The 110,969-nt window shown below is 47.0% G+C and overlaps 2 protein-coding genes across 4 annotated transcripts; both read left to right on the forward strand.

The window, feature by feature from the left end:
• Positions 1–3,349: 3,349 nt before the first annotated feature.
• On the forward strand, positions 3,350–13,095 carry LOC117061524 (acylphosphatase-2-like). The gene is made up of 4 exons (XM_033174373.1): positions 3,350–3,468; positions 7,366–7,382; positions 8,962–9,071; positions 12,457–13,095. The coding sequence occupies exons 1-4, from the start codon at positions 3,414–3,416 to the stop codon at positions 12,569–12,571; spliced, it is 297 nt and encodes a 98-aa protein (XP_033030264.1). The 5' UTR covers positions 3,350–3,413; the 3' UTR covers positions 12,572–13,095.
• A 4,061-nt stretch (positions 13,096–17,156) lies between these two features.
• On the forward strand, positions 17,157–106,855 carry SPTBN2 (spectrin beta, non-erythrocytic 2). Of its 3 annotated transcripts, XM_033174451.1 has the most exons (39): positions 17,157–17,495; positions 42,084–42,187; positions 50,618–50,804; positions 54,546–54,556; positions 57,528–57,621; positions 65,127–65,278; positions 69,848–70,021; positions 70,623–70,714; positions 71,002–71,082; positions 71,425–71,540; positions 72,317–72,429; positions 73,555–73,742; positions 76,033–76,150; positions 77,093–77,251; positions 78,043–78,345; positions 79,021–79,174; positions 79,421–80,291; positions 81,168–81,305; positions 83,086–83,842; positions 85,142–85,344; positions 85,992–86,082; positions 88,102–88,248; positions 88,725–88,988; positions 89,203–89,427; positions 90,346–90,435; positions 91,129–91,401; positions 92,195–92,325; positions 92,631–92,835; positions 93,704–94,078; positions 94,554–94,798; positions 95,321–95,459; positions 96,615–96,699; positions 97,192–97,388; positions 98,823–98,971; positions 99,776–99,851; positions 101,339–101,574; positions 102,437–102,610; positions 104,203–104,245; positions 105,326–106,855. In XM_033174451.1, the coding sequence occupies exons 3-39, from the start codon at positions 50,648–50,650 to the stop codon at positions 105,557–105,559; spliced, it is 7,260 nt and encodes a 2,419-aa protein (XP_033030342.1). In that variant the 5' UTR covers positions 17,157–17,495; positions 42,084–42,187; positions 50,618–50,647; the 3' UTR covers positions 105,560–106,855. The 3 variants fall into 3 exon arrangements, with proteins under 3 accessions (XP_033030342.1, XP_033030339.1, XP_033030340.1); XM_033174448.1 differs by lacking the exons at positions 54,546–54,556; positions 57,528–57,621 and having other exon boundaries at positions 17,159–17,495; XM_033174449.1 differs by lacking the exons at positions 17,157–17,495; positions 42,084–42,187; positions 50,618–50,804; positions 54,546–54,556 and having other exon boundaries at positions 57,465–57,621.
• Positions 106,856–110,969: the final 4,114 nt, after the last annotated feature.

The raw sequence follows: 110,969 nt of genomic DNA on the forward strand, positions 1-110,969 counted from the left end.
TCCCGCCCCCCCCCACTCCAGCAACACACTTTTAATTCTACCTCTAGCCTTATATTATTTATTGAATTTATATACTGCCCTATACCCAGAGGTCTCAGGGTGGTTCACAGAACAAATATAAAACCACAAAACATATAATCAAAATAAAAACTACAACCCAATAACCCCCCCCCACCAAAAAAAAAAACCACCCCACATTTTAAAAGGGCATAGGATGTCAATCCAATCAACCAAAAGCCTGGTTAAAAAGGTCCCTGCCCGAATCCCTCCTATCTTTAAAGATGCTTTGTCCTCCTCACAAGAATTGACTGACACCCCCACGCGGTAGCTCATCAGATCCAGCAATCTCAGTAACACCCACTCCTGATTGATTGATTGCATTTATATCCCACTTTTTTTCTCCAAGGAGCTCAAGGCGTCATACCTGGTTCCCCTCAATTAATCCCCACAACAGCCCTTTGAGGTAGGTTAGGCTGAGACCGAGCAACTGGCCCAAGGTCATCCTGTGAGCTTCATGGTCAAGTGGGGATTTGAACTGCAGTCTCTCTCAGGTCCAAGTCCAGCATTCTAACCTAGCCCAACATTTTAACCTCTGCACCAGCGGGCTGTCTTCCTATACAGTAAATACAATTTCCAGATTGCTGGGTCTGTGCTCATCGAAGCTGCCCTCTGTCTCCCCTACTACACAGCCACTTTTAACCCCATCTCCAAACTCACATTTCCGTTTCCCCTTAAAACACCTACCCACTCCTACCACATTCCCAATATTCAAATTACTGGGTGTACAGACATTGCTTTCATTGCCAACCTTGTTTGATCTATTTTCCGCCCTCAAAGCTAGCACATTATGGGGCCCACCCACGCCCCTTCAAATGGCAAGGTAAGGAATTTGAGGTCAAACTTGTGTGGGTTGAAACATAGGGTTCCTGGCATTGAAGGGAAAAGTGGGTCTTTTTCCCAAACCTTGTGGAGGAAACAAAATGAGGTAGTGAGGATCATTGATAGGTAGCAGAACTCCGGGATTTTTTTTTCCAGGTCAGAAGTAATGGAGTCGTATGCTGAAGCACCTGGAAAGTGAATGCATCTTTCAAGTTTGTTTGAAACTAAGGAAGTCAGAGAATGAGGGAAATGATCCAGAGGTGGGATACGTGTCTCCTTTTCTTATATTGGGTTCCTGATTCATACTAGTAGTTTAAATGGCAGTAATTCTTTGCAAGGTTCTTTGCATTCCTAAGTAAAAGCTAAAGGCTGCAATTCAGCTGCGTGAAGATCTCCTGTGTGCTTTACAAGCTGAGCCTATGCAGTCTGAAGTAAGCACCACTGAGGTCAGTGATACTTATTTCCAATAAACTATGGATAGGATTGCAGTCATGCTGATCTTCAGGCATTAGATATTAATTGAGCGTGTACTTCTGCCTTGATGTCTGTGTATGCATGCATTTGGGATCAACACAGCTGTCTGCATTTTGCAGCTCTCCTTGGAGGTTTGGCTATGGGGGCTGTCATGATGGGCTCCTGCACTTCAAGATTAACCACTGCACCACAGAGAGGGAATCTCAAATGCATTAGTTAGGGCAGGCAGATGGCTTCTGTTTGTAACTATGGCATTTGGGATTCCTAATTTTAAAAAGAACAAGAAAAAAGGGTAATATCTGACTTCCGAGGCTGACATGAGCACACAAAACACCCGTGAAGCTGTTAGTGTCATCTGTACCACATGATCACACATGCCAACCAGGTGCTGCACCCATTGTTCCCTGTAACAATGCAAGGAATCTGGAAGAAGGCGTTTGGATTGTGCAGGTGCAGATGCCTGAGATAGATTATTAAAATGTATTGAGTTGACCCTGTTAATTGCAGCATTCTTCCAGAGGGCTAGAGACAGGAATAAAGAGGAATAAACAATTGGCTGGATCATACATAATGCCAAAACAGAGTCTGGCACTACAGAAAATAAGCCCTGAACACATAAAATGTGCTATGTGAATCCTAAATAGGAATATAATAAAATGCCTTATACCAGGTCAGGTTAATTGTCTGTTGAGTGCAGTAATGTTTACTTTGACAGCAGCCCTCTAAGGTCTCTGCGTTTCAGAAGCAGTGTTGCCCCCTGGAGTTTTGCTGTGTCTCATCATTACATCTTATGGTATACACTGTAAAGCACCTCAAATTGGTTTACCTTTCCTGCTATGTCAAGGCAGCAGGAAAAGAAGAAGGTGCAAATGTGGCCTAAAGAAGCCTGGCATTGTTTTATCCTTTTAAAACTATTTCCTTTCTTGCAGATTGTCACTACTTCATAAAGCAGAAGGGACACTGCTTCTTTCATAATGCATAGAAATAATCCTGAGTCTCTCTTCTATTTTGCATTTTGATGTGGCAACCCTTCGTGAAAGAGCCATACATTTCCATGGGGGTTGAGTTTGGCATGGCATGTTCTATTTTTCTGTGTGCTCTGTTTTGTGTGTGTGTGTGTGTGTGTTTTGTTAACATACCATGGGCTACAGTTATGGGTGGGTATTAATCTGGTTCAGTTTTATTTTATTGCAAACCTACCTAATTTTCACTTTCCAAAACAATAAGCAAACCAAAACACAGCTATCCTTCAAAATTCACACTTCTCCAAATCTTGTAATGCAGTTCTACAATAAAAATACGTGTCAAATGCATACACCAGGGGGAAAATGTGTACAAAAATGTATATAATAGTGAAAATAGTACCAGTATATAAATGCATTGTGTTAGGGGAAATTGCTTGAAAAATGTGTAAATCAGACAAAATCTCATATAAAAATATGTAAGGAGAAATTTACTTATGAATTTTCATTAGCATTTTTTAAAAAATGCATCTATTGCAGAAAACTACAATACTAGTCTGAAGCGGGCTAGATTGTTGTCCTGCTGCCTCCCTAATGTTGTTGTGTGTCCTATGGATTACCGGTATGCACTGGAGCAAGGCAACCTTGCAGGCAGGGTTGAAAAAATGTCAAAATCCTAGGGTTTGAATAAAACATTAGGCACCGGAGGTATTCCTAACTCTGCTTGCACAGTAAATGTCACCTGTAGGTACAGCAGCCAACTGTAACAAGAGATCATGTTCCTTCATATTAGATCACACCTAGGATAGGAGAGTTGAGGACCTGATTTATGCTTCAGCTTTTAACCCTCTCTCACCCACCACAACCCTTTTGCTATGGGCTTGAGGATTCTATGTACCTGTCTGGCTGAAAGATGAGAGAGACTCTTCCTGTTTCTTTTGTCCAGGTAGGCCACATCCCCTGGTTCTCTGCGGCTGAATTTAGTAACACTGGCTGGCCAAACTGACTGCAGTGTGAAGCAGATCGAAAGATCGAATAGCACACCCCTCTCCGTCTCTGTGGAAGCTCCTAACAACTACCCGTGGCCTGCACTGAACCATGGCTTCTTCTGTTCTCTGGGCAATCGACTATGAGGTTTATGGGGAAGTCCAGGGTGAGTCTGTTTAGTTTCCCCCACCCCTTGTACTGCTATTGTGTTGCTCTCGGTGGGATTTTTGTGCATGGGCTAATGGAGATGGTTGCTCAGTTCCCCTGCGGCTCACGCTGCAAATAGTATAGCCCTTGAAATAAGATGCCAGCAGCAGAGTCCTCTCCTCCAGCTGCAGAATCTTTATTCGGCTCCTACTGCAGCTAGGTTGGCTGGAGCTGCTATGCAGCTAGAATGACAGTCCACAAGGACTCCAAAGGAACTTAATTGAAGCTAATACACACGGGGTGTATCTGGAGGAGACTAATTGGGAACATTAATGCAATTGGGTGTTGGATCTGCATATCTACCTAGAGCACAGTAGGAAGGTGTTGTATCTTTGTGGTGTGGAGATCTGGGCCATTACAGGGAGGGAGGCTGAACATCCTTGATTCAACCTCATTTACTTGATTTAATCCACTCCTCCACCCCACTCTATTTTAAAAAATAGTAATTTTGTAACATGATCTGTAACATTCAGGATTGAGCATAGCCTATGCCACCATAGTACAGAAATGAGAACTCGAAAGAGCTGTTTCTGTGGCAAAAAGGAAGGAATTTGGGTTCTTGTGCTGCCTTTGTCACTTAGGTCTTAATGACAGGATGTGGTAGGCTTGCCTTTTAGACTGTCAGCCCTTTGAAGTGCAGGCTAGAGCTAGTTTCACATTATCGGTCATACAATGGGCAGAAAAACCATGTTACCTCTAAGGTAAAGGAAAAGGGACCCCTGACCATTAGGTCCAGTCGTGTCTGACTCTGGGGTTGTGGCGCTCATCTCACTTTATTGGCTGAGGGAGCCGGCGTACAGCTTCCGGGTCATGTGGCCAGCATGACTAAGCCGCTTCTGGCGAACCAGAGCAGCGCATGGAAACGCCGTTTACCTTCCCGCCGGAGCGGTACCTATTTATCTACTTGCACTTCGACGTGCTTTCAAACTGCTAGGTGGGCAGGAGCTGGGACCGAGCAACGGGAGCTTACGGCGTCGTGGGGATTCAAACTGCCGACCTTCTGATCAGCAAGCCCTAGGCTCTGTGGTTAACCACAGCGCCACCCGCGTCCCTGTGTTACCTCTTGTTGTTGTTCAGTCGTTCAGTCGTGTCCGACTCTTCGTGACCCCATGGACCAGAGCACGCCAGGCACGCCTATCCTTCACTGCCTCCCGCAGTTTGGCCAAACTCATGTTAGTAGCTTCGAGAACACTGTCCAACCATCTCATCCTCTGTCGTCCCCTTCTCCTTGTGCCCTCCATCTTTCCCAACATCAGGGTCTTTTCTAGGGAGTCTTCTCTTCTCATGAGGTGGCCAAAGTACTGGAGCCTCAACTTCAGGATCTGTCCTTCTAGTGAGCACTCAGGGCTGATTTCTTTGAGAATGATGGTTTATCTTCTTGCAGTCCATGGGACTCTCAAGAGTCTCCTCCAGCACCATAATTCAAAAGCATCAATTCTTCGGCGATCAGCCTTCTTTATGGTCCAGCTCTCACTTCCATACATTACTACTGGGAAAACCATAGCTTTAACTATACGGACCTTTGTCGGCAAGGTGATGTCTTTGCTTTTTAAGATGTTGTCTAGGTTTGTCATTGCTTTTCTCCCAAGAAGCAGGCGTCTTCTAATTTCGTGACTGCTGTCACCATCTGCAGTGATCATGGAACCCAAGAAAGTGAAATCTCTCACTGCCTCCATTTCTTCCCCTTCTATTTGCCAGGAGGTGATGGGACCAGTGGCCATGATCTTAGTTTTTTTGATGTTGAGCTTCAGACCATATTTAGCGCTCTCCTCTTTCACCCTCATTAAAAGGTTCTTTAATTCCTCCTCACTTTCTGCCATCAGGGTAGTATCATCATCATATCTGAGGTTGTTGATATTTTTTTCCGGCAATCTTAATTCCGGTTTGGGATTCATCCAGCCCAGCCTTTCGCATGATGAATTCTGCATATAAGTTAAATAAGCAGGGAGACAATATACAGCCTTGTCGTACTCCTTTCCCAATTTTGAACCAATCAGTTGTTCCATATCCAGTTCTAACTGTAGCTTCTTGTCCCACATAGAGATTTCTCAGGAGACAAATGAGGTGATCCGGCACTCCCATTTCTTTAAGAACTTGCCATAGTTTGCTGTGGTCGACACAGTCAAATGCTTTTGTGTAGTCAATGAAGCAGAAGTAGATGTTTTTCTGGAACTCTCTAGCTTTCTCCATAATCCAGCGCATGTTTGCAATTTGGTCTCTGGTTCCTCTGCCCCTTCGAAATCCAGCTTGCACTTCGGGAGTTCTCGGTCCACATACTGCTTAAGCCTGCCTTGTAGAATTTTAAGCATACCTTGCTAGCGTGTGAAATGAGTGCAATTGTGCGGTAGTTGGAGCATTCTTTGGCACTGCCCTTCTTTGGGATTGGGATGTAGACTGATCTTCTCCAATCCTCTGGCCACTGCTGAGTTTTCCAAATTTGCTGGCATATTGAGTGTGTTACCTCTAGGCCCTAGCTATTAGCTGAGTTACTGTGATTTAGTGGAATGTTCAACAATATCCTTGCAGGATCTAACTGCTCAAATTGAACATGTATGTAAAAAGAATGCAGCTTCCCTAAGGAAGATAATTTTGAATGGAATAACTTCATGTGGGGGGACACCAAAAAGAGATGTGTGTTGTTGAGAGAAAGGAAGTAGGCAAGCAAAGGTACTGGGGTGTGTGTGTCAGGGAAGTAAGAGGGAAGTAAGGCTACAGAGGTGATATGAGCAAAGTTTCAGATTGAAGGCACTCCATTAACTGCCAAGTGGGTCATGATTTCATGGGTAAATGATAGGACAGGGAGATTCAGGTGGCAGGTACAACAGTTAGGCACAAGAAGGCACAGATTAGGAAGTGCTGGATTGGCACAACAAGATATCCCCTTTTAGTAATAAAAATGACAACTTACCACTAAAACAAATAAAACATATACTTTTTGAGAGCTAGAGTTAGCAGATTGGGGAAGAATCAGGGAGACCCATGTTCAAACCCTACTCAGTCATGAAGCTAATTGAATGACCTTGGGCTAGGCACTCTCTTAACCTTTCCAGGACTGTGAGGGCAAATAGGTGGCGAAGGACGTGTGCTGCCTTGAACATCCTGAAAGAAAAGTGGGATAGAAGTGTAATAGGGAATAAACTAATACATAAATATCAGGAGGAAAAGCTGGGGAAATCAGGCATAAACTGAAACACAGCTTGCTGAAGGCAAAAGCATAATCACCACTAATGAGAAAGTATTAAATCCAGTATTTGACCAGTCAAATTAACCAACCATTCAAATAATATCAAATAATCAAGCATTTAAAAAAAAAAAACACCAATTTATTAGAACGGGGGTTGGGGTGGGAAAATGAAGAAGAAAATAATTCCAAAATCTGTATTAGGCAATATATATATGAGATTATGCTAATTACAAAATCTAATTTCCTTCAGAGTGAGGGACCAGTCCCTCACATGTGTCACTAGATCACATGGAAGCCATAGGCCAGTTAACACTTGCACACTTGCAGGTGTGATAAATACTTGTGTGTGTTTCCTAGGAGTTCCCTTTCCAAAATCCCTAAAATTTCAACACATTGTTGGTAGTTGAAGCCACGTGGCTTGATTGGGAAGAGAGAGACAATGTAACACAGGCTGTTCATTAAGGAGATGTGCTATGAGGAGTGTTGCTGTCCTGCTAGATATCTGGCTGCCCATTGTGAGAACAGGATACTGGACTAGATGGGACACAATCACTTCTGGAGGGAACAGAAGACTGGACTAAAAAACACTAAATATGTAGCTATAGGACTTTGATTGTTGATACTTGTTATGAATGTGATCACTGACTGACTTCTCTTTCTTTCATCTTCTAGGTGTCTTCTTTAGAAAGGTAGGATATACCTGCATGTGAGATGTGGTGTGGTGAGGCATTCTGCAGCACATAGCCAAATTGTAGTGCTTAGCAAACTAAGACTGCAAAGGCTGATATTTCTACTTGGACGGTACATTACTGGAATAACTGGAGAGAGCACTTCTCAAGCCAGCTTCTGAAGCTTGTACCCCCTCCTGTATATAGGTCCACGTCTAGTGTAGGGTAATGGATACCCAGAGAAGCTGCCCATGGGAGCAGAGAGGAGAGTATGGCATTTGGAAGCAAACACAAGCAAACTAAACTGTAAAGAACAAAGCAGTCTGACTCCTGACTTGCTAGTAGCAAATATCCATGTCAGTTTATATACCTCTTCCAGCCCAAGAGATGTCAAGACTGGGAGCCAATCAGGGCCTTAGAAATCTCTGTAGGAAGAGAGAAATATTTCATTGCTGTGGATGTGGTGGGTGGTGGGCAAAACGCTCACTGGGGCCGGACAGCAAACCCCCAGGACTCCGGAGAGACTGCCTGGCCCTCTCTGGCTGGCATCCTCCCTCAGTCCAGAGCGCCGGCAATCTGCGACTCTTCTCTCATGAAAAGAGCACACAATGTCTTCTGGCATTCCTCAGCAAGAAGAAAGACTCATATGTAGATCTAAGCTACTTTATTTACAGTCTTATAAACAGAGACTCCATAATCATGTCTCTGTTCTATGAACACCAGTACAGAAACTGTGACACTGCAAAAGTGAAACAAAAACACAATAAACATACTCAGACGGAAGAGATAGACCAACTTCCTTTCTCACACTATAACTCAGACACTCATGTGACTCATACAAATCATACCAGCTATTGCTGCAGCAGCAGAGGATAGATAAAAATCCCAACAGTGGGCTGCTTGGTTTTGCCATAGTACTGTTGGTTTTGTTCCCACCAGGGTACATACAGGCAGAGATATTATTTCATTTCATTTTTTTCATTTCACTTTAATTTGTATGCCATCTTTCTATTTTACAATACCCAAGGCAGTTTACAAGCTGAAGAAACAAAGAATGTACACCTTAGAACAACCTAATCCAATAAGAAAATGTGATAATAAAACATAACTTTAAAACAAGCAACTTCTGTCAAATAAAGTAATGTTCAACAATCCATTAGAATAGTATAGAATAATATGAAATATCAGCATATAAAAATTAAACAGAAATCCAATCTTAACAATTATAATGAATAATTTCTAAACTATAATCAATAAAACAACGGCAAGTCACAGTGCATAAAATAATAATAATTCCACATGTACTATGCATATATGCTATGGGCTAATGAAGCAGAACCCTAATTATACTTCCTGTTCACTTTGCTCTATCAACACTTGCAGGAATGAAAATATTTGCCCGTCTGAAAAGAGACCTCACAGAGCATACTATCTGACTGAGCTTCCATGTCACCTGGCATAATAACAAAACTCAATGAAGGCTGTTCACATCATTCAGCCCACCAGTCATCAAAATAAAGAGACTGAGCAATGTATGTTGCCATTGAGAATCAGCCTTGCAAGCTTCCCTGACCACTATCTTTCTGGCTTTTTCCACCAGTACACAGAAGAGCAGGGGAGGAAATTGGGAGTGGTTGGCTGGGTGAAGAACACTGCCCACGGGACAGTGACCGGACAAGTGCAAGGGCCCAAGGAGAAAGTGGAGATCATGTGAGTATGTGAACTGGGAAGGGCTGACCTTACATTTGGCAGCTAATTTGGTTTGGTTATGAAAGGGCTACAAATTATTAGTTATTTAATTTATTGTTGCTATATATATATTTTACTGCCTGGGAGAGGTGCCTGTGGGTTTTCTGTATTGGGTGCTAAATAACTTGGCCAGCCTGGATACTTTGACTTGCAGGCTTCAGGGCCTGTATTTGGGGATTGAGTGAGGGGTGGCATTGGCTCAGCACAGAGTATAAAGGGGTAAAGGGGAACCACTTACCGGTAATTTGCTTAGCTGACTGGAAGAGGTCAGGGGAAGGAGAGGGGGAAAGGGGCACGACTTTGTGCGTCATGCGGAATCTGCTTTGTTCATGGCATTAACAAGATTGAAATTGGAGACAGACCTTGGAACACACGAGCTCCCCATAAAATCCAAGAAGTCCAACAGGGCTGTTGTTGGACTTGATCATAGACAGAGCACCCTGAATCCACCATAGCAGCCCCATACATCTGTCTTTCAACACTGACACTTAATGTTACTCAGCAGAATGAGGCACAAGGCATGGGGCATAGTATATAGCAGGGGTCCCCAAACTAAGGCCCGGGGGCCAGATGCGGCCCAATTGCCTTCTAAATCTGGCCTGCAGACAGTCCGGGAATCAGCATGTTTTTACATGAGTAGAATGTTTCCTTTTATTTAAAATGCATCTCTGGGTATTTGTGGGGCATAGGAATTCGTTGTTTTTTTTCAAAATATAGTCCGGCCCCCCACAAGGTCTGAGGGACAGTGGACCCTGCTGAAAAAGTTTGCTGAACCCCTGGTATATAGACATCAGGCAAACTCCTTCCTTACCAGAGTCTCTCTTTAGCCATCTTTTTGTGTTAAATATCTAGTGCCCTGCCTAAATACAGAACTAATGTGCCACATCAGTGAATAACCCTCCCCATTGAAAGAGACAGGGCCATATTTATAGCAAAGTTCAAAAGCCTGGTCTTTGTTAGTTCAAATTTAAAATTGGAAGGGAAGAAAAGAGGGGGAGCATTTCATCTTAAAAGTGATTGTCATGGTTACTTGTATATTCTTTCTAATATCCAGAGATGTTGGTGCTCCTGTGATCTGAAACATTGGGGGGGGGGGTGACTGCTCCCTTGTCCTTCCAATATGGCACCCCTGGTTCTTATCTGAGGAAGACTGGTGGGATGAAGATGGATAAATGGCCTGTAATAATGGTTTCCATTATCCTTATTTGAAGAGAGCCTGGCATTGGCAATCTGTACAGCCTTCAATCCCACTCCACCCCTCCCTCCCATCTCCATCTGAAGTGTCTAAATAGGGCACCTCCCCAGACGCTCCCTCAACAGTGAATTGACACCCTGTAAATTTGGGACTTGGGTCAGCTGCAATTAGGAAGCTGGTCCAGGAGGAGATGGAGAAAATTGCTTTATGAATTTGTAAGCAGCAGCAGCTGGTGGGGGTGGGGGTGGAGCAAGGGAGTGGAGAAGGGGGTGGGGAGAGGGATGGTGCGCTCCAGGGCGGCCCTGGGGGTTTGTGGTGATGGTGAGACAGCTTCTCTAACAACGGGCTCTGTCACCTTCAGAGAGATGACAACCAGAGGCAGTTTCTATAGCGACAAGCTCTCCCCCCCATCACCTTGAAGTTACGTAGAGAGAGGGAACATGCAAGGAAACTGGGACAGTTTCCATAGCAACCAGCTTCTCCATTTCTTCCACCTTCGTGTCTTTGAGGGGGGAGGGGGAAATTGGGGCCGCTTCCATAGCAACCATACTACTCCATCCCTTGCAGGAGATAAGTAGGAGTGAGATAATCCATAGCAACACGTACCCACCCACCCCCCTACCCACCCCCCGCATTTACACTCTCCTCCTCCTGCTCTCTCTTTTTCAGATCCTGGCAGGGGATAACAAAGCAAAGTGTACAGCCACCTATTGATCCCCCACCCCTTTTCAATTAGGGTTCAGGTGGGAATCTGTAGCGCACGAACACGCATGCACCCCCCCACACACATATGCACTCACTTCATTTTTGAAATGGAAGAGCAGCTGAGTAAGTTTATCGTGTGTGGGCAGTGCTTGAACACGCTTTCTTTTTCGTTAACGGGAGAGCTTCATTCATGGGTTCTTTGACTTTTTGAAGACGATAAAGCTTTCCTCCAGGTTCCTCAAATGCTTCCTTCCTGACTAAACAAACAAACAAACAAACATTTATTATTATTATTTTTGCTGACTCCGGGCAACTAGTTCCATTAGAGGCTGGGTAAATTGGCAATTGGCAGCTTACATTTTAAACCGAAACAAATAGATCCTTGTTGCACCTTAAAGACTAGCAGTTTTATTTTGGCATAAACCTGTGTGGATTAGTCTGCTTTACCAGATGACCATAGGCCTGCAAAGCTTATCCCATAATAAAACTGTTAAAATTCCCAGCAATTTTTTGAGTGTTTCTAGAAATGTGTTTATGTGGAATATATATTTCTTGTAGGGTGTTTTTGTTTGTTTGTTTGTTTGTAGAGTCCACATGATGTTGTTGGCATGAAAATGCCCCCACCCCCATTAATCTGGATTTACCCTTTCCTGGAAAAACCTGATACTTAAAAAAAGAAAAGACAAAGCTGTTGCCAGTCACCTGTTTGTGATATCCGAACAACCTACTTTCAATAATAGTCTGATTAGTCCTCAATCTGCAAGCATTTGTGTTTCCCAGATAGCTGATCTAACTGTTCAGGATATGAGCCTGATTGAGCCCTGAAATTGGAGTGGGAAATGAATTTATTCTTCCCAGATTGGCTAGTCACCCTGTCATGTATCTACCCCTCATCTATCCTGGCATGGCTTAAGGTAGTTTCTTGTTTCAGTTACAGGTGGGTAGCCGTGTTGGTCTGCCATAGTCGAAACAAAATAGAAAATTCTTTCCAGTAGCACCTTAGAGACCAACTGAGTTTGTTCTTGGTATGAGCTTTTGTGTGCATGCACACTTCTTCAGATACGGAACCAAAGGGTAATCAAATCTAAGGTAGTTTCTTGTATCAGCTGGAGCCATTTGCTCTGCCTGAATCTTTATTTAGTGTACCTAATGCAAGAGCATAAGAAAAGTCCTGCAGGATCAAACCAAAGGCCTTCAGTTCTCATAGCAGTCAACTAGATGCCTATGGGAAAGTCCCATTCTTTCTAGGAGAGACAGAGACAGAGAGTCTCTCTCTGTCTCTCTCTCTCTCTCTGTGTGTGTGTGTGTACACACTAGATTTGATTACCCTTTGGTTCCGTCAACAGCCATGTTCCTTTTACGACTGTGCAGAGAGCACAGGTGAGACTGAAAGAGAGAGAAGGGTAGCATGGGTGGGTTGTTAACTTGTGTTCCTTTCCTCCCTAGGAAGAACTGGCTGCGCAGCGTAGGAAGTCCCATGTCTCGTATTGACCAGGCTGTGTTCTCCAATGAGAGGGAGATCAGCACCCTCGAGTTCCAGTCCTTCACCACCAAATACTAGAGCCTGTGGGCTAGTCAGGATGGGATGTCCACCTCCAAGAACATGGAGGGATCCTCCGCTCAGAAGGAAGCACCACTCTCCCTTTCTGGGACAGGTTGCGCTGCTGGTGACCAAATTCAACTGTGTTCTAGGCTCATGGCACTTCAAGTACCCTTTTGGATCCTTCCAGCTGCTAGCTATCTGGGAAACACCAGTTGCCCACTGGTGTCTATAAAGAGATTGTAAGCTCTTTTTGTTGCTTTCCATCACTTGTGAGCAGGGCGGAGGCAGAAAAGAGAAAATTCAATGGAGGGGGCCTTGCCTACATCCATCTCTCCACAATGCTACTTTCACAATGTGTTCATGAGCAGTATTGGCCAGTCTTTGAACCCTCTTATGGACAACCATAGGGATAAAAGGCTTTTGAATAACAGGTAGCTCCTCAGTTACACACTTGCTCACTAGAGCCAGGCTGCCCTCCCCTTCACACCAGTGCCCCACTCAGAAGAATATTGGCTCATTAAATATTATCTTAAGAAAGAAAACGGATGGCCTCTTCTTTTTGGGAGTTGGGTAAGGTCAGATGTGTGCAGGACATTCTTGGATAAGGAAGATAATTTATGTTTCTGGAAAATCTTATTGAAAGGCTTGAAGATAGAGTTAGGAGGCAGAAGGTGACTGGGAGAATGCAATGGTCTAGTGTTGGCAACATGCAGGCCTTCCCCCGTCAAGGCATGGCCTGCTTTTCGACATATTAAGGCTCAGTTGTGTTATATATTTTTCTGAATAAGTAATGTATTTCCCCCTTTATTCTGTGCTGCAACTAAAATGCAGAACCTGCTTTTGTGAAAGAGTCATCCCCATTCTGATAATCCTATCCACGCCTCTGTGATATAAAAGAGGTTTTTCCTTGGAATATCTGTATGCTAGGACACAAGCGTCTTTGCGCATCCCTGCTTGTGCCAGTAAAACATACTTTGATAATTGTGCATAGTTTTCTGCAACCACTGGATTTCTGGGGCTTTTGAACAATGGAGAACATACTGTAAACTATTCACTACAATGTGAAAAGGAAAGAAACACCAAAATGCCGCAGTGCACCTGTGCCAAATGGGAAGTGATGGTGGTGAGCAGTGTTGCCCCAAGCATGCCACTAAATGGTGCCCCTCCTTGCTGGGAAGAAGGCGTGAATTAAGATCAGGAACAAGGAAACAATAAAGATCTACATCGGGATCTGCTGCCCCTGTGAATCCTGCTGCTTGAGGTGATCGCCTCACCTTGTCTCCTTGGTGGGCTGTCCCTGGTGATGAGCATAGGCAAGAAATTCTGCCCACAACAAGTTGATGTAATAACAGAAAAGCCCAACTAGCAAACTGTTTCCCAGTCCTGACAGCTGCTTATATTCTGTTTTCTCTGATACTAGACATTATGAATATTTGCAAATGGGCAAACCCATCACAGAAGTTTTGTATTAACTCCCTGCAATAGCAGGACAATTTTTGCCACAGTGATTGCAGATGCTCTCTTTTCCAAGTCTTGTGCTTTTAGGGTCTTTCTTCATTAAGCCTGAAATAACAAATTGAGTATATTAGACTTGCTGCTTGGGGAGAAAAGCAAAGGCGGCAAGAAGAATCAAAGGTAAAATGAATGCCAAACATTCTTTGGAATCTCTTGACATGGGCTGTGGGTGTAGTGCTTGCTTAGGCTAGCTGAGCAGGTAGAGATTGATGCTTTTGAATTAACTCTCAGTTATATGGGTATGGAGGGTTTTAAATTGGCATAACATTTTTCAGTAAAGATCCACACTTTTGTCACAGGGTGACAGCCTAGCAAAGATGTCCGATGGGGAGTAGGACCCAACTTGCTCTGTAGGATTGTTTATGTTGAAATACGTCTTCATCAGATTTTTTGCTGAAATTGCTTCTTTGTGGAATAATACACTTTGAGCACTTCATTTTATTAGTCAGAGTTTGCTATTGGCTTTTTGAAGTAGCAAATTTGCCCAGCCATAAATAAAACAAAGACATGGTACAAAATTGCAATATAGGAAAGGGACAAAAACTCACAATCTTCTATCTAGTCCAACCCTTTCTGAAGCAAAGGGCAGCTTTAAGGGGAGGGAGGGTTAAACTGGTAACAACAAACAAGCAAGCATGGGATGAAAATATGCATTTAAAGCAACATGTTAAGATAGAGTCTTAACACATCATGAAACCTTGAAAGATGGATTCCCAACAAAACCAAGAAAGGAAATTTAATCCTCCGGCTGGGTAAAATGAATGGGTAAGCCCCACACGGCTCAGTGTCTTGTCTTCCTGAGCAGCTAGCTCCAGGGGTGCTCATTAACAAGACACCAACTTAAGGCAATAGTCATCCCTTGCTGTTAGTCCCCAGTGTCTAGAAATCCGTAATCCTGTGTCTAGGAACATGGATATTGCACTAGTACTCATCCATCAATTCAGCAAACATAGTTTTTTCACACCTCACACTAAAAAGCAGGCTTGTGCTTTTCTCCTCCTTTTGTCCCAAGTGTGAATGTTGCAGATGAAGAGAAGGATCAAAGCCAAAACCAGCAGACTTCTGCAACACCTTAAGAACGCAAGCTTCTGTGGATTTTATCACATTTGAAGCAGTGGAGAGCATTCGGAGGGTGATTGAAATGTACATAAATGTAAATTCCACTTCAATTGTTTGTAAAGTTGTTTCTGCTAGCTGCCTTCTCAGCATCACTGGACAGGAGTTCCAAAGATCCGTTATGGATGGGTTGCTTTCTGTAAACTGCTGCCTTTCTATTTATTCCAGGGAATTACACGGAGACCTTGTCAACACTTCCACTTGTCCCATGCCTAGACAAGTCCGAGTGGTTTTGCTTTTGCTCCACTGCTTTCCTTTGGAAAAACTGCTCTTTAGTACTAAATCGGCACAAACGTCAATTCACAGAAAACCCAGTTGCTGTTTGTTCTTATTCAGCTCTAAACTGCAGGTTTTCACAGGCAAAGTGGCAGGGCAAATGGAAGTGTGGCTGTGCCCTGAGTTTCTACAATATGAAAACTGCCACCTTTTTAAATATTTTGTTTGCTGCTCGTGAGGAAGTAAAACCTTCCATACTTGCACATCCATCATGGTTTGATGTAGGGTCAGCATATCTAATGTAATTTGATGTGGAGCCAGCTATCTAGAGCAAGGACAGCATGTTGCCCTGGCACTTTGGATGTTGTGGGGTATAGGCAAAGTGAGGTGGTGGGGTGTAGGATCAATATTTAATTTATAAGCATTGAGAACATACTGTAAATTTGCACATTTAAAGCACATGACTCCCCCCCCCAAAAAAAAGATTCATGGGAACTGTAGTCTGTTCAGGGTATGGGAATTGTAGCCCTGGGGTAAACTACAATTCCCATGATTATTGGGGGGGGAGCTACATGCTTTAAATGTCTGACATGTTTGCAGAAACAAGAGTCAGATGTAATGTTTTGCAGAACAGTTAGGGGCTGAAATAGAAAGACTACTTCCTTTGGGTCTTAATCCACTTTGATTTCCCTTCATAAGAGCATAAAAAGCTAGTCAATGTCAGAGCAGATTTAGGAGAGCAAGACTGGTTTGATTGCACTGGGTGCAGAACCTTGGGAGCTACCATAGACGCTGCAACTATTTTGTGGAATAGAGCACAAGAGGCACGGGGGGGGGGGGCAAAATTTAGCGCCACACAGGGCACTGCTGAAATATCAGACTGCAAGGTCCACCACTGCCAATGTCTTATAGTCAGGTCACTAGCAAATCTAGCTCAGTATTGTCTACTCTGGGGGTGATTGGCAGTGGCTCCACAGCAGGGATGGGGAACCTGCCGCATTCCAGATGTTGTCCTATAAATAGGAATGTGATTTCCATCAATTAGTCTTCAGAAGCCAAGCCAAATGAGGAACGGTTGAAGGAGGTGGGTACGTTTAGCCTGGAAAAGAGAGTGGAGAGGAGATATGATAGCCACCTTGAAGTATCTCAAGGGCTGTCACAAGTGTCACATGTAAGATGGAGCAAGCTTGCTTTCACCAGGAAGAACTTTCTTATAGTAAGAGCTGTTTGACAGTGGAACAGTCTCCCGCAGAGGGTGGTGGACTCTCCTTGGGTATTTTTAAGCAGAGGCTGGATGGCCACCTGTCATGGATGCTTTAGCTGAGATTTCTGCCTTTCATGGGGTTGGACTAGAACTAGATGAACCTTGGGGTCCCTTCCAACTCTACAATTCTATGAGTCTATGAAGCATTTCTGCCCCCAACACTGGAAGCAAAGCAGAATTCGCATTGCAGCCCCCTACCCAGGGGTGGGGAGACCTCTCTTTTGACCATACTTTAGCATCTCCGATGTCACATGCGCAGAATCTTTCACATCTTCATCCACTAGACGACCCTCACAGTTAGGCGCAAAGCGCGCGCCTTGAGAAGCCCCCTGGTCGGTCTTGCGCGACTTCAGGGCTGCCCCCGACGAGGAAAATGCGTCTTCCTTTGGGAGAAGACCCACCCCTTCCCTGGCTGAGCTCAGAGCCGGCCCCGCTCCCTGGAAGCGTCGCGTCCCCTCTTTCGCCACCCACCCCCGACAGCAGGGACCTCGTGCGCATCGGGCTCCCCCAGCGGCTGCGTGTGAATGGCGGGGAAGGCACCCAATGACTGATCCAGCATCGTGGCTGAAGGCGGGGGCTTTTCGGCAAGCCAAGCCGGGGCTGGGCAGCCGATTCTGCAGCCGGGGCCGCTGGTGCTGCTCCTCCATCGACGGGTGGAGGCGGCGGTGGCGGCGAGGAGGAAGAGGCTGCACACTGCTCGCCCGCCTGGGTTCGCCCCGGCGCCACCTGTGATGCTGACGCTGGAGAAGCGGACGGGAGACGGCGATGCGCGCACCGGGCGCGCCTTGAGCCGACGGAGACGCCGGGCGCCTGCCGGAGGAGGTGGAGGAGGTCGGTGAGCCGCGATCGCGAGGAGGAGGAGGAGGAGGAGGAGGAGGGGCTGTTTATTGTCTCCGCATCGAGGGCAGTGGGATCCTGCCGGGCAATCAACCGGGGCCCTGGCGGCAAGGAGGCGCGATCCGGGGGCGCAGCTCTCCAGTGCGGCACCTGGCTGGCGAGAAGCGCCGCGCTTGGCGAGCCCAAGGCCCGCCCAGGGCGCGCGGCGGCTCTCCTTGGAGACCTGTGGCGAGGCCGGCGGCCGCTTTGGGGCCGCTGAGCCCGGGGAGGGAAGGCGATGCTGGAGGTAGAGCAGAGTGCGGGCGCCGCAGTCCAAGCCCTGGGGCGGAGGGCGTGTGCGCTCCGGAATGGACGGACAGCCGGCCTGGCTCAGCCCCATCCCCCGCTCGCCTGGCCAGATGGCCCTTGTTTTAGACAGAGAAAGGGAAGCGGGCAGCGAGACCGCTCCTCTCATAGCGTGGTCTCTCCCGCGCCCCGCAGCAGCAGCAGCATGGAGCAGATCCTGGGCTCTGATTCGCCGTTTCAAACGAAAAAGGAATCTCCCTGGGAATGGAGGCTTCTGCTGCTGGAGGACTCCCATCCCCAGCATATAACCGCACCACCTAATGTGCTGCAGTTGAAAGTCAGTGGTGGGGGCACTCTGCACTTGCTCAGAGAACTAGCTGCTTCTATCACGTGGCAGATTCTCCCCCCCCCACCTGGCCCCCACCCCAAGGCATGGCGTTCGAGTGGTTTTGTGTGTGTGTGTGTGTGTGTGGAGGGCGCGGAGGCCTGGCTGACGTCGAGGCTTGGTGGACAACCGCTTAGTGGCTCCATGCTCCCACTGGCAGAAGTTGCGGGGGATCTCTTCATCCTTATGCTCGGCCTGTGCCTGCCATTTCTCGATTCCAGCCTCTGGGCTGATAACTGATTCTACCTGTGTGTTCCCCGTGTGTAGTAATTTGTTGGTTTTTGTTTTGCCAAGAAATGCCCTCTTCACAACGTGGTGGGGCAACTCCCAAGCTGCTGCTGCGTTTTCAAGAGGATCAAAGAGAAGAAGCCACTTTGGCCTACAAAGGTGTTTAAAAAAACCTCTTTCCCTCAGTCCACCCCAGGACCACGTGGGCAGGGGATTATTGTGGGGTTAGATATAAGGCAAAGCTTTGACCTTAGAGGCCAGGTAGTTGTTTGTTTTAGAACGGAGGCAATTGTTCTGTCAGTTACAGTAGGGAGAGGCTGTGGAAATACAGAATTTGGGTTTGGTGCCTGAGGTAGAAAATCCAAATTCTCTCCACCACCCATGCCATGGGTCAGGTTTGGTGCCTTCCCGTTATGATGCCATTTGCGGGTACCCCAAATTTGCTGCTTAAGGTGATCTGATCTAGCCCCAACTCATAAGAAGGCTACACTGCAATGATATCAACAGTGTTCTTACTGTAAGGCTTATTTCCGTCTGTCTCTTTGAAGTTCCACCCCCCTCCCCCAAGATGCCTTACATTCTTTGGAAGGATAAATTCATGCCACTGCAAAAAATAATAAAAAACAATTGGATGGGAGGGTGGGTTTCCCCCCAGTACCAGACGGACTGATGCCAGCAATAACAAGAAGTCAGCTGTTGGGTGTTATAACTTAAAATGCAATCACTATTCAAAATTTGATGATGCTGCAATTTATGTAATTCCCCCTTCTCCCCCCCCAAAAAACACTTTTTTTTTTGCTTCATACAAAACCAATCTTTATGTATGTTTACTTGGAAATAAGGCTCATTGTGTTCATTGAGCTTTATGTCTTGGTAAGTATGTTTAGGATTACACCTGGAAACATGGGAAAATCAGTGAAAATTCATTGAGAGATGGAGGAATACCAAATATGTGTGTGTGTGTGTGGGGGGGCTTAATATACCTGAATCAGAATTTTAAACCTGGGGCTTTCGTGTTTATCCCTTAATGGCAATCTTTAATAGTCCCGAGTAATGCCTTCTTGGCTTGTTAAAAAAAAGGGGGGGATGAGGATTTTGGACTATGTTGTTGCATAAAAGAAAGAATCGGTTGTTTATTTAGCACTATTAGAGAACAAGTGGGACTTTCAGCAAAAATTAACAGTGCATCCCATAGCCCCTAAGAATCTTGTTCATGTTAAGAGCTTCAACCAGCCAGAAACATGAGCCTTGTAGGCCTTTTCAGGCCTTGCAGACCAGACACTGGTGGTGATTATTCCCTCCCTCCCTTAAGTGCCATCTCAGCATCTTCTTCTACTATATATTTTGAAATACATTTTGAGTTGCTTGCCTTCCTGCTCTCTATGCATTTGGATGCCTCTTGAGATATTGTTGCCAAACCTGGCACGATGTTTCCTGAGGTGGAGCAGCCATTTTTGGGTCTTCTGTTTGGATACCATCGGACGCCATTTTGAATCGAAATGTTCCAAACTGCGCCAATTAGGAAACCTCTGAATACACCTTTATCCCCTTGGACATGAAGGTTCCTGAAATGGAGGAGCAGGCTTTGGCCTATTGTTTGGAACCCCCAGACACCATTTTTTAAATCAAGGATGGCACACCAGAACCTCCCAAACTACACTGATTTCAACACCTAGGAAGATATCCTCATCCAGTTGGGTACTGTTAGATGCCATTTTGAATCAGAAGGCCAACCAAACTGCACTGTTTTGGACACCTAGGAAGGTATTACCAAATTTAGTGTTATGGTTTCTGAGATTAAGGATGCATAATCTCTATGTTTGGATACTGTTGGATGCCATTTTGAATCAAGATGGAGGACTGAACTGTTCCAAGCTGATTTTAACCAAATTTGGCAGGAAGCTAATATGGCAAAGTTGAACCGGATCAGGCCAATTTGAGAAGATCCAGGTTGGGAGTGGTCAAGGGCTCTCAGCAGGTGGGGAACTGGGTGGGAAGAAGGGGAGGCAGTTTCTGCAAAGAGCAGGATGGGACATACTTGTTCCCAGCAGGGGAACACACACATGCTGTCAAACTGATGATTAGAGGGTGGAATCCTGCAGGTTGCAGGGTTATGCTTTGCTAGTACGTTACCCGCAGGGAATGTGCCGGTGAAGCAGATCCCATCGGAACTGAAAAAAGGATGGTTGAGACCGCAGAGGTCAGACAGTGGGAGGAGGAGACCTTACCCCAGGACCAGGGGGCTGGGGGAAGAGGAGAACCATCTACTGCCCCTGTGTTGGCTCAGTGCCTGGGGTCTGTTGGTTATAGCCCCCGTGGTGATGGCTGGAGCAGAAGATGATTTTTTGGGGGAGGCGGGTGGGCGATGATGAGTGAGGTGGGTCTGGCATAGGTGGGTACTTCCTACAGTGCTGTGGCAGCTCCGTGAGCGGCAGCCATGAGCTGCGAGGTGGTGGCAGCACCAGCAACGACTGCTGGGGCACGAGTTGCACAGAGCATGTACCCAGGAAGGATGCGGGCCTGTTGGTCCCCTGCGTGCTCCCAGCAGGATTGAACCTTCCCTCTCTCATCAACATCATCAAGGTGGCGGTAGGAAGAAACAGCATCATCTTCCCCCCTCTGACCACACAGGGTGTTAAAAACTTTCTTAAGTAAACATGAGCCATGCCCCCAGATTGATTCAGGGCAGGATTCCAGTTGGGTGTCCACTGGCGCAGGTCAAGGTGGCAGTGCACAGCCTTAGAAACTGACACATTACATTATTATCTATAAATATAAATATCAGCATTTTTTTTTCATTTCCCAAGCAACACCGGGCACTATCTACTAGTTCTTTCTTTCTTTGCCTGGAATTTCTTTGTCAGGCTGGTATTTGAAAGTTTTTTAAAATTCTTGCAATTTTTGCATTTACCGTATTGGCCTGAATATAACCCACACTCACCCCTCCCCCGCTTATATTCGTGACCGTACGCTGCTGGCAAAGAGCTGTGGCTCCCCCCCCCCCCGCAGGAAGCAGCCCTGGTATTGTTTTTCTCTCCCCCCCCCCTTAATTTTAAAGGTGCGGCTTATTTGCGGTTGCGGCTTATATTCAGGCCAATACAGTAAATAGTTTGAAATACTTGCCTAGGAAGGCCCCCTAAGTACTGTATGCAGAAACCACTGCCCTGTTTTTGAGTGGTCCCATTTCACTTCCATACTGAGTTCCTCTACCACTTGATTTTGTTCTTAGAGGGAATGAACGTATAATTAGTTCCTTGCATCAGTCTCTTATTAATAATCATATTCTCTATATAACCTTTCGGTACTGAGCCCTTTAGAATTTTTATTTAGGGCACGATCCGGCCCTAATGTTAAAGATTATAAAGGGTGCTTGCATGCCTATGCATATGTGCTTAAGAGTAAATCCCACTGAACCATGTGGCTTACTTTTAGTCAACATAAATAGGATCTGGCTGGAATCCTTTAAAAAGCTATTCGCATGCAGGCTGCAATGAAACATTGCAGTGTTTGCCAGTCATCCATGCCCCTTTCCAGGATATTCCATTGCCCTTCGAAAACTATCAATATTCTGTGTCTATAATGATTTCCTTTGGTACTTAATACAAACCTTGGAGTCCCCTCCTCTGGCCTCTTCATATTCCCCTCTTGTGTGTGAATATTGCTCTTGGTTGCGTAAGCAGCAGCGTTTGCTCCTGAATGTCAGAAATGGGGAGCAACTATACTTTCACTCTTTGAAGGGGGTGATTGGATTGCCGCCTGCTTAGCTGCTGCATTGGACCTTACTTTCATAGTGAATTCACTGGAACCCAGCGCTGTCCTACTAAGCACACTTACCTTACTTTTCAGTCTATAAGATGCCCCCATGGATAAGACACCCCTTATTTTTGGGGACTCAAATTTCAGAAAATGGGGGGAGTTGGTGAGCTTTTTTGCGGGGGGAATTACCCAGGGTTGCTGAGCTTTTTTTTAGGGGGGATTGCCAAAAATCGCAATTGCTGCCGATCGCCTGCCCAATTGCCGCAGCATCAGCCGATCAACACCACCCATTGACGCAGCAACCAATAACACACACAATAGCCGCTAACAGCCGCAACAGCAACCAATGAAACGTCCAGCCTATTCACTAGCCATGTATAAGACAACCCAATTTTTCTGCATGGTTTTTCAATAAAATAATACATTCTTATACACGAAAAGTACTGGTGGGTGCAGAGTGCAGCATCTGTTGAATTACGGCCTGGCAAGCACAGGAGAAGGGATGGGAACGTGCATAAACAATAGCACCCTGTCGGGTGTGCATTGCGCAGTGGTGACTGCAAGAGGAGTGGGGGGTCGGAATTGAGAGAGGGGCTGTTGTGCTGTTGGTGCATCAGCCGAAGATGGGCCTGTCGCTCCCCACCAGCACATCGGTCAATGGGGAGCACGACTGAGGGCGCTCCTTATGTTGGGGTCATGGGGCCTGCATTTTGAATTGTGCTTTTTTGCCTTTATTGCTATAAACAGCATATATATATATATATATATATATATATATATATATATATATGAGAATGATATAGCAGCATACAAATATATATGCAAATAGAATTAAAAGGGAATGGGGCTCTTGCAGATTTAATAGGCTAGTAGTACAGTAGTTAATTGTAATTGTATTAATATGTTAATTGTAATCCTATGTTGTGAACCACCCTGAGATCTACAGGTGTAGGACTCTTAATAATAATAATAATAATAATAATAATAATGCTGATGATGATGCAGATGCTGATGTGGAAGAGGGCATTTCAGCAGGGTGTAGCACAGCTATTAAAACTGGAGCCCACTTGGTCTTTTCAACCTGGTTGGCCTACTCACCAACCTCTCATTTCCAGGATTCTCTGTGTCAGTTAAACTAGTAAAAATCTGGAGAAAGGGTCTTGTGTCTGTCAATCTGTTTGCTCCCCTCTCCTTTCTGCACAGATGGTTTAGCACATCGTGAGCCATGGGTTTCTAGCTTATTCTGGTTTGCTTTGAAATGGTAACTTGCTCATGAGGCATGCCACCTGATTGCTGATGCTTTGCTGGCTCAAACATGGTAAGTAAACCAAGAAGCCTCCATTTCCTCTTGCACCTGATCCAACGATCGTGGTTTGTTGTTGCTTAACAGGCCCCACTTGCTGCCCAACCTGAACTCACGGTTTGTTGGAGCTTGCTGATCATGGCTCGTTAGGGAGCAACCAACCACGACCCCCAGTTTGGATGTAACAGGAAAGCCAATCCTTCCTGGTTGGTTCTCCTGCTTGCGCCGGAGGAAGGAGCAATTGGGCAGCAAGCAGGAGAATGCTGTTCACTTATGGCTTATGTTGTAAGAATTTTGTACACTTACCACAATAAGCCAGGAATGTGGCTTACTGAGATGCACAATTATAGCCTGTGTGTGTATTATATATGCACATTCATACATACTGTAATGTTCTGTGGCATGTAAACATACACATGGTACATAGATGCTTTCTCCCCTCCCCAGTGAATTGACTCCAACACGGAACAATTTTCTCATTTTTTATAAAATGATTTCCTCATTTTTGCATTCTTCCTCTTCTGAGAGTAGTAGTGATTGGGAACCTCTTTAGAACATGTTCTTCTCCCCGCTCGCCCCAGCATTCTTGCAATGGATTTTAAAGCTGATTCACAGTTGCGCAGAGACTATTGAGTGTCTCCTCCTTTGGTGACCGGCCGCTGAGAACTAGCCTTGTGTGTTGAGGTGACACAGAAGCTTACTCTGCGGTGTTTGACCTGCGATGGCTCTTTGAGAGACATGCAGATGGCACTTGGTGTTACAATCGCTGTGAAGGGGGAAGTGAGAAGGGAAGGCATTCCAGGATCTTGTAAAAGGCTGAAGGGTGGCAAAAAAAACAGCAAGAGAGACAATGGGGTTTAACATTTTTATTCTGGTGGTGGCAGACTACTTTCTTGGATTGGGCTTTTTCACAGCAAAATGCGAATTCTTAAGCATTTGTTTGAGAAATGAGTGCGTAAACAAGGGGGGGGTTATGCCACAGTGGTGGGCGAATCCCAGGGAGAGCTGCTACTGCTGTATTTAGGTCTTGCTAAGGGGCTTCTCATCGGTTGGCCCCCTGTGGCCTGATTCAGCAGGGCTTGTCATATGTTCACCAGTACATAACTGAGAAAATGAGAAGACATCCCAAAATGCATTTTGCACATGTTCCAAAGCACTTTTCTTTCTCATATGCCTTGGAGCTCAGCTCTGGTGCGTCCTGGCTAAAAAAACTAAACCCGCTGGCATCGGTGACGTCAGCAGCCCCGTAGATCAGCCTTTGCAAACCAAGTACCTTTTGGCTTGCAGCTTCCCGTGAGCCCCAGCCAGCATGGTGACAATTTGCAGCCATTTGATAAATGTGACCTTTTGGTATGGGTCCAATTGCATGGCATTTGCTAGCACAGATTAGGAGGTCCATTGCATTAGGTAAACAGACAAATTGGGGCAACCACAGGCATCGGGGTTCCACTATGAGGTCCAGCTCATCCGTTCACAAAGCTGCTTGTTCACATTTATTTGTATTAACTAGCCTGCTTGCTGGGCGAAGCCTTGGAGGTTGGAGGGTTTGTGTATGTGTTGCTAAGTCAGATTGTTAATGTAGACATGCTGTGTCTTGAGCCATCCATTATGGCTGTGGCTGTGGCAGGGATCTTGGTAGCCGCCCCCAGCTTGGCTTGTGTTGTGCATCTCCAAAAGCCCTACCCATGACTGGATGCCCCCCAGCAAATGAAATTGGGGTGAGGGGGCTGAGAGGAGAGAAGTCCTGTCCCGCTGGCTCCTTCCCTCTTTGTGTGTCTTAGGAGGGCTTTCTGCCATCCCAGCTTTGTCTTGCTCCAGCTGCCTCTCTGTGGTGGACACCCCTTGGGGGTACCTTGGGACGCTTGCTATTGTCTTAGTCCCTTGTCCCTTGCAAAAAAGCCCAACTCTCCGCTTGCCTGCTCTGTTTAAATCAACCCACCCGCCCCCTTCCCCACTGCTTGTAGCCAGCTGGCCTGGCCTGGAAGGGGGAAGGGAGAAAGGGGGGCTTGTAATACAGGCATAAGGAAGCTTTCTCCTCTCCCCCCACCCCCACCCCACTTGAATGTAGGGGAAGGGAAAGGATTGGTTCCCATTGGCAAATGGATCAGGGTCTCAGTGGCGAAACATCTTAGCCACCTGTAGAAGCTGATGCCTGTGCAAATAGGGCTTTTAACTCTTTCTCCTTGTCTCTGAGAGGGTGAGGATGTTTATGTGTCTTCTTGGGCATCTGGATTTTTACCTATGGCTCCTTTAGATCTGTGCCTCTACAGTTACTGGTCTCTCTGGGTGTAGATGTGGATTGGTGCACCACATGTAAGTCTGCGGACATGCAGACCCTCCAGGATGCTACAGGTTGTGTTCAGCAGAGCCCTGCCCACTGAAATGAGTCATGTCCAATAACTTGAGTGGGTCTACCCTGAGGAGGACCGGGATGGAATACCGTCCTCTGTGTGTTTTGAGTATAAAAACGCGGGTGGCGCTGTGGTCTAAACCACTGAGCCTTTTGGGCTTGCTGATCAGAAGGTCGGCGGTTCGAATCCCCGCGATGGAGTGAGCTCCCGTTGCTCTGTCCCAGCTGCTGCCAACCCAGCAGTTTGAAAGCACACCAGTGCAAGTAGATAAATAGGTACCGGTGTGGCGGGAAGGTAAACGGCATTTCTGTGTGCTCTGGCTCCCGTCACGGGTGTTCCGTTGCGCCAGAAGTGGTTTAGTCATGCTGGCCACATAACCCAGAAAGCTGTCTTTAGACAAATGCCTGAAAGCAAGATGAGCGCCACACCCCATAGTCGCCTTTGACTGGACTTAACTGGCCAGGGGTCCTTGACCTTTTAAATCCATGCCTGCTCTAGATCTTAGGGGTCTCTTGTGGAACAGGAAGATGCCTTACCTGAGTCAGATCATTGGTCCATCTAGCATAGGAGAGTCATGCGTCTGGGGTTGAGCATCTGCATTGAAGATCCCGGGCAGTGCTTTTTTCCAAGAAAAATAGGTGCCGGAATCCACCATTAAATTCTTACAGTGTTGACGGGCGATTCGGAGCAGCCCCCAACGGATGCCGGTTTGACAACAGCTGCTAAAATCTACAGCAAGCTGCCTCACTAGCTGGTTTTGGGGGGGGGGTCATCCCTGGTTCTGGTGCAGGTAAAATAAATGTGTCCCCGCCTCCCTCATTCTCTTAGATTCAGGCAGACAGCTAGGGCAGCTCGGAAGGGCCCTCGCACAAACACGCACACGTGGAACGGGAGAGGCCTGGCTGGAAAGTTTAATGCCCGCCACTGCTTCATGGGAGACTGACTGAAGAAAAGGAAATATGAATTGGCCCCTCCCTGTAGCTTGACCAGTTGTGCCTAGGAGTGGCTAGGAGCTGGGTGGAGTCATAGATCTAATAAAAATGATAGATTTGCACATGCTGGCCAGCTTCTGTTTTGGCTTGGGGGAAAAAAAACAAAAACAAAAAAACTAAGGTCATGGCCACTGGTCCCATCACCTCCTGGCAAATAGAAGGGGAAGAAATGGAGGCAGTGAGAGATTTCACTTTCTTGGGTTCCATGATCACTGCAGATGGTGACAGCAGTCATGAAATTAGAAGACGCCTGCTTCTTGGGAGAAAAGCAATGACAAACCTAGACAGCATCTTAAAAAGCAAAGACATCACCTTGCCGACAAAGGTCCGTATAGTTAAAGCTATGGTTTCCCCAGTAGTAATGTACGGAAGTGAGAGCTGGACCATAAAGAAGGCTGATCGCCGAAGAATTGATGCTTTTGAATTATGGTGCTGGAGGAGACTCTTGAGAGTCCCATGGACTGCAAGAAGATCAAACCTATCCATTCTCAAAGAAATCAGCCCTGAGTACTCACTAGAAGGACAGATCCTGAAGTTGAGGCTCCAGTACTTTGGCCACCTCATGAGAAGAGAAGACTCCCTAGAAAAGACCCTGATGTTGGGAAAGATGGAGGGCAGAAGGAGAAGGGGACGACAGAGGATGAGATGGTTGGACAGTGTTCTTGAAGCTACTAACATGAGTTTGGCCAAACTGCGAGAGGCAGTGAAGGATAGGCCCGCCTGGTGTGCTCTGGTTCATGGGGTCACGAAGAGTCGGACACGACTGAACGACTGAACAACAACTCATTTTGGGCTTCTCAGAAGTAGGTAAAGACAAGCAGGCAAAGGGAGTGGTGGCTGGCAATGGCACCCACCTGAGAGGTGCCAAAACTGTGCTCCGATTGAAAATAAAGCACTGGTCCCAGGTTCAATCCTTGGTATCTCCAAGGAGGACAGGGAAAGCCTTCCTGCCTAAAACCTTGAAGAAGACTGAAACCAGCCAGTTTAGACAATATAGATGGGTCAACAGTCTGGATCGCTATAAAGCAGCTTCCTGTTTTCTTATAACACTGGCAGCATCTCTCCAGGGTTTGACGCAGGAGGTGCCAGGGATTGGGCCTGGGACAGTTTGTATGCAGACCAAGTGCTCAGCTGCTGAAAGGTAAAGTTTCCAGTCCTCATGATTCTAAATAAAGGGCTGATTTAAACTGGGACATAGGAAGATGCCTTCTACCGGGTTAGACAACTTGACCCTTCTAGTTCAGCATTGTTCCCATTGATTGGCAGTGGTTCTCCAGTGTGCTCTGAGGAAGAGGAGCAGCAGCAAAAGTCAGCAACAGGCCCCTTGCTGGGCTGTGGGCCTCAGCAGATGCCCAGCGATGCTGAGCTGATTGCTGACCCTAATGTGAATGTACTGATCTCTTGGTGACTTTGCATTTCCAAGATCTCAAGTGTGTGTGTGTGTGTGTGTGTGTGTGTGTGAGAGAGAGAGAGAGAGAGAGAGAGAATGATGGAGAAAGAAGCACTTGTTATGTGCATGCAGATCTTTGGAGTGTTAGTATGTGCAGCTGCACGTGTCACCCTTCCTCAGTGCATGGCCTTGCTCTGTGCATTGTGGGTCATGTGAATGAAACTTGCTGGAGAGAACTCCCTTCCCGCAAAGCGCACCCAACACCAGAACTTCACTGCTTGATTTAGGATGTGAATACGCAAGGCAGCAATAGACCAATTCCTCCAAGGCCAATACAAATCTACTTGGCTCTTTTAGGTACTATGTGCATTAGATTTCTTTCCTGAGTCTGTGCTGCAGCCAAGTATTGTGAATCTGCTTAGAATGTGCTGGTGGCATTAAACTCTCTGGGGAAGTGAGAGGAGGGAGAGAGAGTGGATGCTGGGAAGGAAGGGGGACAGATGTTTTTGAGTTCTGAATACGGTACGGTTTTATTCTATATACAGTGGTACCTCAGGTTACAGACTCCGCTAACCCAGAAATAACACTTCAGGTTAAGAACTTTGCTTCAGAACAAGAACAGAAATCATGCTCTGGCGGCGCAGCGGGAGGTCCCATTAGCTAAAGTGGTGCTTCAGGTTAAGAACGGACCTCCAGAACGAATTAAGTTCTTAAACCGAGGTACTACTGTATATTCTGTACGTGTGCTGAAACTCAGTAAAAATTATATTAAATAGAAATAGACCTGCTTGTCTCCCATTGTGACACATTTTGCGGTCACCAGCCTCAAGCACACCATCTGAGGTGACCACCTCAGTTAGCCCCATGGTTAGTGGGTATCTCTGTCTGTGGGGCGTTCCATACAACAGCCTTTGCCACTGGTACCCTCCTGATGTTTTGGACTACAGCTGCCATCAATCCCAGCCAGCACAGCTGTTGGCAAAGGCTGCCCATATAGCATTTTGGGCAGAAGAAAAGGCTCCCCTCAGGTGTCCAATCACTGATGCCCGTTCTGGGCCTAGAAAACACTCTGGCGCTGAGTGGCTTTAGAAAGCCATCTTCATCCTCACTTATGACCTAGAGTTGAAGTGTTCCATGGAATTGTGGGTAGAGAGAAAAAGGAAACACAGTAAGTCCCAGAGTCCCTACAAACTTCAGGAACAGGGGGACACCTTTGTGGCAGGGGGGTCTAACACAAGCGTACCCCCATCAATTCCTAAAAAATCCTGGAGTTGGTCCTGTCATCATCTTTGAAGGAAGAAAAGGTTGGAAGATGCACAGCTGTTGAGCTTGAGAATAAGCAAGAGCATATCTATCTCCACGACCACTTTCTCTATGCTGCACTAGCAGTATAGTCGTACCTCTGGTTACGATTGCTTCAGGTTGCGTTTGTCACGGGATACGAACATGCCGAACCCGGAAGTACTGGAAAGGGTTACTTCTGGGTTCGGCAATTCGCGCATGCACAGAAGCGCTAAATCGTGCTTCGCACATGCACAGAAGCGTCGAATCGCGTTGCACACATGAGCAGATTCGGCACTTCATGTGTTGCTCATGTTACGAACGGGGCTCCGGAACGGATCCCGTTCGCAACCAGAGGTACCACTGTATTTGAGCATGGGAACACTTTTTGATAGTTTTCATTTTTGCCGTTTTCATAATAGTTACAAAAGTACAAATGGACACAAGGTCATTTCTCCAATTCCCCCTTTCCCTCCAAGTGATTCCATGTTATACAAGATACATAGAAGTGTGTATTGGACCACGACCGGTTGTAATTGTTGAATACAATATTGTTGTTCTCATTTTGGCATCTTGCTCCAGAGAGTACCGTGAGTTCCTGGTGGTTTTGTCATTGTGTCAACTTTCCTAATGTATGAAATAAACATATACCATGTTTCCTGAAAACAATCTTGTGACATTTGCATTTTTTTTAGAGTGTTAAGCTGCTTTGACAGTTTTTCCACGAGAGCAATGTTCATACCTTTTCCCAGCCAAGCCTCCAGTGTTAAATTTGCTGTCTCCTAAAGCTGAGCTAGGACTTGCCTGGCTGCTGTCACGAAGAGGAGTCTTTAAACATGAGTTCTTTTAAATAATCAAGAAACAAGTTTAACAATGCAGTTTGGGGATCACAAGGTACATCCTGGCCTGTAATGAGACTTGCTCATAATTAGCTTCCTAAAAAACTGAACCTTTCTTGTGACTCCATTAATTAGGATTGTAGGACCCCATTTGTAGGCAGCCTCTCCTGATTGTGGACTTGTTCTCACATTTTATGAGCTCATAATGCTATCTGTGTTAAAAAAAAATTATACTGTTTTCTCCTGTGTTTGCTGACACTGATTTTTTTTTGCCAGTCCTACATTTCTGTGTTGCAACCCAGGCCTCTTTGCCATATTGATTTTAAGGAGCTAAGGCCACTTGTCCTTGAATCACATAGGAGCTTATGTATGTTTGATAGCAGTTCCTGAGAACAGTATTTAGGATTCGCTCTGGTTCACCCTGGTGGCTTCAGATAAAATTGTAGAATTGGGCATAAAATTGTACAGTCTGCGTTTCCCAGCTTTCCTTTTAGTTGCATACTTGTGGGAGAGGAGCCATATCTTTATATAAATTCCCGACTGTTCCTAGTCCTTAATGTTTCCAGCTTTTAAACGGCTGTTCCCTAGTTTAAGTTACAAATATTTTCAAAAACAAATGGGACAGTGACAAAAGGGAATAAGAATTGGTGAAATGGCTGGTGCGAGATTTTTGGTTCAGATTTGTAAATTAGCAAGTGTTCAGTATATTTGGGGGAACAATTGGGTGGTGTGTCAGGAACAGAAGTGCTGCTGCATTTTTTAAAATTAAAAGCGCCTCGTTCCAAGGAAATCCAAGTGGGTTGTAACAAGTGTTAACATTATTTATAGTGGGCCGCATCGTGGCACAAAGTTTGACTTTAGATTGTTGCTATAAAATGTAATTGGTATGAGGGGGAGAGACTGGTGTACATTATTTTACTTAAAAAAAATCATTGATTTCCATTCCCAACACTCTGTAATTTCCTCAAGAACAGTTGGTAAAGAGGATTTAGGATTCCATACCCTTCAACATTTATCTGATGAAAATAGGGATGTCCTAGGGAAAAGCTGGACGTTCTAGTATCAAATCAGAAACCAGGACGACTTCTGTAAATCTGGGACTGCCCTGGAAAATTGGGAGGTCCTGGGATTGACCAGCAAGGCTAGATTGTCCACAAAGAGGTTTATTTTATGTGCCGGTGCAGCAGACTTTACTTCCTGTACTGAGCCATTTTATCATTTTTTATTAGCTATTGGTACCATGGGCTGATTGGGCTTGCTGAACAGAAGGTCGGCAGTTCGAATCCCCACGATGGAGTGAGCTCCTGTTGCTCGGTTCCTGCTCCTGCCACCCTAGCAGTTCGAAAGCAAGCCAGTGCAAGTAGATAAATAGGTACCGCTCCGGCGGGAAGGTAAATGGTTTTCCGTGCGCTGCTCTGGTTTCGCCAGAAGCGGCTTAGTCGTGCTGGCCACATGACCCGGAAGCTGTCTGCGGACAAACGGCAGCTCCCTCGGCCAGTAAACCGAGATGAGAGCTGCAACCCCAGAGTCGCCTGTGACTGGACTTAACTGTCAGGGTTCCTTTACCTTTACCTTTTTACCATGGCGAGAAAAAAGCAGTGGTGAAAAGGGGGCAGCCCTGTTTCATGCCCTCCTCCCGGAACCTAGGTGTGTCCCATCCATTTAACCTAACCTTAGCTTGGCCTAGACGTGTTTGAAGACCATTAATGCATTTTTCCCAGCAAGGTGTACAAGAAATCCTAGCTCAACTTGTCAAACACCTTGCTGGAACCCAATGAAGCAATAGAGATTGCTTCTTCATTCTTTTGGTATTATGAACTATATCAGCCATATAATTGGGTCAGCTATGTATTTGTGTCTAATAGGGCATATTTGGTCTTTATCTATTATCAAAGGTGTTAATACTGCTAATCTACGTGCTAAAATATTGCTAAAGATTTTAGCATCTTGGTTTATGAGATCTATGAGCCTGCATTAGTCTTCTTGGATAGGAAATTTCCCAGGTTTCTTCCATGCAGTAAGGATTGGGTCTCCTTGCAGTACTGTATAGAACTGAATAATATATTTATTCTAGGGCTCAGTTGCTCAGTTTTATAGAACTGGATTATAAAACCTGGATTTATAGAACTGGATTATAAAGCTGTAATTTTGTTAAGGCTTTCGTAGTACAGTATCTCCATCCAATATTGGTTCTGTTAAATGCTTTCGTTGATTCCTTTCTAGAGCATTTAGTTTCGCTTCATTTAAATACTTGTTGGTTTGCATAATATCTGCTGTTCTGATCTGAATATCTGATTGAACATCTAATCTGAAAAGAATGCTTGCAATTTTTCTCCCACTGTCTTGTATTGTTGCTCTCCATCATGTCCTTGTGAGCTTGTTGAAAAGCTAGAATTTTTGAATTTTTATCACCGTACTCATAGTATTTTTGGTTAGTGTATTGCCTTGCATATGATATCTTCCTAATTTCTAAACCTGTCAATTCTGTTCTTTTGTAATAATGTCCTGCATATTTTTTATTGTTGTTGCCTGATTGTTTGTGGTTGTCTTCAGGTTTCTTTATTTCTGTTTGGAGAGGAAACTAAATTTTGATGCCTCTCTTGACCTTTTAAGATGTGCATATTTAATTGAAATACTGTATGACCTCTCTTACCGCATTCACTGAGTCCTCCACTAAGACTTCATTCAGAAAGGTCTCCAGTGTCATTGATTAAGAAAGAATAAAATTATTAAGTTCTTCCTTCAATTTATCGACAATGTGTTAAGTAGTGGATTCAGGTTTAGCTTCCATGTTCTGTCCATTATATGTACGGTAGTGAAAACAGAAGCATGGTCCGAAGGACCTGGAAAGTTTACTGTTTATAACAATTGGATCAGCTAGACTTTTTGAGCTTAAACTATAAACTGTATGAGTAGCATGTTATTATAATGTGTGTGTGTGTTTGTGTGTGTGTGTGAGTGAGAGAGAGAGTGTAATCTCTGTTGGTGGTTCCCAAATGTTTCCCCCCCTGCCTTTTGTAGCAATTTTTCCTCGGGGGTTTACTCCCGAAGCTTTTCTCACAAGGCAGTGGAGGTTGATTGGATCAGAGTTTTCCTTCTCCTGGATGGGCTGCCTTCTTAGGTTGACGAGACCCCCTAAAAGCAAGTATGACACAGATGTACTTTTAACCAAAATTTAGCAAGGTGCACTCTACTGCAACGAAGAACATAAGGGCAGCGGCAGCAGCAACGACAGAACAGAAGTACCCACAATTCTTCCGCCCCTTGTGAATTTACAGGGACGCTTTACCATTATTTCAACAGAATTTAATAATTTTTGCATTACATCTTACCGACCAAGAGAAAGTAGTTTTATCTCTCCAGTTCAGAGGAAGACATAAAAACTCTTCCTTTCAGCTTGGTTTCTGACAGAATGGCTTCCTCAGGTTGCCATTGTTTTTGCTGTTTATCTGTTTTTCTTTGGTTTCCTCTGCCAGCTGTATAGATGGTTCTGTGCTTTCTCCAGATCGTTCTGGTCATTATTTCCAGTTCTGCCTCTTCATCCTGGCCCAGATTCAGGGCTGTAAGCGTTTTCCTAGTTCCCTCATCATGAGTAGTAGCATTTGGCATGGTTCCTTCTTTGATTACTGCCGGTTTAAAAAGGAAAAACAAATGGTATTGAATATCCACGTTTCATAGTTTTTCAGTATATATATTTTGAACTCAATCCTTTTTTTGTAGGGTTTCATTACTCAAGTCCTGAAAGAGACTTTTTAATTTTTCATTTGGTTTTTCCATATAAGGTGAAGAACTGTGTTAAATTTTCCTTTACTTGGAAGTAATGAAATGGAATTATAATTGCCTTTGCCTGAGGAATGCAATCAATATCTTTGCTTTCCAGCTGAAGCTCAGTGGAAGTCTCATTAGCCCAGGTTATAAAAATGGGGAGGAGGTCCTGGCATCCTGCAGATTTTGGCAACCCTCTCGCCTTCAGATTATTTCACCAACTGCGATTCTCCCAGTTGTCCATTGCCTGGTTTTGGATTTCTGGGCTTGCTTTTTCCAGTCCTGCAATGGCAGTTTTTGCTTTAGGCCAAGATTAAGGGTCACTCCTGCAGTTTAAATATCCCCCCCAACCGATCTTTTAAGAAAGGTCCATGATCTTGAACCTCAGGAGGTTACAAGGGTCGCTCATTAAAGATTTCCCCTGACCCACTTCCTGTTATTGTAGTAGGATGACATTGCACATGTATAATGATACATTTCTCCATAGGTAACGTGGTAACTTGTAGCGCTGAACTCCTAACAGTTTCTCTGTTACTGGTGCTAAGGTGGAGTAACGTCTGATAATGGAACTAGTTGAAGCAGAGCGGTCATCAGGTTCCTGTACTTGAAAGGGTGCACACCACGGGAGACGTTCAATGAGATGAAAGGGACTTATGGGGAAGATGCCCCATTGTATGACATAGTCAAGCGCTGGCACCGTCAGTTCAAGTGTGGTCGGACTTCAGTGGAACGGCTCCCATTCCTGGGCGACTACAGTCCATCATTGATGAAGTCACCATCTGGCAAGTGGAGGCCGCTATTTTGGAGGATCGCCACATAACCGTTCACCAACTACCTGCAGATGTCAAGATCAGCATGGGCACTGTAGAAAAAAATCATCCATGACCATTTGCACATGGGAAAGGTGTCTGCACGGTGGGTTCCCTGGCTGCTGACACCTTTCCAGAAGCAGGAACAAGTCACATGCTCACAGGCTCTTTTGGCCATGTGTCACGAAAACCACGATGACTTCTTCGCCAGATTATACTCAGGATGAAACGTGGGTCCATCATTATGACCCAGAGACTAAATCCCAGTCCAAACAATGGAAGCACTCTGCCTCACCACCTCCGAGGAAGGCACATGTCCAACCGTCAGCGGGCATGGTCATGCTCACGATCTTTTGGGACCAGCGTGGAGTAGTGGTGATGGATTTCCTGGCAAAGGGTACCACAATTACTGGGACATACTATGCTTCACTGCTGTAGAAATTGCGGAAGGCCATCAAAATCGAGAGGCGTGGTATGCTGACCAAAGGTGTCTGCCTTCTGCAGGATAATGCCTTGATTCACAACTTGCATGTTGTTCCGATGGAAGCATGGTCCTGTGACTGAAATCTTTCCTCACCCTCCTTATTCTCCTGACCTCACACCACTGGACTTCCACCTCTTTCCAACCATGAAGTTATTTTTGAAGGGCAAGATGATGAAATGCTAATTTCTGAGGTCAAGTTGTGGCTTCTGAGGCAACCTGCCGACTTCTACAGATGAAGTCTCCACAGCTGCATAAAGCGATGGGAGAAGTGTGTGACTCTTGCTGGTAGCTATGTAGAGATGGACTAATAACTGTGCCCAGTTTCGTTTGTCTCAGTCTGTCTTAATGAACGCCCCTCGTGTCTATAGCCAGCCATTCTTCCCTAAAGTCTTTTTTTGAACTGCCACAGTCGTTCAGACATTTGCTCCATGTCTTCCTTGGAAATATGGGCTGATACGTGCCACGACGAGCCCATATTAGTATTCCTTCAGGCCTAGATTTGTGGTGTTGTGGCCCTGTGGCATAAAATAGACTGTTAGCCATTTCCCCTTACCTCAAGTGAGGTTTTGAATCTTTCCAGGTGTTCTGAGGCCGAGTGCTATTCCCCCTCTTTTGGGGGGTGATATTCAGGAAATTTTTGGCAATGTATAGCTGGACACACCTGACAAGGGTTTACACTTTGATTTGGTGTTCTCTTTTGCATTAAAAGTTGTATATATGACATTGTGGGGAAGGGTTTCCCCAGCACTGTTCAAATTGGGTTTGTTTTTAGGGGTTGCTGGAGTGGGGAGTGCAAATGATTGCAGAGTTCACACTTGCGGTGCGAAGATGTCCTGCTTTCTTGGCTCATGTGCCTGTTTAGGCCCCTTCTGCTGTTGGCTCTCAATCCAATCAGTGTCTGGATTAAGTCTTCATGGTATTAGCAGTGCAAGGAGAAGGGTTTTTTAGGGTGATGGGGGGCGGCAGCAATGAAGAATATTGGCAGAAGTCCCTGTATTTGTTTGGACATAGCTAATAAATCTTGCTCTGCTGGGGTGGCGACATATGTACTGCTTGTAGCTTTTATGCAAAATATCAAATGATGCTTCAATTAGTGCACAGTTTCTGCAAAAAGGAGTGCTGGAACTTAAGCCTTCCTTTGAAAGCTGCACTGTTTGGCCTGGTAACTTTGCTCCCCCTAAAGTGCTCACTAATTGTAGATGGTGGACACTCTGCACATGTTCAGGAGATGTGTTCCAGACCTTGAAAAAGAAGCCCTGGCCTGGCACTCAGGATCCTGCCCTCAGAAAAAAAAACTAAAAAAGCCTACTGGGGAGGGGGTGGAGGTGTTGCTGTGAGAGGAACCCCCCACATTTTAAAAGCCAGATGTGCATTGCGAGTCCTAAGTTAAGTACAGGTTTTCCATTGTGTATAGAATCTGGCTGGCTGTGAAATCAAAAATCCCTATTTTTTTATTATCTGTTTTAACAAACAAAAGGATTCTAGTCCTCATTGTTGTTGGGAGCGGGGATGGGGGTGGGGAGGAGTCTCTTGTCGTTGAAAAAACACAGGCAGTGTACAGGTCCGTAGCTGGAGTCCTTAAGAGTATAAGCTCCCTTTGGCAGTCCAAAGCTAAGAATAAACTAGTCAATTGGCCCACGTAATCTGCGGATTAGCCAATCTGATGCTCCTAGGTTTGGTGTTGGGATGCTTTTGAGGGCCAGAGCACAATAGCGGCTGGTATTGGCACACGCGGAAAATCTCACTTCTTATTGCCAAAGGTGTGTGAAATATACTCAACAGTGTGGAAGGTTGCATTCATGTTTTCCTTCAACTCCCCCCCCCCCCGACAACCCAATAAGGCAGCTATACCCGAAATCCAGGGAAGGCACCACAAGCCAATTTGCCTTGTGGTAATTCTGGAAAGAGTAATTGTTTTTGCGAATTTGTCTCTTTATTGTTTAAAATCACACAAATAAACACACACATCACATATATTTGCACCATCAAACATAACTACTTACATACTTTGGAAAGAGTAATTGTTGATGAGGTAACATAAGCAAAGAAATTGACATTTAAATTTTTGAACACATTTGCTGATTTCCTGTCTCTGCTTCTCCCACTCTGAATTTTCCCTCCCCAGATCCTCAGTGTAAAATGCAAAATTGGATGCTTTGACTGTTGGCTAGCTTTCTCTCTTGCCCTCTGAGGTTTCTTGTTTCGCTTGGGGAGCGAGCAGCCAAACTGGACCTGCAGTCGGAAGTTTGCAGAGGTGAAGTCTAAAGGGTGGGAACAGTTTGGAAAAGGGAAGACCCCGCACCCTTTTTTAAAAGCCCTTAGTGATAAAATCTCAAGGTGAACGTGCTAAAAATGTGGCAGTGCACTTTTTAAAAAAAGCTTTTAAAAAGTCTACTTTGGGAATTAGCTGGAACAAGTGAAGTGGGAAGGAGGAAATCAGATTTGTGCATGTGTGTTTAGGTAATGGATCGTGGACTTAATCCTTAAACTGAAAATCCTGCCTAAGCGTGTTGTCAGAAGCAGGCTGCCCCTGAACTCAAAAAATGTGTGCTGAGTATGCTCATTGGGGTTGAGGGGTGGAGGAAAGGAATTCTGCACATGCTCAGAGGTAGCTTTCTTATTTATTCATTATTATTATTAAAAAAATATATTTTAAAACTGCCCTTCCTCAATACAGATCCCAGTATGGTATTCATACTCCAGGACTTAGCCTAGCTATTGATAACAAGACTCCAGGAGCTTGGACCCTGGGTAAGGCCTTGGAACAAATGGATTTTTTAAATGTGGCGTATTTGAGTCTGGGTCATCGGCTGCACTGTTTTAAAATTTCTACTAAGTCAGCTCATTGGTCTTTCTAGCCCAGCATCTCCCTAGAGCTTGAGGCGAGGGGCTGTAGCCAATGATAGTTCTATTTGACTAATTTAGGCCTATTGATTTCAGTGGGTCTACTCTGAGTAGAACTTAGATGGCCACAACCCCAGGTGGTTTCTTCCTCTTCCCTACCTGGAGATGTCAGGGATAGAACCTGGGGTCATCTTGTAGGCAAAGAGTTCACTTTTAGGCACCCTTGAACCCCGAATAAGAGCTAAGGCCCATTGGGCCCAGAAACCATTTTGTTGCAGGATGGTTTTGACCATCACTGCATCTTAGGAGAGGGAATGCTGTAATTTAAACTCTGTGTGTGAAGAACTACCTTCTTTTGTCTGTTCCGAATCTTTCGCTCTTTAGCTTCATGGGATGTCCCCAAATTCTAGTGTTGCGACGAATTCAGTAAATGTTCTCTGCAGCAGGGCAGGGTCCTGTCTACATGCAACACGGGAAGATAGCAGATGGTTTTGTAAATGCTTGTGGGCAATGGCTGCCCTGTCGCACCAGGCCTTTGTGCAAAGGCTGCATTTTCATCGCAGCTTAAAACTTTCCTCCGGACTCCCCGGCGGCAGTTTCTGGCCTCAGCTGTACATTTGCCGCCTGTCACTTTTCCAAAAGGCTGCATCTGCTGCCTGTTCTGTGTTGATTTCTTTCTTGCCTGGAGTAGAGTCGGCGGGCACATGAGCCCCCAGAAGATAAGAAGAGGCAGGGCAAGCCAAGTGACCTGGTTTGGCTGCTTGACCCGGATTTGGCACCACAACTGCCACAGGGAGTCTGAGTCATCGGGGCTGTGACCCAGATCTCCATTTTCCGGAGCGGTGGACACTACTTGTTGGTTTGCTGACTGGCAGCCCCAGTGTATCCTTTGCAGCCAAACCTTCCGATTGTCAGATATTTCTGGGGAAGGAAGGCGCTGGCTCTGTTGGGGGTGGCAATGGGTGTTTTGTTTTTTAGGCAACACGGCTATTTCATTAGGCAGTCGCAAAGGATGCATGCAAGGTTTTGATTAATTGGAACTCATATTCAGGTTGGTTGCTTGGTTGAGCAGCAAAACCAAACCTGGAAGGAGGCAGCCAGGAGAATGAAAAAAAAAATGGGGCTGATGGAAACCCTAGTCTGCAGTTTGTAGTAGCTATAAAAAGGAAGGAAGAGTGGTTGGTAGATCTCGGGACTCAAATAAAAAGATCTAATAAGTCCATGCCCCCTGCCCTGCCCGCTGGGTATTTTATTCCTAACTTGGCAGGGGGTTGGACTGGATGGCCCTTGTGGTCTCTTCCAACTCTATGATTCTATGATTCTACATTTTATTGTTTTTTGGGGGATTTATTTATTTTTTAAAAAATCATACATACAAACGTGTAGTACAAGAAATAATAAGCATAGAAGCGGCAAAAATCTTGTCTTGAACATATGTGTTGTAAAATAGAATGATAAATGAATACTTATTATAATAATAATGATAATTTATGTATACCCTGCCCATCTGATTGGGTCCCCCCAGCCACCCTGGGTGGCTCCCAACAGAACACTAAAAATGCGATAAAACATCAGACATTAAAAACTTCCCTAAACAGGGCTGCCTTCAGATGTCTTCTAAAAGCCAGATAGTTGTTAATTTTCTTGACATCTGAAGGGAGGGCGTTCCACAGGGCGGGCGCCACTACTGAGAAGGCCCTCTGGCTGGTTTCCTGTAACCTCACTTCTTGCAGTGAGGGAACTGCCAGAAGGCCCTCAGCGCTGGACCTCAGTGTCTGGGCTGGACGATGGGGATGGAGACGCTCCTTCAGGTATACTGGGCCGAGGCCGTTTAGGGCTTTAAAGGTCAGCACCAACACTTTGAATTGTGCTCGGAAACATACTGGGACTGATTCTTGTGTCAATTTGCCTTATAGAATCATAGAATTGTAGAGCTGGAAGGGACCACAAGCAAATGCAGGAATCTTTTACCCATCGTGGGGCTCAAACTCACGACCCTGAGATTAAGAGTCTCGTGCTTTACCAACTGAGTTATCCCAGGTGTATTGCTGAGCTTTACCAAAGCAGATTTCAGTCAGTGTTTGGGGTGAGGGTAAAAATCTGTTGGCATTCTAAATGCAAAAGATACCAAACAGAATCAAATTTGTTGTGGCAAAGCCAGCCGTGTAAAACCTTACTGTGCCATGTTGCTTTCTCTGATATCAAGCCATGTCCTGCCACCTCTCTGTGGAGAGACCACCTGCAATTTCCCATTGGGATGCTCTCTCCCTCCGAGCAGCAGCAACAGCATCATCAGTTATTGGCACTGTTGGATTATCTGTGATGGTTAAAACAGCGAAAGCAGAATCAGGGGAATATATTTGTCTTGTGATTGCTTCCCAGAAGCAGCTTCCCAGAACAGCTGAACCCAGAGCACACTCTGGGCTCACCCGCACTTCCATTTGCCCAGCCACTTTCCCCCGGGGAAACCCGCAGTTTAATGCTGGGTTTTCCATGGACTGCTGTTTGTTCCAAGTTATCACGAAAGAGCGGGTTTTCTGGGGGAGAAACAGCAGGTCAAAGGGAAAAACTGTTCAGACCCTTCCCTAGAAAGCAGGAAATCGTTCTGGCTGTGCTTTCTAGGCATGGGACAACTGGAAGTGTGGCTGAGCCCTCCTCCCATCATTTATGTAAGAAAGCACCCTGCCTGTTGAGTCTTGCAGCCTTGCTTACCATCGCCTGTGGGCCCTGCCCAGCCGCAGGGAGGAAGCCACTCCTCATACAATGCAAGATATGATGCTGCTTAATCCACTTGTAATATTTTAATGGCTCTCTTCCTCTTACATGCCTCTTGTGTATATAACGGGTGCCTTCCTCATATGTGTGCACAGACTCTTTGTTTTCTCTGCGCCCAGTGTGCTTCCACTGCTGGTTTGGGAAGCAGCGGACACAGGATGTTAGCAACAATCCATATTTATCCTGCTGTTTTTTAATGGAATACTGCAGTTTGATGCGTTTCCACCCCAAAGAAGATTAGATCCAAACTGAGAAAAGAAACCTAGCTGCATTTAAGCTCACAATGTCTACACAGCCTATTTGTCTCTGTATATAATCAATATATTCTGCAAATCTGCAGCTAAATATTTGGTTGGATCAATTCAGGACGGGCAAATTTTAGAGCAGGAAGGGCCCTGTTTGCTCCACCATTTGTGTGACAGCGCTTCAGATATTTGATGACAGCTATCGCCTACCCCTAGGCCTAATATTCTCTTCCCCAGGCTAAATGTACCAATGTCTCTTAACCATTAGGGCTTTATTTCCAGACTCCTTGCCATCCATGTCATCATCCTCTGGACACACTCTAGTTTGCGGTGGTCCTCCTTCAGATGTGTTAACCAGAACTGGACACAGTACTCCAATATGAAATTTACTTTCTTACACAGCAACATTGGTTTCCTGACCTCCATTCTCTTAAGCTCTAAGGTTGCAGTGCTATACACACTTACATGGGAGTAAGTTCTATTGAACTCAGTAAGGCTTACTTCTGAGTAGACAGGCCTGACTTCTCTTTTCCTGCCCCAAAACAAATCCTTTTGTGGGCAGTCGACCTTTCACTTGGCCACACAGAAGCAATACTGTTTGTTAACATTCTTTTGCTGATATCTTCCCCATGAAACTTACAATGTTTGTGGATGTTCTGTGACGTCCACCGTTCAGCGAGTGAAGGAAGGGGCTTGCAGACAACAACTGTTGTGAAGCAAACGAATTTGGGCATTGTACATAATGTGTTTAAAGTGTGTTGTTGCCTACCTCCGGGCCTTGAGAATGGTGCGGGTTAATAATCAAGTAAAGAGGCTACACATTTCTCCTCTCTGTGTTTGTGTGTTACAGGTCCTTCTATAAAGAACAAGCTCTCGAGCAGACACCCAGCCGGGGGGAGCTGAATATTCTGACAGCGTGGCATTCAGATTGGCAGAACCAGGCTGACTTTCCGTGTAAGTGGGGGGTCTGGCAGCTGTGCCTTAAACTTGGATGAGGTGGATACGAAACAATGCTTTCCTTTTATTAAATAATTATTACAACAGCCCTGCAGGGCGGGGCAGGCCAGGAGCGAGAATGGCTCAATCATCATTGCTGTGTGTGTGGCTGGGCAGGGTCATAGCACAATGCTAGAGTACATGTTATGCATGTTGAGTTCAAGATTTCCCCCCTTCCATCCTGAAACTCATGGGAAGAGCTGCTTTGCATTCAGAGGGGTTCAATCCCTACCAGTCAGTGTAGACTAGAGTCAAATAAACAGTGCTGGCTCCAGGTGGGGGTTTTTTGTTGGCGGGGGAGAGGGTTTTTGCAAGAAGTGGAAGGGCCATAGCATGGTGGTAGATGCCTTGCTTGGCATGCAGAAGTTCCCTGGTTCAATTCCTGCCATCTCTTGGCAGGAGTGGGAAGTTGTTGTTGTTCAGTCGTTCAGTCGTGTCCGACTCTTCGTGACCCCATGGACCAGAGCACGCCAGGCACGTCTATCCTTCACTGCCTCTCGCAGTTTGGCCAAACTCATGTTAGTAGCTTCGAGAACACTGTCCAACCATCTCATCCTCTGTCGTCCCCTTCTCCTTGTGCCCTCCAACTTTCCCAACATCAGGGTCTTTTCTAGGGAGTCTTCTCTTCTCATGAGGTGGCCAAAGTACTGGAGCCTCAACTTCAGGATCTGTCCTTCTAGTGAGCACTCAGAGCTGATTTCTTTGAGAATGGATAGGTTTGATCTTCTTGCAGTCCATGGGACTCTCAAGAGTCTCCTCCAGCACCATAATTCAAAAGCATCAATTCTTCGGTGATCAGTAGTCCATTCTAAATCTGCGTTGCCAGGCAGTGTAGACTACATTCCCTTCTGGACAACTTTCTGGGGCTCACATGCCAGTGGTGGGAGGGGATAGAGGCAGTGTTATTTTTTCCTTGGTTCCATTGGCTAGTTTCTACACATACTTTATTATTATTACTGTATTATTATTATTATTTATATACCACCCTATTAATCAAGATATGAAACCACAAAATACCTAATAAAGATAAAAACAGCAACCCAATAGCCTCCCCCCCAAAAAAAACACATTTTAAAAGGGCAAAGGAGGTAATATGGATCAACCAAAGGCCTGATGAAAAAGGAACTTTTTGCCTGGTGCCTAAAGGTGTATAATTGAGGTGCCAGGTGAACTTCCCTGAGGAAGAGCCACTGCAGAGAAGGCCCGTTCTCGTGTTGCCACCCTCTGAACCTCTCGAGGAGGGGGCACATGAAGGAGGGCCTCAGAAGATGATCCCAGGGTCCAGGTAGGTTCATATGGAAAGAGGCGGTCCTTGAAGTATTGCGGTCCTGAGCTGTTTAAGGCTTTATAGGTCAAAACCAGCACTTTGAACTGTACGTCCTTCTGCCCTCCATTCAGACAAGCAAGAAGCCTTATCAGAGACCAAGGGCGCATCCCAGCCAGGTCAAAACACTCAAGGAAGGTGCAAAACAGGACCACTTGAGAGCCTTGGAATGCTTGCAGATATTCTGTGGGTGAAAGAAGTACGGCTGAGAAGGGAGCATCCTGAGGGCCAGATAGAAAGGATTTGAGGTCCACATTTGCCTCTCAGCCCCAAGGTTTCCCTCCCTCCCCATGGTGTAGACAGTGCTGAACTTGGTGGACCAGTCATCTGGCTCTGGACAAGGCAGCTTCTATTATTCCTAAGGTGTCGGAAAATGTCAAAATTCACCAGGAGCATTTTGCACCTGGCTATCGGTCACTTGTGACCAAGTGAAGATGCCCAGACACCAGGATGGCGCCTGACGTCTCCACCATCTGGAGGTGCATGCCTGGGGTCTTTGGATCTTGCCTGTTTTCACACACTGACAACACATCCTTTGGAATTCTATCAGTGATATTTTATCTGCACAATCGGAATGAATTTCAGGAACCAAAAAGTCATATTTGAAAACTTGGTCCTTTGCTTCCATATAAAACTGTAGTCCCTTTAAATCTGCTTTGTGGGCAAGAATTGGCCAGTGAGGGGGCACTGGTTGCCTGTCCCTGAGCTGGAGAGCAAATGCCACAGATTCAGAGGTGCTGTTAAAGAAAACAAAACTTCAGCTGTTTGGTTCATTCTTTTTTTGGGAGGTAAGGAATGCAGTCCCCATAAACTTGTGCAATGCTTTCTTGTTGGTCCTTTGGGAAACTGATAGACTGCTTTTAGGCTTTTCTCTCCTTGGAAAGCCACTTAGCACAGAGAAGAGAAGTGATTTTCTCCTGGGGTGAGCAGCGTTCAGTGCTGAAGGCCACCTGCCAACACACACACCACAACCTGAGATCCGCTCACTTGCTCCTGGTGCCAGCCGTAATGGGTTCTACCTGTCCTAGGGGAAACAGCTGCCATTGATGGATACATCTCCTTAGTGCAGGGCTGCAGACTTGTGGGCACCATCCCACGGCTGCGCCTTGGCAAGCAGAACAACAGCCCAAAGACTTGATGCTGGGTATATTTTGTTAAATTCACACCTTGTCTTTCCATAAATGAAAAAACAAACAAACCCGTAACTATAAGGCAGGAGTGGGGAATTTCAAGGCCAGGGGGCCTAATGCCACCCTACAGGTCTCTCAAGATTCTCCCAGGCCACATCTTTTGCTAGTGCTTTTGTGACAATGTCTCTTGCTTCTTTGGAAGAAAGATGTTTTTTGTGTGTGTCTTAAGTGTGTGTTGATACCTCTGACTTTCCATGGTTGGAATGTAGCCTACAGTTCAAAGGTAAGCGTTCCACCTGTGGCTCCACACACTTTGGCATCAGGCCACGCCCTCTGCTTGTATGCACCCCCCCCCCAGGTTGTGCAGAAGGGAATGCAACCCCCAGTAAATAAAAGGTTCCCCACCCCTGATTTAGTGGGAACGGCCCCTGGGAATAAATTATGTCAGCTGTCCAGCTTGTGAGGTACATAAGTGGTTCCTGGCCATTTTACTTTTAAGAATGGGGAACATTTGACTCTCCAGATGTTGCCAAATTACAATTCCCAACAGCACCAGCAAGCATGCCCAGTGCCCAGGGATGATGGGAGTTGTAGTTCAGCCACATCTGGAAGACCAAATGCTCCCCACATCTGCTATGCTGTAGTATTTTTAGATGATGCAGGCCTCTGCCGTTGCTGTTCCCCCACTTTGCTTGAGTTACCATGACAGAGGATCGTAGAAGGGACCAAAAGGGTCATATAGTCCAACCCCCTGTAATGCAGGGATCTTTTGCCCAATGTGGGGCTCGAACCCACAACCCTGAGATTACAAGTCTCATGCTATCCTGACTGAACTATTCAGATAACTTATAAGAGTTGCAATGCAGAGAAATTGTTGAACCTTCCCTTCCCCACCCTCCCTGCAGCCACTACACCTCCATAGAAGGGCCATCTATCTGTAAAAAAAACCTGGCAAAAGAATCCTAAGAGTTGAAAGGGACCTGGGAGGTCACCAAGCCCAATACCCTGCTCAGTGCAGGATTCAACTGCAGCCAGGGCCGGTGCTATCCTTAGGCCAGCTAGGCAACCACCTAGGGTGCAGACCTCAGAGGGGAACAGTTTTATACAGATTGGTATAAAAATATTCTGTACTGTTAGCAATATTGAACAAACGTTATGTTGATGTAATCAAACCATCAGATACTGAGATATCCAAGCCAGAGGTTATCATAAGAGAACATTTCTTGGGATTTGTTCCGCTAAAGGAAAAGGTGTATATTTGAAACACCATTGGAAGAGCTTTGCAAACACTCTGTTCTGCCCCCCGCCCCACCCCCTTCCACTCCTTTTGGTGACATTTTTGGGTCACTTCCCGGTTCGGCGTAATGCGTGTTTTCACAGTTGCACACATATTGAACATGCATAAACCGGGGTGGGGTGGGTTGGAGGTTGCCTGTACAAGATTTGTAATGAAGCCCTTCCGTTTCATGGTAACAATTTGCAAGATGAGAGTGACCGAATTCAGCTTCTGTGAACTGATAATATTCATTTAACAAAGAGTGCTGAAATGCCCCCCCCCCCCCGATAAATCTTAAATTCCCTTCCAAAATCTGAGCAGGTTAGTGAGCTTGAATAGAAGCAAAGCAAAAGTCATTCTGCTGGAGAATTTCTGGGTGGACTTGGGATGCAGCGTCACAATCCATCATTTTGAAGAAGGCCAGACAGACAGGAGGCCAGATGGCCACGGTGTCCTGTCCCCCCCACCCCACCCCCGCCACCCTGTGAAAGTGTAAATAGAAAAGCTGTCTGTTTCAGCAGAGGAGTCGTGACAAACGAGGCCTGTCTGAAGGGAGCGGATGAGAACCACAGATGCAAAGCAGAGCTGGGGAAGGTGGTGAGGTTTAGGAGAGGTTCTTCCAAGGCAGAGGTGAGGAGCCATTTTCAGCCTGAGCTCTGCATTCCCTTAAGGCTGGGCAACCGTCTGGAGTCCGTGAGCCAGTGGTGAGTGGGGGGCAGAGTGACAAATGTAGATTTTTACATCTGTACAGCAGGCTAGCTCCTCCATCCAAACGAGCAAGGGGTGTTAATAGAGTTCAAGGGCAGGGTTGGGCGATACCTGCTTTTCACCATCGTAATGCATTGCCAGCGAAACTTCGCGATACGGTGGTATATTATGATGTTGGGAAGGAGAAGGCAGTCGCTGGCCACGGAGACGATTAGTGTCACTGTGCGCAGCTTCTGCCTCTTCCTGTTGAGACTGGGTGGGTTGCGCTGTCTCAGGCAGAGCGCATCAGCCGATATGCCACATGGCACGACACCGCAGAGCTGCCATCCTCCCCAGAACCGCCAGCCACAGCTCGCCCCAATGATCTGTTGCTGTGCAAGCAGCGGCTACCAGGAGCCATTGTTCTGCTTGGTGTGAGGAGGAAGGAAGCAGCCTGCTAACGCTTGTGTGGCCAGAGATGGAAACTAAGGCTCTGGCTGGCTGGCAGGCAGGCAGGCAAGCCAGCCCCACTCCCGAGGCTGGCAGCTGGGCCACAGAGGGAGTGGGCGAGCTTCAGGTGGACTTATTGAAGTGTGTGATGCTGGCAGCAAGTGGGGCCGGGGATTAGCAATACATTGCCTGATGGGAAATTTCTGAAATTAGCCCTGTGATTTTAACTCTAAACTGGTTCAGGCAATTAGTCCCGTGATTTTAACTCTAAATTGGTTCAGGGACATATTTCAGCCAGGCAAAAACACTTGAAGATGGTGCAGAGCAAGACTGGTTGGGTGTGTGACCTGGGGACAGACAGGACTACGCAGAAGGACTTGCTCCGGCCACATGGAGTCCAGGATGCTGCTTGGTTTTCTGAGGAACTCCAGGCAATGAATTGGACTGGGTGTTGGCTAGAGCTCAGTCAGTCTGACCGAACAGGTATGAACACACAGCCGGTCCTGCTACATGGCGTCAACTGCATCCTTGGGGAATTGCCCAGCAGAGCTGTTTAGAGTAGTAAACTGGCTGGTTCGGACACAAAAACCAGTCTTGTGTGTGAGATTTGCTTGCCATTTTGAAGGCAACATCACTTTGATTCATGCTGAATTGGATGCCACAATTGGCCCCGGTCCATTGGAGGTCGCTGGTGCACCATCAAAGAATTTATTGTGGGATCAGTTTCAGTTGCTGCAGCTGGAGGATGTGAACAGAATGTTTTTGGCAGTGAGGCTGACATCGTGCCCTCTTGATTCCTGCACATCATGGTTGATGAAATTAGTAGGATCAGACTGGTTGGATTGGTCCAGGGGGTGGTTAATAGCTGATTAAGGGAGCAGCCTGGAGAGAGAGGGATGTGGCTGAGGAGGGGATGTGGCCCAGGGAGGGCCACTGTGGGCTAAGTAGAGTGGTCTGGAGGGACACATTTGGCCCCCCGGACCAGAGATTCTCTACCCCGGCTTAAAGAATTACTGGCAATGCACTGAGGCCAATGGAAAGCGTTTTGTAAAGTACTAGGTGCAGATAAAATTGAAGCACGTTTGGATTTGTGAACACACAGAGATTATGTTGCATTTTGAAAATTTTCCTTTAACAGTTTCACTGAGTATTCTGTGTTTGTGTGTGTCCGTCTGAGAATTTTCTAACTTTGGGGGCTTGTGGCAGTGCCACTAAAATCCCTATGCATGCTGGTTGTGGCTGCTGTGAGCAGGATTTAAACATTTTCCACATCACTGCAAGCTCTATTTTCTCTTACTCACTCTTTTCACCAAAAGCTGATTTTACAACTTTTTTTTTTTAAGTGCACATTCTAAAAGGCTTCCAGAGGACTAGCTGTGTTTCTCTGCTGCAGCGAAAGCAACTGAGAATCCCGTAGTACCTTGAGGACGAGAAAACCTTTTATATGGCATAATAAGCTTTTGTGGGACAGAGTCCATTTCATCTGATGCTTCTGATGAATGGCTGTGCATGACGTGATGAACTTGTTCATCTGGAAGGTGTTTCAGGAAACCTTGGGTCATTTTTCCTAAATTGGGGGGAGAGAGGGAGAGAGAGAGAGATTGGAAACAGTAAGATCCACCTGGCACCTTCACTGACGCTATCCCAAGTAGAACCACCGAACATATTTATGCTTATGTTTTCAAATGTAAGTTGCTTGGAGACCTTTGAGCAACAAGCAATTAACAAATCCAATTACTATTAATAATAAAACTGCACAAAGGGCCTTTGGAGAGAGCAACTGCAGCTCATTAGCAGAGCACCTGTTTTGCATGTTGAAGGTTCTCTGTTCCGTTAGTGAATCTGGTGGTGGGAAGGATCTCTGCTGGCACCTTGGAGAGCTGATGCCGGAACTGAGCTAGGCAGATGAATAGTCTTGATGTGGTGAAGGGCAGGCTTCCTCTGCCCTTTTTCTCCCTACAGTTGGTTACAGATAAGATTCCTATGGATCTTAACACCTATGCGCTGTGATGCCTATAGGGACCCTTTCAAGGACCTGGCCCATAGAAGTAAGTCTCCCCCCCCCCCCAATAATGGGCATTGCCATTCAAATGGTGTTTGTGCACCACATCATGTTATTGATTATGTGGAGCGGGGCTTACTGGACCCCACCCGATATTTTACTCAAGTTGGCACCCCTGACTCTAGGAATTCTAGTTCGGGGGGGGGATGGGGGGTCTCCTAACAATTCTCAGCACCCTTAATGAACTACACTTCCCATGATTCTTTGGGTGAAGCTATGACTGTTACTCTCCTGCCCCCCCTAAATCTTTGCAGGCAGCTTTTCAGGCTCCTTTTCCTTTTTCTCTCCTGAAGAATCATAGGATTGTAGAGTTGGAAGGGACCACGGGGGTCATCTAGTCCAACCCCCTGCAGTACAGGAACCCTTTGCCCAATGTGAGGCTCAAACCCATGACTCTGAGATTTAACAGTCTCTACCAACTGAGCTGTCCTCAGGATAGAGTCAGCGTAGAAAATACTACTCCAGGGGAAGAAGGGCTGTGGCTCGGTGGTAGAGCATCTGTGTTGCAGTCAGAAGCAAACCCCCCCCCCCGGTAATGTTCAGTCCGTGGGATCTCCAGGCAAGTCAGTCTGCCTGCCTGAAACCCTGGAGAGCTGCTGGTGCTATTAGTGTGGGTGTAATTTAGCTACAGGAACCAGGTATAAGGTGACTCCCTATAAGACTGAGTACACTCTATATTTTTAAAGCACATTCAAAGTGCTCCCCACCCCCAGCAAGAGTTCTGAGTTTTGTGATTTAGTATGTATATTTCATTTTTCATGAGTAACCAAAGTACATTCAGTGTCTCTGTTTTCAAATCGCAGAGTCCTCCTTACAGGTCAATGGCATTCAGTTTGTTGAGGGGGAAAGAGAAGTGGGGAGGAAATGGAAAGAAGGGAGGGGAAACAGGGAACTTTCATTCTTTTACATAGTATGTGTGCGGCGCTTTTGTGTCAGTGATCCGCGGATAGGTATCTTATTGGGCACTTGGTTTGTTAAGGATTGCTGGGAATTTTAAATCTGTGAGGGGTAAACTAAAATGCCCAGAATTCTTTGAGAGAAGGAACATGGTTTGAATGTACTTTAACGGCATAGTGTGTGTATGTCACCTAAGAAAGCTGAGGATTTGTGGCTCCTAAAGGGTTAGAGAACAACGTACAGTGGTACCTCAGTTCCCGGACGCCTCCATTGTCGAACATTTCAGTTATCGAACACCGAAAACCCGGAAGTAAATGTTTCCGTTTTCTAACGTTCCTCGGAACTCGAATGTCCGACACGGCTTCCACTGAGTTCAAGAAGCTCTTGCAACCAATCGGAAGCTGCACCTCGGTTGTCAAACGGTCTTCCAGAACTGATTACGTTTGACAACCGGGGTATTACTGTATATACATTTTTTTAGAATGAACGTAAGAGAATACTTGGTTAGGTATGAGTTGGCCTTGTGCTTGAAGGCCCTCACTGTTCCCTCTTTCACTTCAAGGCGGACGTTGGCCCCGTTGCCGAAATCGCCATGAGCAGCACCCTCTCCCCTACCGACTACGACAGCCTGGAGATCCAGCAGCAGTACAATGACATCAACAACCGCTGGGAAGTGGCTGACGAAGACTGGGACAATGAGAACAGCTCGGCCCGGCTTTTCGAGCGCTCTCGCATCAAGGCGCTGGCAGGTAAAGGGGTGCCAGGGAGCTTGTCGTTTTGCCAAGGCCGAGCTTCCCTGGCACTGTTTGCATTGGGACAGTTTGGCCTTGTGACAAGGGAAGCAATGAGCATGTGCAGAGCGTAACTTTTTATTGCCTAATCTACATCACAGAGTGGCTGTGAAGATAAAATGGAGGCAAGTGGGTGGGCTTATTTATTTTTATTTTATTTATTAAATTTGTACATTGTACTTTCCCAAAATCCATGGGGGACGGGGCTGTCAAAGGCTACTTGTCATACTGGCTGTGTATTACTTCTGGGATCAGAGGCGCCATGACTCCGAATACAAGTCACTGGAGTACCCAATCAGGAGAGTGCTTTTGCAGCAATTAAGGGAAAATAATGGAAAATTTTGTAAATACGTTTGAATTGGAGATGCATTAAGAAAAAGGCATAAAATAAATAATGGCAGAAAGGAAGGGAGGGAAGTCGAGGGGAAGGTAAAGTAGATTTGTAAAGATTAGGTTTTCCCTGTCAAAATATTTGTAAAAGCTGAAAATAAAATTATATATAAAAATGAGAGTGCTCTTGCCCTTATGTCCTGCTTGCAGGCTTCCTGCAGGCACCTATTTGGCCACTGTGAGAAACAGGATGCTGGAGAAAAGGATGAACCCCCTTTGGTCTGATCCAGCTTCAGGGGTCCTCTTAGGTTCTTATAGAGGGGAAATCAAGCAAAGTCAGAAACCATTTTTTAAAGTTGCTTGAGAACCCCCCCCCCCAATACTTTGCAAGTGCAAGCCAGACTAACAACTCAACTGTGTTCACTCATTTGAAGGCTGGAGTGTGGATTGGGGTAGGAGCAGGGTAAGAATGGATGAGGATGATTTTATTTACTGAATAACCATCCTTCCTTCCCAGGTTGCCCAGGGTGGCAAACAGATACACAATTTAAAATCCTGCAACTGAGTGGAGGCTGCATTCTAACCAGGAAAAATAGGAAATACTTGTAGGACAACTTTAGAAAAGTAGGTCGAAAAATCCTAGCGTCACTGATAGTCAGGGACACTGAAAAGGAGAGAGGTGGGGGAGATATTTCTGTCCAGCTTTTACTGAAAAGTATCCAAGGAGTAAAATAAATTTCGACCCATGTGCTCTTGAACTTTCATGCCACTCTGTCCTCTTCTCTCCTAAACACACAAATAAAGTTATTGCGCCATAGTGGCTCCAGCACAGGAACAGAATAGCCTTGACAGCAGCTGCAAGGGGAAGCCTTGTAACAAGCACACAGTGCCCCAAAGTATGATGGGAGTTGTAGGCAGCCTTTGGAACGGCAGAGTGACACCATTGTACAAGATGATTTGAATGTTAAGTCTGCCACGTGTTCCTAGGAAGGAACTTAGACAGAGCTATGGGTATATTCTCCACCTTTGCAGGGGCTTGCAAACTGATCATTAAGGTAAAGAGTCTTCCTAGGCTTATACAGTGGTACCTCGGGTTACGAACTTAATTCGTTCTGGAGGTCTGTTCTTAACCCTAAAACGGTTCTTAACCTGAAGTGTGCTTTCGCTAATGGGGCCTCCCGCTGCTGTCATGCCGCCACCGTGCAATTTCCGTTCTCAACCTGGGGCAAAGTTCACAACACGGAGCAACTACTTTTGGGTTAGCGGAGTTTGTAACCCGAAGTGTTTGTAACCTGAAGCGTTTGTAACCCGAGGTACCACTGTATTGTGGAGAGGCGCTCGGCTCATGCTCCAGTGCACCATTCAATGGATCGTGGCTCATATTTCACACAGCTTCTTTGGCATTGCTAAAATGTTTTTGATCACTTATATCAGTGGTGCTTTCCCTTCCTTTTAATTGAAAAAGTTTTCTAGCACACTTGGCACACTTGGCTCTGTTCTTTCACCTAGCACCAGAAAGTGAGGTTTCTCTTCCTCCCATTTGTCGGATAGGGAAAGTGAGGCTGGCTTGCCCAAATTTTATACCAAGAGTCTGTGGCAGAGACTTTGGAGACATGGAAAGGAGGTTCTTCAGATCCAATCCCAGTGCTCTCTCTGCAGGATTGTACTGTTCTGTCTAGGGGAAAACTGAAACATGCTGCAGTTGAATCCAGTTGGTTTCTGGCTCCAAGAGCCCAAAGCAGTGTTCCTTCTCTCCCTTCTCCTGCCTGTCACTCTTGGTTGCCTGTTGCACTTTGCTCCCAGTGCAAACGGCCTTGCTTTTCTGTTTACCTGCCTGGATGGGTGGGTGGCTGCTGTGCTTAGACCAGCTCCAAAGAATGAGGTACCTCCTACATGCATGAATCCAGTCAAAGTCTCAGCTTGGGGGTACTTTCCTCAAGCAAGACAGGGACATCGGCCCACAGGAATATCAGCAGTGCATTCCATTTATTGGTGATGTTCAGGGATCAGTGCCACTACATATCCAAAACCACACCACCCACACTGGCAGAAATGCTAAACAGGAGCATTCCCCACTGTAGCATTTTGTTACATCTTTCCTTTGTTAACTCCTAATTGCAGTGTGTTTACCCCGGTTCTTCACATGCTCTTGCTATTTGTGTGCGTGTGCGTGTGTGTGTGCGCACAACCACTAACTTGGGGTGGAACCATTTCATATATCATGTTTTTGCCATTATTGCACTAGGTGCTTATAATTATTTATCTGTGGTTCCCAGTTATTAATCAGTGATTCCCAAACTTTTTTCCCTCATGGACTTCTTGAACATTTGCTGAGGGTCTTGGAGGACACTTAATGATTTTTCTGCCTGTTGTAGTGATTATAATGTGCTGTGCTAGGTGCTGGATGATTTTTAATTGTATTATTTATTATATCTTGGATTACAGCTTGAATTCCATAGAATGCAAATTGTAATACAGTAGTATACAATATTCAAAAGCCATAAGAATACAGGTAAAAAGCAATATGAACATGTAATGTGATGGATGTGCCGACTCTTTAATCACGAATCCACAGACACACCGTGAACCTCCTGAATGGCCCGTGGCCACAGTTTGGAAACCCCTGATATGTAAAATGTTCTCTGTGGTGGGGGGACTGTGGAGAGGAAACAGGGCATTTTGGGGCACAGGTGTCCCCTAGTTTCTGAATGAGAAGTAATGGAAGATTTAAAATGAATGCTCCCATCCTAAATTTATTTTCTCTGGATTAAATCTCAACCTAATTCACTGTCAAGTAAGCATGCTTAGCATTGCAGCCTGATTTTGATGAGAATCATATTTCTGCCTTAGCTTCTAAAAGTAACCCCAATACTTTGCTGGGGTAGGGATACTCCCCCCCCCACAACCCTTTGGTGCCACCCCTTCCTCAGACCTCCAACGCAGCCTTTTGCCCATGGTGGTGCCTTGTGTATTTGTATTTAGACTCTGGGGTCCCGTCCCCCCTTTTTGCAAAGGGTAGATTGGCTTTATGAGGGACTGGGATCATTATCTACCACAACCCGCAAGGGGAAAGTGCCAGCAAACATGAGATAGCCAAACGGAGGCAGAAGCCAACAGCAGGCCGGCCTTGAGGCTGGGCTCCCAAAGGCTATCCCTGGCATGAGCAAGTGTGGCATTGAGTAATCCCAAAATGAGTGGGGGGGGGGGAAGGGCCATAGTTCAGTAACAGAGCATCTGCAGAAGGCCCTAGGTTCAATCCCCAACGGCATGGCATCTCCAGGTGCGGCTGTCTCCCCATCTGAAACCACCACCCCCCATCCCGAGTGCCTCTGCCAGCCCACATCTTGAGCTGCTGGGTGATGGACCAAGAGCCTGATTTTGTACCCAGCAGCTTCCTGCGGTTGCTAAACTCTGCCGCTACCTCAGCCTCTCCAGCCCTGTTAACGGCTGGGGGAGGATTGTGAGGGAAAGGCGGCCTGGGAGAGTCAGTAAACAGTCACTTAATGACAGTTTGGGATGATACCAAGCAGGGTGGGGCGACCAGGCAGGCAGGAAATACTGGAAGCCAGTGGTGGCGGCGGCGGGTGGGGGGCACCCTGGGTGTGTGTTTTATGCATGTGGGGAGTTCTAGTCATTGCTGAAGATCAAGGGCAAGGCGGTTGTTTCTCTGTCAAATTGCTTTGGGTTGCCGGAGGAGGAATTTATTGTTGTTTTTGTTCATAATCGTTTAACTACATCCGTATCTCACTTTTCCTTCCAAAGAGCTCAAGGTGGTTTACATGGCTACAGCCCCCTCCCCCATTTTCCCTCAGAACCACCCGGTGAGGTAGGTTAGGCTGAGAGGCAGTGACTGGCTCAAGGTCACCTGGTGGCTGAGCAGAGATTCAAAATGTGGACCACATGCACACTGTACATTTAAAGCACTGTGCTTCCTTTTCATAAACTGTGATGGCTTTCACCCCCCTCCCGCAAAGGATTCTGGGAAATGTCGCTTGTTAAGGGTGCTGAGAGTTGTGAGGTGATCTCTGTTCCCCTCACAGAGCTACAATATTCACCAACAATGGCTCTTCACAGGGGATTCTGGGAATTGTGGCTCTGGGAGAGGACGGGGTGTATGTGTGTGTCTCCTAACAAGTCTTGTATAAAGTGGTATCATAGCACTTAAAATGTACAGTGTGAATGTGGCGTGCCGTTCTAACTGCTTTGAGTTCCACAGAGCTCTTTTGCAAGCAGAGATGTTCAAAGTGGTGGTGGGGAACCACCGTGCAAGAAAACATTAAACAGATGAACCAGGGTTGTTGTGGAGAGTTTGGAGAACATAATCAAGGGCAGGGGGACTGGCAGACTTCAACCACCCATTGCTCTCAGTAACCAAATCCCAGCCTGGCCTGGAATGTCTGTTCTCCTAAGTCCCTGTGAAAGCTTCCTGTGCTTGCTGGGTGTGGAGAGTAGACAGTCTGTGTTTGTTCAGAGGTGTTCTCTTCTTACTGATTATGTGAAGGGCTCAAAAGCTGGGTCTTGCATTTGAAAAGCCCATTCTGGAGTGCAGGGTTGGTTCAGATAAGGCCCCAACTAATGACAGGTGAATCTTAGCGGATGGCCATGCCTTCTAACTGTCAAATTTCCACATCTGACCTGAAGAAGAGTCCTGTGTAACTCCAGAAGCTTACACAACAAAACTGTGAATCTGCATTAAGACCTTTTCAGCTTGTCCCTGTTTGGATGACTGGGAGAAACAGCTTTCTGAGGGGGAAACAGGGAGGCAGGTATAGGGCCAAAGAGTCACTTTGCTGGCCCCACGAGGGTACTGGCAGGCTTGGAGGATTCATGGCCCAGCTTGACAGCCACACAAAACAGACAATGGGATGCAAATCCTGCATTGTTTGACCCTGGCGGCTGGGTGAGCTCATCCGTCCCTGTCCAGCACCCCCCCCCTTTTGGAATAGCTAGGAAACCAGCTGTCCTGTTCCTTCCCTACCCTGCTTGCTATCTTCCCCCGCTTGTGAGCCCACAAGATCACCTGCTTCTTGCTATGAAGGCCAGAAACCCACAGTCCCAGATCCCCAAGTCCCACCTCACGTCTCAGAAGAAAGTACTTTGCACATGCTCAAAAGGTTTTGTATTATTGTTGTTTCACCTGTGGGTTCTGCAGATAAAACAGTTCTAGGGACTAAACTATGATGGGCAGCTAACCCTTCCCATTTTACAGATTGGGGAAGATGAACAGGCAAAGAGGGAGAGAGGGGCTTCTCTAAGGCCATGGGATAGCTCTAGGCGTCTTTAAAACCAGCTCTCCCAAATACAGGAGAATACAGGAGACAAAGACAGGACTAGAGATTATATTACCTGCTCTTTTACAAAGTACTGCATGAGAGCCAGTGTGATGCAGTGGTTAGGGATGTCAGACTAGGACCTGGGGGGCCCTGGGTTCAAATCCCCCCACTCAGCCAACATACCCACAGGGTAACTTTGCGTCATTACTCCCTGTCTCTCAGCCTAACCTACCCCACAGGATTGTTGTGAGGATAAAATGTTTGGGGTGGGATGAGCTCCTTTGAGGAAAAGAGGGATGTAAATGTAGTAGTGATATCTTAAAAAGAAAAAGAAACTGCACACCTGAGGCTGGAGGTCAAGGATAAGTCAAGCAAGAGAAGAAGAGACCTCAGCCCCCCACTATGGGTTGTTTCCAATGTTATTCATACTCTTAGCAGACCCATTGACATGAATCGGCATGGCTAAATTTGGTTCAGAGTCAACTTTAGTTGGATACAACCCTGTCTTATCTTTTTTATAAACTTACCTCGGCAAGCTCCAGAATCTCCCCTCTTAGAAGGGTGGGGGGGGGGGGAAGAGAGAAAGGATCCAGTAGTCCTGAGCCCCAGTCCCTTTTCACCCATCCTGGTCTGGAGCTGAGGGTAGAGCCCTGAGCCCTATTCAATAAGAGCTTTGGCTAACCCCCAATGCTGAGATTTGCTAGTTTTTCAGACTATCGAATTGTGTGTGTGTGGGCAAACTGCCCAACCCGTTCCCCTCCCCTTTCCATGTCTGCCTGGGCTCAGTGAGTGTACTCTACACACACACACACACACACCATTCAGAGCAACCCAACCTGTTTTTATGTAAATTTCCCAGGGTTGCCGCCCTCGCCTGGAAGGGGGCAGCAAAACTCTCTTGAAACACTCAACTCACACCAAGGTGCTGGAGCTTCTCTTCCTGCTACCTGGGCCCAACTGCGGTTGGTTTTTTTCCGGGGTGGGTGGGTGGGCAGGGGGCTGCCGTGGTGGTCCAAGTGGAGGTACCCCAGCCACAAGGATGTACGAGCCTGATCCAGAACTGCTGGAGGTGATCCAGGGTCCTTCACCCCCTCCTGAGCTCTCCCCGGCCGCATTTATCAACGCAGTCCAGTATGCCAACGTGTTGGAGGGCAGGTTCAAGCAGCTTCAAGGTAGGCACTCTGGAGAGTTGCGGGGGGGGGGGTGATTGGTAGAGATTTGGGGGGCAAGCTCTCGGCCAGGAGTCTTCCCCCCCCCCCAAACCTGGAAGATCTCTCTGGCCTGACTTAAGCGGTGGCGGCAGGGACCCTAATCCGCACAGTGATGCCAGGAATTAGCTGAACTCACGCTGGATTTGCATGGGGCAAACACAGCGACGTGGTTGAGATTCTTTGGGGCTGTGCCCAGCTGCCCCCTGCCAAAGCTACCCTTCTTCCCCATTTTCCTGGAAGCTGAGGGCAGGAGACCTTGTCAAGAGAGAGAGGAGCCTTGACAGGCAGTCGTCTGCAGTACACACCGACAGACACAGACACTGTGACTCCAAGGACTGCTCTGTTTTACACCCTGCCCCTCTTTGGTGGGAAGCACTGTCCTGGGAATGTTCACTTTGACCCCCAACTCTCCCTCCCCCTCAACACACACGGTCACAATTTCTTTCATTTACTTATTTTTGAATGGTTTGCACCCTGCCTTTCAGTCAAAGGTTCCAAGTCGGCTACCCATAATAAAAAAAACCAGAATAATTCAAAAACTTATGTTGCATTAAAATTGTAATTTTTAAAAAATATCCAGATAGTGAAACTGCAGTAAAAACAGCAATAAAAAAGTAAAACAAATCCTCCTTCGGGGAGCCATAAAATGACCTCCTTTCGACACCAAAAAAGCGAGCAAAGTAAGTGTCAGCTGTGGGTCTCTGGGGAGAGTAGTCCGCATAACTGAAAACGTTATCGCCCACTGGGTAGGGCTGTTGTTCCACATCGTGCAGTCCCCCCCCCCCGGTCACCCCCAGCCTATTTACCTTGCCAAGGTTTCACCCCCAAGTTTCTGGGGCAGCATCCACCACCACAGTATGATCTGGGCCCAAACTCTTTTTGGTGTTGGATTCCCCTGAAATGTTATCCACCGTCCTTCATTCTATGTGAGCAAAGCAGGTCAGTGTTATTTTCCCTCGCTGCTTAGTTATTGCAGAGTACAGAGATGTGCTCTTGTGAACTTTGTCGTGAAATTACACAAACTTAAGGGTCCTTTTCGCAGCAGCGGTTACTGACAGTAATACTACATTACCAGCTATATACTGTGCTAATTCAACACCTGCGGTAAGAAAGAAACCCGGAGTTCTGATTAAGCCCAAATTGAATAGAATCAGATTTGCTGATCAATTCTCATTCAGCACTTTCCCCTGGCAGCCTCTCTTTGGAAGTCTTTTATGCTGAAGCCTGGTGGCTGACTGAGGTCATCAGCAGAGTATCCTGGGAGAGGGAAGTTGTCTCCCACTGGTTTCTGAATATTGCCGTTTTCAGTGTCTAATATGGGCCCATATTGAAGTGGTGGCTTATATCATGTTGGAGGATGACCTGGTGTACAAGTCGCTGATGGTATATGGCTGGTTTTATTAGAGCCTGCAATAGTGTTGCCTCGTTGGAAATGGGGGACAGAACTGGTGTCAAGGATTGCTGTGGCATCTAGTCACTGAATTGTTGGTGGTAAGGTGTTTTAGATTAAGGGGCTGCCGAAGGTCTTTGGTTCAATCCTCAGCATCTTCAAGTAGGGCTGAGAGAGGCTCCCTGCCTGCGATCCTGGGAAGTTGCTGTCAAATACTAAACCAGATGAACTACTGGTCTGACTCATTAAAATGCAGCTTCTAATGTTCCTGTTTAAATTGGCCATTTTCCTGAACTTTGACGACTGGAGTCTTACATTTGTTTCGTTTTCTGGAAAGGTCATAGCTTTGCCTGTTGAAAGTCCCAGGTGCAGTCCCCAGCATCTGCAGGTTGAGCTGACGGAGATCACAGCCTGGAATTTATTTATTTGTTGCATTTATATCCCTACTTTTTGTCCAAGGAGCTCAAGGTGGCATGTGTGGTTTTCTCCCCTCCTCAATCAACCCCCACAACAACCCTGTGCAGTAGCCTGGGAGCATGTGACTTGCCCAAGGTCACCTGGTGAGCTTCCTGGCCGAGTGGGGATGTGACCCTGGTCTCCCAGTACTCTAACCCACATATCTCACTGGCTCTCATTCTTGACTGCTGCTCCTAGTCAGTGTAGAAATCACAGAGACAGATGGACCAGTGATCTGACTTTTGTAAGGAATGTTCCTACGTCCCCTCCCCAGCTTTTGCACTGTGGAGAGACAAGGATCATTGTCCAGGATGCTTAGATCACAGAATATACTTCTGTCTTAACAGCTGGAGGGGGTCCTTTATCAGTCTCTAGGGTGAGGGGGGTGATTGGGGGAGTATGCAGCAGCTTGCAGACAGCTGAGGCTTCTTGAAATGCTATTCGGCTCAGGGTTAGCAAACAAGCCCTGCTCTGACACGTCCTGGTGACTCAGGCATAAGGGCAGGCTGAGCCCTCCGTTGCCTCTGCATGCACCGTGAATGCATGCATAATGTCTGTTGGGTCGAAGCACAGGAGCAGCACCTGCCTGGGCTGTAGGGCAAATGCCAGCTGCAGAGAAGATCATTAAAAGCAACAACCCAACAACACATGCCCACAACAGCAACAAACCCCAAACGCAGGACGACTCTGCAGGCCATGTTTCACCAACCCGGTGCCTTCCAGATTGTTGGACTACAACTCCCATCATCCTGTGCTGAATGGGGTTGATAGGACTTTTTGGCCAAGATGCATCTTGGCCAAAAGTGCACCTGGTTGGCAAAGGCTCGTGTGGCCCTAATCTGAGCCAGGACTCATCTTAGGGTACTTCCTTCTGCAGCGGCCCAGAGGTTTTGGCCCTGGAGGATGTGAGAGAAGAGTGCTGGAGAGAATGTACCAGTGGCAGTGTGGTATAGTGGTTAGAGTGTAGGACTGAGACCCTCAGCCATGAAGCTCACTTATCACTCAGTCTAACCTACCTCACAGAGTTGTTGTGAGTATACAGTGGGGGAGAAGGAGAACCGTGTGTGGCACCTTGAGCTCTTTGGAGCAAAGGAGAGGTGTAAATGTAATAAATAAATTACCCTCTAAAATAAAGGATAAGCCAAGGAGGGGTGGAGTGACTGAGGCCTGCCTGTGTCCTTTCCTTTCGGCTTCACTTTTCTTACCCTGGAGCCAAACACTTGCTGTGGTTGCTTTGCATTGTATGCAAACAAGGTGGACGGGGAAAGAGGTGTTGGAGGCAGGACTGCTGGCATCTCTCAGCCCAAGGCTTAGGGTCCAGAAAGGTGATGTGCGGGCAGAAGCAAAAGCTCTTTTTCCCTTTTATAGGGTTAAAAATGCACCTCCTTTTCTAGTTGCTACACCCACCCCTCTTGGACTTGAGCTTTACAGGTCTGCATCAGCTGCCACTTCAAGGTGCTCACATTAGTTTTTAAAGCCCTAAACGACTTAGGCCCCAAATACCTGAAAGAGCACCTCTCCCTACACACCCTGCCAGGTGTCAAGATCAACAGAGGGGGCCCTCTTGGTAGTTCCTTTTCCCACATAAGTTTTAGGGCATGGCCCGGGACAGGGCCTTCTCTGTGGCAGCCCCTAAGTTTTGGAACTCTCTCCCTGCAGAGGTATCTCTGGCTTATCCCCTATGCAGCTTTCAACAAATGCAGAAGACACATCTCTTTACCTTGCCATTTGACACCCAAGATGTGTGTTTTTCAGAGGCGCTCCCCCCCCCCCCCATTCATGTGAATGCAATTTGCTTTAACTGTTTTTATTCTTAAACTTTAAATTGCTGTAACCTGCTACGGGACCTGACAAAACACTGGCAGTACATTTAGTTGCTATTATTATTATTGTGAAAAATCAGAATACTATAGAGGACCCAGGTGTCCTGGCTACCACTTAATTTCTCTTCCTATCTCCTGTGTACTAGTATAATTGCTTCTGAACTTCTACAAAGCTTGTTTGTGTGTGTGTGTGTGTGTGTGTGTGTGTGTAGAAACAGGCAGGTACTGATGGGCAGGCAGGAGCTGCTTGTGTTTTTTGGTAGTAGGGCAAACATGATGGGAGGTTTAGCCCAAAATATCTGTAGGGCTGCTGCAAAGTATGGTAAATTGATATTATTGAGTGTTGGGGAGAGGAGAGGCTGAGAAAGAGTATATTACCTAAGGTTCCCTTCTTAGCTTAAGGCAAGGAGCAAGATTTGAACCAGTTCTGAACAGCAAAACAAAGTAGAACAGCAGAATGAGGCCTAGCTTGCTGAAAGGAACTAGGGGGTTGGGAATAAGGGGATTGTGTGTGGGGGGGTGGGGGTTGTCTGGTGTATAAAGACTTGCAGAATATATCCTTTAGTGGCTCCTAAAAGTTAGCACCAAAGCCCTTCCAGATAAGTTAGTTAACGATTACTGGGAACGCCAAGATTGGAAGCCAAGAGATGTTAGCAATGTGGGCTGCCAACCAATTAACTTGTTTTTCTAGTTGATCTGATTATCAATGAATTGCTTAAAAGGCAGATAAAGTAAACCTGTGTGTTACAAAATCATCAACAGATTCCTTATGGAGATATTGAAAGAACTGTGTGAGAAGTTACTTGGTTTATCAAACTAAATGGCCACACTATGAATACGTTCACATTACTGCCATAGAGCACAGTGAAGAAGTTGTGTGTGACCCCCCCCCCCCGGCACCCTGCATTTCATACATCTTCCTTCCCCAGCTGTTCACATCAGCACAGACTGGCCTCAATTCCTTTTCTGCTTGTGTACACATCAGTGAGTGAGGATGTATTTACCCTATGCAAAGGTGTTCACACCTTGGCTATAGACAGAACAGTTTATAGACTCTAATCGGTGTGAAGCTGGTTTTAGAAGCATCTCAAACAGTAGTATCTTATAGTACTGTACAGGATACATATGCATTTTGGATAACATCATGTGAACCCAGATTAAAAATCCAGCATTGGAAATGCTGTGAGTGCACAATCAACAGAAATGCGTACATGGCATCTGCTAGAAGGAAGTACCACAATTAACCCCCACCCTTTTCTTTGTCTTGTGATGTACCACAACCAAAATAGCTTGAAAAAGTGTACCCTTCTCCAGACACACAGATTAAAATTCATGTAGCAATTAAACTGCCCCCTCCATTAATCAAGAAAAGCTTTTATAGCTAACCTGCTGGTTGAACCAATGGAAAAGCCTGCGGTTCTGCTTTGTTTTTCATAGTGCAATCTTATAAATGCCTACTCAGATGTAAGCTCTATTTCCAGCGCAACTTACATGCAGATAATGTGCATAGGATTGCAGTTCAAATCCTTTTATTAAAACTCTCAGTGTGTGCATGTTTGTGTGTCATTCCTTTTCTTTTAAAAAATATGCACTCAATGCCATCTTTCTGCCCCCCAAAAGTGATTTACTTTTAATTCAGAGAATGAAATTAAGCTTTTCAATCCATACAAGAGCTGGTTCTTAAGAGTTGTGCATTATTGATACCTTGGCTCTTGTATTTTTTTATCACCTGCTTTCTACAGCGTTGTGGCTTTCTTCCAGAGCAGGGATGGATAACCTTGTGTCCCCCAATATGTTGCTGGACTACAGCTCCCATCATCCCTGTCTGTTGACCATGCTGGATGAGGCTGATGGGAGTTATAGCCCAACAACGTCGAGAAGGTACCAGGTTCCCCATCCCTGCTCTGGAGAAGGCAGCTTCTCTTCTCGACGAGACAGGCCACCCCACCCCACCCATTTTCTTTCTACAGAAAACTTTCCATAATGTAGGTTCATTCTGTGCTATCGTGCAGATACAGGGCATTTTTTAAATATACACAGCGATGGTCACATGTGGTTGGTTCAGCAGAATAAATCCTTGCAGGACTTTTATCTCTTGTTCTGGGTCATACTAAAGCCTTGTTCAGATAGTCTGCAAACAGTATGGAAATTACCAGTGCCAGCTCCAGGTTTATTGGGGGTGGGGTGGCTTGAAGGGCTCCTTGTGTGGACCCTCTCCTCCTTGCTGCCACCACTGCTTTCCATTTGTATGCCCCCCCCCTTTCTGGGCCCAATCCTTAGCCAGAGGTTGTATGCAAAGCAGATATTCTGTCACTGCTGTAAGTGCCCAAATACAGAGTCCAAGTGAGTGGACTCAAGTGTGTGGTTCTTTCTGAAATGCCCATATCCCCAGGGATGTCAATAACTGGGAGGGAAGGGAAGGGAACATTTGATTGGCCCCTGCCCACTTTTATTTAAATGTGAAACACAATGTGTGGCCTGGGAGCTTGCTCTAGAGAAACTGCTATGACACCACAAGCAGTTCAATGCAAACAGGGCCCAAGGGAGGTCAACAGTGAGCAGGGAATCTCCTTTTTAAAAATGGAGGACACAGCTGAATTTGCATGCTATTAGGATTTGACCATCAAAGGCAGCCTATACACAAACAGAAATAAATACAAGTTGAGGGATTGCTGTTCTTCTTCCTTGCATAGTGCAAAATGATGCCAAAGGCTTCAATCAGGTAAACTTAACTCAATGGTGGGGAACCTGCAGTCCTCCAAATGTTGCTGTATTATAGCTCCCATTACCCTGTGTTGGTGGGGGCTGATTGGAGTTGTAGTTCAACATCTGGAGGGCTACAGGTTCCCTATCACTGTCACACTTTTTATTTATTTATTCTAGCAAGCCTAACCAGACACATAGTTTCATTATCTATGTTTGTTTTTTAAAAGCTTTACTGATTTTATCCGTGTTTTTATTGATACTCATTTCATGTATGCTTGATTTTTTTTTACTGTTTTGCACATTTCAGCTTTGTTTTGATCAATAGTTACGTGCACCACTTACAGAGCTTGGGGATTAAGGGATTTATTGGTCTTTGTGATTACACATTATCTGAGTCTAAGCTGCATTGAACTCCATGGCTTACTTCATCTGAAGGGCCACAAGGTCTGCATCCCTGATATTAGCCAACAGAGCACACAGGAAACTGCCACTTGCCAGATCTGACTTTTTTTTTTACCACTATTGTCTACTCTGACCAGCAGTATCTGTCCAGGGTCTCGGGCTGAGAAAGGTATTTCACCTCCAATCCAACTGTTTTAACTGGAGGTGTCAGGGATTGAACCTGGGACCTTCAGCATGCAAAGGCTACAGTTCCCTCCTGCAAATAGAATTACAGTAGGTTCATCCGTGGGGTGTTTCAGCCCAACATCGTCGTTTAAAATAGCAACATGCATTCCCCTGATCCTCCACCATGTATCCCAGGTTGTTGGTTCTTCCATTCAGGATGCTCTCTTGGTTCCATTTTTCAACATTCTGCTGCTGAGAGTTTCCTCTTGGGCAGATGGAATGTTTTGCAGACATTCTGTGACATCAGAAGCAGCTCAGCCAATGGCTGCTGGGGGCTTGCAGGCAAAAGGCAGATTTTGAGAGGGCCACAGAAGTTATGAGCTTCCTTACTGGGAAGGGGTTTGTATTGTAGAGAAGGAAGACTCTGGAAGCAGCCTGTTGTGAGGAGCCCTGAGGCAGCTGGTTCTCATGAAGGCTGCATTGAAGTCTCTCCTACTCTGAGCACCACATGCTTTATCTTGCAGATGAGCGAGAGGCCGTGCAGAAGAAAACCTTCACCAAATGGGTCAACTCTCACCTGGCTCGGGTCACGTGCCGGATCAGTGATTTGTACAGCGACTTGCGAGATGGGCGGATGTTGCTGCGCCTGCTGGAGGTGCTCTCAGGGGAGCAATTGGTGAGTGGTCAGAGCAGTAGCATCACAGGCCTGGGGCTGGGGGCCAGCTTCCTAGAACTGAAGCAACACAGTGCACTAAAACCTCAAATCTGCAGTAAGAAAAATTAAGTGTCAATGTATGCATTAAAAAAAATTCTTTGGCAGGGTTATTTTTAAAGATGGTGCCTCTCAAGGGCTTATTGATATATTTTCAAAGAACAAAAATGAAGCAGTAGTACAAAGTAGTAACGTGCCAAATCCAGTACTTTACACCTGTTCCTCCCCTTCGTTTCCTAAACTTTCTATCCACTCATCTATTCGCAGGCTTCCTCCTAGGAAAGGTGATAGGCAATAAATTCAGTATTGGTTAAAAAATAAAGTTATGGTTGGTTTTTTATTTTATTTTAAGGAAGGGCTTCTTCATGAAACATTCAAGAAATTTAATGACTTAACCAGGAGAATATCAACATTTTTGCAAGCACGTTTTAAGTTAGAACAATAGGCTTGAAAATGTGTCATCTCCCCAGGGGATTGCCTGTCCTTCACTGACAGTGATTTTGTGTGTGAGTTGACAGTAAGAATGCAAATTGTTGATGCTCCTCATTCTCACAGCAGCCATTTTGCTGGTATTATCATGTTATAATGGATGCCTGATTTTCATCTTCCAAAGCAACTACTCTATCCGAACTTAAAAATGGAAAGCATAATGCTTGGTGGTCAACAAAAGACGTTTAAAGACTCCCTCAAGGCAAATCTAAAAAAAAAGTAGTATAAACACTGACAATTGGGAAACACAGGCCTGCGAGCGCTCCAATTGGAGAACAGTCTTTACCAAAGGTTACATGGGCTTTGAAGACACTCAGACTCAGGATGAAAGGGAGAAACATGCTAAGAAGAAGGCACATTTGGCAAACTCTCACCATGAGCAACTCCCTTCTGGAAACCTATATCTCCACTGTGGAAGGATGGGAGGGGATGGAATAGGGTTTTTCTTAACAGCTCTCAGCACCCTTAACAAACTAACTCCCAGAAGCCATGGCTGCTTAAAGTGGTATCACAATGCTTTAAAAGTATGGTGTGAATGTTGCCTAACTAAAATGTTTATCTTGTAAGGAAGCTAGTGTGGTCTGTACTTTTCCTAAAATACACCTCACCTGCTACTGATGCTGTCTGACATCTTATGGGCACCCACCTAATGAAATTTTGATATAAATTAGTTATTTCTGCACTGATTCATAAGCACAATATGAGAAATCATTGTCACCATTATTATTCCTACCAGTATGAGAACGTCTGTTTTTCCCATTATTTTTTTAATTGTGTAAAACTTGAGATGGAATAATCATTTTGTACTTAGAGGCTTTTCCTATTCTGAGGCCTCAACTGTAATTTTGTGTTTGTGTGTGCAAATCTAGCTGAGAGAAGATTTATGCTTCAACAGAAATGAATATAGCAGCCTCCAGCTGTGCTGGTTTGCATCAAACGAACTAGATAAATAATTTTACAGAATGCCTTGGCGTTTCCTCAAATACACGTAATTATTGGAAAACTCAGTTCAGGTGTATTATACAGTTTCATAGCCCCCCAAAACTTTCATTTCCTAGATGTCGACTCATGGAAATGCTTTGCTCAAGATACCCATTACTGACGAGGACCTTAAACCACGTGTCTACAATGCACACACACAAAGTGGTGAACTACAATGACATCACCCAGTGGTTGTGACTGTGTATGCCCACAGGTGTGGCAAATTATTTGTGCTGCACCGTCTCAGAGAAGTGTATTATTTTGTTGAATTAATAAGGGATCCTTTGAATGGCCTGCTGTATGGGAACAAATCTCGCCAGACTGTTGGGATAAAACCTAGTGATGACTGGTTCTCATGTCTCTGCCACGTCTCCTTAAACCTCTCCAGGCTAGGCCAACCTCAGCCCCCACCCACCCCTGAATAGAGAGCCAAGCACCTGTTCCCAGAATTCCACGCTTCGCCTCCCTCGCAGCCGAAAGGAAAACAGCCCGTTCCCAGCCCAAGTGAGGCAGTTTTTCCGGTTTCCAAGCAGCCTGGCAGCTAGACTGTCTCTGCCTGGCAGCTTGGCAGGTGCTTCTGTTATGGCTGCTGAATTCCCTGGGTTGTATTAGCAGAGAGACACTGAAGCATGCTAGAAGATGCTGGAGGTCTGAGGGATTATGGGAACTAAGCAGGTTTAACCAAGGTTTTGAAGGGCTACAGCTCAGTGGTAGAGCACCTGCTTTCCAAGCAAATAGGCCCTGGTTCAATTCCCTGGATCTCCAGGTATGGCTAGAAAGGACTTGGAGAGTGCTGCTAGCATTGGGTCCTTCAAGGAGCTCAAGGTGGTGTACATGGTTCTCTTCCTCCCCATTTTATCCTCACAACAACCCTGTGAGGTGGGTTAGGCTAAGAGACTTGACTGGCCCAAGGTTAGCCAGTGAGCTTCATGGCTGAGCTTGGTCTCTCCCAGGTCCTAGTCCGGTGCTCCAACCACTACACCACGCTGAAAGGATAGTGGTGGCACTGAGTATCCTGAAAGTGAAGTGCTTAGATTGCCGCAGCGGGCGAGAGGACGGTGACCTAACGATACCTGAGACGCTACAGGAGGGATGAGAAGGTATTGGGACTCCCAATCCCCATCAGCCCCAGCTGTCAGCACTTTGCCAGTGGTCAGGGAGTTGTAGTCCAGTAAGTAACCTCTGTAGGGCCCAGTAGGTTCTCCATCCCTTGACACCAATCGTGTTTGGAAAGATTTCAACATCAGCAGAAGACGAATGAATGCATTTTAGTCCATGAAAGGCACAATCCTGATTTAATCGGCGAGAAATCAGCAGTGCATTGCATCCTAAAATGACCCTTGGGGAAGGGAGAAATAGAAGGGGTGCGAGACGAAAAGCAAAGTTCTTAAATGGCATCAGTGGGTGACTTAAGAGCCTCCCTTTCATGTCCCAACCTCCGCTCCTCTTCCCATCCTCAAGGCCTGTGCTGTCATTTTCTCCCCGCAAACTCTACCCGCCCAAGCAACAGCCTGTTTAAGGGCAGGAGGTTTGCTTTGCAAAAGGAGAGGACATTCTTCTCATAGGCAGGGCACTTTCTCTGCCCCGCCTTCAGGGGTTTTGAACCTCAGCGACTCCTCGGGCAACTCTTGTCTGGGAATGTCGTGTAGGAAGGCAGCTCCGGTGCCAGTCCAACCGGCTCCCTGGCAGGTGCAACCCTGGTGTCTTCGCGCCAGGTATACTCAGAAGCAGGCGGCAGGACATGCTGGGAGGGGTGGTGGTGGAAGCACCTGACTGGGTTGCAAGGAACAATTAGGACTTTCCATGAGGAGGAGGAGGAGGTGGTGGGTTGGTACATGCCAGCAGCATCCTGGCTAAGGGAGGTGCACCTTCTCTTGCACACACAGTCGCTAGCTAACTATTTTAAAGTATCCTTTTTGCCCCACCTTCCATTACAGGATTGCAATATATGTGCTAAAGAGTAAACTAGAATGAAAACAATCAAATAGATAAAAGTGGCAGATCAAATAATAAGTGAGCTACTAAAAGCTGGTTGGTTTTTTCTTTTTTCTTTTTTTTAATAAAGCAATAAGTTAAAAAAAAACTGGCACCTAAAACATCTCACATTTAGTGCCTAATGAATCATTAAACTGTAGAGCTGGAAGGGACCTTGCGGATCATCTAGTTCAACCCCCTGCAACGCAGGAATATGAAGCTGTCCTATACAGGGATCGAACCTGCAACCTTGACACGAGCTATCCCAGCTGGCATGAGCTAATGAACATGAAAGAAAGTCAGGTCTCTGTGACTGACTGGGTGGCCCTGGCCTTATTTATTTTATCCGTTGCATTTATATTCCGCCTTTTGCTCCAGGGAGCTCAAGGTGATATGTGTGGTTCTCATTTCATCCCTGAAAGGTAGTTGAGGATGAGAGGCAATGATTGTCACAAGGTCACCAAATGAGTTCCGTGGCTGAGCATGGATTTGTTCCCTTCTCTCCTAAACCATAGCCCAATACTCTAACCTCCGACACCACCACTGGCTGAGCACATGCTCTGCATGCAAAAACTCCTTGGCTCCATCCCTGGCATCTCCGGATAGTGGTGGGAAAGACCTTAGGAACATAGGAAGCTGCCTTATACTGAGTTTGACTGGTGATCTTTCTAGCTCAGAATTGTCCACACTCACTGGCAGCAGCTCTCCTGGGTTCTCTGGCAGCCCTTCCTCACATACCTACAATTGCCAGAGTGGTTTAACAACCAATCCCCCGTTCCAGGGAACTTGGGGAATTGTAGCTCTGTGCAAGGAATAGGGGGCTAATGGCAACTCTCTGTACCTTTAACAAACTACAGCTCCCAGAATCCTGTGGGGGAAGCCATGACTCTTTAAAGTGATGGTGTGCTGCTTTAAATGTTTGGTGTGAGTGTGGTCTTGCATCCTTGGGATTAGAAATGGTAGGTGTGCTTGGCAGAGGAAAAGCACTCTGCACCAGCTCATGGGTACTACACTCATCCCCTGGCAGAGTTACTGGTTAAAATTAAGGCCTATTTCTCTCTCTTTTTCCTCTCACTGCGCTTTCATTAGCCGAAGCCAACCAAGGGCCGGATGCGCATACACTGCCTGGAGAATGTGGACAAGGCCCTTCAGTTCTTAAAGGAGCAGCGTGTCCACCTAGAGAACATGGGCTCACACGATATTGTTGACGGCAACCACCGATTGACCCTGGGCCTCATATGGACCATCATTCTCCGCTTCCAGGTACAACCTGAGCCATGCCTTCCCCCCCTTAAAGAACTTGCCTTGATTTCCCCTTGACTGGCTCCCCGAAATGTCAGCTTCAAGAAGGACCCCTCTCTCCTGCTGTCCATTCCCTGCAACTAGAGTGATACATATACTGCATTTCCATGGGAGTGCAGAAAAAGCATGTTGTTGTAGTAGAGATGCAGAATTCCACTTCTTCAGCTCCTCTGCCTTACTCTCGAAAGTGGGTGGGGAGCAGGTTTCTAGCCCTCATGGCTGCAAATACTATCTTAGAAGCATGTGTGCAGAAAAACAGCTAAATAATAATTTCAGCAGTTGGCAGGCAGCAGAAGTGGCATCAGTCTTGTTCTCCTGTTCTGTCCACCAGCTAGCAAAAAAGCCAAATTCTGCAGTCTGCCTGAAACCTATACAGGGGTTATGTTCTGGGGGGTCTGTCCAAACTGGCTTGCTGAGCGGCAAGACCTTCCAGAACATGATAAGCAAGGCAGAGGGCTTTCCTTCCTGAAGCAGGAAAACCCAGCATGGAAAGGTACCACTGTGTTCTGCCTCCAATAGTGAAAGGAGAACTGAGTTATTGTTATTCTGTCTTCTTTTGCAGATCCAGGATATCAGTGTGGAGACAGAAGATAACAAGGAGAAGAAATCTGCCAAGGATGCCTTGCTGCTTTGGTGTCAGATGAAGACAGCTGGGTAAGGGAATAAGTGGGGGACTGTGAGCCCAGGGGTTTCCCCTTCCCTGTTTGGGCTTGAGGTTAGGAGCTGGTTGCCTCTGAGGCTAAATCCAGCTCAGCTAGATGTGACACAACCAAGGTTTAATATTACTACACTTGGATGTTTCAAGAAGCCAGAAGGGGAAATATGCATTTCAGTTGTAGTGACCTGTGTTGAATGTTCAAGGGAGGGCTGGGTTCAAAAACGCGAAACAAAGCAAAATAAATAAGCCTATTCCCTGCCTGCCCCCGGCTGTGTGTTTACAGGTACCCAAATGTGAACGTCCACAACTTCACCACCAGCTGGAGGGACGGCCTGGCTTTCAACGCAATTGTCCACAAACACAGGTCAGTGAAGGTTGGTTGGGGCCTGTCATGGCTTGGTAGCAGCTTGCTCCATCTTGTATGCTTTGTGGGAGGGTAAGGCTACCAGCCACAAAGGGTATGTTCCAGCTCCATTGTTGGCGGCAATACAACTCTGAATACTAGTTGCTAGGAATCACAAGTGAGGAGAGTGCTGTTGTGCTCAGGTCCTGCTTGTGGGCTTCCCGTTGGCTGGCCACTGTGAGAACAGGGTCCTGCACTAGATGGGCCACTGGCCTTGTCATGAAGTAGTGATTCTGTGAGCAAGTATCGCTGATCTAGCAGGCTGTTCTTATGTTCTTATGCTTACTTTGGTGTCCTCATCAGGCCAGACCTGATAGACATTGACACCCTGAAGAAATGCAACGCACACTACAACCTCCAGAATGCCTTCAACATTGCCGAAAAGGAACTGGGCCTCACCAAGCTTTTAGACCCTGAAGGTGAGCTCAGCAGGGAGGACACCTGGATCTCTATTCCTGTTTGTCTCTGTTGGCTTGGCCACATGTTTGTTTGTTTGTTTAAAAGTAGCACAAAAAAGAAACCTAAGTGGTTTGAAAAAAAAGAAGAATATACCTTAAAGTTATCAGTAAAAGTGAAAATTAAAAGCAGATTTTAAAACAGTCAAAACGGAATTAAAACCAGCAGTTTAAATAGCTTAAAACACATGTCAGCTTGTACATGTCAATGGGCAAGGAGTTCCAGAGTGTAGGAACTGCCACAGTCTAAAATTGGTTCCTTACTAGTGCAGAATGAACTTGTAAAAGTGCTAGTTTTGCAGAGGAAAGTGGTTGAGTGGGTGCATACGAGGTAAACTGGTCCCAAGGGCTTTATATACTAACAGTTGCACCTTGAACTTGGACCAGCAAAAATCAGCAGTGAGTACAGATTTCTGAGCTGGGGTGTTATATGCTGACTGGATATCATATCGTGCCTGTCAACACTCTAGCATTCTGTGCTAACTGCAGTTTTCAGGCAAAGCGCAGAGGAAGCCCTACAGAGAGAACATTGCAGTAATCCAGTATTCAAATTATCAGTGGCTGCACTACTGTGATCAAGCTTTCCTGGTCCAGGAATTAGTTGCAGCTGCCATGCCAGCCAACCATTGTAAAAGGCACCTCCAGCCTTCGAGGCTCCCTGGGCCTCTAGTGACAATGAACAAACTAAAATGATGGTGGTGACCATCTGGAAAAAGAACCGTTCTTCCACTTCTTTCTAGATGTGAACGTGGACCAGCCTGATGAGAAGTCCATCATCACCTATGTGGCCACTTACTACCACTACTTCTCCAAGATGAAAGCCTTAGCCGTGGAAGGGAAACGGATTGGGAAGGTACCATGAAGAGGGCTGCGGTGGGAGCTGGGGAGTGCTGGGAGCCAAAATGCACTTGGATTCCAATGCTACCGGGATTGCAGGAAGAAGGGCAGGCATTTGAGGAGATGGGTGATATATTTTGCTGGGACAACCTGTGTGCAGGAGGTAGCTCGGTTGGTTAGGACGTGCTGCTGATAATGCTAAGGTTGCAGGTTCGACACCTATATGGTACAGCTTCATATTCCTGCATTGCAAGGGGTTGAACTAGATGGTCTTCAGGATCCCTTCCAACTCTAAAATTCTATTATTCTTCTAATTCTAAAATTCTATGATTCTTAAGTGCAGAAAAAGCTTTCAGTCTTCACCAAACTCGTCCTCAGGGTGGGGTGAGTGGGTGGGAAACAATGCAGAATATTAAAAGGATATTTTAGGTGCTTTTAAAAGCACAACTCCAGATCTTACACCAGGAATGTCTATTCTGTGTCCCTCCAGATGTTGTTGGACCTGCAGCCAGGGATGGTCAGGGATGGTGGAAGTTGTAGTCTAGCAACATCTAGAGGGACACACAGTCCCACATCTCTGGTCCCCTTCCCAACCCTGCCATGTGGTTTGCTCTGTCTCAAAACTCAGCTCTGCCATCTATCCAGGGCAGGACTGGACCACAGCTGAGCTATAAGGAGCCGAGTTATAGGTAAGATTAGATTGTTTTATCCATTTTGGGACTGTTTGGAGCAGCTGGTCTGCAAGAGAGCCTGGTTTAGATCAGATTGGATTATTTAATCGCACTTTTCTGGCCCGAAGACTCCCAAAGTGGATTATAAAATTTAAAAAGAATGAAACAAATTGGAAAGCCAAACAGCACCAGGTCTGGGCATGCTCAAACATTCACCCTTGCCCACATTCTCCCTCAAGAAAGGCTGGGTAAGAGAAGGCAGCATTAGTCACTGTTTCCTAAAGGTGCTTGTAGCAGCCAGAGGTAACGTAACCAAAAACTGCCGGCACTTCAGATTGGGCCAGGATGCAAATTAGGCAGCCATTGCAGGTGAGGCAAGTCTAGACCAATATGCTTCAAGGAAGGGGTGCTGGTCTTTTGGCCATCAGCCCCTTCCCAGGGTGTCTGAGTGATGCAGGTTCCCGCAACAGGTCCTGGACCATGCCATCGAGGCCGACAAGCTGATAGAGAAGTACGAGACACTGGCCTCTGACCTTCTGCAATGGATTGAGCAGACCATCTTGACACTGAACGACCGGAAACTGGCCAACTGTCTGAGCGGAGTGCAGAACCAGCTGCAGGCCTTCAACACCTACCGCACTGTGGAGAAACCCCCCAAGTAAGTTCTGGCCTTTGTGGACCTGGCGGTGAGTGAGGAGGAAGATATTCAGTGGGGTCATGATAAATCACAGGTAGGGAGCCTTAGGCACAGGGGGACAGATGTGGTCCTCCAGGCTCTCAGAACTCTTCCCAGGTCACACCCCAGTAGGGGGAGTTGTTGGATGCTAAAGAGGCAACGGGATTTAGTGAGCAAGGAGAGCCTTTGACAAGGAGTAGTTCAGACTCAGAGGCTGAAGCAGAGGAGGGGCGGGCAACAAGGGGCTGCAGAAGAATCACAGGAGTCTGTCTCTCCAACTGCAACAAGCTCCCCTACCCACCCCCCACCCTGGTCTCTAAGGACATGCAGGATGGTGCATAGAGCAGAACAGATGCAGTTTTGAGACTGGGAAACATCCGGCAGAGGAGGATTCTTAGAGGGGCTTGAAGGCAGGGACCATCAGGCCTAGCAACTGCTCTATTGGGGCAAGACTTGCTGGGTAGTGTTGCTGAGTTGTATGCCGTTTCTTTGAATAAAGAGTTAACTTCTCTGACAAAGTCTGCTTCTTGCTTGCTGACCTGCATCCTTCTCAAGTGCATTTTGCCTGGATGCAATATGTCCTTGAATTGGGGTAACATTTCTTGCTGGTCTTAATGGAGAAAGGAGGAGGTGTGTGTGTGTGTGTGTGTGTGTGTGTGTGTGTGTGTAGAAACCTGTGACTTGTCTGTGGCTTTGCAAACTCTACAAAGGCAGGAGTCACACCTGCTGCTCCACCCATGGCCCCACCTTCCACTGGCATGTGGGCCCTGGAAGCCTGCCCAAGAGGGAAGGTGGCCCTTGGGGCTGCAAAAGGCTTCTGTGGCTAATGATTGAAGTGCAGGAGCTCATCATGGCAGCCACCCTAGCCACGCCCACAAGAAGAGCCCAAAGTGCAGGCAGGCAGGCAGGCAGGCAGGCAGGCAGAGAGAGAGAGAAAGAGAGAGAGAGAGAGAGTGAAAGTGAGACAGAAAGAGAGAAAGAGAGAAGCATGCAAGCAAACTTCCATCCCGCAAGAGCTGCAATTTACAGCACAGTGCCCAATTTGTTAGGGTTAGCTGGCAGTCATAGAACAGAATAAGTAAAAATCATTGAACATTATCAAAAGATTTTTAGCCAGGTGAAATACTACCTTTAGCTTCTAATTAGGAAAGCGAACAATCTTTCAAAGAAGCGTTACCGCCTTTTCAACTGCTAGCCTGAAACAGGAACCCCATCAAAGGGTGGGGGGAATACAATATCCGGCCTCTGCTTGATTATATTTCCTCATTCTCTAACTTCATCTATGCCAGGGGTGGGGGACCACTTTCATCCAGTGGGCCAGATCAGAGGCCAGCCAATCCTTTGCATTTCACAGGAGATAACTGATCTCACCCCAAAGCTGCGGGCCTTACATTTGGTGCCAAATTTAAATTAAATGCACTCTTAAACCATGAACTCCCAGTTGCTCCTGGGCAACCCCAGCTTTACCTGTCTCACATCAAGTGTCCTTTGGCACCAAGGTGAGTGACAAGTGGTGTGTGGCTGGCCAAGAACAGCCTCATGAGCCAGATGGTGTGATTGGTGGGCCTAAATTGGACCATGGGTTGGAGGTTCCCCGTTGCTGCTCTGTGCTATCACAAACAAACTTGAAAGACCCATGTACTTGCCTGAAGAAGGAAGTTCCATCAATTACTGTGGTGATCCAGCAGATGGTGGCATCACTCCAGCTCTAAATAAAGTCCCAGAGCTGCTTGCCCTACATAGCCCCTCCTCCACAGTGCTGGGAAAGCATGCGCTATTGTTGTGGGTGCTGGAAGAATGTGTGTCCGTCTTCTGTAGGGATGTCAGGAGGAAGTGATTTCCATCCTGTGTTCACCACAATCAGTGCTGTTGCTGTTCTGCAGTTCGGCTTCCGTTAAAACCTACACTGTTCATCTCCATATTTGCTAAGGCCAAAGCTAACATAATTGATTGCGTGATTAATTTTGAAGGAAGGCAAACGTCAAAAACAATGCAGAACATAGTGTAATGTAACATTTGCAGACCAAGAACACAATCATAGCAAATGCCATTTGTGTGTGATTTCCATATAAACTGTTGAAATTTCTGCTCCAATTTCCAGTGGAATTGTCTGACTTACAAAGTCTCCTGAAAGTTCCTGCATGCTCTTAACAGTGAGAAAGGGGCCTCAAGCAAAGTAGTTTTGAAATGTGCATTCTTGCTCCTAAACCTGGCTTGCTGTTCTCCTTTCTCCCTCTGCCCACCTCCTCTGCATGCATTATCCTGCTCCCAGGTTCACAGAGAAAGGGAATCTTGAAGTTCTGCTTTTCACCATCCAGAGCAAGATGAGAGCCAATAACCAAAAGGTTTACACCCCACGAGAGGGGAGGCTCATCTCTGACATCAACAAGGTGAGTGCCATGGACTGGCTGGACGAAGAGGAGTGGTGGGAGACTCCAGCCAGGGAACCCCCAAGGGAAACTCTAGAGGAGGAAGGCTCAGAGCCAAGGGATTGGTGGTGGAACACTGGGCGGGGGGGGGGAGGTCAGAGAGCCACTGATACTACTGAACTTGATGGCCCAACTGGGCTGTTATGGTACAAGGCAACTTTCTGGGCCTCTGTGCTAACTGGTCAGGGGTTGGGCCTGGGACATTCTGGATGCATAGCATGTGCTCTAAGTTGTGCTCCCACCGCTGGAACTTAGGACACTGCCTTAGACTGAGTCCAGCAACTTGTTCATATTGCCAGGATTATTGACACTGGGCTCCACTGCTGAACCTCCTCTGCAGAACTGTGGGGTGGTAGGGTGGTGTTACTTAGGACCTGTCCATTTGCCCAAGGAAGCACACTTGGAGAGTATATTTTGTTGGTGTTCCTGGGTAGCGGAGGCCTAGTGCCTACCAATCTGCAGGTGTTAAATATGTGTGTTGTATTTGGTGCATCTGTGTCTGAATCTACTGGAACCACCTTGATTTTAAAGAAATGCAGGCTGAAAACACGTTATACGATGAAGCAAACAAATAATTATGCCCAGGTTCGGCTGGTCTTTGTCGTTTCCAAATAGAAGCTGTCAGCTAACACTGATTAATGATTAATAGGCAAGTTCATTCATTTGGGCAATTTCCTGGAATCTGGATTTAATTTTAATCAAGGATCAGCTCATGAACTCATTTCCAGTTGAGCACTGCAATAATAATTAGAATAATAATGAGGGGTGGCATTGCCTCTGAGCATTGCCTTGAAAATTCTGGGGCCAAAGCTTCAAAGCAAACTGAATCCCTTCTCCTTTTAAAGAAATTAAAACACTTGTTTTGGAAATGTTTGTCTCCATGATTTCCTTCCTCCTCCACAGGGCTGGGAGCGGTTGGAGAAAGCGGAGCATGAGAGAGAGCTGGCGCTGCGCAATGAGCTGATTCGGCAGGAGAAGCTGGAGCAGCTGGCAGCACGCTTTGACCGCAAGGCAGCTATGCGCGAGACCTGGCTGAGTGAGAACCAGCGTCTCGTTTCCCAGGTCAGTGAAAGGAGGAGGAGGAGCATTTAGGTTGTGTCTAGGGGCAGGTCCACACCATACATTTAAAGCACATCCAATGCACATTTAAAGCATATGACTTTCCCCAAAGCATCTTGGGAACTGCATTCAGCTTCATTGGGAACTTTGAAGGTGACTTGGAAACCACAGTTAATCCGGAATGCGGCTGCCAGACTAGTGACTGGGAGCGGCTTCCCAGACCCAGCTAAAGGACCTACATTGGCTCCCAGTAGGATTCTGAGCGCAATTCAAAGTGTTGGTGTTGACCTTTAAAGCCCTTTGGTTCTGCATACCTGAAGGAGCGTTTCCACCCCCATTGTTCAGCCCAGCCTCCAAGGGCCTTCTGGCAGTTCCCTCACTGTACGAAGTGAAGCTACAGAGAACCAGGCAGAGGCCCTTCTCGGTAGTTGCACCTGCCCTGTGGAGTGCCCTCCCATCAGATGTTAAGGATATAAACAACTACCTTCTGATTTTTTGAAGACATCTGAAGGCAGCCCTGTATAAGGAAGTTTAAAATGTCTCATGTTTTATTGTGTTTATATTATATATTGTATTATATTATATTATTTACTAATAATAATTAGAGGAAAAACTTACTCTATTCACTTTCTCCATGCCATGCTCCATCCCCTCGATCATTTTGGTGGCACTTTTCTGAACCTGAAGTGTCTGTCTCTCTGTCTGATCTGGGAGAGCTTGGGGGGGGGGGGGGGAAACAACCTTACCCCCAGCATCCTGAATGAAATTTTTCTCTCCTGCTCTGCAATCTGCAGGATAACTTTGGTTTGGACATTTCGGCGGTGGAGGCCGCGGTGCGGAAACACGAAGCCATCGAGACGGACATTGTGGCATACAGTGAGCGTGTGGCAGCTGTGAACGCAGTGGCAGCCGAGCTGGAGGCGGAGGGCTACCACGATATTAAGCGGGTGTTGGCGCGCAAGAACAACGTGGCGAGGCTCTGGGACTACTTGCGCGAGCTGGTGGCTGCCCGCCGGGAGCGCCTGATGCTCCATTTCGAGCTGCAGAAGATGTTCCAGGACTTGGCCTACCTCATGGATTGGCTGGAAGAGATGAAGGTAGCTGGCGAGGCTGTAATGTGCAAGAGGGGTGGTGCTTGAGAGCGCATTTCCTGCATTGGAGGGGTGTTGTGTTGGACTAAGCCACCTTTGAGGTCGTGTCCAGTGCTATGGATTGCATCAGAATAGGGGAAGAAGCCATAGCTCCATGGGAGACCATCTGCCCTGCACACAGAGGATCCCAGCTTCAACCCCCAGCATCTCCAGGTAGAGCTAGGAGAGAACCCTGCCTGGATCCCTGGGGAGTTGCTGCCAGTCAGTGTATACAACACATAGCTAGATGGACCAATGGGTCTGACTTGGTGTGAAGCAGCTTCCAGGGTTCCTATCACTACCAGATGCAGAAATCTCTGAAGCCAACAGGAGTCTTGCATTTGGGCCCTGTCTAGGGCAGCGTAGTAAATTGTCCTGGCCTGGAGTCAATGACTGCTGAGGTCCTTTCCAATTCTGATATTATGAATTCACAGGTTATTCTTTATTTCTGTTGGCCGAGAAAGAGAAGTGAGGGAGCTTCATGTTTAGGGACTCACCTGCCCTGGAAGACCCTAGTGAGGAGAGGGAAGGGCAGCTTTGCCTAGGAACCCCCTTTGTCTTTTCTATTGTGTCCCCAAGCAGGGTGGTTGTGATGAGACCAGGCGTCAAGTCTCCCTCATCCTGTGCTGTCTTTCCTCACAGGGCCGCCTTCAGTCTCAGGACTTCGGGAAACACCTGCATGGAGTGGAGGACCTGCTGCAGATCCACGCTCTGGTGGAGGCCGACATCTCCGTCCAGGCTGAACGGGTGAAAGCCATCAGTGCCGCTGCCCAGCGCTTTGCCACCCCTGGGGAAGGTAAGACTTCCCCCTCTTTCCTATCCTTCTTGCTGTTCCCTGAGATTTCCACAGCAGTTGTAGGATGCTCAGTGCACCATGGGATTTGCTAAAATGATCAGTGTGACTCTGCTACAAATTATCATTCCTTTATCGAGGGTAAAGTGGTAGGTGTAGGGAGCAGGTTGAAGCCCAAGTAGGGAGTGTCAATCTCTGCTGCGGATTTGACAGGAGTGCGGCTCCTCACTTCGGTTTTTCTGCCTGCAGCTTACAAGCCTTGTGACCCCCACCTTGTCCAAGAGCGCGTGGCAACGCTGGACCGGTGCTATCGGGAGCTGGTGGCGTTGGCAGCGCAAAGGCGTGCCAAACTGGAAGAGTCGCGCCGCCTTTGGAAGTTCTTCTGGGACATGGGCGAGGAGGAGGCCTGGATCCGGGAGCAGAGCCAGATCCTGTCGTCAGGTGACTTTGGCAAGGACCTGACGAGTGCGCTGCGCCTGACCAGCAAGCATAACGCCTTCCGTGACGAGATGAGCGGCCGTGCTGGCCCACTGCAGCAGAGCATAGCCGAAGGCCGCCAGCTGGTTGCCGAGGACCACTTTGGGGCTGCCGAGGTGGCTGAACGGATCCGGGAAATCGAGGAGCAGTGGGATCAGCTGGAGGCACTGTCCCGAGAGCGGGAGCAGCGCCTTCTCCAGGCCTCCAATCTCTACCAGTTCCAGGCAGACGCCAACGACATGGAGGCCTGGCTGCTGGATGCGCTGCGCTTGGTGTCCAGCTCCGAGGTGGGCCATGACGAGTACTCCACACAGAGCCTGGTGAAGAAGCACAAGGATGTGGAGGAGGAGATCCACAACCACCGCCCTGCCCTCGACGCCCTCCACGAGCAGGCCCGGAGCCTGCCCCCTGCCTTTGCCCATGCCCCCGAGGTGGATGGGCGGCTCCCTGCACTGGAGCAGCGCTACGAGGAACTGGTTGCGCTCGCCGAGCATCGCAAGCAAGCACTGCAGGATGCTCTCAACCTTTACAAGATGTTCAGCGAAGCAGATGCGTGCGGGCTCTGGATTGGTGAGAGGGAGTACTGGATCGAAACGATGGATGTCCCTGAGAAGTTGGAAGACCTTGAAGTGGTTCAACAAAGGTGAGTAGGTTCAACCAGCAGCCACCTTGTTCCCCCTTCTAGCCCAGGAGCGGAGGGTCGGTGGGTGGGTTCTTCAAAGTAAATACTTCATATTGTTTGCACTCTGGCAGGCCTAAGGAACATCCAGTCCATGGGTTTAAGTAAATCCAGCACGAGTCCCTGTTTTGACCCATGAGGCCCATTCCCCAAATCACGGACACCTGTCTGACACCTGACATCATACATGACATCACAGTGCTATATGACATCACAGCATTACGTATTGTGCAATATGTTACTCCATCCGTTTTAAGCACTGTTACACCATTTTAGCAGACATTGAGAATCCTGAGGACCGTAGTTTGTTAAGGGTGCTGACCTCACAGAGTTCCCAGCATCCTTAACTGACTACAGTTCCCAGGATTCCCCCATGACGGTTAAAATGATAGAAGTAGTGCTTTAAACATATTGTGTGGTCGTGAGAGAGTGGAGACCCATGTTCAGAGCCCTACTTGTCCCTGAAGCTTATTGGGTGACCTTGCGCCAGGTTGCTCTTGTCTCTCGGGCTAGGCTACCTATACCCCATCCCCACCCTCTCACTATATATAAGGGTCTGGTGACTTCTGTTTCAGTGTATCTGAAAAAGTGTGCATGCACATGAAAGCTCATACCAATAACAAACTTAGCTGGTCTCTAAGGTGCTACTGGAAGGATTTATTTTATTTTTTATTTTGTTTCGACTATGGCAGACCCAACACGGCTACCTACCTGTAACTATCTCAAAGGGTTGTTGTGGCGGAGCTGGGGGGGGGGGGAAGAAGATGAAATGTAAATGCAGTTAAATAATAAATTAACCCAATCTCTTGCCCACTTCTCGTTCGGTCCTTGTTGTCTCAGGTTTGAGACCCTGGAGCCAGAGATGAATAATCTGGCCTCCCGCATTGCAGCGGTGAATGAAATTGCAAGCCGGCTTCTGGGAACTGACCACAGGAACAAGGACAGCATCCAGGCCACTCAGGAACAGCTCAATGCCAGGTGGGGATCTAGAAGTGTGTATGTGGTATGTGTGTGTGTGTGTGTGTGTGTGTGTGTGTGAACAGGGAGATGGTGCAATGGTTTGAGTGACTGACAAACCTGACCCAAGAAATCTGAAAGATCACCTCCTTCCCTACAGACCTTCTCAGGTGTTAAGACTGGCAGAGGGGGCCCTCAGAAGTGTGGTTTGTGTGTGTGACGGCCCCCAAACTAGAATTATTTTCCTGCAGAGCTGTATCCGGCACCTTCATTGTATAGTTCTCATCATATGCTCCTTACCTGAGATATTGTAGGGATGCGGGTGAGATCCCGTTGCTCTGTCCCAGCTTCTGCCAACCTAGCAGTTGGAAGTGCAAGTAGTTAAATAGGTACCACTGTGGCAGGAAGGTAAATGATGTTTCCTTGCGCTCTGGCTTCTGTCATGGTGTTCTGTTGCGCCAGAAGCGGTGTAGTCATGCTGGCCACGTGACCCGGAAAACTGTCTGTGGACAAGCGCCAGCTCTCTCGGCCTGAAAGTGAGATGAGCGCTGCACCCCATAGTCATCTTTGTCTGGACCTTTTTACCTTTTTAAAAAAACCTGAGATATGTTTTTAGGACCACCTTATTCTTTCATTTGTAAAAAGTTTTGACTGATTCTAATATTATATATTAATAATATGGTGACCTGCCTATTGAAAGGTGGGTAAGAGATCTAAACAACAACAACACTGTTTTGTAGAAAGTAGCTGACATTAGATTATTTCATTTTATTTTTTAAACAATAAGTAATGGTCAATATATCAATAATTTTAAGTATTAGACACATAAAGTTCCTATTGGGAATATAAATTAACAATTTATCATGCATGAGAATATAGGAAAAATAATAATATAATAAAGAAAATAACAGTGACATTGAAATATACCTAATGACATGTGGTTTTGCATTATCTTGTACTTTGTGGTTCCATAATAATAATAATAATAATAATAATTGCTGCCTTATTATTTTGCTGCCTTACAAGGAGCTTCCCACAGTTCAAGGTGGAGAGAATCAAATATATTTTGGCAAACTTGGGGAGGAAAATCTGACATGTGCCTCTCCCAAAAACAAGTTGACTTAAGGAGATGCACAAAAGGAAAGTTTCTTGGCCTCCTCCTTTCAGCCTCCTGTGCTCCCAAAATGCCTCTCTGGTGGGTTGGATGGACACCTGAACAACGTGGTTGGGGCGGCTGCTGGGGGGAAAGGGGAATCACCCAACCTCAGCCTTAGGTGCTAAAGTTAATTTAAGGAAGTTTGTTGAAGGAACGGTTATCCTCCACCTGCGCCCTATCATCTCACATTGTCCTGGAGGGTCCCTGACCAACCCCCCTTCCAAAAGGCTTTTTGGGGTTGCAGTCGCTGCAGGGGGTAAGAGGGAACAAGAAGCTTTCCTTCCGTTGACTTCTGTAAGCTAACTTAGGGTCCAAGCCAGTAGCTATCCATTTCCTGCCTTTTCATGACATTGTATTTAGCTACCAAAGCAACTGCTGTCTCACTTTGACTAAGGCTGGGGGTGAGGACTAGATCTGTGGGCCAGATCCTTAATTCCCCTGTGAGCCAACTTTGACCTGCCCACCTGACAAAAGAAGAGGCTGGATTCCTCACATGAGCCAGAGGTTCCCCAGCACTGGGCCCTGGACCTGAGTGGGAAATGAAGACGAAATGTTATCTTTCAATATACGACTTTCACATTAAAAATGGAGGTGGCGGCCACGGCAGCGTTGAACTGGATCTTCCCTCCTTCCCCCTTTTCTCAGGTGGCAGCAGTTCCAAGCCTTGGCCAGCCGCAAGAAGGATGCATTGACCTCCGCGCTCAGCATCCAGAATTACTACTTGGAGTGCAATGAGACCAAGGCTTGGATGCGGGAGAAAACCAAAGTGATTGAGTCTACCCAAGGCTTGGGCAACGACCTGGCAGGGGTCATGGCCCTGCAGCGCAAGCTGGCAGGCATGGAGCGGGACCTGGAGGCCATCCAGGGCAAAGTGCGGGACTTGCGGGAGGAGGCCACCCGCCTGGCAGACCAGCACCCGGAGCAGGCTCCTGCTATTTTGGACCGCTTGTCCGAAGTCGACGGGACCTGGGATGAGCTGCGGGGGACCATGCGCCGCCGCGAGGAGTCCCTGGGAGAAGCCAGCAAGCTTCAGGGCTTCTTGCGGGACTTGGACGACTTCCAGGCGTGGCTTTTGCGCACCCAGACGGCCATTGCTTCGGAAGACGTGCCTGCAACTCTGCCGGAGGCAGAGCGCTTGCTGAACCAGCATGAGACCATCCGGAACGAGGTGGAGCACTACAGGGGTGACTACCGGCGCTTGCGGGCCATGGGGGAGGAGGTCACGCAAGGCCACACCGATGCCCAGCACATGTTCCTGCAGCAGCGCCTTCAGGCCCTCGACACCGGCTGGAATGAGCTGGACCAGATGTGGGAGAACCGGCATCAGCTGCTCTCCCAAGCCTACAGCTTCCAGATCTTCCTGAGGGACACCAAGCAGGTGGAAGGGGTGCTCAGCAACCAGGTAAGGCACAGTTGGGGTCCACAGCCTCGGGGGCCAGATGCGGCCCTCCAGAATCTATCTAAGCCACCTCCTTTCTCCCCAGGTCACACCTCTCAGTGGCCAGTTTTGTACCCTTTGTGGCTTTTTTTGGTTGACTGGAATGCGTCTTTGACTGGAATGCCTCCTCTTTGCTTGGATCAGCGTTTCCCAAACTGTTTTTGGACTACAACTCCCATCATCCCTAGCTAGCAGGACCAGTGGTCAGGGATGGTGGGGTTTGTAGTTCAAAAACAGCTGGAGACTCGAGTTTGGGAAACATTGGCCTGCATGAAGCAAGGGGAGGGTGTGTGAGTGTGTGTAGAAACTACAAATTTTTCCTTTGTTGCTCCGCCCACTTTTGCCTCTGGCCCCGCCTACCGCTGGCATGTGGTACCCCTAGAGAAGGAAATGAGGCTCTAGGGCTGGTAAAGCCTTCCCCACCCCTGAGGTGTAAAGGGTTGTAGGAACAACGATGGTGCCAGCATTGACCTTGCAGTGCCAGGAGTTTGGGACCAACTTGGGATAGTGGTTGAGTAGGCAGGGCTTTTTTTGCAGCCGGAACTTGCCAGAACTCAGTTCCGTCACCTTTCAGGTGGGGGCGCCATTACCATTCTAAGAGAATGAGGGAGGTGTTCGCCGTGAGTCCTGGCACCTTTTTTATAAAGAAAAATAGCACTGCAGTTATTGCTCCAAATGAGAATATGCAAGTGGCTACCTTGCATTCTGCGGGTTGGAGGAAGATGTTCTTTCGTCCACATTTTTAAGTGAACCGCATTGATTGGCAGAACCAGTGCTGTTCCAGGTGCCGTGTAATACTTGTTTTGCATTTGTAAGAAATTGATCTTTTAGTGTGGCAACAGCCACACATTGGAACTCCCTGCCTATTGACACCAGGCAGGCTCCTTCAGTGTATTCTTTTTTTATTTCTGTTGAAGACCTTTTTTATTTAGGCATGTAGAATATTGACACGTGTTCAAATGATCACTGATCGTTGACTTTCATTATTTTTTTGAATGTTTTAAACAACTGTTTTTTACTGATATTTTAAAAATTCTTTTTGTAAACCACTTTGAGGTTTCCCACCTCCTACAATCAAGAGGTATATAAATTTTATGAAATAATGAAATAAACAATTAGGCTCACAGCCTGGAAGTTCCCCACTTCAGCCCCAAGGCTTATGCAGCCTCCATTTTTTGCCTCTCCTTGTCCAGGGTGTTCTCTGATATTGCTTTCTTGGGATGACCAACACCTCCCCCCCCCCAACTTTTCTTTTTTGGACAGGAATATGTGCTGACTCACACAAGCATGCCCAGCTCCCTCCAAGCCGCTGAGGCTGCCATTAAAAAACACGAGGATTTCATGACCACCATGGAGGCCAACGGGGAGAAGATCAAGGGGCTGGTGGACTCTGGCCGGAAGCTTATCATGGAGGACGGGCTTCACTCTGACAAGATCCAGGAGAAGGTCAATTCCATTGACAGCAGGTGAGAGGGATCACTCTGTGCAGAAACACTGGTGGCACTAATCTGGTTTGGAAAAGGGAGCACGACCTAGCAACTTAGCAGGTAGTGGGCAGAAGGTCGACGAGGAAGATCTTTGGGTGATTTCCAGTAGATATAGGGAAGAGTTTCCGATTCCTGACAGACAGGCTGCAGTCCTATCAATAAGCTAAGGCTTTGAGCCTAAGTGATCACCAGCTGTAAAATGGGACTTGGAAGAGTGTTGGCACCGCTTTCTGTTCCTCAAAGTTGCAAGTAAAACAGCATGTGAGACCTGCAGCAAAATATTGCAGTGTTCAGGGCTTCAGCCTTCCAACCACCCCATTTTCCAGGATTCCCCCTTCCATTTGCTCATCACCCTTTCCGTCCCCGTCCCCCTGTTGATCATTTACTTTCTGCTCAATTTTTTAAAATGCTGTAATCCTCTGTTTTATTCTGCATTGTTCCATTTTGTTATAGCTGTTGTTTTGTGAGTCTTTCTAGTAACACTGGTGTTGAAGGGTGCGCTATATAAATCCGTAAAATAATTGTGGCACTCTCCTTGCTTCCTCTCCCAGGAAAACGGCAGTGGGCAGTATTGCCAAGCAGCTCCTTCTGGTTACTTTACGCCTTGTCTTCCCCCTCTCTTCCAGGCATAGGAAAAACCAGCAGGCAGCTCAGGACCTTCTGGCCCGCCTCCGTGACAATCGGGAACTGCAGCATTTTCTACAAGACTGTCAAGAGGTGAGCAGAGTCTCCTAGCAGAGTGGGGGGCGGGGAGGCTCCCCAGAGACAGTTCAGTGGGTAGAATTGATGGTGTGGCGCACATACACCCACCCATCAATGAAGAGCAATTATTGGGAAATTGTGAAAGGGTTGGGCTCCTGTACAGCAGTGGTCAGGAACCTCCGGCCCACAGACCTAATTAGGCCTAGCCAGGGCCCAGCTTGCCCTTCAAGCTGTCCCCCCCCCAAGCCATGTCCATCTGCTCCATACCCAGCATCCTATGTGATTAAAGGTATGGAGGGGCAGGTAAGGACATTGCTCTAAAGCAGCATCTGCCAAACAAGCCTCCAGCTGTTTTTGGACTACAATTCCCATTATCCCTGGCAACGGACTTGCTAGCTAGGGATAATGGGAGTTGTAGTCCAAAAACAGCTGGAGACCCAAGTTTTGGAAACCCTGCTTGAAAGGAACAATCAGGAGTTTTGAGCAAGCTCCCGGTTATCCCTTTGCAAGCCAGGCTCACTGACCTGGCAGCAAGCTTCACCGGAATGAGCTGCACTAGAGAGTTCCCCATCGGGTTCGCTTTCAGCTGCAAAAGCACCTTAAGAGGCCTCGATTTCAAGTGATCCCGGGAGTTGCTGCAGCACTTTTGAAGTTGCTTTCCGATATCATAATGTCGTCATGTGATTGACAGGTTGGCTCCTCTGCCAACTTGTCAGAGCTGGCCCAGAGGGGGTTGATTAGATAAGTCCTCTGCCTAGATCATGTTCCTCATTACCCCTGCTGCATAGAATTCATGGGGACCAAAGGGTATCAAGGTGGGCAGCATGTTGAGGAGGTGGGAGTGGGGACCCTGGCCCTGAAGTTAAGACCACACAGCCCTCAGTCAGAAGCTTTGCACTCACTCATAGAAGTCCCTTCTAAGCCATTTGTTTCACTTGCATTCAGCAGTGAAATGTACTAAGCATGGTTTGTCGTCCCTTAATTCAACAGAGTTTGGCATAGGTGGTGGTTGTCCCTGATGCTTCCCTACATCTCACCCACCTGGCACACACATTTTTAAGATGAGAAAAGTAGATAGTGGTAGGCAGCTGTTTATCCATGTACATTTGCACCGTACATTGAAATCACTATGACACGACTTTAAGCATTCAGGTCTTCCCTCAAAAGAATTCTGGGAGTTGTCATTTGTGCTGAGAGCTGTTAGGAGACCCCCTATTCCCCTCACGGAGCTACAGTCCCCAGAACTGCTTGTGAAGAGGGACAGATTGTTAAATCTCTCTGGGAATTGTAGCTCCGTGAGGGGAACATGGGGTCTCCTGACAACTTTGAACACGAACTACAGCTTCCAGAATTCTTTGAGGGGAAGCCATGATTCTTGAAAGTGGAACCATAGTGGTTAAAATGTGTTTTGTGAATGTGGCCTAACTAAAAATGTTCATCCTGTAATAAGACTCGAGCTAGACCTCACCTGCCACTGATGCTCTTTGACAGATTATGGATGCCCAGCCAATGTGAATTTGATACAAGTTACATTTATTTCTGTGTTGATTTATAAGCACAATATATGACAGCCATGGCAATTTAAAATGGTATCATGGTGCTTGAAATGTATGGTGCATGAATGTGGCCATAGTGAGCTTGGGATCAGCATGGGTCCCCCAGCCAGAGAGTCATATTCCCCCACCGCCATTTTAAAAAGGCAGAGCTCAGAATAGCCGTATCCTTTCTCTGAGATCAGAGGCAGCAAGTCCCTGAATGCCAGTTGCTGGGGAACATGAGTGGGAGGGGGCTAATGGCCTTCATTTCCTTCTTGTTGACTTCCCAGGGACACCTAGTGGGCCAGTGGTGGGAAACAGGATGCCATACTAGGCAAGTCTTCAATTGCAACCTCTTATGGTTGGCTCTCCTGCCCACCTACACTGAGAACTGAGATCCATTTAGGGGAAAGTTCTTTAACATTAGGTGTTCTTAGGGTTGCCGGCTCTCCTTAGGGGACCCTCACTCAATGATGCTCTCCTCCTGCCTTTCCTCCAGCTCACCCTGTGGATCAATGAGAAGATGCTGTCAGCTCAGGACATGTCGTATGATGAAGCCCGGAACCTCCACACCAAGTGGCAGAAGCACCAGGCTTTCATGGCCGAGCTGGCCTCCAACAAGGGCTGGCTGGAGAAGATCCAGAAGGTGGGTCTTCTTACAAAGCCCTGAGCTGGTGCTGAAACCTCCTTGCAGCGATGTCATCGGCCCTAGAAGCCCACTAATTAATACAGATGTGGCTGTGTAGAAATGCACGTTTTGCACATGCTCAAGGGAGCCCTTTGTTTTCATGCCCCGGCTACTTTATCGGAGAGGTGCTGGGGCTTTGAGCCTGCCTTAAAGCTTGGAAGCAATCTCTGTTATTCCCGTGGGTGGCTGTGGTTTCTTTGGAGGTAAGTTAAAGGAACACTCCCTTCTTCAGGTAAGCAGGCTGAATCATAGCAGATGATGATGATGATAGGGGACCTGAAACAAAATGTTGCTGGGTGGAATGTTCCTGCTGCTCAGGGGTCCAGTTAATCAGCTATGACCTGTTCCAGGATACCCCATTCCACTTCCACTCACACTTTTCCATTCCGCCCCCTGCAACATTTCCGTCAGCATCTGTGTCCTCCTTTCGGCAGGAGGGAGAGCAGCTGGTGGCCGAGAAGCCAGAGCTGGAGCCTGTGGTGAGGGCCAAGCTGGACAGCCTGCAGAAGCTCTGGGAGGAGCTGGAATCCAGCACCCGGAGCAAAGCTCAGTGCCTCTTCGATGCCAACCGCGCTGAGCTCTTCACTCAGAGCTGTTCCGCCATGGAGGCCTGGCTGAGCGGCCTTCAGGCCCAGCTGCACTCTGACGACTATGGGAAGGACTTAACCAGCGTCAACATTTTGCTCAAGAAACAGCAGGTGAGTGTGTGCTGTGCGGCAGGGGTGAAGGGCTTGGCTGTGGCTCTTTATTAATTTCCACCTGCACCAAACGCCTCTTCGGATGAAAGGGCCAAAATCTGCAGAAGCAGGGGAGGCTGCTGGGATGAAGCGGTAATGATGTCGCAAGCATTTGCAGAGCTGCAACACCCCACGATCCTTCTGCATTCCCAACACCTTCTTTCTCCACTCCCAGATGCTGGAAAACCAGATGGACGTGCGGGAGAAGGAGGTGGAGGGCCTCAAAGCCCAAGCGTTGGCCCTCAGCCCAGAGGACTCCAACACCGTGGAGGTGGATGGCAAACTGCAGGCAGTGGAAGACAGGTTTGCAGAGTTGCGGGCACCACTCAGGGAGCGCTGCGAGAAGCTGCTGGCCTCCAAGGAGGAGCACCAGTTCAACCGCGACCTGGAGGATGAAATTGTGAGTCGGGAGGGATCAGGAGAGGGAGAGCCGCTGTGCAGGGAGCCAGGGTTTCAAGGAAATGAGCACTACTGAGTAGGGAGAAGCAACCTGTTTCAGGCAGTACTATCAGATAGATGACTGCACCTGAATGGCACAGCCAGACCTTTTAAAGGGTTGGACCTAGTGGGAGAAGAGGGCCCATTTGGGCTCCATTGCAGGCACTGGAATGCCTTAGGATGCCAGAGATTTTATGCTGCTTTTATGTAATTTTTTAAAAATGTATATTTTCAGCATATCTGAATAGTTTATTGCTCTTTGGCCAACTAGGCCTAATGCATAAACACACTCATGCTACAGACAGTGACCATTTTGTGCATGTTCGATTGGTCCACGATGGCTGATGCATGCGCCGTTTTCTGTCCTGGAAAGGGGTGGGGCAGGTTTACTGTCATGATGACCTGGAACACAACCCCAGTGCAAATGGGGAGTTGCCTGTAATATGCATTTCACAGAGCCAAAATAAGCATCAACATAAGTACATGCAGAAAACATTGCCATATTTATTTTTAAAATTGTTTATAAGTATTCCCTCACAAATGCAGGGTGGTAAATTTATTTGCACCTATTTGATTTTCATGTGCAGTCAATAGTTTTCGCTTCTCCATAGCCTTTGAATTGCTCTTTGAATTGCTTAACAAATTTTGTGGTTCTATATTTATATTTTATGTTGTTGTGTCCTTTATCTTCATATATTGTATACCACCCTGGAATATATATATATTTAATTTAAGTGGTGGGATATTGTGTGTGTGATTTATTTATTTTTAAGTAACAACCCCTGCCCCCCATCAAATGAACGGTAAGATGACTCTTCCGCCGCTGAGTTTTTCTGCCTCTTGGCATTTCTTAACCTTTTTCTCTCCTTGTGTCCTGCAGTTGTGGGTGAAGGAGCGGATGCCCATGGCAGTCTCCACTGACCATGGCAAAGATCTTCCCACTGTCCAACTGCTGATCAAGAAAAATCAGGTAAGGCTTAGTTGGGTGTAGGCCTGGCACCTTCACTGTATATTTTTAGGCACCATGCAGAAATATTCCTCTTCCACCAGGCCTTTGGCTGATGAATATTCTACAGCCTTTTAAATGTGCCCATGGGAAGTGGGGGTTATTGTTTTGCTGTTTTATTTAACCCATTTCCTTGTTTTCATCTTGTGTTTTATTCTGCACCCCCCCTCCCCCGAGATCTTACGATAAAACGTGGTATGTAAATATAATAAAATCTAATAAAGTAAATAAATAAGTAAAATAAGAAAGGGAGACAAACATCTCTATCCACTTTCTCTGCACATCACCATACTGAATTTTACATGCCTTTGTCATGTCACACACACCCTTGCTCAAAAGAACGACAAGATGAGCCCTGCTGGATCGGGCCAAACACCCATCTAGCCCAGCTTCCTGTTCTCCACGTGGTTAACCAGATACCCATCATGAGAAGCTTGCAAGCCCAACAACTGGCATTCAGGGCACACTGCGTCCAGTGGCGGAGGGAGAACATAGCCATCGAGGCCAGTGGCCACTGATAGCCTTCTCTGCTCCAGGAATTTGACTAATCCTTTCCTAAAGCTACCCGAGTCGGTGGCCATTGCTGCCTCTTTGGGGGAGCAAATTCCAGAGTTTTAACCATACACTCTTCTTCTTCCCTCTTCCTGACACTTCCAGACCCTGCAGAAGGAGATCCAGGGCCACCAGCCACGAATCAATGACATCCTGGGGAGGTGGCAGGGGATGGCATGCAGTGGGCTGGAAGCGGAGCTGCAGGGGCGTGTGGAGGCTTTGCAGGAGATGTGGCAGGAGCTGCAGAGCCAGGTGGAGCAGCGGCATGGGCGCCTGGAGCAAGCGCAGATGGCCCAACAGTTCTATTTTGATGTTGCGGAGGCCGAGGCCTGGATGGGTGAACAAGAGCTGCACATGATATTAGAGGAGAAGGCCAAGGTCTGTGTTATATTTGCCTGTGTTGATTCATTAACCCACTCTGTCCTTTTTTGCATTTTAAAAAAACCAAAACAAAGCATGCAAAAATACTCATTCATTTAAAGGAGCATTTCTAGTTGTATTTAACTAAGAAACTTAAAAAAAACTGCATTGCAAAATTCTGATAAACATATTAGCTGGGGAAAGTGCAGATCATGCTGGTTCATATTGGAATTCACAAAATGCTTAATTTCTTGGGCATTCTTACCTGGGCCTTGCATTTCAGAAGAGCAGTGCCCTTCTCGCTAATCCTAGATGTGAGAATTCATTTGGTAGCATTAAAAAAAATTACTCTGCAAATCCTCAAATCTCTTCTTTATTGCGTCACACATTCCAAGGTTGCATGCTGAAAACTGGAGTGAGCGGGAGAGGGGAAAGCCTGAGAGCTGTGCTTAACTCCTCTCTCCCACTTGAGACAAATCCGCTCTGGAGTTGTCCTTTATGATTAGTAAGAATAGTTCTAGGACTTGGGACTTGCCAGAAGTTACATTTCTCTCTGATTGAAAGTTTGCCCCCTTTCAGCCCCAGAGGCTAGTTGCAGTTATTCAGCAGTGGTGAGAAAGGCACTCTGCACAGTCCCGGATGAACCCTTCTGTCACATAAAACATTTCGGGACTGAATCCTGATGTGGAATAACAGCTCTCAATCCTGGTTCAAATTTTAATGTCGCCTACCCCATCCTCTTTACCCCTGCTTCTGTTTCTGAAGGGGTGGGGGGAAGCAAACAAACAGGAACACCCTTCTTTCTTTCCAGGATGAACTGATAGCTCAGGCCATGGTGAAAAAACATCTGGTGATGGAGCAGGCTCTGGAAGACTATGCCCAGACCATCCACCAGCTCTCCATCCAGAGCCGTGATATGGTAAACAATGGGCATCCCGAGAGGTAAGGAAGCCTGCCATTCCCCTACCAAGACAGTTGGGGAGCCTCTCCCCACATGCCCCAGTTCCCTGCTGTGGCCCAAGTCCTGTTTTGGATGTCATTATACCCCTCTTTCTCCTGGAGATCTCAGGGCACGCACCTGTTGTGTTTACCAGCTTATTACATCACTCTTTTGTGGGGGGGGGGGAGAAGCCAATCAGGGATCCTGGGATTCCTTGCAAAATGACAACAGGGCCAGGGCTTTGGAGACCTGAATTCCTTGGCATCCATGGATGATGTGTGTCCCTCTCGCTTTCCCTTTTCTGCAGTGAACGGATCAATCTCCGGCAGGGCCAAGTGGACAAGCTCTATGCCAGCCTGAAGGACTTGGCTGAGGAGCGCCGGGCCAAGCTGCAGGAACAGCTCCGCCTGTGCCAACTGAAGAGGGAAGTGGACGACCTCGAGCAGTGGATCTCAGAACGCGAGGTGGTGGCTGCTTCTCATGAGCTTGGACAGGACTACGAACATGTCACGGTGGGTCTTCCCCTCCCAAGGGGTCCCTAACATACCCAGAGGCAGGAAGCACCCCTCCAGATCTCTAAACCTCCTTCACTGAGGTGGCTGGAGGGTGAACAGGGCACCCAAGTGATCCTAGTTCTGCACCGGGAAACCTCATATCAATGGTGCATTATTTGCCCTTTTGCATGCATAGCAGGTTCTATTCCACTTAGCTACATCCCTTCCCAGTAAGATTCCAGTCATCATAGTTCTGAATAAAGGGCTGATTTAAATAGGAACATAGGGAACTGCCTGCTGTGGAGTCAGCAATAAAACACCCTGTGTCTGAGAATTCAACTCTTTATTCAAAGAAACCAAAACAGTGCATGCCTAGTGATCACAGCAACTCTTTCTATCTAGTAGGTCTTGCCCCAGTGAGGCAATTGTCTTCCGACTGCTTTCTAAGGCTGCTCCTCCCCTGGGTCCTTCTCCAGTAATCTGAGGCTCCCTTGTCTTGTCTCTCTTTGCTCCACCCTCTTCATTCCTCTCTATGTTCTGGGAGACCAGGTGGGAGCGGAGATGGTTGCAGCAAGAGGGGGAGACACCCAGGCAGCCTGCATCATCTCTGCCTCTTGGCCCCACTCCTCTCCAGCCTCCACTCCTGCCTGCTCTCGGCCACAGACTCTTCCTGCTCACCAAACCCAGCTACCTCTTCAGCTTCTGACACCTGCTCCTCCCAGTCTCCCACTTTTCCCTCTAACCACTCATCATTGTCTGACCACCAATCCCCTGGCTCTGAGCCTTCTTCCCCTGGGGTTCCCCAGCTGGTGCCTCCCACTACTTCTCTGCATGAAGCCACTCCATGACAATTGGGACCTTTGCAGTGCTCTCTTCTTCCCTACAGATGCTGCGGGACAAGTTCCGGGAATTCTCACGTGACACCAGCACTATCGGTCAGGAGCGGGTGGACGCCGTCAACCGGCTGGCGGACGAGATGATCTCTGCCGGTCACTCCGAAAACGCTACCATCGCCGAGTGGAAGGACAGCCTGAACGAGGCCTGGGCCGACCTCCTGGAACTCATCGACACCCGGAGCCAGATGCTGGCGGCGTCCTATGAGCTGCACCGTTTCTACCACGATGCCCGTGAGACCCTCAGCCAGGTCCAGAACAAGCAGAAGCAGCTGCCCGATGAAGTGGGCCGGGACCTCAACACGGCAGAGGCCATGCAGCGGATGCACAGCGCATACGAGCACGACATCCAGGCGCTCAGTACCCAGGTGCACTTTGGAAACTGGGAAAGGGAATATAATCAGTGCAAGATCCAGACTCTGCCTACCAAGGGGGCAGAAGCCAAGCAGAGCAGCATCAGGAGAACAGTGGAGCAGTCTCCAATGAGCTTTTACGTTTTAATGCTTGTGTAACTTTTTAAAAATATACTTGTAAACCACTATTTCTTTAAATTATTTAACAAAAATAATCACATATCACTCAAAAATATTTTTTTGAACAACAAAATTGTTTCTTGAGTAATTGCTGATTAGGAAACTACACATTTTTGCCAAAAATCTGGAGATCAATTTGTACTAAGCATCGCTTTAACCTTGTTTCTACAAGTAAAGTCGCTCCCAACTCCAATGGTTAAAAAAGCAAACATCATTTGCCCTGCCTTGATCAAGGGCCTCGGTGGGAGCACCTGGGACACTCTTGATGGTGAGGGACCCTGACTCACCTGTGGCTTGTTTGGCTTGGCAGGTGAAGCAGGTGCAGGACGATGCGGCGCGGCTGCAGAAGGCTTATGCCGGCGAGAAGGCTGACGACATCCGGAGGCATGAGCAGTCTGTTAGTGAGGCCTGGTCTGACCTGCTCAGCAGCAGCAGTGGCCGCCGGCACCTCCTCCTTGACACTGTTGACAAGTTCCGCTTCTTCCGCATGGTGCGTGACCTCCTGCTGTGGATGGATGATGTCAACCTCCAGATAGATGCCCAGGAGAAGCCCAGGTAAGGGTCAATAGGAGCAGGTCTCTGTAGGTGGCAGGTCTAGTCCATAACTCACCCAGGCCACATTCACATCATACATTTAAAACACTATGGTGCCACTTTGAGTAGTCATGGCTTCCCCCCCCCCAAAGAATTCTGGGAACCGTAGTCCATTAAGGGTGCTGAGAGGTATTAGGAGAACCCCATTCCCCTCTGATAGGTCCCAGAGATCCTTGTGAAGGCAAATTCTTTGTTAAACCACTTTGGGAATTGTAGCTCTGTGAGGGGAATAGGGGCCTCCTAACAACTCTCAGCACTCTGAACAGCTCCCATAATTCTTTGGGGGAAACTGTAAGTGTTTAAAGTAGTGTGAATGTGGCCATCGTCGGATGTGTCCTTGTGGAATGATGTGCTGGGACCAGACTGGGCCTTTGGGTGTCTCGTCCTGCCCGTGCTCCGGCTCCCCACTTCTTGCCCTGCTCTGCTTAAACGTGATTTCTAGGGGAAAGCCTAGTAGCCAGCCTTTCCTACATTCCCCTACAGGGACGTCTCGGCAGCAGACTTGGTCATCAAGAACCACCAAGGGATCAAGGCCGAAGTTGAGGCCCGGACAGACAGCTTCAACGCCTGCATTGCCATTGGCAACGAGTTGTTGGCCAAAGGACACTATGCCTCTGACAAGGTGAGAAGGCCTCCCCTGAACTGATGCAACTATGGCTTGTTCTGCAAGAAAGGTGTAGTGATTTTGGAATTATGCACTTTTTACAGCTCTACATGGTGGTTGGTTTTTTTCAGTTTAAGATAGGCAAGGTAAGTCCCTCTTGCCTTTAAATGAAGGAAAAAGAGATTTATGAAGAGATGCAGAAAGAGACCAGGGCTTAGTTTTGGCATTCGCTGAGCCTTGCATCACAGCTGGATGATAATCTTTCCTCTCCTGAGATGTTCTGCAGCCACACAATCGATAAAAGACCGGGGACGTTTTTCCTCTATTGGCAGCTGCTTAGGTCAAGCTGTTTGTCCATCTAGCCCACCACTGTCTACCACATGCATAGGCAAACTCGGCCCTCCAGATGTTTTGGGACTACAACTCTCATCACCCCTGACCACTGGTCCTGTTAGCTAGGGATAATGGGAGTTGTAGTCCCAAAAACATCTGGAGGGCCGAGTTTGAATATGCCTGGTCTACCTGGAGATGCCACAAATTAACAAACCTGGGCTGTTCTGCATGCAAAACAGGTGCTCCACCAATAAGCTCTAACCCTTCCCCTAGAAATAAAGTAAGATACTAGTCCTCATGGTGATCAATAAATGGTTTATTTAAGTAGGAACATAGGGAAACTGCCTTGGTCTGCCTGGTTCAGTACTGAGTACACTGACTGACAGTGGCTTTCCAGGGTGTCTTCCCCAATACTACCTAGAGATGCCAGGGATTGAACCTGAGGCCTTCTACATGCAAAGCAGATGCTCTGCCACTGAGCCACAGCCCTTCCAACATTTAAGTACTCTTTTAACATGTCCCCAGTGAGGTAATGTGAGCATAGGAGCTAAGAAGAGCTCCACAGCTGGATCAGACCAAAAGGGGCCTGTCTAGTCTAGTATTCCATTTCCCACAGTAGCCATAGAGAGACAAATTCATGGAGCAGCAGGCTAATCCCCTTTTAAAGCCATCAAAGCTGGTGGTCTTTGTCACATCTTGAGGTAGAGAGTTCCACAGGTAAACCTATGTAAAGCATAAAGTAGACTGCCCCAACATTCAGTTTAATTGGGATGACTCTGAATTACTACCCCCCCCCCCAGCTAAGCTCCCTCTGCACCTCTCTGCTTTTGTTTTGCTCAGATTGCAGAGAAGTTGACCCAGCTGCAGGACCGACGCAAGGAGATCAATGACAAATGGCGGGAGAAAATGGACTGGTTACAAATTGGTAAGTGGGTGAGGGTGTGTGGGCCTGAGGATTCGGGGAGTGGGGCTTCAGAGGGCTTGAGTTCATTTTGGGGCAGGCTCAAGGAACTCAGGGATGTCATGTGTGGATGCAGCGCACATTATCCCCACAACAACTTTTTCTGGGTAGGTTTTTCTGAGAGGTGGTGACTTTAAACCAAGGGCACCAGCAGAACTTCATGGCTAAGCTCAGGCCTCTGTGGTCCCAAGAGGGAGGTTCTGCTTCAGGCACCATTGCCATTATAAGAGAATGAGGGAGATGCCCACGGTCAGTTCTGGCACCTCTTTTTCTGGAAAAATAGTACTGCTCACGAGGGAACATGGCCCTTAGGCTGAAGAAGGTTCACCATCCCTGAACTAACAGCAAGAACTTGAGACTCAGGATTTGGAGCCCTCACCACTGACTCCTCTCTCTCTCTCTCTCTCTCTCTCTCTCTCTCTCTCTCTCTCTCTCCATCCCTCCCTCTGACCACAGTCATGGAGGTGCTGATGTTTGGGCGGGATGCTAGCATGGCGGAGGCCTGGCTTTCCAGCCAAGAGCCAATTGTGCGTTCTGCAGAGCTGGGTGGCAATGTGGACGAAGTAGAGAACCTCATCAAGCGCCATGAGGGCTTCCAGAAATCAGTTGCTGCCTGGGAGGAGCGCTTCCTGGCACTGGAGAAGCTCACGACGGTCAGTGGGTGAGATCAGGGAGGGCAGGGGGTCAGGTGAATCCTTGGGAGGCTTGTGGGAAGTGCCCAAGTCAGCTGTCAGCCACTGACCCTTGGTGCCAGTCTTCACATTACACCAGCCTGGTTCTCAGAGGTAAATTTCCTCAGCATGAAGATTCTGCTTCCAGCAAACAGCTCTTCCTAGGTCAATCCTCCATGAATTTGTCCGGTCCTTTTGGTTGTCCCAAAGACCCATCTCACAATGAGGGCAATAAGGTGAAGGCAATTGCTTCCTGAATTCCTCAGCTCCAGACCCAGGGGTCAAATGCAGCCTCTGTTTCTGGCTCTCACAACTTTTCCCGGGCCACATCCCCTCTCCAGCCCTACTGCACGCCCTGAATGTTTCTGCCCGGCTGGAACATGTCCTTGAACACCTCTTGTAGAAACTAGACTAGAGGTAACATTTACATTCATTGCTCCACCCAACCGTTGCCTCTGGCCCTGCTGACCCCTGGCATATGGCGCTCAAAAAGTTGCCCATAAGAGAATGTTCCTCACCCCTGATGTGTGGACCTGCAGTAGGGTCTGCTGCTATGGACAGAAACCATGATCCAAAGGCAACCTCTGCTTTGGCCCTCTTCCTCTTGAAGGAAAGTACCTCTAGCCAGGACTTGTGCCAGGCCTCCCCTTACGCAGAGAGACGTGGTTGCCTCAGGCAGCTGACTTCGTGTATTAAAAGTGCTCCACCATGGCAGGCAGGACTTTTTTTTTCAGCCAGAACTCTCTGAGCTGGCATCCTGGGCTCCCCTTCCAAAGTGGCTGAAGTTGAAGCACGCCAGGCAGAGCACTTCCCCTTTGGCCTGTGTTCTCACAAATCACAACCCCCCCCACTTTCTCCTATATCTGTTGGGGCCTGCCACCCCAAGCCTGATCCTGACAGGGGGGCCCATGATATCTCTTCACATTTTCTTAAAACTTCTGTCATGGCCAAACTAGACATCTCATAGAACAGAATCATAGAATAGTGGAACTGTAGAGTTGGAAGGGACCCCAAGGGTCATCCAGTCCAACCCCCTGCAATGCAGAAATCTCACTAAATGAGTCATTAGAAAACATGTCCACACCTCCTTATTTAAACTGGCATGCCTTCTAACTTTGGCTCTTATCGCCTCCCACATGACTCATGTAGCGCCATGCCTTTACCCTGGCCTTCGATACTAGAGATATTTTTCAGACGCACCCTATCCTTCTGATTGTAATTTGTTTTAAAGGAGTTTAATGTTGCCATTCTCTATTGTAACCCTTCCTGGGACCTTAATGATGAAAGGTGGGCAAGAAATATGAGTACATAAATAAAATGCTCTCCTTACCTAAACTATAAAGAAAAGAAAAAGGACCCAACCTTAGCTTATTTTTGACAACCTTGTTCCGTCACTTTTTTCTTCTTTTCCGCCAGCTGGAAGAGAATGAACGTCGCCGACGTGAGCAGGAAGAAGCGAGGAAAAAGAGGCCCCTGACTCCACCTCTGCCAGAACCCACAGCCACGATGCCACAGAACCAGCATCTGGAAATGCCACATGCTCCCAATGCCGGCCATGACGCCCGGTGAGAGTTGTTTCAGGGGAAGAAGGACATTTGTAGTAGCAGAGCAGGCAGAATGCTGTGACCAATTCAGTACAGAAGAAAAGTAGAATGCAAAATTAAATCAAATCCACTCCACAACCGTTGTTCTAACACCTAATATTATTTTTAAGAATTAGGAGGAAAGTGTGTTTGTATGTGTTTATCGTGAAAATTATATTTGCAGGAACTGGGGATAGCGGAGAGAAGAAAAGGCTGTTAAAGGAAATGGTTGATTACCCACCTGAATATTTAATGGAAAGATAAATTGGATGGGTGGGGAAAGATTTATTTTATTTTATTTAGCCAGCCTCAATTGAGAACTTTCTGGTGGTAGGAGCTATTTGACAGTGGAACAGACTGCCTTGGAATGTGGTGGACTCTCCTCCCTTGGAGGATTTTAAGCATAGGTTGGATAGCCATCTTCCTGGGAATTATTCAGCTGTGATTCCTATGTCATTAGGGGGTTGGACTTGATGACCCTTGGAGTCCCTTCCAGTTCTATGATGAGAGATTCAGGTCAGCACACAGTATGAAAGGACAATAACTGTATTATAGAGCAGGAATCAGAAATGAAACATCGTCAAACTATTGTGCCTTCTCTGTAGAGGCACGCACTCCCTCTGAGCCCCCCAAAAGACAAGCATTTGCAAAATGCTGGCAGCAAGCCACAGGGTTGCAGCAGCAAAATGCAACATGGGAGATAAAGAAGTGAGGGTCTCTCCACAGATGTACTGTGACCTGGTGTGCTTGAACTTCAGCACAGACTTACACACCTGTCTTCCTCAGGAGCCCTGGAGAGCGAGGCTTGTCACTGGAGTTACCATCTCTGAACGGGATTGACCCCGATTCCGAGTCTCCACAGGTGAGGCATGGATACTAAGGAGTGATGACTAGGGGCGGGATTGGGAGACACAGAGGTGATTGGTTGGCAAGTAAGGCCTGAGGTGGAATCCTAGAACCATAGAGTGGCAAGGGATGGATAGTCAACCTTGAGTTAAAAAAGAAAATTCCACTCGGTTTTCCCAAGAGAGAAAAAAAATTGCATTGGGTTCTAAACCATTCATCAGCTGTTCTGTAGTTTTGGAAGCCCCCAGTGGCTCAGAGGAAGGAGAAAGAGAACACAGGATCTCTTAGTGGTGTGGCACTTTGGTTAGAATGTCAGACTAGGACTCGAGAGATGCCAGGGCAAAGTCAGGAAGTTAAAGGGTGAATTGGGCCAGTCATCAACGTAACCTACTTCATAGGGTTGTTCTGAAGATAAAACTGGGGAAGGTGGAGAGAAGTATAAAGCTTGGTGGGATATAAATTGAATAAATAAATACCAATAAATTATCCAAGTCCCAAGCTGCCCCTTAGACCTACTACTATCCCCCCTCCCCGCCAAACACCTATGCCAATGCAGGTGTGTTTCATTTCAAAATCCAGCTTTTGGGAAAGTCTCACGCTTCACTCTTTCCCAGCTATAACCAAACTTAACTGGCTCTTGATGCCATTTCTATGCTGGATGTGCAGGGAGTAGCTTCAATTCCTGCACATCTGCTATAGAAGTACAATAGGTTGGCGGAAGAGGGGTGGATGGATGGAATTTCCTGTCTTCACTGGTGTGGAATTCCTGGTCCCCTCTGCTGATCAGGGAGGTAGTCCAGTACAAGGGGAATTTTCTTAATTTTACATGATTTTTCCAAACTACTTTTTGTTAGCTTACAATATAAATGTTGTAAATAATAATAATGATGTATTCTATTCATGTCCCACCTTCCTCCCATTGAGGAACTTGTGCAGTCTTCGCATTTTCCCCATGCCACTTATTATTCTTCCTCAATTGTTTTCTCCCACTGGCAGCATTTATAATGTAAGCTCCTTGGGACTGAGATTTGTCATTTATATATTTAGCTTACATTACTCTGCAAAGCACCAAATAAAGCTATAACAGCTCTGCAGAAATAGATGAGAAAAGACATCCTTCCTTACTCCCACTCCTCTCTTCCTGTGAGCCACAGCTGAAGCCCTGTATAGCTTTGTAGGCCAATGGGCATGTTCAGAAAATGAAATCTTGGCATTATTTACTAACTAAGGTTAGTGGCTAACTCGCCAGGATCTGGAAAGCAGCTTAAAACTCTGGCTTCATATTCTTACTTGACCATTGTTTCCTAGTTCAAATGCAACAGGAAACTATGGTTAACTGTGGCTTTCTAGTTTCTTCGCTTGCATGAAGGAAGAAGTGAGGCAGCTGCACAAAGCTTGTTCGTATCTTGGTGGAAAAGCGGTCAGTAGCAAGGATACAACAACTAAAAAGGGTGTGTGTGTGTTTTTAGAACCCCATAACTCAGTCCCTCCTGTCTCTTGCAGATTTCAGAGACATCTGGTACGGTAAACGGGTCACGGATGGATTCCTTGTCAAAGGGGAAGGAGCCCAGTCCAACCCAATCTCCTCAGCTCCATTCCAAACCGCCTGCCCACAGCGATCCCACTCAGTTAGCCTCACTGGCCCCGCGCACGCCAGACCCCTCGGCCTCAGAGCAGATGGAAGGGATGTTGTGTCGGAAGCAGGAAATGGAGTCACATGGCAAAAAGGCAGCCAACAGGTGAGCTTTGCATGTTTGTGTATGTGAACCTGGGGTGCTGGATAGGCTTGCCATATGTCAGGAAAATTCTGTACATGTCCTGGTTTTCGGGTGTAAAAATGGTGTTGGGAGAATTTTGTCAAATTGGCAAAATGTCAGGGAAATTTATGGCAATGTGATGGGAAAAGCTCAACAATTTTTGGGTCTCTCTAAAATAAAGCTCAACAACTTTGCGGCTGTCCAGAATTTTATGTTTTGAAAGTAAACCCTAGTGTTGGAGAATGTTTCTATTGTGGGCATAAGACAAGGCCATTGAAACCTTGAGTAAAATCTACCTATCTATCTGCCTATTTCAGTGGCAGAGTGTCTGCCTTGCATTCAGAAGGTCCCAAGTTCAGTCCCCAACATCTCTATGTTAGACTGGGAAGGACCCTGGAGAGTCGCTGCCAGTCAGTGTAAACAATACAAAGCTTGGGTGGACCAAAACTGTGCCCCTGTCTAATGATCTCCTATGTGAAATAGTACCGTATCATCATTTTGTTTATTCATTTCAACGTTAGTCTCTAAGTCAGCGTACAGTAATGTTAAAAAGATACTATAAACATAAAATCAACCATAAAGTCCGAAAACTTTCTTAAAACACTTGCTGAAGTAAAATAAAAGACTTGAATTCAAAGAAGTTGCTACAGTGGTTTCAGTCCCTAAAATAAAAACACATACACAGGAATAAAGTTTGCAAATCATTCCGGACTTAAACAGACACAACTTCTGCTGCTTCTAGCCCAGTGTGGGGAGGGGGGGGGAGTGCAGCTTTTGGGTGGCTGGGGAGTGAAGGGGGTCCCTGAGAGATGCTCACAGCTCCCTTCTTACCCCACCTTGCCAGGTCCTGGCAGAACATCTACTGCATTGTCCGGAAGGGCAGCCTGGGCTTCTACAAGGACAGCAAGAGTGCCAGTCACGGCATCCCTTACCATGGCGAAGTGCCCATCAGCTTGCAAGGGGTGCAGTGCAACGTCGCTCTGGACTACAAGAAGCGCAAGCACGTCTTTAAGCTTGGGTAGGTCAGCAAGGTTCTTTCAGTCAAGTGGCATTGACCACACTTACTGATTTAATGTTCTCCTTGTTTCTGAATGTACCACTGGATGCTCTCTGCCCATGCAGCTTAACTGCCGTGACTCACAGCTGTGGATGAGAGGACCTGTCGATTTTGGTTCCCTCCATTTCTCATTTTTCCAATCTCAAACTTGCTTCTCCACGTTTCCACAGCGATTCTTATTTATAATCTTTGTGAAGATTCTTCAGCGTTTTTGTGAGCATTTCTTCTTTACACAGCTTTGACCAAAGCACACATATACACAAGCAGTTACAGGTGGGTAGCCGTGCTGGTCTGCCATAGTCGAAACAAAATAGAAAATTCTTTCCAGTAGCACCTTAGAGACCAACTGAGTTTGTTCTTGGTATGAGCTTTCGTGTGCATGCACACTTCTTCAGATACCAATTTTCTATATACACAAGCAGTTTCTCCTAATATAATGCATGCTTTGTGTGTTATTTTCACTAAAATAATTTGCTTTTATGTACCCTTTCCTCTAATACATGCATTCTTGTGTAAACATTCTTTGGTGGGAGAACTGCATAGCAAATTTTGGTGGGAGAACTGCATAGCAGTGGGAGAACTGCATAGCAAATTTTGGTGGGAGAACTGCATAGCAAATTTTGGACGAGTGCAGATTTTGAAGGATGGCTCTGCTTTGGTTTTCGTATTGTTTCAGAAAGTGCAAATTTGAAAAATTCAACATTAAATTCAAACTGAACTGAATGTCTCTCACAGCCTTGGGGGTCATGTGAGCTGTGGGCTGGGGAATCTTATTGTAGCTCTCAGCCCTGGGAATCTTCAGAAGTGTAGTGAAAGCGGCTGCAGATCAGTTCACAGAATTTTCAGCACCCACCACAGTGCAAAAGTACTGTTCTAACAGCACAGTCCCATGCTGTGTTACTGTCAGGTAACCTTGTCTACAGGTGATAAGGGGGCAACAGAAAACAGATCAATTTTAGGCCATTTGGTTTCCCTTTATTGAATAAATGAACATAGAGGAGCATTGCAGGACGGTCCCAACAGTATATAAATCAATGTGGATATCCTGAAATATACAGAGATATCTTTAATTTTTAGCCATTCATTCATTTGCATTTGCTAGTGAGAAATTTAGTAACGTGTAAAAAGGTAGGAAGGAAGACAACACCTAAATATTCAAACTCAGCTTATTCAGTTTATATTGTATTGTCTTATATTGCACCTTGAATTGCAGTGGGTGGGGGTCCTGGATCTTGTTTCCCATAAAGGAAGCAGGTGGGTGTTTTTTCCGGTAGTTTATTCATAGTAATATCTTATGATTGTGTGCTGACTTTTTATTGATAAATATGTTTAAAAAAAAAATAAAAGGCAAGCATGTTTAGGACTTTGTGTTTTGCACAAAGTAGTGTGACTCATTTTTTAGCCACACTTCTGTGAATCCTAGCTCCTGTTAGCAGAGGGATTGGAGTTTGGATATGATCCACAGACAGGCAACAGGGCGATTCTTAACTTCCTTTTCTCTCTCTCTCTCTCTCTCTCTCTCTCTCTCTCTCTCTCTCTCTCTCTCCTTGCAGGTTAGCGGATGGCAAAGAATTTTTATTCCAAGCCAAGGATGAGGTGAGTAGAGGTCCAATTCTGCAAATCCTGCTTCTAGAGGACAGGCGGCTACAAGGCCTCCTAGCCCCTCCCCAACCATGAAGCCAAATTGCGCCCCTTATTTCAGCTCCAACTCTTCCTCCTACAATAGCATCGGGAACAGCCTGGTTTGGGAGCTGCTGAATCAGACTGATGGTCCATCTAGCTGCATTCTAGCACATCAAGTGGCAGTGGCTCTCTGGAGTATCCAATGGGCCTTTTCCCTAGCCAAGCCTTGAGATGGTGGGGATAGTTTGTAAGGGTGCTGGGAATTGTAGCTCTGTCGGGCATGAACTGCTGTTCCCAGGATTCTTTGGGGGGAGACAGGTGCTTTGAATGTGTGCTGAATGTGCTTTGAATGTACGGTGCAGGTGTGCTGCTCAAAAGATTCCAGTGCTGCTCAAAAGCCATACCCTTTGACCTGTGTGCCCCTCCTCCTCCTGATCTCAGGATTGGGACAGGCTCTAGATGTTTCTTGCCCTCAGGAAAATAGTTTCCTCTGCCTCCAATGCTAAGAGTCAAGTGCCACAGATTAAGTAGCCAGAAGAGCACTGTCCATGCACAAGAAAGGAGGTCATAGCAGGATTGGGGTGGGGAGGGGGGAGCGTTAAGGTTTTCAGAGGTACAAAAATGGGGGGGGGGCAACCCCAGAACAGCCCAATGAGGATCAGGTGTTCTATGGAATGTTGACTGAAAAATCAAGGGTGTATTTTAGAGCAACACTTAGTTGCAGCTCCCACTTGTGTCTGAACCTGCAGCAGCCAACATTGTGCCATCCAGATGTTTTGGACTACAGTTCCCATCAACTCGGGCCATTGGCTGTGCTGGGAGAGGCTGATGGAAGTTGGAGTCCATGAGACCATAAAATGAAAGAAGCTGCCCATCCGTGCCAGACCAGCCTCAGATTCTGAAGCCCTTAATATCCACCCTCCCTTATATACCCCTTAGAGGGGGAATGGTGCCATTTCTCAAGGTCATGCTGGGGGGAAAGCACTCCGCACATGCTTAGAAGCACTATCGGCTCATGCTTTGCCCCCTCTCCCACTTCTTCCCCAAACCCAGGCTGAGATGAGCAGCTGGATGAGAGTCATCAATGCTGCAGCTGCCAGCTCCCCAACGCCACAAGGCCCCGCAGAGGACCAGCCGCCACTCATTAGCAAAGGAATGACCCGGGCCTTGACCATGCCTCCCGTCTCGACTAACAGTGCCCCGGAAGGGACCGTCACTCTGCGTAGCAAAGAGTCCAAGGAAAAAGACCGCGAGAAACGCTTTAGCTTTTTCAAGAAGAACAAATAGGGGACCACACCCGGAGAAGTGGAGCAGGGTGGGGGCTGCAGCTGCCGAATCTGTACAGAACTGATCATCAGAGTGGGCATGGCAGGGGGCTTTGTACTGTGGGGGGGGGAGGGAGGGGCCGGGGCATGACACAGCTGATGGAGACCACAGTTGTTTTTCTTTTTTTAGTACTGCAGATTGCATGAAGCATCTTCAAACTTTACGAGGAATGCCTCTCCTCCTGCCTCCCCACCCTCCAACAAAAGAAAAAAAACCTAAACAAGCCATGCTGCCTCTATCGAATCACGTTTGCAGAAGCCCCTGGCAGAGATGCTGCATTGGAGGGTGGGGGGCAGGCTGCCTTGAGATGGGAGGGAGGGGGTTGATGAACTCTGGGTGTGATGGGGGGGTGCACATCTGGGTCATCGAGTGATGGGTGCTGCGCAGGTCATGGGGAGAGGGAGGAGGACGGCCCGCTACTTCCATTCAATAGGAGCAGAGGGATCCCGACCTTTCTGGGATTGCAACGGCATGAGCTCTGTGCGAAAGTTTCCATTTCCAGGTGCCATCAAAACTTTGTCGGAGGTGAAATGGACAGTTCAGGGTTGTGTCGTTGAGAATCTTCTCCTATGATCTCATCCCTAGCCAGGAAATGCTTCCACTGCCTGAGGAGCCCCACCACCTCACCCCATTTTCCTCCCTGCGATACCTGGTATGCTCCATCACGTTTTTGCAGCCTCCTGAAATGCGCCCTGTCCTGAAGGCTGACAGGAAGGAACAAGATATGGTTGGTTTTGAAGAAAGGCCTCTTTTCTCAGTGCACTGCTGGACTCAACCCTTGCTCTCTGTCTTTCCCCAATTTTTTTTTTTTAGCTAAATCATGTCCCCAGCAGCTGTCTAAAAACAGTAGCTAAGCGACCTTCTCAATGGATAAGGAAGAGTTCCCCTTTAATTAAGGACCCCGGTCTTTGGCTTTCATCAGGGATGGGTAGAAGTTAGATTGGAATCTTGTTAGTAGATCTCTGTTTTGTGGTAGATCGGCAAGGGGTTTTGACTCCTAATGGTACGACAATATCAACAACTGCCTCCTGCCTCAAATCAGATTGCTTTGGGAGGGAGTAAGCAGGAGTGGATTTTTGTATGAAAGGATTGATTTGTGATACTGATACTGGATGCTGATCACTACTTCCTGGACTCAGCACGTGCTCAGAGGGCACACTTTTCATCCTTAATTCTTATTAAGTCCTCAGTACATTTGCTCAGTTGAGCTCCTGTTGCACCTGGCTCCAGGTGGTAGATCTCAGGGTTGTAGTGGGGGGAAAACAAAGTAGATCCCTCAGGCCAACACTCTGCCCAGGCCTGGATTAGGGTTACGCTACCTAAGCAGGGAGAGGGTGTTTGAATGGAGGCATTGTGGGTGAGCGAGGTAGAGGGGTAACCCCCCCCCCCCCCAGTCTTTGAAACTGCCTCCTCCACTGTGATTCTTATAATTTTGCAGGCCTCCAGACTGGGAGCAGAACCGGGATAAACAGGTGGTTACAGGAGAAGGGCAGAAGTACTGCATGAGACAAGTTTAGCTTTCTTCTGTCTACCAAGGCCAGTTCCAGGTTTTTGGGGAGTGGGGGCTGGCAAAGTACCCCTCTGGACCCAGGCTTATTGGCCAGCTGGTTCTTGAAAACCAGCAGCCAATTTTATTTTCCCACAATACCCTTGGTACACACACACACACACACACACACACACACACACATGCTTTGCTGGCTGGGACTGATGGAAGTGGTAGTGCAGAACATCTGGAGGTCACCAGGATTGGAAAGACTTGTTCTACAGCAGTGGGGCAGAGCTGCATCCCAAGAAACACCTTCTGCCAATCACAATTACCTATGGCTCTGGTAATCCGTGCCACTGTTATAAAGTCCATTCACACACCCCTGCCTTTTTCTGGCCTTGATTTCCTCATTTTGTATGAGCTCAAACATCTAATCCAGCAAAACTCTCAAGCAGCGCCTCTTGTAAGTTCTCAGCATCTGTTATACCAGCCTTCTCCAACCGGATGCCCTCCAGATGTTTTAAACGACAACTCCCATCAGCTCCAGGTAACATGTCTATGCTACTTGGGGCTAATGGGAGTCGGGGTCCAAATCACTTACAAGGCTTCATGCTGGAGGAGATTACGGTATATGGAAGTATCCTGTCTGTGAACATGGACATTTCTTTCTGCACTACCGTGGCTCATAGCAGCTTCTATACTTGCCAGCCGCAGGTCCAGTCTCTGCATCCTGTGGCCATGAGTCAATCTGTTCTGTCTTAAAAGGGAGACTTTGGAATCAAAAGGGAGCAAATGCATTGTGTTCTGGGCAGTGGGTTTTTTTTTTTTTTTTTTTTTTTTTTGCAAAGCCTGTCCTGAAAATAACTCCACTCTGGGCCCCTTTTTAAGAAAAAAAGAAGCAGGAAAGTTTGTTGCTGAAGGTTATATTGAAGGGAGCCAGTTTACACGGCTGGAACATGTGTATCTGGGTGGTGGTGGTTGGGTATTGCAGGAATCATGTTACTTTGCCCGGTTGTAGGAACTGAGGTTGCTCTGTTGGGTCTACCTGGATTCATTGTCCATCCACACCTCACCAGCTTGCCTGATCTCCACAGGCGTGGAATTCCGCTGCTGATCTTCGCCATCCCGCACAGCTGTGTCCTTGCTCCATTCCCATTTTTCTAGCTCTGGTTTTTGACCTGTGTGTGCCTTCCTTTTCATAATCATATGCTGCCCTGCCTGCTACACTTCCAGCCCCCAGCCCCACCCCCTTGCCATGTGAAAATAACACTGCACCGTCACCCTTGCCACAAAGGATGCAGAGGCTGCCCCAGCGCAGGGCCCACAGCAGGGTGCGCAAAACCTAGAGAGCAGCCATCGCCCGCCTCCCGACAATCTGGATTACAGAAGGCGACTTGGGAAGAGGGTTCTGTTTCTGAGGGAGGGGGCCTGGCTTTTAAAAGCAAGGCACTCTGTGCCTTTCCAGCATACCTGTCGGGTCCCTGCTCCCAAGCAGCATCCCAGTGGTGTATCCGTGCTTGTGGGAGACTGTTATTCACGTGTTTGCAGTGGCATCTGTTCCGATCTTTTTGGACAAATAAAAAGAATCTGTGTAGAGAGTAGCCAGCCTGTTTCGTTCCTGCCCACGTGTTGCGACGGCAGCAAAATCTGAAATTCCCTCCCTGTGTTGCTGTCTCTGTGTTAAAAGGCAAATAGGCTGAGCAGGATCTTATTTACTTATTTATTAAAATACTTGTATACCACCAAATGATAAAAAATATACCGCAGTGGTTCACAACATTAAAAAGATAAAAACCATATAATAAAAGTGTCCCAAAGTTAAAACAAATTTAAAAGCAATTAAAAAAAAAAAGGTCTGCTTGGTCAGTTGCTTTTTTAAGATGGAGAGAGCTGCCTGATGAGCCAAAATATAGGCAGGTGAAGCTTTCCAATGCGGAGAAAAGCTTTGACTTGTCTTGCTAGTTACTCTGCAAAAAGTGATAATACAGGGACATGTATGGATTTGGTATTTTCATGCCCCTTGACAGGGTCCCCTTTGCTGATCACCAGAGCCATTTGTTGCTGCAGTTCTCACCCTTGCCACCTACAAACCTCTTACCCCTCTGCCCTTTTTCTCTGGGGAACAGTGAAGATTGGGCTCAGAATGAGTGGCTGCAGGGAGGGAGGAGGAGAGACGCATGCACTGTATCTTGCCCAAGGGTTTCCCTGGAGAGTCAATGCCAGTATTGAGCTAGAAAAGCCTGACTTGGGGCAAGGCAGCTGCTCCTGTTAAAAACCCTGAGTCTGCAGCATGCAACACTTTTAACTGGTGCACCCCAAGAGGAGACCAGTCATTTGAAGTGGAAACATGATTGGATAAGTATTAGTTACAGGTGGGTAGCCGTGTTGGTCTGCCATAGTCAAAACAAAATCAAAAATTCTTTCCAGTAGCACCTTAGAGACCAACTGAGTTTGTTCTTGGTATGAGCTTTCGTGTGCATGCACACTTCTTCAGATACCTGAAGAAGTGGTATTCTTCAGGTATCTGAAGAAGTGTGCATGCACACGAAAGCTCATACCAAGAACAAACTCAGTTGGTCTCTAAGGTGCTACTGGAAAGAATTTTTGATTTTGTTTTGGATAAGTATTGTTCACCGAAAGAGGGGAGACGCCTCCACCCCCACCACAGCCTTCAGGCTTCTTTATAGACTGGCTACTGCCATCAGCTTCCTTCAGTGTAACTTCAGGCTGCCACCTTTTTCTTTAAAAAATAAATAAAAAGGCTGACAGTGCTTCTATGTCTTTAACAGACATAGCATGGGCAAAAGTTTAGCATAAAAGAAGCCCTAGTAATACTGAACAACAACCTAGTATTGAACAACAGTAAACCAGAGCCCATCTCTAGTGCATTGCAGGGAGTTGGAAGAGACCCCAAGGGTCATCTACTCCAACTCTACAATTCTGTGATTCTATTTGCCCTGTCAATAGCCAGTAGCCATTATGGTTGTGCTCTACCTCCACTGCCAAGAGATAGCATGCCGAAATGCCAATTGCTAGGAATCAAAAGTGGGGGAGGAGAGTGTTGCACTCAGGTCCTCCTTGCAGGCTTCCCACAGGCATCTGGTTGTCCAATGAGAGAACAGGATGCAGGACTAGGTGGGCCTTTGGCCTGATCCAGCAGCCAGGCTCTTCTTAAGATCTTAACAACTGCCAGGGAGACTCACAAGCATGAATTATGTCTTGTCTGCTAATTGATATCCACTTACCGGTAACTATCACTGTCCATAGCATTCAGTAGGCATCTCCTCTGTGATGCTTAATTAGAAGAAAAGTACAGCCCCATTCCCCCCTTGGCTAGACCTTATCTGACATACTTCCCTTTGACACTGCATCTCCCACTGGAAAAAAGCTTTCCCTACTGGATTTCTGCCCATATTGTGAGCTGTGAATGGGTGGGTGGGGGGGGGGGGGGACAACTGAAAAGAAAAAAAAGATTTTATGCTACTTCAGACACCCTACGGAGAACCCCCACAATCAGGGCTATTTTTTGTGATAACTACTCACTGTTCTCATTTCATCCTCACGGTGACCCTGGGAGGTAGGTTAGGCTGAGAGATGGTGACACAGTGAGCTTCATGGCTGAATAGAGACCCAAAGCCTGGTTATTGTCCAACACTAACCATTATGCCACACTAGCTCTCAAGATAATTTTCAGGAGTCTTCCTGAGTCCTACCAGGCAATGCTAGGAATTGAACTTGGGACATTTTGCATTGCATAGCATGTACTCTATACCATTCGGTATGAAGCTCCCACTGGGTGAATTTGGGCCAGTCCTCTTGCTCGGCCTCACCTACTTCAAAGGGTTGTGAAGATAACACGGAGAGAGGGGGGCCTGGAACAGA

This window comes from Lacerta agilis, chromosome 17, assembly GCF_009819535.1.
Source record: "Lacerta agilis isolate rLacAgi1 chromosome 17, rLacAgi1.pri, whole genome shotgun sequence".
In the NCBI taxonomy this organism is placed as follows: domain Eukaryota; kingdom Metazoa; phylum Chordata; class Lepidosauria; order Squamata; family Lacertidae; genus Lacerta; species Lacerta agilis.

Bases quoted from the DNA above. Each gene is read 5' to 3' on its own strand.
- SPTBN2 (XM_033174451.1), top strand. From the start codon at position 50,648: ATGAGCAGCACCCTCTCCCCTACCGACTACGACAGCCTGGAGATCCAG. The intron at 71,083-71,424 runs GTCAGTGAAGGT...TGTCCTCATCAG, and splicing joins GCAATTGTCCACAAACACAG to GCCAGACCTGATAGACATTG. The intron at 104,246-105,325 runs GTGAGTAGAGGT...CCCCAAACCCAG, and splicing joins TATTCCAAGCCAAGGATGAG to GCTGAGATGAGCAGCTGGAT.
- LOC117061524 (XM_033174373.1), top strand. From the start codon at position 3,414: ATGGCTTCTTCTGTTCTCTGGGCAATCGACTATGAGGTTTATGGGGAA. The intron at 9,072-12,456 runs GTGAGTATGTGA...TTTCCTCCCTAG, and splicing joins AAGGAGAAAGTGGAGATCAT to GAAGAACTGGCTGCGCAGCG.